The sequence below is a fragment of the Hippoglossus stenolepis genome, chromosome 9 (assembly GCF_022539355.2).
Source record: "Hippoglossus stenolepis isolate QCI-W04-F060 chromosome 9, HSTE1.2, whole genome shotgun sequence".
In the NCBI taxonomy this organism is placed as follows: Eukaryota; Metazoa; Chordata; class Actinopteri; order Pleuronectiformes; family Pleuronectidae; genus Hippoglossus; species Hippoglossus stenolepis.
Window position 1 is genome coordinate 21,246,276 of NC_061491.1, and position 121,695 is coordinate 21,367,970.

The 121,695-nt window shown below is 42.3% G+C and overlaps 10 protein-coding genes across 16 annotated transcripts; 6 read left to right on the top strand and 4 right to left on the bottom strand.

The window, feature by feature from the left end:
* The first annotated feature begins 803 nt into the window (after nucleotides 1–803).
* Nucleotides 804–11,923, top strand: lzts3b (leucine zipper, putative tumor suppressor family member 3b). 4 transcript variants are annotated; one of them, XM_035164991.2, is made up of 8 exons: nucleotides 804–967; nucleotides 3,772–4,722; nucleotides 5,774–6,241; nucleotides 6,334–6,501; nucleotides 6,669–6,797; nucleotides 7,235–7,426; nucleotides 7,614–7,844; nucleotides 8,790–11,923. In XM_035164991.2, exons 2-8 carry the CDS (start codon nucleotides 3,889–3,891, stop codon nucleotides 9,924–9,926), a joined length of 3,159 nt encoding a protein of 1,052 aa, XP_035020882.1. In that variant the 5' UTR covers nucleotides 804–967; nucleotides 3,772–3,888; the 3' UTR covers nucleotides 9,927–11,923. The 4 variants fall into 4 exon arrangements, with proteins under 4 accessions (XP_035020882.1, XP_035020885.1, XP_035020884.1 ...); XM_035164994.2 differs by having other exon boundaries at nucleotides 5,774–6,013; XM_035164993.2 differs by having other exon boundaries at nucleotides 3,897–4,722.
* A 963-nt stretch (nucleotides 11,924–12,886) lies between these two features.
* Nucleotides 12,887–30,702, top strand: lifra (LIF receptor subunit alpha a). Its single transcript, XM_035165426.2, has 18 exons — nucleotides 12,887–13,304; nucleotides 19,640–19,855; nucleotides 20,121–20,257; nucleotides 20,728–20,881; nucleotides 21,103–21,375; nucleotides 21,658–21,784; nucleotides 22,806–22,942; nucleotides 23,102–23,244; nucleotides 23,475–23,628; nucleotides 23,838–23,902; nucleotides 24,185–24,419; nucleotides 24,528–24,707; nucleotides 24,942–25,043; nucleotides 25,219–25,365; nucleotides 25,578–25,715; nucleotides 25,848–25,941; nucleotides 26,140–26,206; nucleotides 26,693–30,702. The coding sequence occupies exons 2-18, from the start codon at nucleotides 19,750–19,752 to the stop codon at nucleotides 27,371–27,373; spliced, it is 2,940 nt and encodes a 979-aa protein (XP_035021317.1). The 5' UTR covers nucleotides 12,887–13,304; nucleotides 19,640–19,749; the 3' UTR covers nucleotides 27,374–30,702.
* A 138-nt stretch (nucleotides 30,703–30,840) lies between these two features.
* Nucleotides 30,841–46,589, top strand: spef2 (sperm flagellar 2). The gene is made up of 37 exons (XM_047341272.1): nucleotides 30,841–31,234; nucleotides 32,564–32,666; nucleotides 32,783–33,035; nucleotides 33,282–33,452; nucleotides 33,720–33,863; nucleotides 34,122–34,198; nucleotides 34,331–34,538; nucleotides 34,787–34,975; nucleotides 35,723–35,910; nucleotides 36,619–36,790; nucleotides 37,025–37,247; nucleotides 37,396–37,466; nucleotides 38,092–38,195; nucleotides 38,361–38,608; nucleotides 38,759–38,813; nucleotides 38,905–39,059; nucleotides 39,211–39,327; nucleotides 39,555–39,682; nucleotides 39,996–40,123; nucleotides 40,472–40,610; nucleotides 40,729–40,866; nucleotides 41,443–41,588; nucleotides 41,706–41,783; nucleotides 41,927–41,993; nucleotides 42,334–42,393; nucleotides 42,477–42,591; nucleotides 42,674–42,811; nucleotides 42,955–43,093; nucleotides 43,554–43,626; nucleotides 43,710–43,866; nucleotides 43,972–44,078; nucleotides 44,211–44,393; nucleotides 44,699–44,791; nucleotides 45,003–45,176; nucleotides 45,373–45,582; nucleotides 45,930–46,052; nucleotides 46,273–46,589. Exons 1-37 carry the CDS (start codon nucleotides 31,177–31,179, stop codon nucleotides 46,330–46,332), a joined length of 4,992 nt encoding a protein of 1,663 aa, XP_047197228.1. The 5' UTR covers nucleotides 30,841–31,176; the 3' UTR covers nucleotides 46,333–46,589.
* A 545-nt stretch (nucleotides 46,590–47,134) lies between these two features.
* LOC118114783 (UDP-glucuronosyltransferase 3A1) lies at nucleotides 47,135–51,099 on the top strand. Its single transcript, XM_035165427.2, has 10 exons — nucleotides 47,135–47,757; nucleotides 48,004–48,105; nucleotides 48,230–48,350; nucleotides 48,462–48,625; nucleotides 48,819–48,983; nucleotides 49,413–49,621; nucleotides 49,718–49,863; nucleotides 50,061–50,146; nucleotides 50,305–50,524; nucleotides 50,627–51,099. The coding sequence occupies exons 1-10, from the start codon at nucleotides 47,676–47,678 to the stop codon at nucleotides 50,892–50,894; spliced, it is 1,563 nt and encodes a 520-aa protein (XP_035021318.1). The 5' UTR covers nucleotides 47,135–47,675; the 3' UTR covers nucleotides 50,895–51,099.
* A 3,257-nt stretch (nucleotides 51,100–54,356) lies between these two features.
* Nucleotides 54,357–57,679, top strand: LOC118114898 (pyridoxal (pyridoxine, vitamin B6) phosphatase). Its single transcript, XM_035165645.2, has 2 exons — nucleotides 54,357–55,152; nucleotides 56,533–57,679. The coding sequence occupies exons 1-2, from the start codon at nucleotides 54,561–54,563 to the stop codon at nucleotides 56,877–56,879; spliced, it is 939 nt and encodes a 312-aa protein (XP_035021536.1). The 5' UTR covers nucleotides 54,357–54,560; the 3' UTR covers nucleotides 56,880–57,679.
* A 63-nt stretch (nucleotides 57,680–57,742) lies between these two features.
* mrps36 (mitochondrial ribosomal protein S36) lies at nucleotides 57,743–61,088 on the bottom strand. 2 transcript variants are annotated; one of them, XR_004697504.2, is made up of 6 exons: nucleotides 60,840–61,088; nucleotides 60,543–60,690; nucleotides 59,239–59,302; nucleotides 58,559–58,767; nucleotides 58,230–58,355; nucleotides 57,743–58,165 (listed from the first exon to the last, which is right to left on the bottom strand). XR_004697504.2 is itself a non-coding variant. In XM_035165646.2 (5 exons), exons 2-5 carry the CDS (start codon nucleotides 60,594–60,596, stop codon nucleotides 58,338–58,340), a joined length of 345 nt encoding a protein of 114 aa, XP_035021537.1. In that variant the 5' UTR covers nucleotides 60,597–60,690; nucleotides 60,840–61,088; the 3' UTR covers nucleotides 57,743–58,337. The 2 variants fall into 2 exon arrangements, 1 of the variants encoding a protein (XP_035021537.1); XM_035165646.2 differs by having other exon boundaries at nucleotides 57,743–58,355.
* A 1,243-nt stretch (nucleotides 61,089–62,331) lies between these two features.
* LOC118114896 (betaine--homocysteine S-methyltransferase 1) lies at nucleotides 62,332–66,047 on the bottom strand. Its single transcript, XM_035165644.2, has 8 exons — nucleotides 65,893–66,047; nucleotides 64,843–64,975; nucleotides 64,568–64,680; nucleotides 64,238–64,429; nucleotides 63,965–64,112; nucleotides 63,311–63,493; nucleotides 62,931–63,159; nucleotides 62,332–62,803 (listed from the first exon to the last, which is right to left on the bottom strand). Exons 1-8 carry the CDS (start codon nucleotides 65,908–65,910, stop codon nucleotides 62,626–62,628), a joined length of 1,194 nt encoding a protein of 397 aa, XP_035021535.2. The 5' UTR covers nucleotides 65,911–66,047; the 3' UTR covers nucleotides 62,332–62,625.
* Nucleotides 66,048–66,284: 237 nt separating this feature from the next.
* LOC118114895 (betaine--homocysteine S-methyltransferase 1) lies at nucleotides 66,285–68,971 on the bottom strand. Its single transcript, XM_035165643.2, has 8 exons — nucleotides 68,820–68,971; nucleotides 68,251–68,383; nucleotides 67,913–68,025; nucleotides 67,608–67,799; nucleotides 67,353–67,500; nucleotides 67,069–67,251; nucleotides 66,731–66,959; nucleotides 66,285–66,635 (listed from the first exon to the last, which is right to left on the bottom strand). Exons 1-8 carry the CDS (start codon nucleotides 68,835–68,837, stop codon nucleotides 66,446–66,448), a joined length of 1,206 nt encoding a protein of 401 aa, XP_035021534.1. The 5' UTR covers nucleotides 68,838–68,971; the 3' UTR covers nucleotides 66,285–66,445.
* A 9,056-nt stretch (nucleotides 68,972–78,027) lies between these two features.
* LOC118115630 (LHFPL tetraspan subfamily member 2a protein) lies at nucleotides 78,028–91,155 on the top strand. The gene is made up of 3 exons (XM_035166922.2): nucleotides 78,028–78,199; nucleotides 88,077–88,788; nucleotides 89,677–91,155. Exons 2-3 carry the CDS (start codon nucleotides 88,377–88,379, stop codon nucleotides 89,931–89,933), a joined length of 669 nt encoding a protein of 222 aa, XP_035022813.1. The 5' UTR covers nucleotides 78,028–78,199; nucleotides 88,077–88,376; the 3' UTR covers nucleotides 89,934–91,155.
* A 271-nt stretch (nucleotides 91,156–91,426) lies between these two features.
* On the bottom strand, nucleotides 91,427–99,874 carry LOC118115548 (secretory carrier-associated membrane protein 1). 3 transcript variants are annotated; one of them, XM_035166768.2, is made up of 10 exons: nucleotides 99,597–99,874; nucleotides 98,366–98,446; nucleotides 98,055–98,165; nucleotides 97,837–97,848; nucleotides 97,400–97,511; nucleotides 96,569–96,697; nucleotides 95,900–96,059; nucleotides 95,023–95,124; nucleotides 94,806–94,923; nucleotides 91,427–94,176 (listed from the first exon to the last, which is right to left on the bottom strand). In XM_035166768.2, the coding sequence occupies exons 1-10, from the start codon at nucleotides 99,651–99,653 to the stop codon at nucleotides 94,015–94,017; spliced, it is 1,044 nt and encodes a 347-aa protein (XP_035022659.1). In that variant the 5' UTR covers nucleotides 99,654–99,874; the 3' UTR covers nucleotides 91,427–94,014. The 3 variants fall into 3 exon arrangements, with proteins under 3 accessions (XP_035022659.1, XP_035022658.1, XP_035022660.1); XM_035166767.2 differs by having other exon boundaries at nucleotides 97,837–97,851; XM_035166769.2 differs by lacking the exon at nucleotides 97,837–97,848 and having other exon boundaries at nucleotides 99,597–99,873.
* Nucleotides 99,875–121,695: the final 21,821 nt, after the last annotated feature.

The window sequence follows — 121,695 nt, forward strand, 5'->3', positions numbered from 1 at the left end:
GGTTTAATTACTTTGCTTCTCCCTTCATCCCCTAGTTTAGGGGACGTAACAAAGTGACACGTACGTTTTACAGAAAAAAATCGGCCTTCTCTTCAGAGATTTGCAAATCTAACAGTAAATTTATTAAACTGGCTGGAAACTTGATTTGATCATTTAAATTAATCAGTATCTTTATAGAATAAGACCCTACCACATCCTTCGCTATTATAGAAAGCTGGGGTTGGGAGAAACTAAATTCAACACATAAGGGGATAACGCAGTACTCTAACTGTCCTCTGAAGAAAAACCAAAAAGGATTCTCTGGAAATGTTATCAGTGCATATCAAATTTAGACCTCTGTAACTTTTCAGCTGTTTGTTTGTTTGTTAGCAGGATTAAGTAAAAGCTCCTGGACCGATTTTTTATACCAAACCTGGTGAAGGGGAAGAAAACATTATTATTATGTTCATTCAGGTTACATATAAAAAGGGTTAGGGTTAGGGTGTTAGGGGGTTAGGGTTACTATCCACCTAGCCATCTACCCATCTATCGATCTATCTATCCATCCATCCATCCATCCATCCATCTATCCATCCATCCATCCATCCATCATTCCCAGAGGGACTGTACTTGACTCTCCCGGCTTTTCCCGAGGGGGAGCGCTGGGTGGATGCCAGAAGGGGGCGTTTGCATCATGCAGCCGGAGGGGGCGGGACCAGAGGTGGGTGTGTGTCTCTCAGCTGATGCGCGTACCCACCGACCGACTCCATCATCAGCATCCGACGGTGACAGCGGCCGAAGACACAGCATCCCACCCCCCCCTCCCACCCCCCCAACCCCTCTGTGATATTGCCGAGCATTGCAGGGATAAATCAGACCGACCGCGACCGACGCTGGCGCCGTGAGACAGTGTTGTGTAGTGACGCTGCCATCTTTCCACCGCAGAGTCAGGAGCCTTTGATGATGGATCGCCCGGATGCTACAATCGGTAAATCAAAGGCACCGCATGATTCGCCGTCAATGTCAGCGACGCTCTGATCCAGATGTGTTTGTTTCTCACGCAGCCAGGGCCCCGCGTTATTCCCTCCTGTGTGTGTGTGTGTGTGTGTGTGTGTGTGTGTGTGTGTGTGTGTGTGTGCGTGTGTGTGTGTCTGTCTGTGTGTGTGTGTGCTCTCTTGTCTCAGGCCTAGTATAGCGAGTAATTGTTTGGGAGCGCAGTGGATGGAGGGCTGGATGCGGATGCTGCTAAAGCCGCCCTTATACCGCCCAGGGATGCAGAGAGGGAGAGAGAGAGGGAGGGAGAGAGAGGGAGGGAGAGAGAGAGGGAGAGAGAGAGAGAGAGAGAGAGAGAGAGAGAGAGAGAGAGAGAGAGAGAGAGAGAGAGAGAGAGAGAGAGAGTCGTGAGGGAAGGAAGGAAAAGGAGGCAGAGCAGGAGATAGATGGACACAGTGTATTTTTACTACTACTACTATTCACCCAAGTGGAAGTAAAGCGCTAGTAAATGGGCTGCATGAGGAGGGGAGGTGCAATGGCATGACTGCGTATCAATCTATCTATCTATCTATCTATCTATCTATCTATCTATCTATCTATCTATCTATCTATCTATCTATCTATCTATCTATCTATCTATCTATATATCTATCTATCTTTCTGGTTGGTGTGTTACTGTAAGATTTTAATGTGTTTACATTGCAATTGAGTGTATGATGGCTACATATGGCTTCATATCCCCCAAGATACATAGGCAATCTGTGTGTGCATGTGTGTGTGTGTGTGTGTGTGTGTGTGTGTGTGTGTGTGTGTACTCTGAATTGCCACTTTATGAGGTACTAATAAAGTACTAAGGCATTAGGTAAGGTCTTTGCTCCTGGGTACAGGTTGCAGAGAATGACAAACACTTGATAAACAGCAAAACATTTGACAAATCTGCAGTCGATCAATTATGTGTTATATGTCCTCACTGTGTTTACACAATGCATATTGATGTATTGGACCTGTGTCATATTGTTACTGAAAATTATATTGCAATATTTATTTTTATGATTTTATTGCCCAGATCGATTGGTTATATATTCTATTTTGGATGGTTGATTCAATTTTATGGTCATTGTGGAAGCTGAGCTGCAGTTTTTGGTAATGTTGAATTGTAATGCATTACGTTATATGTGCATATTACATACGCTGTGTTGTGTTAGAGGTGTTTCTCTCAATGGTTTTGGACAGTTTTGCCTTTTCGACACAGGAGACTGTGATTGACTCACATGAAACAAAGTGAAACAGTTGCAGATGTCGAAGGTCCCAAGCAGTTCTCAGATGGAAGTGTAGTAGTTACGTATTAACATTATATATTATTATATCATCCTAAACCTGTAGCCCAGAACAATAATATAATGTAGTTCAACTACACAGCAAACTACATCCTCAGAATATACACTTTCAGTTCCAATTATGAGGTGCACCAAGCTAAAAATGAAACACAACACCCCTCTATTAATTTTGTCCAGAGCTCTATCTCAGCTGTCAGTTAGCTTGCGATAATTTTATCATACATGTTATATATGTGTTAATGAATATGCTCCAGGAAACAAAATCCACTGAGGGTATAGTGAATAGTAAAGGTATTCCTGTGGATTTTGACTCTGGGCCCCTCTGTTAAAGAGGACTTCTTAATTTGATTAAAAAATGTGAAAACCGTTTGGCAGGTACCATTTTAGTTTTTATTGTGTTTCATAGATGAATAAAATCAGCATAAAGTCACGATAACTTTCAGCCTTTGCCGACTTGGTAATCCCAGCTTGATTAGAACACACCAGTTGCACAAACTACATGCTGCACAATGACCATTAAGCTAAATCATAAAAAAAAAGAACATTATAACCTTCAAGAGTGTAAGACTTGTTGCAGGGCTGTTGTATTAAATTGCATTTATTGCAGGTCTACCTGCAACTCAGAAGATGGACACATTCAGAGGAATATCTGTACACTGCAGCTTCATTCAATACATCAGCCCTGTGATGCACATGTTTTTCTTCTGGGTAGTTGAAAATGTTGAGATGATGATGTTGTGTTCATTTTTGAGAGACCATGACAAAGCTATATGGTAAATTAGGCCATAGTTTATGGTAGTTTTGTGTTGGATTGTAGTTGAATGCACTTTAATTTAATGTAATGTCATATATGGTATTACATCTATTTTATGAAGCAATCCCATAACTTCAAAATATACCTTTCACTCAAATCTTATCACCTTAAACAACTCTAAAAACACACTTAACACTTGTCTTTTCATCGTGATGCATAATCAAATCACCTGGTTTGTGAATTCTCAAAAACAGCTTATAAAGCAGAAATTTAATGACATCATTACTGAAAACATCATATGTATTACTTCTGATTTGAGTCAGAGACACAATATTTTTTCATTTTATCTGTGACTGACGTTTACACCCCACGAACCCTTCCAAAACCTCAAATAAGTCCATTTAGATTCCTGTTTCTAGAGTTTATTAGTTTATTTCACAAGAGCGTTGAGTGGTTCTGGGGCCTAATTGACTCCAAACATACAATGTTTAATGTCAGGTCACGTAACATGAGATATAACATAAGACTTCATACACAAGGTTGTCCAAACTTTATTGATCTGACCCTTTTCATTTGTATCATAGTGGGAGGACCACGCTGCCCCTGTATGTGGGCTGGAGACTATTCTGCATTAGCTATTATTGTATAACTTGGTATTATGCAATTACAATATTGTATAACTCCTTTCGTTTTTCTGTGTTCCTCTAGTGTGTGTGCCCCCACTACCTGCATTAGGTTGTGATGACCCACACTACTTCCAAATGTATCTGTGACCCTCCCCAATCCTGACTCCTAACCTCTAATCCCTGACCTTTGACCCCCACTATGGGCAGTGTTGGCAGTGGGGTGGCAGGAGAGCAGGAGTTTGCCATGAAGTCTGTGGGCACGAGGACCACCCTGCCCCGTGCCCCTCCTCTCTCTCGCCGTTGCCCTGCCGACCGCAGCTGTAGTGCAGAGCGGCTGCCTCGCCCCCCAGCGACTATATCAGACGGGACGGCCTCTAGTGATGAACGAGGGAGTGTTAGTATCGGGACTGGGACCTGTACCGGGACTGACCGGCCCACCGAAACAGCCTCGTCCACCAACACTGAATGTACCATGGCGGCCCCGTCCAACAACAACCAGTTGGAGTGTGGCAATGGAGCAGGCCGGAGGGAGTGGGAGAGGGAAAGACAACGTGAGAGGGGGAGAGACAGGGACCGGGACCGAGACTGGGACCGAGAGAGGTTAGAGAGGGAGCGCGAGCGCGAGAGAAACCGGGAGAGGGAGCGGGAACGAGTGGAGAGGGAGAGGCTGGAACGGGAAAGGGAACGTGAGAGGGAGAGAGCCAGAGAGAGGGAGAGAGAGAGAATTGAGAGGGAGAAGATAGAGAGGGAGCGGGAGCGAGAGAGGGAAAGGGAGAGGGAGAGAGAGAGGGAGAGACTGGAGAACGAGAGGATGGAGAGAGACAGAGAGAGGGAAATGCAGGCCGCAGGTCTGGATGTTTGTGGGAACATCGTGGGCCGGGGAGCCAACGAGAAGAGCAGCGTTGGCATGACCCAACACCAGCACAGAGAGATGGCAGCTGCCAGAGGCGACAGTGAGAACAACCCAGGCGGCCATAACCCTCCCAACCACAACCCGCCGAAGATCATGCCAGTGTCAGGAAAACTGGAGCAGGTACTTCAAGATGAAGGAGTGTGGTTCACAACATGTAACTTCCTAAAAAAGGCGGGTTTCAATTGAATCTAAGGGGTCACAAGAGGATTACTGGTCAAGGAAGTGATTTTCAGTTTAGTTTTAGCACCTCAGGTCTTAAAAACTTCACTCTAAAGTTGAATTCCTCATAGATGTACAACCTGTGACAAGAGGTCACAAGCAAAAACACTTGGAATCCGTATTTACATTTGGTATCTTTGAAAAGTAGGTTCAAGGTTTTTCAAGTCTAAATTCAGTGCTTATATGGATGTTGAGAGAGTTGTGAAATCTCCTCCTCTGCACACCTCTGGCTGTGAGGTGTTCCCTTTCTCTGCACAATTCAGATACAAATAAGGAGGGAAAAGTGTGTTGAAAAATGCGGTCAAATTTCATTCTAAGGTATTTTGAGGCTTCAGTAGCATGCTCAGACAAATCAAACAGGCGCCTCCTGATGTCATACATAAAAGACTATAACATGCACTATACACTTCATGCATTGTCAAGTTAAGAGACTGAATTATCCTAATTATGTTGGTATCCTCCAAAATTATAGTCTTTTGCATAAATCCCTTACTTGTCTCGAACAGTATTTCCTTGTTGAGCTGTGCTGGAGGGCCCGTGACAGAGAAATTGTGTAAAAAACTATAACTTTGGAAGATACTTACTTTATTTTGCTATCTAAGACTGCTGAAGTTACATATGAGCTTTGGCCGAACTTACAAACGTATTTTCAACCACTTACATTGAAGGATTCACCTCACGGCCACTATGGAGAGAAGGAATTAATATACCCACTCATAATAGATAATAGACAGAAGAGTATTGTATTAAAAAAGATAAAAAATAAGTAAATAAATAAAAATCATCCTCAAAATTTAACTCATGCATTTGAAACAGTTCGGGGAAAGAAAATCATAAAAAGCATGTCCTATAATCTTCGTGTTACAATGCAGAATTTTATTACAGAAAGTTTTATTACACTATATTATCTCACACTGTCTTTCCTTCCTTCCGTCCTCTATCTGTTTGGCAGGCGATGCAGAACAACTCAGGCCTCGTCCGTCCCTCTGCCTTCAAGCCGGTGGTTCCCAAGAGCTTCCACTCCATGCAGAACCTGGTGGGCCAGGCAGGAGGGGCTGGGAGCGAGGGCAAGACTGAGGCGAGGAGTGAAGGGTTCAGTGAGAGCAGAGGAGGCAGGAGAGGCAGGGACGGAGGAGGTGAATCAGGAGAGGTCCCAGAGGCCCTGCTCCTGGACCAGGACAGCCCAGTGAGGGTGAGCAGAAGTGAGGGTGGGGGGAATGGTAATGAAGTGGTGCAGGGAGGGATGTCTGATTCAGGTAGAAACTCCCTGACCAGCCTGCCCACCTACACGGGCTCGGGGTCTGGTTGTGGGCCCCCAGCAGTCCTGGGGCCTCTCAGTGCTTCCACCAGCCACATCAATAGGTTGGGCATGGCTGGGGCAGCTGCAGGCCTGGACAAGCTTGAAAAGCCTGGCTATCAGGTACGGCCATCATCCATACTGCCTTAGTGTAGACCTTAGTGCACGTTGCTGTACCCATCTGTAACGTGTCGGGATGTGGTTCCTTCCTCCAGAACGGACTCAGCGCCTCAGACAGCGGCCGGTCGTCCTCAGGAAAGAGCTCCTCGTCCTATCAGAGGCTGAGCCACCTGAGTGATGCGCCTGCACCTCTGCGCCCCTCCCCTTCCTCAGATGACATCATCCAGGACCTCGAGGACCGCCTGTGGGAGAAAGAGCAAGAGGTCAGAGGCCAATGAGAAGTGTTGATTTCCTGTACACTGTATCCTGGGACATATTTGTGGCTGCTTACCACAGAAGGCCAATTACCAACAGCCCCACATTTTGTCTTTCGACTTGATTCTGTTCTACCTTTCTTATTTAAATGTCTTATTTTCTTATTTTCAAACAGGTGCAGCACATGCGCAGAAACCTGGACCAAAGTGAGGCCGCCATCATTCAGGTGTTTGAGGAGAAGCAGCGTGTCTGGGAGCGACAGATGGATGAGCTGAGACAGAACTACGCTTCACGCCTGCAGCAGGTGACCTCACTGAGTACTTTAAATACGACAAAACATACTTAGATTTTAAGTCCAAATGCAACCCATGTGCAGAATCTGGTCAGAATTTAATATGATGATTGACAAGATTTTTTGGCAAACACTGACAACAGACAGATATGGAGGAAAACAAACGTTGAAAATTTATGACAATTCTAATATTCCGCTTCTTAAAATCCAGTTCAAAAGTCAAACAAATCCGATTTTTTTGATTCTGCTGTGAGGGAGACATTCAAGCATTCAACAACCCGATTAAAAATGTTTTATTTAATATCAAGATTAGATTCCAGAATCATCTGAAGTGCATTTAAACCAAACTTGCAGATATTCATTACCTTTTAATACTTCGGCTTTAGAATCGCATGTCATAGCTGTACATAACTTCCACATACAGATGGATATTATGTGTCTTTTTGCAGGTGACGCGACGGGCTCAGCGCTCCCAGACTGCCCTGCAGGCCCAGATAAGCCGTCTGTCCCAGGACAAGAGGAGGCTCCAGGAGGAGATGGCGGCTCTGTTGGCCCAGAGAGAGGACCTGGAGAGGAAGTGTCTGGATTACAGGAAGGAGCAGGCTGACATCTTGCCTCGTCTGGAGGAGACTAAGTGGGAGGTGAGACGAGTGACTGGTTCTGTAAAAAAGTTATCCGGGTTACTTCCCAGTTGACCGGGCAGATGAGCGCTTAGTATCAGAGTGTGTGTGAACCTAAGTATGTGTGTACAGGCAACCCACAAGATAGGGTGTATATTTACCACATAGTAAAATAAAATAACCATTGACCCATTCACTCATTCCTCAGGTGTGTCAGAAGGCCGGAGAGATCTCCCTGCTCAAACAGCAGCTGAGGGAGAGTCAGGCTGAAGTGACTCAGCGAGCTGGAGAGATGGTGGCCCTGAGGGGGCAGCTGAAGGAGCTCAATGCCCAGCTGAGGGAGCGGGAGGAGGCCATGCTGGGCCTGAAGGACTCCTACAGCACCAAGAGTATGGAGCTGGAGAAGTGTGAGGTAGAGCTGAGGAGGACACTGTCAGAGGTAGGTGCAATTAGTACTCACAGCACTGGGAGTTTAACACTTACACAGAAACAAAGACAGATGAATAACTTACAGGAGTTAATAATCCACCAAAACAGCCCCAACACAATTAACACCACTTAGTATTATTCCAGCTCTCCATGTTACTGAAAGATTTAATATATAACCAATATGTTTATAGTTTTCAGGAATGTGTTCCTTGATTTTGCCCTTCACATATGAACAAGAGGAAAATGTCTGAAACATAAACCTACAACAATTCAAGGTCTAGGTGGAAAATCTTGTGTAACTGCAGGGAATGGTCGACTCTATCAAAGGCTTTACTAGGTTCTACAAAAAGACCAATACAATGCTTTTTTTTTTTATCCAAAGCAGTCCGAATATAATTTGCAGCAAGGGAGATTGCAGGATTCAGATCCTCACCACTTAATCTACAGAGTTGATCATTTAATCCTGGAAATCCTTTGAAAGGATTCTAAAATCGTGGTGAGGACACTGGAACAAATTGGGAATTGGGCAACATTATATTTTACAGCTGCAACTGTTTTTTTCCCTTCTTTTTACTGTAAGAGCCCATAAGCAGCTTGGCCATTTCATTACTAAAGAGTTTAAGACCACCATTTGTCCGTCCATCTGTCCGTCCGTCCAACAACCCCTCATCCCATCGACTTCCGAGTGTTTCGCTAAGTATTGATCGTGTGTTGCTAAAGATTCAAAGAAGTACATTGTCGACTGTGACGTTTTTTGTGTATTTGTACATCTTGAGAGAATTGACTGAGATTGCTCCATTTATTTGGAATTGTCAATTTTCTTTTTTCTTTTGAATTGAGACATGAAATCAGAGCACACATAGAGTGAGTTGTCATTAATTACATTTAAAACCAAATGTGAGTTTCTATGAGCTTCTATTTAAGCTCTATAACCTTTACCTGTTCCTTTCTTCAGGTGTCCATCCTCAGAGAAAAGCTGGGTGTGTTTGAGGCAGAGGTGCTCAGTTTAAAGCGGGCTCTCAGTGAAGTGAGCAGAGGAGCAGAAGTTGTAATAAGCCCGAACCTCGCTGCTGCAGGACTTTTGCCGCCATGGGGCATTGTCCACTGCCCACGTAACCCCACTGAGTCCTCGACCAACTCCCTTACCACCTCTGAAACCCTGCTGAGTCTTCAGAGTGATGAAGCCAAAGCCCAAAGGCAGGAGGCTCAAAGACAGGAGAGGCAGCAACGTGAAGAAGCTCAATGGCGTGAAGTGCAGCAGCGGCAGGATGCCCACATGCAGCAGGACATGCAAATGCGTCAGGATGCCCAGGGTCGGCCTGAGGCTCAACTCCGCCAGGAGGCCCAACTTCGTCAGGACGTTCACCTCCGCCACGAAGCTCAAATCCGTCAAGAGGCCCAACTACGGCAAGATGTGCAGCTGCGTCAAGAGGCCCAGCTCCGTCAGGATGCTCAACTGCGCCAGGAAGTCCAGCTCCGTCAGGAGGCCCAGCTCCGCCATGAGGCCCAAATGCGTCAAGAGGCCCAGCTACGTCACGAGGCCCAACTCTGTCAGGAGGTGCAACTGCGTCAGGATGCCCACCAGCCACAGCGGGGCCAGGAGGGTCACTGGGATGAAGCAGGGGAGCTGCGCAGGCAGCTAGAGCAGCTACAGGCTGCACTACGTCTGGAGCGGCAGCAACGGGAACGTCAGGCCCTCAACTTTGACCAGGAGCGCCACACTTGGCAGGACGAGAAGGAACGGGTTTTAAAATACCAGGCTCAGCTGCAGCTCAGCTATGTGGAAACGCTGCAGAAGAACCAAGCTTTGGAAAAACGTATGAGCCTGTTGGGAGCCAAACCATCCACAACCTCCACCACCACCACGATTACAACCACCACCACCACCTCCCCCACCTCCTCCAATTCTCCACCGCCACCACAAGGCCTCTCACCCCTGTCTCCTCCGCCCATACCCTCTATTTCTGGCCCCATTGCCCTCACCCTCTCCCCACCCTGTGAAGACCAGAAGGGCCCTCCTTCTCTCCACCAGCTGGCCCCTCCCTGGGCAGGAGCCTCCCGTCTGGAGAGGATAGAGTCCACTGAGATATAGAGACAGCTCCATGAAACGTTGCATATTACCCAGTTTATTACACCCAGCGACAAGGCCTCTGACACAAAACCACTTCAAACAACAGTAGAAAATCATTTCAGTCTGCAATAGGATAAATCAGAACGGTCTGGCATACTTTTCAATGCAACTAGACACTAAACAGCAACAAAGGCTGAACGTTAAATCCAGCATTTTCAGTAACAAGCAGATCATCTGAACAGGAAAATGAATTATATTCCATCTGTAAATGATTTTTCAATTTTCCTATACAGCCTTTTTCTCACTAGTTGTGCACAACTTCGTCCTACAGAACCAGGGTACCTGAAAAGTGTGCCATACTGATGGATGGCAGGAAGACAAAATGTTAAATGACAATGTCAAACAGCACTAACACAGGGGTCATCTAATGCCCAATGCTAGAAAAGGACCAAGACAATCAGGGATATTGTCAGAAATGATCAACAAGAATATTATGCGGTATTTATTCATTGTAAGTCTGTGTCACTGGTAATGTAAAAGTAGAATTAGTGGTCAGAGTGTGTGATGTTAACTTTTGGCCAGAGAGCGCCTTACTCCATTCTTTCCAGCATGTATATGAGAATAAATAATGCTGGGAATAGATGAAAAGAAAAAAATATCAAGAGTATGATTATTATTTTCAATGCTTTAATGATATCAGTAAAACCAGTTACACATCATTACACGTGGCTGGACTATCTCATTCAAATCCCAGCAGACGTCGACATTTAAGGTCACACAGACTGATTCTCGATTCATTTTTAAGTCGTTTCATGCACAGGGTCCGACACGCACGGCCCACTTAAACACATCATTAAGACCAACAGAGTTTATATTTTGTACAAATTGAATTAGATGGATATGTTTAGCAGATAATCAACCCCCCCCCCCTGAAAGAGAGCCGTGGTTCGCCTTAGCCACATATTGTCTGCTGTGACTGAAAACAAACGCTGGAGGTCACTAGAGAGCTGTTACGGTGCTCCCAACTGGCTTGGACTGCAAAGGAGAATGTGAACGGAAGCACACAATTGGAATTTGATTATTATGATAATTGTGTCATTCACTTTGTGCATTCGCCGCCAAGAAATCTGAAGAAGCAGTCGGTATCCCCAAAGTTGAAAAAGAAGTAACATTTTATAGAATGTATGATATACTAGAAAGAAATAATTATAATAGATATAGATTGTAAATGTGTGTATGAGAGAGCGAATGTGTGCAAAGCAGGCGTGTGCATGTGTGTATACATATGAAAAGCTTCAGCGTATGAGATTGAAGATCGAGGGACTAGTGGCAATACAGCGAGTCAAGATATATTAAGAGCAAAGGGATTTTCTCGAACTGCAGGAATATGTGCATCAGAGCTTGACGTAAGAGCAGTGAGAGTCTGTATATCCTGGAAAACGCCACTTTCTTCTGTATATTTCATTTTAGACAAAGCAGGTGAGATGGAAGTTATTTTAAAAAATCGGAACCGTGGGGATCATTCAGGCTAACTGCACTATGTCGTGTCCTACACACAAGTGATGATGTACAGTAGACTCAGATGTGAATATCATGGCTTTTATATGTGTTGTTTATGCCAGCATACAAAGATGTTGCTCAAGAATATTAACTTATCTCTACGGTATTACATAGTATTATCATCTTTATTACTGTTATTATATTATGGTGAACTGACAGAGAAAATATGTGCCATTTGAGCTTTCCTTTATGTGTTTTTTTTATCTGTGTAGATAGCCTATTGGCCTATCATAATGGTGCAATCATAGCAACCCTGTCCAAAAAAAGAAGATGTTCCTTTTGATGTAGGTGATAAATGTAGTTACAGTAATGCATTGTTGAGAGAACAAAATGCTACCGAATTTATACATATTTCAAATTTATTGTTTGCATTTATGTTAGTTGTACTGTTCTGGCTTGATTAAAACCACCCCTTTGTTAAAATTCTGCAGAACTAATAAAGATATGTGAATAATTCAGCACTTGTCATCGCACACATTAATTTTTTTCTGTTGTTATCGAGGCTGACACTGCAATTTGTAAAAAGTTATGAGGACATTTTTGGGATTCACAAATATCTTGGCTTAGGATCCCTTTAACGTTAAAATCTCAAATGTAACGGGATGATCTTCAGAAACGAAAAAAAACAACACATTCCTACAGAAGATCAGCCAGAAAAAAGAGGAAAAATAGTATTTTGCTATTTAAACATTGGAATATTATAAACATGTGAAGTCTTCTGGGTTTGTAGAGTGTTGAATAGTTTGTATATAGAGTTATTAAGTAATACACTTTATTTATTTAGCATTTAAAACACAGTTACAAAATGCTTTACATGTTATAAATAAAAAGTTACAGATGAGAAAAGAGTAAAAATTTGATTTAAAAAAACCTTAAACAAGGAGTTTTTAACTGATGAAATGTATCATTTTATTTTGCTGCCTCTTAATAAGAGAGTATACAGAAAGAGCAAATAATATGATGTTTTCTTATTAAAGGTTCAGTGTGTAGAATAAACACTAATGGTGAAGTTGCATGTTGCAGCCGAATCCCACTTCACCTCACCCTCCCCTTCCAAACATGAAACCTGTGATAGCCTCCAGTTGGCATAACAACTCAAAAGGTGTTTGGTTACTGTAGAAAACATGGCGGCCTCCGTGGGGAGGACCCACTCCTGATGTAAATATAAAGTATTTAAATATAAATGGTCCATTCTAGGGTAAAGAAAACAACAATTCATACATTTTAGATGAAACACACTCGTGAAAACATAACCAGGATTATTTTATATCCAATTTCTGCCAGTACATCCCTTTCACCTAAATCCTACACACTGAACCTTTAAATTCTTACAACACGTCAACGACCAGGACCGATACTGGGCGTGGTGTATTTGTGTCCCACAGTAATGTCCATATTAAGATTGTGTAACAAGCTATGTCAGGGACACAGCTAACACAACTTAATAGAAATCTCATTGGAATTCGTCCTATTTCAAACTGGACTTTATCGGTGTCACGCAGAAACACCCGAAGTGACTTCACAGAGGCGTGGACGCGTGTTATTGTGTCGTGATCTGTTACCTAACCCGTCTGTCCTGTGGGGCTCGAACGCAGCGGGACGACACCCCTCCTCCTCCCGGAGCACCGAGCGGAATAACCGAATCCCGTTGGTCCGCTCACCTGTCCATCAAACGTCTGGCTCCCACTTTTCCAGTAATCGCAGCCACAGTGGGAGCAGCTCGGGAGACAGACGGAGGGACACGGCGCGGGTCCAACAAGCCACAGATCATCTACACACGCTCGGTTACTGGATTTAAACCCCCAACCCCACTCAGGAGGACCCCCTGCTCCACCTCAGGTACCGTTAGCTATATTTCTCAGCTCTTAACCCTTTTTAAAACCAGTTCGAAATGGCAGCTAAAGAGGCTAGCTGTGTTGTTTTTTATATACCCCCAACACCAGTGGCCTGTGTGTGTGAGTGAGTGAGTGTGTGTATGTGTGTGAGGTGGGGGTGCTGGCCTGTTAGTGGAATTAAAATCCAAGTGATCAGCAGGTCGACCTCCTACAAAGTCTCCCTTTCACAAGATGGAGTAAAAATACAGCCTCCATTTCTGAGGTGTAGCCTCTGTCTGTCTGCTGTTGTTTATGAGGAGACTTGTAACGGTGCAACGTGCTGCTGCCCTGTGGCTAATGCTAATGTACTGTGATGATGCAGTTTGGGACACTTGCTGTTTTTGCTTTTTTGTCTGGAAGAGTAGAATCTGTTTTAAAATAGTTAATGCACATCAGGTTGTACAAGATGTGACACTGATTTATTTTTTACACCTTTTATGACATTTTAAATTTTGTCCTGGGAACCCCAAGGTGGGATGTAGGATGTGGTCATGTGTATGTCGTCATCATGGTTGACTGAAGAGGGTCAGATTAAATGGGATTAGATTTTCTACATTGGGCCCCAAAAGTATTTTTATTTTTGCTGAGGTCAGAACCAAACAGACATGACGATAAAGTAAGTAAATAGATAGATGAGTTAAACTCTCCAGTGCAAAGTAGATTAATAATTTAGAGGGAAATGCTTCAATTTCTTGGTGTGTGTGTGTGTGTGTGTGTGTGTGTGTGTGTGTGTGTCCGCCTGCATGGAGGGAGTTGGCTTCTTCAACCATGTCGTCCTCTAACACTGTGTATTAATATTTAAATTTTGCCCTTCTATGTGTTATTAAATTGCTGCTTGTTGTCTTTATTGGTCCTGGATCAATGTGTTAATTTCTTACTATTTACTGTGAACATACTGTAAGGGCAGATATTGGCACTGATCTTCAGATTCAATCTAATTTCACAAACTTCCGAATCATTCAATTTTGATTCGATTCTTGCTGATTTTCTAACAGAAGATACATTTCAGTGTTGCAAAAGGTGTTTCTCAGAAATTATACCACAAACTGGATAAATATAAAGTGCCTGGATACTAGAGTCACTGTTGGTGTGTTTTCTTTCAGTTGCTAGGGTGCGTTTGTTCTTAAAAATAGATGTTACCAGTTGGTGTAGTTCTCTAATGGATGGGGTTGGATTGGCATGTTTTTGATGCTCAGTGCGTTTTTATTGTCTGAAGCAGGTAATTTAGAAGCAATCATATAAAAGCCACTAGTATATTTTCACTCTTTTACTCACTTCCTGTTGCCCCGAGACTCACATTGACATTCATTAAGGATTACAGGGACAAGGAAGGAAGGAAGGAAACGCTGTTTGGTTGTGATCCAAAAGCCACTCACACACACACAGACACACACAGAGAACTGAATGTCCCTTCACTGAGGTCAGCCCACCGAAATTTCACACAGATACACTCATCTGTTAACACACGCTTTTTTTTTGAACTTGCATTCACTCACTAGCATCCGGTCTTCCTCTTGTCCCATCCTAAGGTCAAACATAATTGGCAGCAACTTTAGCTCATGTTTCAAAATGCCACTGCTCTTATATAGTACACCAAAGCCACTGTGTGCTTATTCCTTTGGCCCTGGCGGTCGTCACATGACAGCGTAATGACAGCGTTGGTGAGTGTGGGCTGACTTTTCTCTGGATTGGGCTCCAGCTGCCAGCCTACACATCTTTCTTCTAAATGTGGTTGTTATAGTAAGGTGCTTTAAGGTTTTGGCAGCATATGAATAAAGATAGAAATTCTTCGCTTCTGTCTGCTGCTGTTTGGAGCTAAATTAACTTTAGAAACATTACTGCTGATGTATAAAAGTTCTTATCACAACCTGATGTCTGTTTAGACAGTGATAAGATTGTGGTGTTGTCCATGAGTAGTTTTTTCCCCTCCCGCTCCACACAGCGGTAGTTACGTGGGAGTTATGTTTGTTTTGGCTCCCATTCATTTTTGTCCTGGTTTTTGTTCTAGCTGGAAAACATTTTATTTTATGCTTGAGGCTGTGCTCCAGATTGAAGCTAGTGTTGAAACAGATGACAGATCAATAGCATATGGATTTGATCAGATCAGATTTTAATATTGAACATTCGGTGGCTACAGTTTAAAAATACCTGTGGGATCTGGAAACATGTGATGGCCAGTTGTTTTTCTTTTAGACTGGATATGTAGCAACCATTCATCCCAGGGCTACATTAGCAGGAATGTGGCATATGATGCTCCCAGATACATACACATCCACTTAAAGCAAACACATATTTTTCTAATCTGCAGATTCCCAGAATTAATAGACTGTAAATTCCACTATTTCAAAGTATTGCCAAACTTTTGACTGTTTTTGTCTATCTTTCCCATCGCTGCTCGGGCATTAATCATGCATGTTACGCAGTATCATAGGAAAGATTAATCTTTTATGAGCTGATAAGCAGAAACTAAATTCCACATTTTTTCGTTGGTACCTGGCACTTGGGATTCAGCAGAGTTTTGGTTCACTACCCTAACTGGTGTGATCCAGCTAATGTTTAGACACACGGAACCGCAGAAATAGGTCTGTTTACTAAGGACCTAGTTCTTAGGGCCTCATTTGTCTCGCGTAAACTGGGGACAAATGATGTCTTTTAGAGCGAATCTGGATTCTGAGAAATGACTGCACCACATGCTGCTCAGTTACTCCAAAAGTCTCTCACAGCTCAGTTGTCAAACAGAAAGAGTGGCAAAGTCCAGTGTGGAGGGAGCAGGCAAACTCAAAATCCATGTTTGTTTTTTGGGTGAATCTGTCCTTTCCCGAAAATAGGACTTCTGCAGGCATATGAGGATTTTAAGTAACAACAACACCGTTGTGGTTTCTGTAGTATTGTGGTCACATTCATCACTGCTGCAAGGACAAGGACCAGAGCCCAGGAAAGAGGTATTGATTTGTGTGCTTGTGTGCATTCGTACAGCTATCAGTTTCTTGGAGAGATTTCCCAGAATCCAGAGCTGTTTTTTTTTCGAACTTCCCATCAGTGCATTATTTTTTAGTTTTTTTCAGGGTTCGATGGTTGTAGGGTATATTAGAGATTGTAAAACGTTCAAGGCTGTTGCTGAAGTTGGAAAAATTATCTCTAGGATCCAGGACCGCTAAAAGCATGTAGCTGCTCTTTTCATGTGGCGACCGGCTTGGCCTTCAATGGGCGTAGAAACCGTTTTGGTGCAGCCACATAAGTGTGTGAAACATTGACTCTGCACAGCTGTATGGGCTTATGTTGAGCCATGCCTTTTGAATTTCACTAGGAGGTGATGTCTTTAAGCCAGGAACGCACTGGAAGACTTTTAAAAAGCAGCACAGATTTGCTTTAGCAAAGGGTTCAGATTGTCTCTTTAACTATGTGAAAACAGAGGAATCTGGTGTTTTTTACTTTCTTTTTGGCTGCAGAAGCTGGATGGAGGCTCTGTGGTATTGACATTTCATCAACAACAGCAATGGACCTTACACTTTTATAAAAATGCCCAGTAAAAGTAAATTTTGTGTACACAAAACAAACCACTGGATGGATTTGACCTTGACGTTCATCCATGTAGACTACATGTCTGAGTATGAAGTCTTTTTAAAACCATGTGTGAAAGTACTTCAGGAGCCAGCGTTAAGGGCACATCTGGGATTTGAAATTCCTCTTTTACTCTTGCTGCTGCACAATCACCCAGAGGAAGGAAACTGTTTACCAGATAAATGATGTTGTCAACATGTTCTATCGAAACTCCTGCAGACTTCATGACCGCAAACAAGTGGTATTATTCATCAATTCAAATGTGGTTACTCACCAACCTTTTTTTCACTTCTAAATAATGTGATAAAATGTTTTCGAAATCCCCCTGTAATTAATTTGTTATCCCACACAGTGCATTTTATTCCTGTCTCTTCATTCTACCCTTCACCAGTTTAGATAAAAATGAAACCAACTGCTGGTTCAGAGCAAAACTTAGAGGAGGCACTGAGGCATGAGAAAATATGCGCATGTCCTGTGAGTGTTCTCTTCCCTGGAATCAGTGTGTTTTTGTTAGCGTGGCCTCGTGCCAAGTTGGTACCTGTAGCAACTGGTTTTTCCCACTGACGTGTGAAGAGTAAAAAAAACTCTGTCATCTGCCATGTTGGTGTCAGAATTTGAGAACAGGGTCGTGTTTTATTTCTGTTTTTAGGATGAATAGATGAGTTTCTGGGAAACCTACAGTATCTCTGATTTATTTTTTTTTATCTATCAGGGCACAGACAGTGTGTGAAATGGCCCGTTGAGGTGTGTACCTGTGTGTTTCGTGTTCAGCTTGTGTTGTTGCACAAATGGGTTTGGCTCTTTTTAAGAGCATTGTTTTATTAAAGTTGTGAGGCCTGTCCCAGCCTGTCCCAAGGTAAACCAAACAGTGCCGCGCAGCATCTCGTTGAAAGTTGAACCCAGAAAAACAGAATAAAGTACGTAAACACGCCGGTTCATCCAGGTCAAGGCTCTTAACGGGACTATTGCAACATCTTTTTTTCTTGTTGTATCAGGTGCAACAATGTTGATCTTTATCTTTATATAGAAAAACACACAAATGTTTTTACAGTTGACCTAATTCTCTGCAGTGTGCCACTCTGAAACCATTCATCGCATGTTCTTGTCCATTGTTTTCCCCATTATTACAACAGTGCTCCAGCATTACTAATGTGATTTTGTTGAAACCTTTATGTAAGTATTTGAAGTTTTTTTTTAGTTAGGGCTATAATTAAGATTTATTTTTCATTAAGGGTTAACCCACCTAATATTTTCTCTATTAATCCTGTTGTCTGGAAGATAAATAGAAAATGTTTAAAATGTCTTTACACTGCTTGTCAGTCCAACTTTCCAAATCTCAAACATTTTCAGTTTACGATAAATTTAAGAAAAGAAGTAAATCCTAAAAATGTATTCTTGGAAGAAATTTAGCATAAATCAAAATAGATTGAGCGACACACATAAATTGATTAATTGTTTCTGCTCTATTCTTGATTTAGTAGACTTATACATTCAACCTGTTTGTTGTTAAAGGTTAAGTGAGCAGTAATGTGGTCTATCTGTCCTTTATTTCACAACATTGGTTTGATAAAGGAGCACAAAATGTAATAGTTCCCGTGTGTGGTCGTAGCGGCACAGCCAACCGCAGCCAGTGAGCAAGTTGCAGCTGTGCCTGGAAAAGGAGACGTGTTGACATTAGAAATGAATAAACTGTGACCCTGCAGTTGGTATAAACCAGGTTTTGCTGCTGGTGAAGGAAAACAAATTCACCTTGGTTCAAAAAGTGCCTGTATAGTTGTACATGTTTGATCAGGTAAATCTTTGTTGCTTCCACCTGCTTCTTTGATAGGTGTGTTTGTGGCAGAGAGTATGTTCAGCATGAAGAACAAATCAAAGCTCCTGTGTATCTTGTGAAAGAGTTTGAGCTTTTTCTGTTGCAAGTTTTCGCTTGCCCAAAGATTTTGCAGGACTGTGTACTTTAACATTATTTTCTATATATATCAGAAATAACACTGGAACTGAAATGATACTGAAAGAAATGGTGGATGTAGGCGAGGCATGTTTATATTGTAATCTCTTGCCTTGAAGACTGCAGTGATTATTCCCGACGGGCCTCCCTTCACGCAGAGTGAAACGCCTACAGGTGGTCCAGTGTGCTGCAGCGTGTCAGGGCTCATGTCACTCTGCTGATAATCAAACTTGGCTGCCCATGGCCACCAGAGGAACGTCTGGGTCTGTACCCATCTGCTCGGTCACAAGGGCTTAAGCTTCGTCACTCCATTCCTCCAGGGACATTGTCTGGCATTGCCATCCCTTCACACAAGTCAGCCACAGTCCAGACTGTTCTTGTTTTTGGTTCCACGATGGTGGAATGAACGGACAGATGTTGTCAGAGCCAGGAACCTCTAGAAGACTCATCTCTTCCGAGAACCTGCGACACCTTAAAATGCCGAACCGCACTTATTTGTATTGCACATATTTAACAGATAGACGTTTCATTTTACTGTGCGTAGCAGAATATCACCTGAATAAGGACATTATTGTTTTGCATTATTTGAACTTCACAGTTTAACAACGGCTGCTCTTAACCACCGCCCTCATATTATGAAACAGCCATGTGTGTTGACATGCAGTGAGTTTTATTTGAACTGAATACTTTTCTCACTAAGCTGAAAAATCTGTCCGTGTGTGAGCAGATTTCTGTTGTACTCTTTGTACAATTAACATGTCTTTTTAAATCTCTGCTGTCTTTTCCCACAGGGCACCCTCTGTCCGTGTCTTGCCACTGGGGATGTCTAGCCTGGTGTTACTGTAGTGGAGAAGACCACCGCCTTAACGTCTGCCAACAGTGGCTCGGCCAGTCCATCACCATGCCTCAATTAAGTGTCAGTCCCAACTCAAAGTCTAACCGTTGCCCTCTCTGGCTCATCTGGGTTCTCCTGGGCCTCTCGGCTGTACACACTCATGCCAAAGATGGTAAGAACTGAACCGCGTTACTAAAAGTTCTTCCTTTGACATTCTGATAAAGCAATAATCTACAGCGCTCAATGCACACATTGTTAAAAGTTTTGAGTATTGATCCAGTACAGCAGTTGCTAATGGAAAGGTTTGCTCTTTGGTTCTATGGGGCTGATATTAAATCGATGACTGCTCATTCAGAGTCTGCTGATTGAAACTTATCTCGTGTACTTTGCCATTCAAATCGATTTGTCCTGTTCTGATCTTTCTTTTTCTTTCCCAGTCCTCAGTGTACCCCAGCAGGTGAGCCTGTCGGCCGACATGTTCACACGGCAGCTGTCCATATCGTGGCTGGGAGGAGCCGCCACAACGTTTGACCTCATGATCCTTAGAACCGAACTCAATGAAAGTGTCTTCTACGTAAGGACATTTTTCTGTTTTTTGTAAATTTGTTCCCTTGTTTTTCTTGTTATTATGTTACAAGTTGGTTGCATTCTCATGTGACAGGATTTTTGAGATTGATACCAATATTGATATCTGCATGTACTGTGTATGTACTGAGCAGGATATTTCAGTTAATTTTGTCACTACTCACTGGTGGTCTCATGTCATTTATCGGCTGACCCATAAGCTATTACAATAAAACTGCAATTAGCGAATATCTGTAAAATATATTTTATAGAATATATTTTAGTAATTAATTTGCCTTTGCAGCACATTATGCTTTAGTTGTTAATTTGATTTCACAATAAGTCGTTGGTTATGCAGATGATTTAAGAATCCAGAAGAGTTTGGTTCTTATCCTGGTTGAGCTCCTGTGAGACTCAGCAGTTTTCATCCACCAGGTTCCTTTTGTTTCCCTCACTGTTTTCTCTGTGTGTTGTTTGTAGGAGACACTGTCTGTGACAGTGAATCCGGTGAGTGGTCAACACCTGTGGAACTGGACCTCAGTTGAACCTCTGGAGTGTACCTCTCTTTCGATCAAAGTCCGCTCAAGAGATGGACACATGACAAGTGAATGGAGCAACACTCAGATACTTCAAGGTCAGACAGACAATAAATACATCCATGTGTATTATAGGACACCAAGAAATCAGATAAACATAAATACTGCTTTGTCTGACATGTTAATTTGTGACAAACTGAAATCTAATCTGATTTAGCCAAACAAAATGTATAAATATATTTCAATGTCGCTCTCCACTTTTGGGCTTCAGTTAGAAATTTCAAACGTTTTGCTCTTTCTCTCTCTTACTCCTTTTCAGGAAATGATCTCCCCAGCAATGACAAATTCCAGATTTACCCCGTGGATAGAATTGTACCTGTGGGGGCCAATACTACCTTCTGCTGCATTGTGGAGGAGGGGAAGGTCTTTGATAGGCTCTGCTACGGCGACGCTGTGATGAATACGACTCGACTCAGCAGGCGAACTTACGCCACCACGCTGGCTAATCAAGGACCATCCAGCAGCTCGGGATCCAACGTTCTCTGTTACGATAGCCTGGAGGATCTGGCTGGAACCGTGGTGTTTGTTGGATGTAAGATGACTAAGAACTGATGAACTAGCACTAAGTGAATTGGATGCAACTTGCACATCAGTTAAACAGCTTGTGAATTTGTAATTATAGAATGAATTTGTTCATCTAAAAAGATTCTTGAAACAACTATTGGTCATAAGGACTAACTGCAGGAATAACATGTTAAAGAGTCTTTAGATTATTCCTGAGAATTTCTAAATAATCTTGGTAATTATTTAAATGTATGCAGTCTGTATTTATACATATATGTATTGAGCTTCTATTTGGTGACTCCCTCCCTAGATCCACCTCTGCCCAGTGATTTTGCGTGTGAAACTCACGACTTAACCTCGGCTGTATGCCATTGGACTGAAGCGCGAGACACACACCTCTATGGCAAGCGGGGAACACGCTACTCGCTGAACAAGAGGTACCACAGTCACACTTGCAGACACAATAAATGAAAGGAGCTAAACTTCACCTCTCCTCAGCTCATACACGTGTGCAGCCAATTGGCTGTAGCCCGACCTGGTACCTGATACTTTGTCTGAAACCACAGGGCTGGGGTTGATCAGCAGAACTGTACACGCACTTTGTCACAAAAAAACAGGCTACAGATACTAAAATGAGTGGAGTAGGACACATACTCAGCACTTCTCTGATTTGGAGATAGATATATAGATTTATAATTTATGACAAGTAAAATTATTTAATACCAGTTTAGCTTTTAATATTTAAACTAAAATCCCACATCTGCTATCAGAAAACCCTGTAGTGGGTCTGTGTTGCTTTTACTCCAAATATATGCTTCACCAGAGTGAAGCATATATTGTTATGCGGTCCACGTCAGACTTCATTCCTGTCAGCATTATCACACATTGAACAGAAACCATGCACCTTTACAATATAATCTGTATCTGACTCAGATCCCAGAGGCTTTTAAATAGGAAAAAGCACAATCTTTTGGAATCTCCCAGTAGAAAGTCACAAAGGTTTGGGACAGAGATGGGAGTGATGGAGTGATGTCCACTTCATGAACTTAGCGGGATGTGGTGCGATGTCCCTGTTTTGTAGAGACCGTATATCTGCATTATTGATGCTCATTCCCCTGCCTTTCTTCAAAATGTGTTTTCTGCCCAGAAAAAAATCTATCAAGAGCAAGAGGATGACAAGAAATATAAAGCACTTAGTCTAAGTAACCACTCGCTGCTTCTGCGTGTGGACTGATTGAGGGTTGACCATCAGCCAGCGCTTTTACAGGAACTGTCTCAAGGCTGGCCGGAGAAGTTGTTGCATTATGAATGTGTTTGGGCCTGTGTCTATATCATTAGGTTAGATGAGTATCTAAAGTGGTTATCTTTTATTTAAATTTAATCAGGTTGTTTTTATTTTTCTCATTCTTAGCTCAAATCTGTGGTTTATTCCTTTATCTTTTTTGATTTTGTTTTTAGGGATTGTCCTCAGGGAAGGCGGCAGCAGAAGCATAAAGTGTGTACTGTGGCCCTTTGGGAGGGTAACTGGACACTGGTAGCTGTGAATACTCTCGGCCAGTACAGCCTCACTGACTCTGCTGAAATCCTTCACAGAGGTAGGTATATTAACTTCACTTTAGCCAAAAAACAGGAACAGTACACACAAAGAAGAATTCATATAAGCTTGTTTTTTAAAAATCAGATGTTTAAAGCAGGGATGAGCATAGGCATGAAACCCATAATAGTTCACTTATTGTTTAACCGTTTCCCCTCAGTGCATCCAGTAGCACCGACCAAAGTGAGCTCTGTTGTCAATGCCTGGAATGCCACTGTGCTGTGGCAGTGGAAGTACAGTAGCTATTCCTCCCTGGGTCTTGACTGTCAGGTCGAGCTCACCTGCCATGGATCCAAAACTAATGTAAGCAGAGTTGACGACTGCTTCTTTACTTATTGTTTTCGTTTTCGAACCTTCTGTCTGTTTGTGGGTCAGTGTTTAAAGCATGAAACAGTATCCCTTCTGTTCCTTCACCACATTTCCATTACAACATACTAATGACCCACTGCATTATTACTTTCCTCAGCATGTTCTCTCCACTTGTGTGACCATGGGTTTATCAAACAGTAATGAAGTCTGATGTTTGCTTGCAGCTTACCGTCTCTGGTGTGGGTCCGCAGTCTGTGGTGCTACCAGACCTTTATCCTGATGAAGATTACAGTGTCCAAGTCCGCTGTGGTGCCCAGCTCAATTTCTGGAAGTGGGGAAACTGGAGCGAACCGTTTACCTTCAAAACCCACACTTATGGTAACAATGTATATTTATAAACATAACAAGAGTTCTTGCACAAGGTCCATTCACTATAAATTAAGCAGAATTTTTGCTCCCTTGATTGGGTACGAAATAAATGGCCTTTCGTCATCTTTATATTGCCTTATATTTTAAATTGTAGCACCAGCAGTAATGCAGTTTTTCCTTTGGAACTTAGACTAAATGTGATTTTCTCTTCTCTCCAGTTCCAGAGGCTCCTGATGTATGGTTGTGGATGAACAGAGACAACACCGGGCAGATTGTTTGGAAGGTGATCTTTGTTTTTTGTGTCTAATTGAATACTTTTAGACAGTTTGTCTAATTTTACTGTGGAAAGCACTGATTTTTAACATGTATACAAATATAAATATGCCATATTTTACTATTTTAGTCTTAAAGGAAAGATGTCTTGCTCTTTTTCTCCAATTTGAGTCAAAGGCACGGTGATTTGTGGAATTGTCAGGAATTTCTGAAATCTGAAAGAAAGCATATTTAAAACTGTCCATTTTTTCTGTCGTCCCTGTTCTTCTCCCTTTAATTTGGTTTATTCTAGCCTCTGACAAGAAGACAGAGCCACGGTCAGATCTTAGGTTATGAAGTCACTCTCTGGAGCGCTGAGGAAAATGTACAGCACACACAGATTTTTTCACCTGGAACTACTGCTGCACCAATCAACTTCACACAGATCGCTGCCTTCAGCAGTGACAAGATCATTGCAACCATCGTTGCAAAGAATGTTAATGGGTCATCTCAACCTGCCAGTGTAGTCGTACCTCTACGTTTGACAGGTATGTGGAAACGGAAGGAGAGGGTTTTTGGGGTTGAGTATATATTACAGAAAATAAAAAGGCAAAAAAGTTAAACTGTATATGTATTTCCGTTTTTTCCATATGCAGAACCCCTTGCTTTGTCCAGGGCAGTTTACACAGAGAGAGGTTTCCCTCTGACCTGGCAGAGCGATGCCAACGCCACCTGTGGTTATGTAGTAGAATGGACAGATGCTGTCTGCACGAGGGACTGCTCGGTGGATTGGATCAAGGTGGCCGCTGGAAACACGAATGTGTCCGTAGAGTCGGGTAAGCCATCCTTAAAACCACCTGTGGTTTGTGAAAATAGATAATTGTTTTTAGCATATTCAAAACATCCTGTATATATCACGACTGTATTTGTCCCTCTATTTTTGGTAATTCCAAAAGTAAATAGGATTTTATCTTTCCACCAACTTATATAAATAAATGTAACATAAATATAACTTTAACCTCTGCTGTCAAATATGAAATTATTCTGTAAATCTCCTCCTTTGCCATCAGCCAACTTCCAGCCGGGTGTGAGGTACAGTTTTTCCGTGTACAGCTGCTCCTCTGAAGGCCAAGAGCTGCTTCAGCGCCAGCAGGGATATGTGCAGGAGCTGGGTAAGGACAGCACAGCATAAGGAAAGCTTATCCTTCCAGAATCAGAACAAGCAATGACTCCAGAAAAATCGTACACTGCATTTAATTTGCTGACTCTTTGTTCTGATTGTCTCTGGTATTCCTCCCTCCCCTCTTATTCAATTTTCTTCTTTTCCATTCCTTGCTGCTACCACAGTCCCTTCCAGTTCTGTCCTTCTGTCAACCAGTCAGCGGAACTCTGATGTTCTTCTCTCCTGGGGAGAGATCCCACTGCTCAACAGAAGAGGTTTCCTCCTGGGCTACAATGTTTACAACAGTACTGGCTCTGAACTCAAACTTCTAGGTAAATGTTACAATGTTGCTGTTCCAGTAGGGAACTTGAAAAAGGAATTTGATACAAAACAGTAATTACAACATACTAAAGATATTTTCGAAAGGGCATTTGTTTCCTGTTAATCTCATTCACTGTCCTCCTCATTCCTCCCTCTCCTGCTGCCTCTTCTTTTCCCCTTCCTGTGCCTCTCTCCTATTGTTTTTCACCTTTTCGTTGAACAGTAAATCTGCCAGATAAAGGAAACAGGAGCTACACAGTAAAGGGGCCATCTGAGGGCTCCCATAAATTTACTGTTAAGGCCTACACCTCGGCCGGTGAAGACACAGGCGCCACTGCCTCCATAACACTGGAACCATACGGTATGTGGATGTGTAGTAATGTGTACAGCTACAACATCAGACCTTAACAACATTTGTGTTTAATCCACAGTTATTATTTTACGGCTACAAAAGAGGAAAAATAATCATCTTTCTTTTCTGCGGTTCTGACAGCTGATTGGCTGATCCTGGAAATCCTGACTTCTCTGGGAATCACAACCTTATTCCTCGTCATTGTCACCTTCATCTGCTACAAGAAGAGAAAATGGTGAGACTTTTTTTTTATCTCCTCTCCTGTGTCTCTCTCCTGTTTTTGTTTGTCTTTCATAATCAATGTTACATGTACACACAAAACAACAATTGTGAAGATTAATCTCTGCACTGCATCTAAAAGGAGCTACTAGAAAGTATGATTATAATTTGCTTAGGCTTTTTATGACAATGTGACATATTACTTTACTAACAGGGTGAAAAAGGCATTCTATCCAGACATACCTGAGCCCAAGCTGCCCGGTGATTGGTCCAGAAGACAGGTACAGTGTAGTTTGATATATTTCCCTATTTGTATACCTCTGCGCCGGCGACAGCCAATTGCCGGAGGCATTATGTTGTCAGTACTTGCGTATGTCCCATTCCTATGAACACCATATCTCAAGAATACCTTGAGGGAATTTCTTCAAATTTGGCACAAACATTCACTTGGACACAAGCATTAACTGATAACATTTTGGTGGTCAATGGTCAAGGTCACTTTGACCTCACGAAGCAGGTTTTTGCCTTGTGCAATATCTCCGGAATGCCTTGAGGGAATTCTTTCACATTTGGTATAAACATTCACTTGAACTTGAATTTATATGTCTCTTGAAAAGAAGTATCTGAAGTATGTAGAAATATGTACACAAAAACTGCAGTGGTTGGCGGAGACATACAAGCGTAGTTCAATAATTCTAGTTCTGTTTTAAATTGGTTCTCCCCATTTAAACTGACTGGGTAATGGTTAATCACTCTGTATCTTACAGGGGCCGTTGGACGTGAAGCCATCTTCCCATAGTATAATGCACATTGTGGAAAAGCCTGAGTGGGATTCTAGTAAGGAGGCACTCGTTGTCATTCCTGAAGAAGATGAGGATGAAGAAGGGCAGGGGATGGGAGATGAGCCAGTTGACACAGATGAGCCAACGTCGTTACGCTACTATAACCAAGTAGTAGATGAGAGGCCCATAAGACCACGTTTCCCAGACTCCTCTGATTCCTCTGCATCTTCTTTGGATTCAGCACGCACCGATGTGACGTACACAGGAATCCAGACGTCAGGGTCGTCATTGGTCTTCCAGCTGGATTCACAGGGCTCTGCCGAGGGCCACCAACCCCCCGCTGATCTGTCTCTCAGTGGTGGAGGAGGAGGGAGCTACAGGCCCCAGATGCAAGATAGAGCCCAAAGTGATGACATTGCCCTGGTTTCCCCTGAGCCTTTCCTAGAGGCTGCTAGTGGTGGGGGCTATAAACCCCAGAGCTCTTGGCATTTGGACTCCCCCGTGGAGGGCGAGGAAAGTGGAGGCCGGGCACCCTCTCTCGGATCCCCCACCTCTGTCGCCTCCACTCAGTTTCTCCTCCCTGATGGAGAAGAACACACAGAGGAGAGGCGACCATCATCAGCAACCACCTGGTTCACCAATCTGCTGTCATCCACAAAACCATGATATAATATCTGTGTCACTGCTAGAGGGGTCAACATATGACTTTGAGATTCATTACTGTTACCAGTGTCATGCATCAAACAAGTTTACCCCATATGGTCTTGGTAGATATCCCCTCTGATGTAGCTCTACATCCTTATGTTTGCATTTCGACAGCAGGTTAATGATCGTATTTAAGGTGTCTATTTCCACACATACAGAAATACACATATATTGTTAAATATCATAAATCTAAAACTGTATATTTATACGTCAAAACATTTCTATTCTGACAACGATTCTCTTCCACATATTTCTTCAGACCTCTTTTCTTTTATTGCTGCCCCTGGTAACCTGGTTGGTGGCTTTTACGATAAAACACTGCCTTTTCTGTGACTCCCTGTGATGGGCATTTAGCGACGGCATATCCAATGTTTCAGTGGACTCTGTCCAGTTTTTAGCTTACATTTCACATGTTAGTTTTCATGATGTGAACTTTACTACACTACAAAATAAACTGAAAACAAGAAAACTTTGATCCAAAGGATAGCATAAGACTGAAGGACATTTTTAAGAGAACACTACAGACGAGTGTTTAAATAGACGGTAGCTGAGAAGACATAAATCCTCTCTTCACTATTTCCCCGTCTTGTGGTAGCCGTTGTTTTGGGTAATCTTGCCTGCTTTCTGACCACTGATGAGCTACTGAAAGGAAACAAAACTGAAATGTAATTTGAAAGATGCACTTACAAACGAAAACGGTCATTATTTTACACAGATACTGGAGTGGTGCTTTCTATTGCAGTCTGGAATTGTGTGGGCGATGAGCCCAGTACACTGATATAAGCTAGAATATGAATACAAACTGATGTAATTTTATGAATGAACACTATTCTGTTATGTTTGCATGTTATTGTTGTGATGTCTTCCTTAACCAGTAGAGTTTTATTTTTTTAATTGTCATAGACATGCAGTTCATTTCACGGTCGGGCCAGTGACATTTTTTTTTTTATTATGTGTTGTGAATTATCCTCAAGTTGATGATTGGACAAATGATGTGAGTTAACTTGGAAGGGTAATTACATTGTTTAAATCCTTTTTCACGTGCTGCCTGAATGTCATACATAATGAACCAGACTCCGCAGAGTGCATACGTCTGTCCTCTTATGAACTTAATTTCAATTCACAAGATCTGCATTTTTATCTGCACCAAATTGCACACACTCAGATACCAGTGCCCTAAATGTGACAGATTTTTTTTTCCATCAAGATCCACAAATCATTCTCTGAGAAACCAATGAAAATGTTAAAGAAAGCTTCCTGGATCCTCCCCCCAGATTCAGATCTGCACCAACATTTAATGGGTTCTTCCTTTGGTCATGCCCCACAAAACTTCAGGGAAATTGGTAGAGTTGTTCTTGTGTAATCTTAACTAGCAATCAAACAAATGCAGATAACAACATATGCTCATTTGCAGAGGTAATTTTTTACAACAATGCAGTTTACAACAGAAAAGAATTGCAGTGCTAAAGCACACAGGCATGGAGTGTAATGTACAAAAAGTGTCTCGTTAATCTAGATACTTCATACTTTTTCTTTGGTTGCATTATTTTTAAACCCAGAGAGAAGGTGGATTTGGTGTGCTTAGAAGCTTGTTTATTTCTTGCTAGAGACCTGAGTCTACTTTTACTTTTAAAGTTTTTTTTTAAGTTGATTGTTTATCTTTTAATTGCAAAGTTTTCCTGAAGGCACCATGTAATGTTTTGTGATTGGAGAAAGGGACCAAGGGGAAAGCGTGAGTCTATAATTTTAGCTTTTGTTGACAAACGTGGGGGAAAGGCTGTGTGACTATTTGTTGTTTGGCAGCAATTTGGCATCTCTGTCATGGTGTCCTTGCCCAAGTACCCTTCACCTACTCCATGAGCTCTCCACTTGTGTATGTACAGTGTGGGTGTGAAGGATGCACCATTGGCTGGGCTTCCAAAAAGCATCATTATGCAAATATTATCCTTTGACATTGAAGTCAAGTGGTAACCAAGATTTTTATCAGTTAGACCCCGGTTTGTCTGTGTGGCAGCCTGCGGTCTGTTGTTTCTCAGTGCCTCCAGCCAACAAGCTTTAAGCAAAACTACTGTGACATGACTGATGAGTTAGATTAATGTGTGTGGCTTCACTGGTGAACTCATAACAGTCAGGCAGTCCTCTTTGACTACTGAGAAAAATATATCCCCTCTTTCTCTTTATCTGGTTACACTGATCTGAAGTTTAACTTTTAAATTTATCTTGCACCAGTCGAGCTGAGTGAAGCGTTTCATTGTGTGAGATCAGATCAGTGACGATCACTTCCAGACGGTGGTGTAGGGTGGCTAAAGTTTTGAGTATTTAAACATGGCTGCAAATTGTTTTCCTTTAAAGCCTGCTTTTTCAGACCGGCAGCGCTTTGGAGTCTAACCTATGAACGCTATGTGTTACATGCTTTTATGTTGATTTGGATCAACAAAATGGCACCTTTTGATTTTTCTCAAAATCTCTGTTTTTGTATAACTAACTGTATATTAAAATGTTTATTCCATTTTCTTCCTTCTAACAAGACAAAATGCTAAATTGTTTTACATCGGAAAAGATATACTCTATATTGCAACATGCAGAGTTAATGTTGACTAACCAGATTTCTTGAGATAGAAAAGGTTTGTGTTGAGGACACCGGATATATTAAGTCCTATGAAAGGTGTTGTGTGTAAACCATTGAAAAGGATTTTAAGGTGTGTCTGAAAAAAACATGTAAATTAATTAGAATTGTGATCCTGTCCTCGTTCCTAGTTTAGCCTGCTTTGCATTACTATCCTATCGCAGCAGTGTAGTTTTGCCACATTGTAAGTAGGGCCAGAACACTCACCATGCAGACTCATACATGGCAACTGCTGACGTGCAATTTTCCATTCAGTCCATTATCTTTTCCCAATGTCCATCCACACTGTTAATTGGCACCCGTGTTTGGGGATTATGCAGGATTACAGCCGGGTACACTCGCTGCCTTACACATCTTCATCTCTGGCCCTAGATGTTTTGCTGAATCGATGCATGCTGTATATACTGTTACTAAACAAACAGCTCCATGTTTACGTTTCCCTATAGCTTTAAAACACTGACTAATGCTGTGCATGGCAACAAGACTGAAGTATCATGCACCTGAACATGCTTTAAAATCCATGATGTTTTGCAGAAATATTTTTAGCATTAATTGAATGAAGAGACACGGTGAAGTGCTAAGCGAATGAATAAATGTTAACACTAATAACACAAAGTGAAACGCTACTTGTTTAATGGCAATAAAGTTATTTGTCTGGCCGCTTTGTGTGTGTTGTTTATTTGTCTCAAACCATCTCCACAGACATGTTATTGTCCCTGATGATAGAGAGATGAATAATTCTGGTGATAATTATATTTTTGATATCACTTCTGTAATTTTTCTAAGAAACAGCCCATGGTTGTATTTGGTGATGACACAATTTGGTATTGTTTTTTATTCACATGAAGACCCAGAAGAAATAGTTAATGAAATAAAGTGACTGGTTTAACTATAATAAATTATCCCTCAATAATAAACAGGCATGTTTTCTTTTCTTGGATCTGGCCCCGCCCACTCTCCTGTGTGCCCCCCTAAAGCACGCCGGGCAACCCCGTTGACATGTCGCCATGGCAACGACGCGCCGCTGGAACTTTGTGTTTATTGGCCATTAGCGAGTCAAAGAGTCAAAGAGTCACCGAGTAACATGCGAACCCTCTGATTGTGTTCGTGACCCGAGCTCAAACTGCGAGGGGAGAAGATGTCGGACATATTGTGCCGGTGGCTCAACCAGGAGCTGCGACTGTCGAAAGCTGTCGGTAAGTGGGACTGGAGCTAGAGCCCACCGAGCTGCTAGCTGCTAGCTTAGTGTTGCTAAGGCTAACTCTAGTCATGATGATGGTCGCTACCTTGGGGCTCAACTAGGTGAACTGTGCTATGTTTGCCATAACTAGGTTTGTGTTGAGTTAGCATTCTGAATTCACACGCTTACTTTTACGAGCACTGTCATGTCATTACCCCAGCAAGTGACAATATGTATTTTATGCATTATGATATCTGACCAGTATATGTTCACTTATTTATTTATCAATTGCACTAAACTTGGCATTATGGGCTGTGGGGTATTTCTGAGAAAATAACATAAAGTTCTTGATGTAAAAAAAATACAAAATCAGACAAGTTAACTCTTGGATACACAAGCTATTCAAACCCCGTCTAAAGCACAACATGGGTCAAAAATGACCTATATTTATTTCCTTTGTTTCTTTGCTATGTTTTTTTAATAAATGTATTTTATCATTTAATATTCTAAGTAGTCATTAAATATCTTGTGATTGATTCCGCAAATCATTATTTTCCTTTCTTACTTTCTTACTTTATGAACAAACATACATTTTGTATTTCTACATCACTTTTACACACATGGGTAAAAAATTACCCATACAGTATACATACGTATTCTCTACGGATCACCTGCCATACATTTCACACAGCTGCTTTTGCTGTCTGAAATGAAGAAGACTCCTTTGATGACATAACATCTCAGGGTCATCAAAGGACCCTTCTTCATTTAGGGGAGCTGGATTCCAAGACCCACAACTCCAGCTTTATCCGATGGAACATAGTCTAGGTCATTAGCATCAGAGATTTCAGACTCAGAATCAAGACCAAGAATTACCTATTAAGTATATACTGTTCTATTTCAAGTTTTATTTTGATGATCTAGCTATGGTTAGCTAGCTAGAAAAGATTATGTCAACAGCTAGTTAGTATTGTACCTATTTCTCTTTCTCACTAGTAATGGATTGTATCATACGACTTACATGCGTCAGATGTGCAAAAGCAGCTGTGTGAAATGTATGGCAGGTGTTCCGCAGTCATTTTTGACCCATGTGTGTAAAAGTGTTCATAAAGTAATAAATGAAACAGAAAAGTTGTGATTTGTGGGATCAGAAACAAGATATTTAATGAATATTTAGAATATTAAATGATCAAATATATTTATTTCAAAAATAAAACATTCAGAATAACACTGGGAAACCCATGTTGTGCATTAGAAGGGTAGTGATACCCACCATTTTGACATTGAAAAATATCAAAGATCATTGTCACTGTATGTGTAAATTGTTGCATGTTCATCTCCACAGAGCCACAGAGTTTTGCCAAGGATTTTTCCACTGGTTACTTGATTGGGGAGGTACTGCATAAATATCAGTTGCAGAATGATTTCACTTTGTTCATGAGGAAAGAGTAAGTTGACCTCTTTCTTTCTGTCTCCTTCCTATGCTTTTTGTTTGAAAAATAGATGACTGCTCCTTAATTCACTAGGTTATTTAATTTGTTCATAATCACTCCTTTTCTCACAGCACCTCCATCTCCAAACTAAATAATTTTACCCGCCTTGAGCCTACTCTTCAGTTACTGGGGATCTCCTTCGACATAAACACAGTTCAGGAACTGATTAAGGAGAAGCAAGGGGTTGCCACACGCCTCCTTTACCAACTCTACGTCTCACTTGAAAAGAAGAAGAGAGCAGAAATCACCAGGACAATGATGGAAAGCATGCAGCCAGCAGCCAATGCAGGCCTGCACAAGAAGGAGCACGAAATCTACTCTGATGTAAGGGGGCTGGATTTGAAGTGGCTACATTTAGTTAGCAGCCTATTTTGATTTATAGACCTATATTGACATAAGTCTTGCTCTACCAATACTGAAAAACTGCAAATCATGAAGTTTAGCAACTCTGACAGTCTTTCATTCTTCCAATATTTTCAGGGTTTAAGTTCACGGTGTTAGTTTAAGATAATATCACTGTCTACAAAAACATGTTATGTCAGGCATCTAACAGTTTTACTCCTCATCTAGCAACTGCACCGGGTGGTGAAACGTGATGCAGAACTGAAGCTGCAGAACATTTCTAGCCACTATGAGGCCAAATACGAGCAACTGACCTATACATCTATCATGACCCATCCCATCCAGCCAAAGAGACCACTCAAAGTCCAGGAAGACAAGAGAACAAAGAATATTGACAAGGTACTGGATGTCAGAAAACGTGAAGAGTAAATCCCTGTATTCATTTAACACAAGGTCAAAATGTATGACCAGATTTTTAGGTAATCTACAGTTAATGTCTTTTTCAACATGTCATATGCTGGAATCCAAACGTCTGATACCATTTAAAAAAAATAGGTCTGAGAACATAATGAAAACCAACACTTAACCGTTAGCATCTTGATGTTAGAATACATGAAAAGTTACGTGACTTACAGTCATGAACATGGGGAACTGTGTGTGTTTCAGCTGCTGGTAGGTCGTCAGAAGCACAGTGACATTGTGCCTTATAACCAGGCCAATGTTGTCCAGGTACCCAAGCCACCGCCTTACACTTCACAGCTCAACCTAAAGAGGAGACGACAGCAGCAGCAGCGCAAACAACAAGCAGAGGTGTGATCCAGAATAAATAATCAACAGTGATAATTTACGAACCCATGATGGGAAATACATTTCCTACTTTGATCATACGTAGCTAAGAATTTACTATATAATAGTTCCTACCACAAGCAATAGTACCTCAAAGGTAATTGTCATGCAACATCAATTGACTTTCTCACAGGATATTTGTGACACATGTCCATATTGAAAACAATAGAGTCACATGGGTATGTTTGTCTCTGGTAATTTCTTTGCATTTTGCCCATGCAGTCAGTCCAGGCTGAAATAGCCCAGTTTGAGACAAGCAGAAAGAAACTGGTCAGTTCTGGTTTTACATCCTCTTCAAGGTGAGATACAGGAAACATTTTATCATATTAAGTTATTCAAATGTTTGTATGAATGGATTATAATGACAATCTTGAGCTTGTGACCGTCATACATCTTGACTACGCATGTGATTTTTGCCATTTCAATTGTAGTGGTCAGCCTGGAGTTATTCCCATTAGTGGCAGCAGCTATGGCACTGAGGAACATGGAAGTGGAAATAAGCTGATACTGAAGTCCAACAGCCAGTACATACAGGAGATCCGACAGAAGCTGGAGGAGAATGCTGTCTCTCGCGAGCAGAGGGAGAAAAGACGAGACAGATTCCTGGTGGAGCAGCTCAAGGCCCATGAAGCTCAAGAGGTGAAACTTTTGCGAATTATTGAGAATAATATATAATAATAATAATATATCTAATTGTAAAAGATATAAATACCCACTAACAATATGTCTATTTCTATCTCTAGTTTGAAAAATGTAATTGAAATCTGAACTTTGTGTGGAAAGCACATTTTACATAAACCCTACATACCCTATTGTCTGTTATTGTACATTTGTTACTTCATCCCAAAGTCAGTCAACTGATCAGCCATCTCTGCCTCACCTTGCAGGAAGCACGGAGAGAGGATCAGTTGGTGAAGCGTCTGACACGTCAGACTCAGCAGGAGCAGCGTTTGGCATCTCAGCTCCTCAAGTTTCGTATGCAGAAGGAGGTGATCCGGCAGAACCGCCTGTTAAGAGAGCAGCAGTGCCAGCAGCGGCGAGAGCGGGACTTCCAGGAGGCTCTGGACAGGGAAGCGGTGAGATAGGATGAATAAGGAAGAAGAATAGCCCTCTCTAATCTTGCTTTGTATTAGGCTGCATCAGTGATTGTCTGAGTGTGGTCATACGGGGAAAGGAAAGGGTTGATTTTATTTGTTTATATAGTATCTATCAACATGGTATTTGGTATTATGCGGGAGATTATGAAGTGTTTAGACGGTCAGACAAATTATCAAAAAAGATAAACTATATATATATATATATATATATATGTGTTAAGTTCTTCCATTGATCACACCTATTCTTCAAATTACTTATTTAGTTTAAATGACAACAGAGAAACTTGAATAAATGCTTGGCAAAGGAGTTTAGCTGTGGGCCAGCATGGTGTCAGTGTTAATTATATAGTATGTTATAGTATAGTGTGGTCATGGTTATTGAAATTTAGCAGGCATTCCCAGAGCAGAGGCTCATGTGATTATGTTAAAGAATCTATTTAAAGAAATTATTTAGGGAGAAAATGATGTAATTATATGTAAATGTGTATTAAACCTGTAATTGGGTATTATAAATGTTGTGTCTATATGCAAACTAGAAAATTGAGTGAATTGTTACCCGCTGTATAACATCAGCTATATTGTAGGTAACAATAATTAAATTCTCGTTTTTATGTAACCTTCAATATCAGTAATCTGCCAGTTCATATACAAAAATGTCCAATGTAACATTGATTTCTGTCATGCTCTCGCCACTCATCTGATCTTTCTGAATGGTGCCTGGTGCAGGATTTGGCTCAGCAGGCTAAGTTGGACCACGCAGAAGAGATCAAAAAGGAGCTTGAATTCCTTGACAGGATCGCTGCTGAGCGAGCTCAGAGCAGATACAAGAAGCACTTTAGGGGCTGCAAGGACATTTTGGAGCAGATAGTGGACTTGGTCACCAAGGTCGGAGAATATCGACTGATCACTGCGAAGTACGTAACACAATTGCTTTTAATGATGCAGTAGAAACAAACTGTATTTGGACTGAATCTAAACTTCCAAACTGAGCTCTGATCATTCAGTTAATGATATGGGAATTCAAAAATGTGTTATAAAATTTGACTGGCAAATATTCCCTTTAAGTATTGATTGATTTCTTTCTTTCTTTGGGAAAACATGAAAATGGTATTTCAGAAAAAATATGAAATATATTTAAATATTGAGTCATTAATATAATGTTATGAAAAACTGAAACTTTGCAGTACAGTGCTAATTCAGATAGGATTCAAAGACCTATGAAAAAATACCAATATTGGAAAGTTTCTTGTACAGGGGTCAAATAAAATTAGGAGATTTATATATCCTGTCTTCTTCTCATGATCAAATACATAATTTCCACAGACATTCACTTTCATACATAGATCACCACTACATCAGATCCCCTCAGATTAGCCATTTCTAGAAAAAACAATTGCGTTAAAACATTTTCAGACTCCGACAAACCCCAGATCCCTGTAAATCCTACACACTCGTCCTTTAAACCCCAAACAATTTATTTTTGAATACATTAGGGGGACATTAAGAAGCACTGTATATATTCCACTTAGTTACCTGATATACTATATGATATAATAACCATTTCAGACTTAATTTGAACATCAAGTCCAGCTTTTCCTCCTGTCATTTGTTTTTGCTATCAGTCTGGTTCCAGAGAAGCTGATAAGAGAGTGGAAGGAATTGCTGTTCAGTGGTCTTCCTCTCTATGTGTCAAACACGGGCCAGATGCCCGGCTTTGAGTTCTCCCCCTCACTAGATCCTGTAGAGCTTGAAAGGCAGGAGATACTCAACAATCAGGACTATGATGAGTACACTGTGAGTTTGAAACACGAGTTATTTTTTTTAATTTTGTGTCATTTGACTCTGGATCAGACCCACATTTTCAAGCAAATGTTGATTTCACTGCCAGTATCAGGGGTAATTACAGGCGAAGCTAACCAAGCACTATTTATTGACACCGACAATGTTTGAGTTGTACCTTAATAGAAGCCATGTAGTGTCTGAATGTTGAAGAACCTCATTGTCTGAGCAGTATGCTATGTTTGTCAGAACATGATCGGTGAGTGGGCCTGGCCAGAGGAGGCAGGGAAGGCCAAATCACCCCCGGCCAACAACAGCATTCTTGGACATGTTATTCTGCGTCTCTGGCACATTGTTCATCCACCCATCATGGAAGCCACCTCAACCCCATTTCCTCACTTTACTCTCAAAGCCTGTGTCCTGGGAAAGTTCTGCTCTGGCAAGACCACCTGCCTGGCCAAGATAGCTGAAGGCAAGCTGTCCGAACAGAGATTCAGGCATACACTCATACCCAATGTCACACCGCCTAATACATTTTTACTGCAACAATACATTAATAACGGATGTGGAACAAGATTGCATGGCTTATCGGTTGCTGAGTATGTTGTTTTCTTCTTTAGCCAATGGCATCTGTGTCTTATCAGCTGACACACTGGTTGAGGAGGTGCTGAAAGCTTATTATGAAAAGCAGGTAAGTCACATTAAGTGTCACAGTATTGTAATTTCATTAGAATCTTTTTTATTGAATCTATTTACATCAATTTCAGATGTTAAGGGAGTATAACATTTCAGTGGTCCTCCCTGCCATTGACAAAATGTATAAATGTGTAAAGAAATTACCCTTAAAAGTTCAAAATACTCCCAAACATGTTAACTTTTCAAGTCTTTTTCTTGGACAAAATTACAGGTCACAGAGCCGCAGGGGGGAAAAGATGAGCTGCTGCTCAAATCCTCCAAATCACGGAAATCTGGTGGGTTACTAAAGACAACATGATTGTTTCTATGTTATATTATACTATTTATTTACATGTAATAAAAACGTATGGCATGTAAAATATATCACATAGTTTGTGTGATGTGATACCTGTACTGTTTTCTCAGCTCATGACACTAAAGAAGAAAAAAGAGACTGCAGTGAGAGGGTAAGAGTGCAAGTTGTTTGTGTTTACGCATGTTGCATTGGTGATTTTCTTACTTTGGTCATTTTACTTAATAAATATCATAACTTGGATTCAATTTATGTCACTGATTACAATTTGCTTTCTTAGACGATTAAATAATTACTTTTCCCCTGCCTACGTGTGTCCCTTGTCCAGCTGTCTACACAGGCCATGCAGGGAGAAGCGGCAGAAAAAGAGCTGAGAAAAGGAAACCCCATTCCTAATGAGCTGTTAGTAGATATTATAATGGATGCTATCAGGTAAGCACATAATCTGTATTGTTACAACAAAAAAAAACTAAATAGCATTTAGTCAGTTGTCCTATCTCAACTATACAATCTCCCCATTATTCACAGAGTGGAGAAAGTTGAAGAAAAAAAAACTATTTCACAACCACTGTAAAATATTTCTTGTGTTCTTTTTAGGCAGGTTCCAGCTCAGACAGGTTGGATCCTGGATGGCTTTCCAGTGGACATCACCCAGGCCCACCTGCTAGAGAAAGCCCTGGGTGGAGCTGTAGACGAAGGGAGTGGGGTGGTAATCAGCAGGAAGGACCTCGTTGTTGATCCTGATCCACCCAAACCTTTGCCTCCCCCAAACCCTGTGTTAGACCTGGTTCTGCTGCTGGATGTCCCTGATGAGACTGTGACGACACGTGCATTCAGTCACTCTGGTGGGAGTTAAATGCTGTGTGTCTGTGTACGCCCAAACTTTATCTGTGAGATGGTGTGTGTTTGTAAAGATACAAACATAACTTGACATATGTAAAGTTAATGTTTGTGTTTCTACGTGTTTTTCTTTCTTACTCCTAAATCTGGTGCAGATACAAGCTCCCCTCCCACAGACAAAAATGTGTATCTGGCACAGATTCCACACAGGTAAATCAAGACAAAACCTAAAGCTAAATGAAGTTAATGCTTCACTGCTACAGCATGTGTCTTACATCGAACATCTCACCCTCTACCCCAGGATCACAGCTTTTCAGGACACCTGGCCAAAACTTGAGAAATGGTTTGGTGGAAAGCAAAACATTTTGGTTCGTGTTGATGCCAATGTAGAAGAGGAGGAGCTTAACGAGAAGGTGGAGTCCGTCCTGAAGCAGGTTATGACGCAGATTCATGAAGGTAAGTTTGTCATTTTAGTACTGAAATTCCAACAACATTTTACAATAAATATGAATTATTTCATCAACTCTTGCCACTTCTCCTGCGGAAGATGTGTTGCACATTTGGAAAGCTCCAGACTCCTCACTAACAGCAACTCCTCTACCTGTAGATCAACCTCCCCCCCACACTGATGAAGTCTGCTGCCCCACAGAGTCCTCTTCCAACCTGCACAAGGAAAGAACCCGAAGTGTGTCCTCGCATCACAGATCCAGCACACACTCCAGAGGTAATCCCCTCAGTAGTCTGCAGATAATATTTGCAATTTTAAAGTCACTTCTGTTCAGACAAACAATTCTGCTTCATAAAGAGGATTTATAAATGACATATTCTAATTATTAATATGAGGACTTTTCAAACTAAAAATATGATACTACGATTACTGTTGATGCTCAATAAATACAATTGTTCTATCTTTGATAAAGTGATGAATATGTACTTTTGGTTCATCAATAGGACACTCCAGGATCTCATCAACTTCCTCGGTGACACATGAGGAAGGTCACGGAGTCTCCAAGAATCACCATGAATCTGCTTCAGCCTGCCTGGCTTCATCCATCTATGTGGAAAAACCTCTTCCTCCAGTAGGATACAACTTTCTTTTTGTTTTACTAGAGTAGGAAGAGTACACCTAATCTCTGTCTTCGCTGAAATATATTGTGTTGTATTTGACATATAACATAACTTTTAGATGCAATCAATTGGGGGTTACCATACACTTTTATTCTAGAAGGATTTAGCTCCTAAATCTGTGGTTTCCTATCTTTATTGCCTTTCGGTTTTAATAATATGAAAATACATGTCATGTTTGTCTCTGTTGCATTACAACATGTCTTTCCACTATCCTCCTGTGACCCCTGTTGTGCTCTTCTCCCCCCTCCCCATCTCTGTCTCTAGGTAATCTCACAGTACCTTTGCACCCACTGGGAAACAGTGTGTGATTCTTATGTCGGCAACATAAAGACAGTGATGCAACTGCTGCGCTCACAAAACACTGTTATTAGCTATCATCTGTTCAACATCAGGTATTCTGCAAGGCCCTTGAAGCACAGATAAGCACAAAGCATTTGCATGTTGAACATGCTGTACCATGCTAGCTACAATCAATTGGTATAATTAATCCGTTTAGTTCTAGGTTTTGTCATGTAGGTTTATTGCTGCAGATACAGTGTGAAAGTTGAACATCTTACTCCAGGTTGCCATAATTGTTTTAATTTTTTTGTACCACAGGATATAACCCAAATGTTAATTTCATACCATTAGGTTCTTTGTCCGAAATGTTTTTAAGTGAGACCTGAATAAAAAAAACGATAAAATCATTTAACATAACATTTGGTGATACAGAAGTGTGACCCAGGTCCCTTTGTCTGCAGAGAGGAGTTCAAGCATTATCTGAATCGTCCAGACATGAGGCAGGAGTTAGTGTCTCAGTGGCAGAAGGACTTCAACAGCATAGCTGATGATATGAGAGAAGATGAGGAAACGAAAGCAGAGCTACACCTGAGACTCGATGTGAGATGTTTTTAAATATTATTATACAAATATTCTTAAACTGATTCTTAATATTGTGTCAGAGTCTGCTTAGAAATGAAAATATATAATACGCGTAGATGTTTTGATTTGTGTACAGGAACTGCGTGAACGTTTGTGGGACATCAGTGACAAACGCAAAGAGCAGGACGAGCAGGAGAGGGCTTCTCTCATGTATAACGGCTGGCTGGAGGAACATACCGCCATACTCATCAACCACCATTCTACACTCATGCAGGTACATAATCAGTTTTTGTGTGCAGCACATTTAGAGTATATTTAAAGTTTGGTATGTTTCAGGCAGCCATATGCTAAAATGATTTGAATACCTTTTTTTCTCCTCAACACTTTATACCCCCTAATAACAGAAATATATGCTAAATATTTTTTTTTAAATTACACATTTACATAAATCTGCAGACTCTTCACACTTTAGCTCACAAACTTTGCTGAGCTTCATCCCATTTCTATCCATCGTTCATCAGATGTTTCTACACATTGAAGCGAATGACGATGATCTGTCTATACAAGGTCTCACAGCTGACAGAGTAAAAACCAAACCCTGAGTTTGAAGGATCGGATCTCGGGAAGGCTGATGCTTTCTAAGAGCACAGTGACCTCCCTTATTTTTAAGTGGAATATGTTTTGAATGACCAGGACTGCTCATGGAGCTGACCTTTCAGGAGATGGGAGAAATGTCCAGAGGGACAACCATCACCTCCATGATGCTGAATGAATGTGCTATCTATTTGTCTCTTCATTGTGACTTAGATTTTGGTAAATCTATAATCTTGGATTGTTTTGTGTTTTATAGGTGGAGTTGGACCGCTTCCAGGAGACCCTCTGTATTCTTAGGCTCTACTATGTGTACATGCACAAACATCTGGGGCTCGAGCCTCCATCCCACTTTGTCTGTATCCCCCTACTGGGCATCCAAGAAGAAAAGGATCAGGACGAGAGGCAAGAATCAAACTTTTGATAGCAATATAAGAATGTTAATACGAGTTAATAAACTAAAATGACAAATTTGTAAATAATATAATGATAACGAGTGGGGAAATTTATACATTTATTTAGTTCCACCAGTTCTGATCCAGCAGACACAAGTGTGCGTAGTCGCTCGCATGAAGGAGAGGAAACGAGACTAACTAAACTGTGAGGAAAATGCACTTCTACTTACAATGTTTCTTCAAGTTTTCTGCAGCGTGTTTGATCAAATAAATGGTTGTCATAACAATCTAAATATTGCCAAGCACAAACACATACACATGCACAAACTATTTCCTCTTATTCTCCAGTGTTCCCTTCCTCTCCAAACATTCTGACTCCTCACAAGGGGCCTCCAAGACACAAGGCCTGGTCAAGGTAATTCCTGTGTGTCTTGATGTACTTTTCCTTCATCTTTTGTTTTTGTCTTTCTGTGGTCCTCTTACTGACTTTAAAATTCACACATATCAGCTCACAGTGGACTGCTATAGACATTACAATACTGTATATACTTTGCTGTCTGTTGTTTGTTTGTGTCAGGATGTTCAAATTTATAAGGCATTTCTTTTTGGTTGACAAAAGTATTTTCGAGTTTTTTAACAATTAAAATGTAGTTTGTGAAATTGTACCTCAAAACAATCCAACTCTGACATATATAAATGTTTATACACTGATATACAATCTAATAGTAAGAGATGTTGACTCTTGTTTACGCTAGCCATCCGCTGAGAAACTCATCGCTGACTACGAGGAGGCATACAGAGCCATCAGCAAATTGGTAATGCACTGTTTGAGTTATCATGAGCTGTTTTGTAGAAGTATATATGTCACTCCTGATGTGTGGGTCATACATGCGTGTAGGTGACAGGAGAAGACCAACAGGGGGAGACAAAAGAGCAGAAGGAGAAACCACCGGAAAAGGAGAACGTCAATGCAAGTGCAAACAAAAAGGGAAAAGGAAAGCCACCAGTGAAAGGCATGTCTTTATTTCTTCAATTAAAATGACGGAGCTTTGCCCTCTGACACGTCCTCTATGTTTCAGTAAATCTTCCAAATAATTATCTCCTACTCTCACATTCCACCAGAACCACCACCTCCTGAACCCATTCATGCACCTGCTGAAGAAAGAAAGTGTCATGATCACTCCGTGAGAGACAGAATACATAAAGAATATTCAACTGCGCTGGAGCACGAGGGTATGCCCACACATTATCAGTTTTTTATTATATTGCAAAGTGGTTTTCTAAAAAGTGTGTGATATTATTGTTATGTGACTGTTTAAATATGTGTGCATTTGCAAATATGCACATACATATGTAAACATGTGTGTGTTTTCCAGAGAATGCATCGAAGGTTCGCATTTTGCTGGTGAAAGGTCGTGGTACGGTTGTGGTAGAAAGACTGCAAAGCACAGCAGAACAGGTCTTTAGCGACATGGAGGAGTGGTTAGAAGCCCGCTATCTTTCAGAAATGAAGAGGTATGTTGTTAAGAAATATAAACACATATGACGGACTGACATTAATTTGAGGTAGCAATAGTGTCGCACTGCACTGAGGGGCTTATTTTATGGTCGTGTCGTTAATCTTTATTGTGATAAATGCTTGATATGATATCGCGATGTCCTATTCCTAATTTTGTATAAATGATAATTCTATAGTGGGTATGTTTGCTTGTATATAAACCCCCAGCATTGAATGTTTCACTGTTTGTATTGATTTATTTAACGTTTTAATAAAAATGTCACAGAACATGAAAGATCTAAAGTAATGAAAGTGCTCTTGAAGTTATTCTGAAACTGTACCTTGAGAACATACACATTTTCCGGCTTTAATTTCCACTGAGGATAAGCTAAGCCATTTCTGACACACAGAGTCTGATCGTGATCATTGTGTATATATAAAATGTGTGACATTCTATCTTTGTCTCATTTTCTTCAGTATTGACCAATTAGCAGAAGTAGTTCGCCATCACATTGAGGCTGGTGCTAAGTTGAAGAATGAGGTGGTGTTGGTATGTAGTAACTATAACTAAATGTACTCCAGTAAATTATCTCACGCCTCCCATTTTAAGATTCTCTCTATTCTCTTCTCCAGGAAATTACTGACTTCTATCTGAATGGAGACTGCTACATGGTGGCCAGCCCGACTCCCCCTCCACATCCACCTCCTCTGGAGAAATCCACACTGTCCACACCGACCATCCTGCAGCTGGAGTCACTCCACCAACATCTATGCAACATTGCTCCCTCAGGTGCTCATAGGGGAGAGACAATTTGGTGTGATTAAGTGTATTAATCTTGCTATCCAACTATTTATTTTTATATCCATTCTTTTTTCCTTCCCTTCTAACTTTCAGGCCTCATGTCCAGTTCTGAGTTTTCCAGTTTGCTCCGGGATATCACCTCTGTTAACATGGGCAGAGACGTCTTGCCTGAGGCCTGGATCAGCATGAATGATAGACAGGTACTCTTCAAAGCACGGTGCAGAGAAAGCAAAGCAAGACACAAAATATTCCTGCCCCATGTTTTTTCTGTTGCTCACAGTCTAAACAACCTAACAAAACACAAGCATTGTCCTTGTCTCTCCTGTTCCCAGCTATTGGAGATCGAGTCTATGTTAATGGACCAGTGTGACCTCATAGACTGGCGTCGGTTTCTGCTCAGTGCTGCCCTCCCTTGGCCTTTTCCCTCCCTACCACAGCTGCTGGTTGTGCTAAAACGTTTCAAGGCAGCAGACACAGGCAACACAGGCTATGTTAACAGGGAACAGTACCTGCAGGTTCGTCTCTACACACACACATTCAGACATAGGTAGCAGATTCAGATTCTCTGGTACGACATGTTACTGTGTTTTAAATCACATTGTCCTACTGTGGATGAACCTATATCTACAAGTTGTCCATCCACTCATACTCATTCACAGTTCCTCCTTACTGTTGTTGCATTACTGTTTACTGAGATTGCATTTCTACAAGCAGACCTAGGTTCACGTCAATGTTGTCACACACAACACATTGTATACACTGATCGGTTACTAAATAAGATAAATGCTGAAGTCACTCCTCTTCCCTCCCTTCTCACCAGACGGAGTTGTGGTTTTCCACTGAGAGTGTCCAACCTGTCCCTGAGGACCCATCTGAGCCTCTACCTTATAACCGTCTGGCCAACTTACGCAAGGTAAACAGAGGAGAACAAAAGAGTATTACCCAACCTTTTAATTCATTGCCATAAAATGGCTCTTTCGGCTATTTTTGGTGATATCTCATTTGAAAATATATTAACCTGAAACACCAGAAGAAACACTCATCACAGAAACATCCATTTTGTTCTAAACCTCAAAGGAATCAACCCACAAAGTCTCATCTGTACAGTATGTTCTTTTTCTCAGTTTTTTTTCCAGTTGTTTGCGGATCACTCTACCTCTCCCCCTCGATTGGACTATGTGTCCATGCTGCAGTACTTTGCAGCCGACCCTAGCCCCCGACAGGGCTTCATCAGAGCACTGAGCGTGGTGCTGGGACACAATGTGGGACAACGCACCTCACTGGGTCATCTCGTCAAGGTGAATAAATGAATGCACAAAGAAACATGACTGAAAAGCACTTTATATTTCTCTATAATCAACAATGTTATAATCTGTTATCATCAGTGTCTTCCAGTTGTACAATACAAACCAGTGATGTTATTTTCAGTAATGCCATCACTTGGGGGTAATAACTCTTGTTCATCAACGATATCACCCTGTGTTGTGTTTACAGTCCATGCCCAGAATAGAAGAGGCTACAGAGCTCAGCCCGTCAGAACCCGACGGAGAGGGGAAGGATACCCTGTGTGCATCGAGCAGTCCATCGGCGGAGCAGGACGTGTCCATTCCTGCTCTCCTTTCTGTCGTCTGCCACAAAATCACCAAGATGAAAGACGACAACGAGCTTCCTCCAGGCTGTCTGAGTGAGGAGGAGCACGCTCAGGTACGGACACCAATGAATGTTTGAATTAATAGGTAGAAGTAAATATGCAAGTTGTCATACAGTACTGGACATTTAGGGTTTTAGGAATATTTTTTTTAATAAAGTATTATCTAATGCCAACTTAGTTTGGATATCTGGTCCACAAATTAAATTAGACTACACCGACACCATTTCAAGGTGTCAGTAATTTGAATTCACTGATTCTCAGGGTTGGAATAATACATAGTTGCATTTTAAAAGCTAAGGGGTTTATAAATTTAATCTTTTAAGGATAATTATTTTGACCATATTTGTAAATGAAACTCTGTCCTCGTGGTCATACTGATTATTTATCTTCTGCCTTCTAGCACCTGGTCGATCTTTTCAGCGAGCACGGCTACACACCTGAGAGCTGGGTCCCCTTCTCCATTCTGTCTCAGCATCCTCTCATCCAGGTCCTGATGGACTCCTCCATACACCATCAGCTCGTAGTGAGTCCCTGTTCATCATTAGTTTACTTGTTCTCCTGCCACAAATCCCAAATACACACCACTTGTTCTCTTTATCGCCCACACCCTCCATCACCGTCATGTGCATTTATATTCTCACTGCTTATCACTGCTCTCTCTCTCCCTCCCTCCCCACCTTTGTGTTTTTCTTTCTTCTTTTTAACGTTTATTTATCTCTGAACTTTCTCTCTCTGTGTCTCAGAACATTCATGGAGTGCTACTGGCCAATCAGAGTGAAGGAGAGGCTTTAAGCACTGGATGAGAGATACACAGTACTTACTGTATGCTGCTGTCTGCTGCATCATGATGAGAACTTTAACTAATGCAGACATCGTTTTCATTTTTTAATTATCTCCTTACTTTTACATTTGAAATACTTGCTGTCAGCTGTATTGCTCACTTCAGTATTGAATAAATGCTTTTTCAACCATTACTTGCCACAGAATGTAGAAATATCTTCAGCTGATTCTGGTTGGAGTCACAACGTAATTGAAAATGACAACAACAACATCAATGATGGCGAGATTGACCCTTCCGACTCACTTTTTTTTCTTTGCCTGATACACTCCAGCAGTTTTTCTAATGACCTCTCTGACACAGAAAAGCATTGGTCGCAGCTACAATGAGTGCATTGTCCAGGATAACCTACATGTCAAGCCTGACTCACCAGCAACCGCCTGCCAGGGCAACCGCAACCCTATATCAGCCCATTCAACACTGATGTGTCATGGTAGCGTCTCTATCTAACAGTCACCGGTGTCCGTTCTCCGATTGAGTTAACGTGTACGCTGGATAAAAGAATTAAATAGGGGCATATACAAATAACCAATCAGTGTTGTTAACTAGATTGTCTAATTTATTATGAACTTATTGATGCATCATCAGAACTCTCACCAAATATCCTTATCATCATCAAAAAGTGCTTTTCTCTACGTGTTGATGGAGGGGTTGCACTCTATATGTGACAATAAGAGAATATAATTCTAATCAACATGTCCATTTGTTTAATTTTATGCAACAACGGCCGAGGGGAACCTCCCACCCCCCCGTCCCTCCGCATTGTCTCTCTTTCCCTCCCTTTCACTGTCACTGCAGGTCCAGGGCTCTTCTCAGTGTCTTAGAGACAGAGCCACTCACATGTGTCATATAGACGGGGTTGTGCTGGCAGACCTGCATCCAAAGCTTCTTGAATAATAAGGACCTTTTTTACATCTGTTGGGAGAAAACAAAAAACAGCGGATACATTCGAAGCGAATGAGATAAGAATTTGGAGTTTCCTCCGTGTCAAATTGAAACTGCAGAATATTAAAAACTTTTTCGCCTGCCTCGAACAAACATAAGAAAAGAAGACGTTCGGGAATTAACTTGAAAAGAAAGTGATTTTTTTCTCAGTTTTGGTGCATTTTCTTCATCTGGACTCTGTCTCAGGACCCGTCCACTCTGATCTCTCACTGGATCTGACTCTGTCGCTGCATCACAGGGTGAAAAGCGGAAACTTTCTCATAAGGAATTGTCGCTCATGCAGGGAGGTTTTCATTACAGTTTAAATTGGAACAGGAAGACTATTTTTGGCCGCAGGTCACACTGTGCTGCTCTAATAACAACATGGGGATTGTATTTTGGACGTTTTCTCTCCTGGCTCTTCCAGTGTTGCAGTCTGCCAAGATCCTGACTATCTGTCTAATTGGTGAGTAGTGGATCAGTGACTATCAAAAGTGACCCTTACTTAATGTAATAGAGATGATGCATTTTTTTAATATTTGTTCAGAAATATGAGAAAAATAAGAGAGTGAAGGTGCAGTGCAGTAACAGGAAATGTATGTATTAAGGAAGTTTGTGTTTCATATGCAAATTCTTATAGTGAACAGAAAGCTATATATATGGATAGAATAGTGATAGTTGTCTCCTTATCATCTTCTCTCTTCTTCTGCAGGAGGAAGCCACTACTTGTTATTAGATGAAATTTCTCATAACTTACACCAGCATGGCCACGAGGTCCGAATGCTCCTGCAACTGGGCAACCCTGTTATCACAGGTACACTGCATATACAGTACACAACACAAACATATGGGGAAAAAAAAGATTTTTGCACAATTTTCTATCTCATTCTCTCTCTGATTTAGTCGTTCTTATTTTCATGTCATCGACTTCCCACTAGGTTTCTCCTATAAAGGCCGTGCAGACAGTTACCAGATGAGCACATGGTCCTTGGGTGACAAGTATATTAAAGAATACAACGGCTGGTTCCTGGAGCAGCAAACACAGTTTCTACTGGGAAGGTGATCACCCAGATCACAGGAGATTTGGTTCCAATGATACGTCCCTGTTCCTCTCTGTTTGTCTTTATCTTTCACTCTAACTGGTTTTCTCTTCATCTTTCTCTCTCCCAGGGATAACTTTCATAACTTTTTAAACTTCATGGGGCACCTGTCGTATCAGTGTGACAAGCTGTTAGGGGACAAAGAGATGATATCGTTCCTCCAGGGGCAACAGTATGACATCATCATCCTTGATGCTTTTAACCCCTGTTCCTTCATCCTGGCTCACAGACTTGGTACGACTGCTGCTCATTTCACTGGTTTAGGTCATAAAGACTATTACCAGATTAGAAGATTACTACGGTCGTATATTTTTATGTTGTTTGTTTACACTTGCCACAGAGCGTAGATGCATTTGATTCTGCTATACTTCAAATCTAAATTAAAATAAAAAGCTCAAAGCTTTACTTTACTTTTGATTTATTCCAGGTGTCAACTACATAGCTTTCTATCCCGGCACTCTGAACGGTCCCCTGTCCATCGCTCTGCCCAGCCCCGTTTCCTACATCCCAGTCTTCAGCTCCCGCCTGTCTGATCGCATGAACCTCTGGGGTCGTGCAAAGAACCTCTTTTATTCTTTCCTGGCTCCAGTAGGTAAGAACAGTTTTGAAAAAGGAGATCACATAGTGTCAAAGGTATTATCACTTCTTCTTTGGGCAGTGGTCCTCCAGACTTTTTAATTCTCTGAATTAGCACATTTGTGTGAATCATGAAGTGTTTTCATGAATCATGAATTTTATTTTATGTATAATATATAATTTCTTATAATATCTCAGTTCAATTTGAGCAGCTTCCTCCTTGAATTGATTAATAATGCTAATATGCTAATATTACAGTGAAACGAATGGTACAGTTTGCATCAATAGCCAACTTCCTTTGGTGTAACATTTTGTATTCACCTTAAGGGCAGGGGTTTAGAGGTTTAACTAATTTATATTATCAAGAAATTAGTTATACTAAATCATAAATGATTGATATTTGGCTTTGTATTCTTTTGATTGTGTCTTGTGTCGTATATCAAAGGCCAAGAACTTATATGGTCGAAATTTAGAGAAGTAGCCGATCGCCACCTTGAGTCGGGCTCACTCCCCGGGGGTCTGGAGGAGCTACACGAAGGAGCGGAACTCTGGGCCTTCAACACCGACTTCTCCTTGGAGTTCCCTCAGCCTCTCCTGCCTTACACTGTGCTGGTGGGGGGTTTGCTGAATAAACCTGCGAAGCCTCCTGAACAGGTCTGTTTTCTTCGTACAGATATCCACATAGGTTAGTGATACAACTGTCTTTCTCTCGTCCTTCCTTGCTCAATACTTTTCCGTTTGATCCCTCAGGATCTTGAGCGGTGGATCTCCAGTTTTGGAGAAGCAGGTTTCATTGTCGTGACTCTGGGATCAATGGTCTCTTCGGTCTCTGTGGACACGCTACTTGTGGAGCTGGTGGCTGGCTTCTCCATGATCCCTCAGGGGGTTCTCTGGAGGTAAAAGTATGACACACAGGCACGAAAAATAAACCTTTTAAATTTCAGTGTCACATAGAGGGTAAAAAGACAAACGGAATATGTTTTTACTCTCGTGAAAATATTAATTTAACCGCCAAAACAAACAGACTTTGTATTTTCAGTTAATGTCGGGATGTTTACGACAATTCATTAAACCTGCAGTGGTCTGTTTGCAGATATGACCCCAAGCGATGGCCATCTGACTTGGACAAACCTCCCAATGTCAAACTAGTGGACTGGCTGCCTCTAAATGACCTGCTGGGTAGGAACAGTTTGTCCCTTCTTTTCACCCTTTGTTACAAACGTAGCAGTTAGTCACAGTTTATGGTAGACTTGTTCATTGTGCTCTATCTGAGAGAAGACCAAAACAATGAATTTCAGGATGCATTTGTGTCAAACATTATTTTCTGTTTACCCCAGGCCACAAAAAGGCACGTCTCTTTATCACGCACGGTGGACAAAACAGTTTGCTCCAGGCGGTGTACCATGCTGTTCCGGTGCTGGGAATTCCTCTGTTTGGGGACCAGTTTGATAATGTGGTAAGAGCGGAAACAAAGGGACTTGGCCTGAGCATCAGCCCCACACACATCACCAGAGAACTGCTCAGCTCGGCTGTTCAAACCCTCATACAGGACACCAGGTATGTGGACGGATGAGTGAACATTATTTGTGATGCCACATGCCATGCGTGTGTCGATACTCCTTTTGTCTCTCTTTATTTACCCCAATCATTTCTCTACAGGTTCAAGTCTACAGCTTTGTCCCTAAGCAGGATCCACAAATCCCATCCCGTCCCTCCGGCCCTTCGACTCATCCAGTGGGTGGATCACATCCTGCACAGCGGAGGTGGTGCTCATCTGCAGCCGACCTCACTATCACAGCCGTGGTACCAGAGACACCTGTTGGATGTGATGCTTCTTCTGTCCCTAGCGCTCACTGGACCTGTAGTTCTCTGCTGGACTTTCTGTAGGAACATGATTAGCAGTGGTAAATATAAAAAGATACAATAGCAGCAGCAAGTATTCCCTCACAGAGACTTCAGATTCACACCTCAGTGAAGTCACCTGTTTGTCATGGACTTACTTTTCTGTACTGTATACTAGGAGTTGTTAAAAATTCATCCTAAAATGCTGCAAATGTTCAATAAATAAGCCATGCTTGTTTCAACTGATTTTACCTTTGAACACATTCAATAAAAAAAAGTCGTAGAAGTCATGTTCATGCAGGAGACTTTTGCTTTGTCAAGGTCCAGAAAAAAATATACCTTGAGATCAAAAAATATGAATCAAAGCACTGTTGCCTCACAGCAGGAAGGCCCCTGGTTCGAATCCCAGTTTGGCCCGAGGTCTTTCTGTTTCTCCATATTCTCCCTGTGTTTGCGTGGGTTTTCCCTGGGAACCAAGGCCTTCGTCTCACAGTCCAAAAACATGCAGACTGGGGTATGGTTAATTAATTGGAGGCTCTAAATTGACCACGAGAGTGATTGTCTTTTTGTCCCAAATCTTGTGTCCCCTCTCGCCCAGTGTCAGCTGGGATTAGCTCCATCTCCCCCTCCGACACTCAAAGATAAACAGTATAGATAATGGGTGGATGGAGAGGTGCTTGGAGAGTGCATGTATCCAGCAAGGTTCACAGCTTGTTTTACCACGTTAAAGAAAGTTAAATAAATTCCTGGATCTGCCTGTTGATCCGGATCCCCTCCAAAATGTAATGGGTTCTTCCTTGGGTCATTCCCCACTCTCCCACAAAATGTCATGGATGCATGCAACTGACAAACAAACTGCAATGAAAACATACCTCCTTGGCATAGGTTAAACATTTTTTTCTGAATAGTCCCTTTAATAATCTTAATTGAAAGCAAAAAGTACAAATTTAACTTGAAAAGAAAAACGTGCTTTCAACCTTAGAGTAGAAAACGCATTTGAAAACTCTTGGATGCTTTTTACTCTTACTCAACGTTTTCTGAATCTCCAGCCCCACTTCAGTAGAAGACCCCTAATGCCAAGTTTCCTGCCCTCTCCCCTCCCAGCGCCATCGTGTCTACCAGACATCTCAATTGTACTGCAGCGCCGCATTGTCCTCCACCTCTGTGCTGTTTTGATCTGGCTGCAGGGGTTGTTGACAGTATGCACGCATCCACACACACACACACACACTGACACCCCGGCTAAGCAATGCTTTTGTGTTGTTGCGTGTGTTTCCAAATGGAGGCAAACACTGTTATAATAGATGAATGAATGCTGAGAATGGGTTTCGTGAGCTTTTCTTGTCTGTTTGGGTCCGAACATTGAAACAATGCAGCAGATTCCTCAAACATCTGCTCTACCTGCTAAGTTTGTGTAAACACGTGTGCTCATGTATGTTTGAGGCAGCGTCATGGTCTACTGGCTCCTCGGTTATTAACCACCAGCACCACCACCTGCAAGTCTCAACTCTGACCCCCACACCCTCCTCTGCTGGTTTCCGCTGAGTCTCCTTCCCCTTTCCAAACGAGACATAAAAGCGCTAAGCAATGTTCACGGTCAGCGCTCAAGCCACTGTTGAGAGCAGCCATTGAGGACCCCCCTCTCTGTTCTGTCCTCTCTCCCACTCCTCACATCTGTGTTGAAGGTTAGCAGGGAGGAAAATATAGATTATCAAGGAAATAATGACCAATTAGGCCTTCTTGTTCTCTGTCCATTCAGCTGTCCTTTCCATCATTCCTTTCCCCGCATTTCATTTGTCTATTTGTCTGGCAGTTGCCAGTGTGTCTTCCTCTGTCTCGCACGCAATGCAAAACAGACAGGGCGAAGCAGCCAAAGCATGACAGGGGGAAAAAAAATGAAAAAGCAAAAAGAGGAGGAAACTTAAATGAAGCAGAAGATAAATACACCAAAACAAATCGGAACAAAGGAAATTCATCAGAGACACAAGAAACAGGAAAAAACAAAAACAAACAAGAATCACCAGAAAGAAATAATGATCAGAATACCACAAGTTAAATCAGATATAACACAGAAGTGTCCAGACAATAATAAACTGTGACAGCTGGAAATTTCAACACTACAACTGAATTTGTTTAATAATTTTGTCTTATTGAAATTATCTACAGCCATTACAGATTTAAAACATAATACAGATATTTGGCGATGACAAACCGGATGAAATAATTAAACAAATAGTGACATAATGATATTTCAATCATTTCAAGCACAACATGACAGCAAAAATATTGTTTGAATATCCTAGGTGGAGTTAAAATAAAACGTGGTTTTATGCTTGTTAAATGTATTTAGTAGTATGTTCCTGTCTTGATATGCTGGGTCTTAGTTATAATGATTGGTAGAATGAAAGGGGGATCTACTTTATTTTGGATCTGAGTGCAAAGATTTGTGTCTGAATGAATTCAGAAATTATTGAAGGTCATTAGATTGAGTTCAAACAGGAAATTAGAAATCCGATAGACTCTAATGTAAACCCTTGTTATTGTCTCTCTATTTAATAACAGTCCAGATGAGGAGACAACACTGTAGAAGGGGTGTGACTGCAAGAATATTCATTATTCACACTGATGGAGTAGCAGGGATTTTGATCCACTCTGCGTTTTGAAGCTCAAATATGTTGCTTATGGGTTTTAGCTCCATCTAGTGACCCAGGAAAAAAATGCTGAGCTTCGAGAGCAGCTCGTATGTATATATTAAGGAGATTTATTTTAAAAAATCGGTTTGTTTCTGTTGTTAAAGTTACAACTCTTGGGATCGATGTATTAATTTTAACATTTTGTGCAACTTTACACTTAGTAAAACATGATACGCTCACTTCCAAGTGTATTTTATTGTAAGATTAAAATATACAGAAACTTTTTCTATAACACATTTTAAATATGTTGATTTAAATGAAAGCATACTGCATAAAGGTTTTCAAGCTGAAGACTGATGACTTTGATTAAATTAAGATGATTGGGAAGTTTATTGATTCTGATTTAATCAACCCAAAGGTTATGATGTGGTCAAATATGACAAATGTTGCTGTTTTACATAGTAAAGTATTTGTGTTTATCAATATCGAATCATCTGCGTATAGGCGCCTGTTAGAAATAACAGTTCCACCTGCCACCAGAAGAATAAATACACATGTGATTGTTTATACAGAACAAGTACTTGTATTACTCTAAGTATACATAACTGATAATATTTCACTTTTTACTTTAAACTTTTTTATGTTTAGATCGCCACTCATTTTACGTAACGATCTTAATAATAACTACCTTTTCCAGATAGGACTTTTTGTACTTTGAATGCAGCAGCTGTGATGTGGTCACTTTTATTTATTTGAGGTGAATTTCCATCACTGTTTATTCATTTATCACATTTTAATAAAATGTCATATTGTAACGTGTCCCACCAGCTGCCGTGAGGGGGCGCACTTTTATTGTCAGAGGATGATGCTCGCCATCTGATTGGTTAAAGTGCAGCGCCGTGATTGGCCGGTGCTGACGACGTGGGCGTGTCCAGACGTCAATGTTTATGTCGTCCTGTGTGCGTGTGTGTGACCGCAGCGACGATCCGATGTGATTTCTCCGACATTCGTCAGTCTTCACGCAATTCCACCCGCTTCTCCACCGCAGTATGACCCAGTTTTCCACGTGGCGGAGCACTAGCAGGTGAAAGACGGAGGAGACGGAGGGAAACGCCGGGATGGCGGGCGCCTTCAAAGGCTGCCAGAAGATCCGCGGTCCGCAGATCCGGAGCCTGATGGAGGCGAAGGACTTCTTCCTGTTCGACTGCGACGGCGTCATCTGGCACGGCGAGCAGGCGGTCCCCGGCGCCGCCAAGGTGGTGAGCGCGCTGATCAGCCGCGGCAAGAACGTCGTGTTCGTCACCAACAACTCCACCAGGCCGCGGGAGAACTACGTGCACAAGTTCTCCCGCCTGGGCTTCACCGACGTGATGCTGGAGCAGATCTTCAGCTCGTCCTACTGCTCCGCGCTGTACCTGCGCGACGTGGCGAAGGTCCGCGGGCAGGTGTTCGTCATCGGCTGCGACGGGCTGCGCAGGGAGCTGCAGGAGGCGGGCATCCCCTGCGTGGGGGAGGAGGACGACCCGGCCGCCACCATCTACAACTGCGCCCTGGCCCCCGACGTCAAGGCGGTGCTGGTGGGACACGACGACAAACTGACTTTTCTCAAACTGGCCAAAGCCTCGTGTTTCCTGCGGGACCCGGAGTGTCTGTTCCTGGCCACCGACAACGACCCCTGGCACCCCCTGTCAGGAGGAAGGATACTGCCAGGTAGTATATCTATTATATAGAAGGCTGTGTGTGTAGTCAGTTTAATGTGATCTAGTTCTGAACGACACCAGTTCAGTGGTGGATCCAGGACCATTCCAGTGGTACTGTATGAGATGCATCACTGCAGGGGCCCAGGAACCAGAGGGGTCACAGGGCCCTAAACTAGACCCTCACATTGACAACATCTCTATGCAGGTATATAATTAAGTTACAGTAAGACTGAATGATAAATTAGTCATTGAATTGGTTGACAGCTCGAGCCTGACTGATAGGGATTAAATAAATACTGATATTGATATACCAGAAGGTATATTGGCAATCATTCCTAAGGTGTAGTTATCAACCCCTTATGACAAAAAATTGAATTAAGACTTCATCGTTTACTGTTTAACCATACATTTATTATAACTATAAATAAAAAGAAAACACAAATACAACCAATTATGAAGAACTTTATTTAGGAAAACCTTTTTCAGACTGATGCATCACTGCAGACATAAATGCTGAGACTGGTGCATCTGTGAAAGGTTCATATCGTCTGATTTCATCGATAAATCGTTTGGGCGCTACAAAATGTTTTCAACCAACGATGTGACGTCACAGTTGAGGTTGACCTGCAGACCAGACACACTATTAACTGTGACACACTGATGGTGGAGCTCATTACCTGTCAGGGACCCACCATGTGCAGTGCACACAGCAAACTGAATGTGCACCATGTAAGTGCAACACACACTCGTATATTAAAGTAAACTACTAAAGACAAACCATTTTGCAGGGCTTCAACATTAGCTGCTGACTGAGTCCTGGCAGCCAGAATGTTAAAGATGCATTCATTCATTTTATCAACTTGGGTTTCTGCTCCTCTTCATCCTGTTTCTCCTCATTTCCTGGCACCTCTCTACAAATGTCTCCTAAAATATAGAAAATATTAGTAATCCAGAAACTGCCTGAACAGCCTTAGATTTGTATTTGTGTGTCTACACGTTACAAAAGAAATCAACTGATACAAAGGGAACCTCTCGTTCTTTCAGGATTCCAGGAAGTGTGAGGCCTCTAGAGAAAGTTTCAGGAACCAGCAGGTTGAGTTTCATGTTGCACTTTGCTCCCTGCAAAACAGCAGCGGACCTAAAAAGTAGATACGGGCAGAAACGTATTGGCTTTCTCTTCCGGCTAATTAAAACCATTAATCAATGATGCAGGATTAATCTCCCTCCATCGCTCTCCTGAATTGTTGTTTGTGAAAACGTGTGGTTTGCTGTGGACTTGTAGTTCAATGGATACAAGATAGTAAAGCAGAGGAGTGTGGGGGGGTTGGACGAGAGGATGTCACATAAGATTCCTCCAATCTAACCTTGATCTTATCTTTACCCACGACAGGTTCTGGGTCCCTCATTGCAGCACTGGAGGTGGCCTCTGGTCGCAAGGCCACTGTGATCGGCAAACCCAGCCGCTTCATGTTCGAGTGCATCTCCAGCCAGTTTCGGGGGGTGGACCCCGCGAAGTGCCTGATGGTCGGCGACCGCTTGGAGACGGACATGCTGTTCGGGTTTAACTGCGGCCTCGACACCATGCTCACTCTCACCGGCGTGTCTCAGGTCGAGGAGGCCGAGGAGTACCGGAATAGCGAGCTGACCACCAACCACAGCTTTGTGCCCGACTACGTGGTGGATTCCATTGCTGATTTCTTACCCGCTTTTGAGGAACTGGACGAACAGAGCAATTGATGAGTCCCCTTTGCCTCCGGTGCTCAGCACAGATTGCATCTCCTACATTTCAAAGCAATGTTTAGTCTGGCGAATGCAAAAAAAAAAGAAGAAAATGTTCCAAATCCAAAATGATCCAAAACCATAAATGTTCCTTGGAAGAACATGCGTAGGCCAGAGTCTTCTCCTGAAAATACTCACAGTAATCCAGTGCATACTTCAGTGTTTCTTATCGTGTCGTGCCCATTTGTGACTTGACGGTTCCTTGTTGCTGTAAGTGTTTATGTTAATATATGAATATACTGCACTTGTTCATAGGTCGTGTTTGATATTGGGGTTTTGAACACCCAGAGGTATTTTTGTAAAGCCATGAATTGTTCTCTGATGGCATTCATGTGTTTTAGGAGCTGGTTCTTTTGTTATGTTGCCAAAAAAAAGGGCGGACATGTATTCATGAACACAGATTAGTTGAACTCGTATGTATTTGCCTGGCTGTGACTTCTCCTTGATTCATTCGTGACGAGAGGAGAAAGTAAAAAAAACTCTGGAGCTTTTCTCCGCTCTGGTTTAGACTGAGGTGACAATCTGCCAGTCGAGAAAAAGTCAAGTGTATTTTTCACCTTTGGCCTTTTCTCCCACGTCTGAGCTAATTGTGCCAACATTCATGTGAGTGATTAACAGAGAGATGAGTCTCATAGTTAGAAAACCGGTAGCACACTGACGGCGGCCGATCATACTGCACTGTTGTGTAACCTCAATGTCGTTAATGTTTACCATATAGAGCATGCCAGCAACGGTAACAATAAATCCCTAAAAACGGACTTTGAATATGTTGTTCGTCTGTTGCCGAGAGTGACGTCCCGTGATTTAAAAGAACACCACAATCAAAATACAATAATCCTTTAATTATTTCCATCCAGTCGTTCCACATGAACCCGACACCATTTCACTCAGTACTACTCCAGAATCTCTTCAGCCCTGTTAAACTTAAATATTTATTGCAGTGAAAGGCATGAAAAGCAAAGAAGCCCACTGGTGATATAACTTTATGTAACTCGAGGTTGGATGTGGGTATAGTGGTAGTGCAAGTGAAGCTCAAACAAGGTATATGACATCAGGAAAAGATTGCTTTTAACGAGATACACTGTTGAAACTAGGGTTTAACAACAATAAGTCTGAAAAGAAGTAGTTGAGATGCTAGTTGAGAAAATAAGAAAAACCTTAGAAGCTATTTTTTTGGCTTAACTGTGTGAAATACATGCGAGATTTCCCTTAGTATGAACTTACCAATGAAATACAAATAAGATTTAGCATCTAAATAATAAGCATATGTACATTTTAACAGGCTTTATATAATACTTTATTCTACATCATGTCTCATGCGGCATTAGGTTCTTTGTGCTGAGGAACAGAATTCAAGACACAAACTGATTTCCAACAGATAAGGACTTTGGTAGCAGTGATTAGAGTCGGGTCGTGTCACTCAGGTCCGCCGCGCTGCGAAGAGAGAACATACGTTTATCAGCAAGAAACATGACGCAAGCTCCACATACATGACACCACACATGTACAAAGGACAGTGATTATGTTCCAACTGCTCTCAATCCTTTTCACTACCTTACTTGGTTGTAAAAGGGGCCAAATTGTTCAGTATGAATCATCTGAGAGCAGTTTAATGTGCGTGTGTGGTCAGTTCTCACCTGGATGTAGTCCATTTCATCCGCGGCCACCGGTCTCCTCCGGTACCTCGCAGGGAAGAGCTGAATAGAAGCCAGTGTGTCTGGCGTGCCAGGGATCGGGGTCAAAGGTACGTGAGGTCTTGATAGTGAAGGCGGGACTGGGGCTGAAGGTGCGCTGCCAGCGCTGTGTTGGGGAAGGTTAACGGCTGATGTCTTTATTGCCTCTTGGGCTAAAAAGAAAGGGGACAAAACAATGTATGTGAATCAACTCAGAAAGAACCTGGAAGGTGATAAATCGTCAGTTCAGTGTAAAAAGACGTAAACAAATGGGCAAACCTTAAAAATCAATAATGGTGAAACTTTGCTGCATAAATCAAATTACAGTGCTCAACCAGGCCTGTTAGACACAAGAGAAGATAACAGATTCATCAAAAAAGCCCATTTGGCAGTAGATGCAATCCCCATTCACTCCGGGGTCAATTAACTCTGCAGTAGACAGGGTTTTTAATTGGCTGAACAGAGCCGGACGAGAGGTGAAGATGCTAATTTGTCAAGACAGTGAGGTGAGAAAGTGCCTCCAAACTCCCCCAATGAAAAGGGGGAAGAAGTCGATCACCTGTTTTTAGTTGGTTAACACGTGTTTAGAAAAACTGCATATACCCACTAATTTCAGTGTAAAAGAGCGTATGGGACAGACTTACCGTTGGGTTTTGGGACCCCTTGTCTGCTGGGGAACTTGATCAGTGGAGCACGAGGCCGAACAGCCTGAATAACAACACAAAAAGCACATTCACAAGTATGAATACCACAGGGGGTGTTTGGGATAAGATTCTTCACATAGTCAATTTAAGGCAGGGCAATTAAATGATAATAATGAGCACAATATTATTGTCATTTAGAGCAACATAACAAAAGTACAGTAAAAAAAAATTTATATGTATGAAAAATATATGGATGTATTGCTTTAGCACTCTGTGAACTCAGTAAGAGGCATGACACATAATTTATCGACCTCAGATTTGTTTTGGTGTTTGTTTCGTATTCTCTGCTCATTAAGAAGAAATTAAATCCACAAACTTAAAACTGTCTTAAAACTTAAAATAATAAGAATGTGACATTGATCGTGATAATTATCAACGTCTAAACAACATTTTTGGCCACATCGCCCAGCACTAAGACAATTCAATGGTTTATTGATTTTACTCTTTATGTGTCAGAGTTAGTTATCAAGCGAAAATTATACAGTTAATAAGAATATTATAACTTTTTCCATTTAGCACTTTTCTTAACAATGTTGTCAAATACTCAACAGGTAAAAATAAGACAAGGCAATTGACTACATGGAGATTGAGATACGCGAGACTGAAACAGAAATACAATTTCAAAATAAATAAATGCAAATCAAACATTCCCAGTTCAGTTCACACAGCTCACTTTTGTAATTGTAAACTGAGCACATTGGAGTTTCAGACAGAAAACACCAGATATCAGACTAAACTATTTAGAAACAAGCAGAAAATGATATATCCAAAGATTCATTTATTATAATAATAATAATAATAATAATATCAGTCACATCAATGGAAAACTAATGTCTCCAGATTCAAGGTTTTCGCTCTGAAAGACAGTAAACAGTGTGTTTGTCCTGTTTTTACACATTTTGAGATCGAGTTCCTCTCTGGACTGAATCAGCGACAAACTGAACTAACTAAAGAATCTAAAACTGTGAAATCGTCTCTTAACTTTAACGTTTATTTATAAACTCAGAGAACTTTTTTTTTAGCTCCAGTCTCAACTTGACAACACCCGAGAGTCTCCGAGTGTTTGAACAAGGACATCAACAAGGGTACGAGGACTGCTTCCTGTCCGAGACCTCACACACAACCCGCTCAAACCCCTCACAACGTTTACAAAACCCGTGTCAACTCCACCGTGTGGGTCTGAGCACGACCCGAGCGGGTGAATCCGCTGTGGACGAGTTCAAACCCCGCGGCAGAGACGTTACCTGGATCACTCGAGCGGCCGGGGCAGCCATTTTGGAGCTGACTTTGCTTCCCATGACCTCACGGGTTCACTTCCGGGATGAAGCGCTGCGTGGGAGTTGCGGGGACCGGCCGAGAGGTGGCGCTGTGGTTCCGCCGCACAGCGAAAGTCTATACCGTTAAACGCACAGAATAACAGTGGTGCTGAGGATAATGATGACACAAGGTGTCTGCTGCGAGATGTCAGGTAACAAACACCGGTCAGATCAATAACACACATATATATCAGCGGTAATAGACAATAAACAAGTTCAGCTCACCCCCGGGTGCTGGTAGCGGGTGTTTGTCCCGATAAAAGGTCAAATATCAGGGCATCCTGCAGCTGATCCCTCCCGGAAACAGACAGACATCAACCCTCGGTCCGCTACGATTCAAATCCAGCCAAGTCTCCACTGTTATTCACCATGAAACGAGTCAAAGACGTGTTTTCTTTAATGTCAGGGCTCCAATGGCAGGTGAGGACACATCTCACGTCTTTAATGTCACTCCGCCTCTAAGAATAAAAACCGGATCAAGTGGATGACGCCCGGCCAATCACAATCGAGAAAAGCACCGGAGACGTGTTATGAGAGGAGATGTGTCACTAGCAGAAAACGCACAACACATTTGTTATCAGTTTATTAGGAACACCTAGCTACACGAAGCTGAAACTAATGCAGGCCCGTTATAATAGATTACCCATGTTGATGAATTTCATAATGTTCAGTTTTGTTAAAATTGTTTGATAGAGGTGGTGATTAAATTGTAGAGTAAAGCTGGAGGATGTAGTTTTTATGGTTTGTGCAAAAATGGCTTTAGACAGAGAGCTGTTTCTCTTATTGAGCCTATCCTAATTAATATAACCCGGGAGGACAAAATAATAAAACCACTGTTTAGTGTAACACAATAGCCTCCAAAGGGATCGTGCTTTTCAATTGACATCTCTGTAAAAGGGCCTCAACAAAAACTGAACATCGTAACCCTCAGAAAAAGAGGATTTATTGCAGTGCGATGTATTTGACTCTATTCGTTTTTATCTCAATGTTCCTAATAAACTGAGAACATTGTTTATAATGAAGCTAAAGTACACATCTGTCATGTTGTATCGTTCAGGTAATGAACAGATTACTATCTGGAGAGATCCTTGGGTTTCACTTTGTGTTTTGGCCTCATTCTACACATGTTTTTAATACAAAAACCTCAAACACAACCCAACCAGCACTTAAGAGCTGACACATTTAGATTTTCTGTGAATTGTTAAGCGATACTTAAAAATGAAGTCAGTCCCAACCAGTTACCAGTGCTGACAGCTGCTGGGACATCTTTTCTACAAGGCTCTTTGTAAATGCAGCTCTGTATATAGGCCATGATTCCATAACACTGCCATCTACTGGATTCACACATTCATTGCATAACTCTCTCAAGCCTGGTAATTTCCAGAACTCAATGACATGTTCTGACATTATATTGTCAGACAGCTGAGAGCTTTTATTGGCTATTTTATATTGTATATATAGTTTATATCTTATATCTATATCTATGTTTTTTGTTAAATGTTGCCTGTACTTGATGAGTTACCATGTCTGTGACTATTTAGACGTTTAAGTATCGGTTTCCTTTTCTTTTTCCACTAATTCTCATTGCATTGAAGCTGTGTGTGCATGGTAGACATGGTCATCAGCCACACATAATGGAACTGATAAAGCAGATATAGAGAGTACCCCCCCACCCCCCACCCTGCCCTCACCCACCCATCAAAATCATGAAACACCATAACTGTTAAGTTTTTATTAGATCTGATTTTATTACACAAACTGGTCCTGAGTCATGGAAAACAAAAAGGTCCCGATCTTAACACAGGCCGACTCCTAACTTGAGATACAATCAACAGAGGTAGAGAACAGCGCTCGTCTCAGGTGAGGATTCTGACCCTGACATGTTTGTTGGCTGAAGCACCATTTACAGAGTGAACACACACGCCGTGAGGTTGCTCCACAGTGCGGCTGTTTGACTCAGGTTTAATGGAACCATCAGCTCTGCTGCCAGGTCTGAAGGAGACAGACTGACTCAGTGGGTCTTTGACCTGTCGAACAGCTCTTTGAGTTGGTCCTCAGAGGTGGCCTCTTTCTGCTGCATGAGATCAGTGTGGCCCTTGGTAACACCCCAGCCATCAGGGGCAGACATGGAGGGACACAGGGGCCGGCCGGAAGCTGGCTTCAGGTTCTCCCAGTAGTCACGGCGGGCTCTAAAAGAGGAAAACATATATAAGAAAACTCAAACTTGTTGCCACTCACTGGGGCTAAAGAGATGATGTTTCACATTTGACTGTGATTAGCTGCATCTTTATGTTACGCGGTGACACATTGACTGACCTGGCTCTGACCCAGGGCTTGGTGTGCATCTCCAGACCAGCTCCCCAGTTTCCGTGTTTCTCTGATGCAGCTGGGAGGAAGCCTCTCTCGGGGGCCAGCTCCTCTGCCACAGCCCTGATGTGGTAAGGCTCGAATCCACAGCAGCCACCAATGAAGAAAATGCCTGCTTTGTAGGCCTCTCTGGCGTATTGGTGCATGTCCCAGCGGCTCAGAATTCTGGGCTCCAGACCTGGCAGAAGATTTAATGTTACAGACACATACACCTGCAGATCGCTTCAGTATATTTCTGTGTTGAATGGAAGACCTCGCTGTACTGAAACTGTCATTTTATACATGATTACATTAACTGTTAAAATGCAAATGCAACACAATATTAGTACCGAAGGGGAACTCTGGCAGATCGATGAATCCCTGACAGCTGCAGTCGGGGGTGTGGTATGCGAGGGGCTGCACCATGTAATGCGCCTTCAGCCTAGCCTTCTCCACTCCCTCCTTCATCATCTTGACAGCCTTCACGCAGGTCATGGGGTCAAAGTGGCAGTTGACTCCAACGATCTGGGCACCTACAGAGGAACATGCATTGGTGTGAGCTGACTGTGGCAGATAAGCACAAAAAAAAACACGAGTAGGAAAGACAACGGTAACTGTCATTGTGGTTTCAAGGTTTGTGTTGAATCCATAGAACTTTTAAAATTGTATTCATTACAGGGAATGGTGCAGCTGTTAACTGAACAAAACCACCACCACACACATTTGGAATGAAGGCTGCTCCCACTTCACAATATGAGTAGACTGAGATCATGTGTCCTATCTCATGTTCACCTGTTACAAATATTGCCTCTGCCGTATTATGTAACACTGCTTAGTCACACTACTGCTTAGAGAGGACAAAGTTAAAAGTTACATTTCAAACATCATGCTTCTCTTAATACTTAGAAATTCTGTATACTTTTCAGATGGTATATTAAGAAAAAAACAAAGTATGGTTGATAACAATTGATGCTCATGGATGTGCTGAAGAACACCGAACCCACCGGCTTTGACCAGCCTGACAGCACAATCTCCAGGTGAGACACCGTGCATGTCTCCCTCTGGTCCGATGCACATAGAAGCAGCCACAGGCTTCCCTGTCGCCTTCAGCACCTCCACAGCCCACACGGCCTCTTCAACGTGCTCGAAGTACTGCAGGACACAGATACCAGCATAACATATGAGAAAAAACTGGATCAAGTATTGCACTCGCACCTCTGAGCGTGAGCCAGAAAATGCGGCAGAATGATGTTTTAAAAAGCAAAAAACAACTCTACCTCAGCGATCAGGAAGTCCACGTCCTTCTTGATGAACACATCCAGCTGTTTCTTCAAGATGGACTTCACATCGGTCTCACTCTTGCAGCTCAGGTAGGACGGAGTCTGACAGACTCCTCCGGCAACCAGAGCATCACCCTCGTTGGCGACCTCACGGGCCAAATCGCAGGCGGCCTCGTTGATCTGAGCTCCCTGCAGGAAGGAAACAAATCACACAGACAAGCCTGAGACATGTGAAATACTATTAACACCATACAAGCATTCCTGGTTGAAGTCATTTTAATCACGATAATCTGTTTATTCCTATGAAAGTGGTGTGATTTCACTTACGGTGAAGGTGAGCTTGTTGCCCCTGTTCTCCAGTTTGTCGTCACTGGCATAGAAGGTGAAGGTCTGCATAACGTTGGCCCCGGCCCTGAGGAACTCCCTGTGCAGCTGTCTCACTGAGAATCATCAAACAAACGATTGCATCATAACATAAACATATTAGCAAATCCTAACCATGACACATAATACATGGAGAATGGTTATTTACAGAGAATAGCGAGGAAGCCAATAACAGTTGAAAAAAGAGAATTAAAGTTGTTAAACCCTCTCGTTCTCACCTGCTTCAGGGTGCTCTGCGGCGGCTTCAGGGGTCCAGGGACCGGCCTTCACATATCCCCTCTTCTCCAGGGCAAAGACGAAACCACCATCGCCGATCACGACCTCCCCAGCGTCAAGACGCTCCAAGATTCCCTGTGAAGATGGATCAAGGTAAGCTTGGACTGATTCTTGTTGAAGACAAACTGATGAGACCAAAAGGTCAGCAGGTTTTTAGATCCCATTTGTGGATTGTTCCTTGTTGTGCATAGTGGTTTCCCAAATTCAGTGCCCACCCCTCCCCTAGAAATTTGAGTCACCAAAAACACTTCTGATAATTACTAATGGACCTGTACCGAGAGTAAATAACTGTAAGGAATTAAATTTCACTGCGCTAACTCTGTATACGTGTAATTTATTAATTAATTGATGTAAGAATTAGAATTAAAAGCTCCACCTGCTGTGCACTGGTGTCATGAGCCCTCACCAGATCCTCCGTTACCACATTGAGTAACTCTGAAGTTCATGAGAAATCCTAATATAAAAATGCACTTATTAAATCTTAGAAATTCTACAATAATAAAAAACTATTATCATCTGTTATTCATTGAGGTTAATCTTTGAAAAGTGTTTTTAGACTCTAATGGATCCGGATTTACATATATGCTCAAATCTAGTTAAATGTAATAATAAGTGAGAAATAATAATAATCATCATCTATATCGCACTGAGCTGGAAGGTGACACTGGTTACTACTCATTCCAGAGTGTAGAGAATGTGAGGTGCGGCCACTGGTCTTATTTCTCCAGTAACAGCTGAAAGTTTCAGTTGGCAGAAATGTGACCCGACATGCCAGTTGTGCAGAAGGTTCATTTGGAAAAACTGTCCAGACAAACACGAGCGCAAATACGCAGCGTGTCCCTCAGCAGCTCGACTCGAGAGTCTTAACAAGTCACATCACTTCACATCACAGATGCTGTAGAACTTCTACTGGGATTCCAGAAAACAACTATTTATAATTCCCTGCATGGATACTCTGCAGGATGGTGCTCCAGACAAAACTCAACACATACCTTCTTTGCTGGTGCCATATTCCTATGAGTGGACCCCTGACTGCTCCGACTTTGAGAGGCTGAAGTGACGGTAGAGTGGAGCACAGGGCCACTATAAATCTGTCTGAGGGTGGGGAGGTGTCTGAGTGAGGGCTGCTCTGATTGGCAAGGGGACAAGTTGCACAACTGGGGTGTTTACTCCTTCCCCCTCCCCTCTTTAGCTGAATGAGAGTATTGTGAATGTGCATTACTAGTTGGGGGGGGGGTGTCTGCTTTATTGACCCAGCTACTTTTAACAAACCAGTAAAGATTGAATCATGTTTAAATCAGTTTGTGTGTGTGAATGTGAGACATATTGATAGTTGAGGCCAGTTTGCAGAGTTTCTTTTGAATGATTTGTGACAACACAGCAGTAACAGTATGTAACAAACTGGTGTTTATTTTTGAGGGGTTCACATAGTAATACTCTGGAGCATCACTGTTACAAGTGCTTTTTATCTCCAAACTGAACTGGGAAAGACTTCACTCCCTCCCCGTCGTCCTCTTTGTTGTTGTTGACCGACGACGCTCTCGCTCATGCAGAGGACTTGGCTTTCTTCTGCTTTTCCAGCACATGCTTCATCTCCTGGGTGCTGGTGGCCTCTTTGTGCTGCAGCAGGTCAGTGTGGCCCTTGGTCACACCCCAGCTCTCTGGTGTGGACAGGGACGCGCAAGTGGGACGACCGGATGCGGGCAAGAGATTCTCCCAGTAGTCACGGCGGGACCTACAGGAGATAAAGACAGACGGTTATACAGAAGAAAAAAACATTCATAGAACTGTTTGCATTACAGTGTACTGAAATCTTTCCGGATGTTTTACCTGGCTCTGACCCAGGGTTTGGTGTGCATCTCCAGACCAGCGCCCCACATTCCATGTTTGTCTGAGCCGGGGGGCATCACCCCTCTCTCAACGGCCAGCTCCTCTGCCACAGCTCTAATGTGGTAAGGCTCATACCCACAGCAGCCGCCAATGAACCTGATACCAGCCTTGTAGGCCTCTCTGGCATACTTGTGCATGTCCCAGCGGGTCAGGATCCTGGGCTCCAGGGCTGAGAGGGGCAGGAAGACAGAAACAAATGCTTGAAATGCTGCCAATTGTTTTCTGGTTAGATGCTTTATTTCTCTTTTAATGTTTAAGTACAACTAAAACAATTTTACCAAAGGGGAATTCTGGTAGGTCGATGAATCCCTGACAGTTGCAGTCGGGAGTGTGGAAGGCAAGTGGCTGCACCATGTAGTGAGCCTTCAGCCCGGCCTTCTCCACTCCCTCCTTCATCAACTTCACAGCCTTCACACAGGTCATGGGGTCAAAGTGGCAGTTGACTCCAACGATCTGGGCACCTGGGGAGCAGAAGGGGAGATGGTGTTTGCTGTAGCAGATAAAACAACCGACTTTCATGGAAGGAAAGTGTGTGATCGTGCAGGGTGGATTGAATACACACCGGCCTTCACCAGCCTGACGGCACAGTCTCCGGGTGAGGTGCCGTGCATGTCTCCCTCCGGCCCGATGCACAGAGAGGCAGCCACAGGCTTCCCGCTGGTCTTCAGCACCTGCACGGCCCACTCCGCCTCCTCAACGTGCTCAAAGTACTGCAACCACCGAAAAATACACAGTCACCACTCAGGTTGCGTCTACTCCACCAATCACAGTTCAGATTTGAGCAGCTTTGACGCAACAAAACTAGACACAAGCCTACCTCAGCAATAAGGAAGTCCACGTTCTTCTTTGCGAACACTTCCAGCTGTTTCTTGAAGATGCCCTTCACTTCTGTCTCACTCTTGCAGCTCAGGTAGGATGGAGTCTGACACACTCCACCAGCAACCAGAGCATCGCCCTCGTTGGCCACCTCCCTTGCCAGGTCACAGGCGGCCTCGTTGACTTGTACTCCCTGAAACAATGAAGCGGGTTAAGAGTTTGTATGATCACACTCTTTGCAATATGGTCTTTTATTGATTCATCCCAGCTCATGTTGGCTGTACAGTGATACAGATGAACACTTACAGTGATACTGAGTGTCTGACCCCTGTTCTCCAGTTTGTCATCACTGGCGTAGAATGTAAATGCCTGCATGACATTGGATCCTGCCCTGAGGAACTCCCTGTGCAGCTGTCGCACTAATGAAAAAAACACAGATTTGTCTGTTAAAACCTAATGATTCACACACACATTCTAACAACGCTTCTATAGCAGCCTGGATAGAACGAGCGACCCTCTTTAATTCCTTAGCCACTACCTCCGAGTGTGTGTGTGTGTGTGTGTGTGTGTGTGTGTGTGTGTGTGTGTGTGTGTGTGTGTGTGTGTGTGTGTGTGTGTGTGTGTGTGTGTGTGTGTTCTCTCACCCGCTTCAGGATGAGTGACAGTGGCTTCAGGAGTCCAGGGCCCAGCCTTCACATATCCCCTCTTCTCCAGTGCAAAAACGAAGCCTCCATCGCCGATCACCACCTCCCCGGCATTCAGACGTTCAATGATACCCTGTAGAAGCAGAGTACCCGTTTGAATATTGTGTAGCTTTGTCAACATCTTTACACACATATACACACATATATTTATAAATATACATATAAATGTGGTCAAGAAGTTCACCAATGCCAGTTAGTGCAAAGAAAGTTGAATGATTCCGTATGTGTTTATGTGAGAGAAGCTGCGGTTCAGGTACAAAGGTGCAAAGATAAAAGCAGTTTTTTCGTCTGAGAGTCTCCAGCAGTGACTGCTTTATTCTGGCTTTTTCACAAATCACATGCATGCACACAAAAAAACCTGCAACAACATTTTCCTTACAACACCACAGTCCGTCACACAGTAAGACAACAATAGCCTTTAAGTTTGTTACGACTTTGCATGATGCATTTAGAAAATCTCTCTCCTCTGCAAATTAATATGAAAATATCTGCCCGAAAAGTGATTTTACCTTCTTAACAGGTGCCATCTCTGTTTCCCAGTGTCAGTTGCAGAACTAAGCACAAGAGTGAACCCCTCTTTTGGCTCGAAACGTGCAGAGAGTTGCTCCGCACCACTTTTATACTGCTGCCTGGATATGGGAGGATTTAATGTCGGTGCCAAATCCGTGTGTAATTGCCACATAACTGTTTAGATATTGTGCAACATCGTCTGGATCACTGATCAATGAAGGTGGCATGGAGCTGGTGAGGGTAAGACAGGGACATGTGAAACAGAAGACTGTGCTGTTTAATGATTATATTAGCAATCCAGACAATAATATCTCTAGTTTAACATTAGCTTGTTCCCACGTCATTTTTAGTAAAGAAGGAATCCAGGGTTAGTTTAACGGACCAGAGCATCTTTATTATGTGACCAAACTTTCTGCTTTTGGACTTGATTCTACACAGTTTACTTTTAGTAGCTTCCTGCAGAATATTTCATACATGTTCGTAACCTCGTTGTATAAATGGCCTGGTTACATCAAACCAGATCCTTCAGGTGTTCATCCTCCTCCTGTGACCCACGAAATGTCTGATGCAATTAAGTCCTGGCGGTGTCCTCACAGTTTGAACCTTCCGCACAGGCCTGAAAAAGATAAGCTCCTATTTTTCACCGTCTGTCCAATTACTGACATTTCTGTTGGTCTTGAGACACATGGCTGATAAGAGCGGGTAATGCAACTCGAGCCCAGCAGTCATGTGTGCTCATCGACTGAAGCCGCTGCACTTTAGCTCTTATTTGTGATTCAGATTTGTGCCTTGTAGAATTATCTTATTATGAAGTTGTGCAAAGATGATAGAAACATACAAATACGGGAGCCAGGAATTGGCTGGTTAGTAAGATGACATAGAATTAATCAGCTATTTTTAGTTATAGACTTTCGTCTTTTAGAATATTCAGTTTTAGTCGAAAAAATAAAAGGCAGATTAGTCAATATTAAAAATAATTGTTAGTTGCAGCTTTTGACAGAACCAGAGCTTTGTTATTGTATTTCTTCCATCGTACGACGCAAACTATTATTAATTTTTATAAAAATAAAACAAACTCAATTCCATCAATGATGCATAAACAGGTTCACCAGGTTAACCAGTAACATCTCCTCTCCTGGCCACAGCGCACACGCACACACACACACACACACACACACACACACACACACACACACACACACACACACACACACACACACACAAACAGGGATAGTGACCTTCAGTGGAGCGGTGATGTCTAGTTCTGTCAGCTCTGGGTTTATCCAGTTTCAGGGGGAATGTTACAGATACGGTGGCTACGGTGGCTACGTGTTTATCAACAGAGTCAAAGTTCAGAAAAAAACGCCTCCCATCTTTACTTCACTGAAGGATTTCAACAGCTTGTATTAGAGCTGAACAGAACTTGTCCCAAAACGTTGATTATGGCACTTGTTTGCAAATATGCTTTGGATTTTAACCTTTATTCAGCTGTTACAAACTCGTGCTGTGCAGCCGAGGATTGTTCAATGTTTGCTCTTGCAGGAACTGTTGGGTTTGTCTAGAATATTGTAAGGTATCCAAATAAAATAGAATTTAATTGAATCTAAAATTCAAGTGGTGATAAAGACTATTTCAAACTTTTCGGTTGAATAAGTCAGGTTGAATTTTGGAGAAATGTGCACAATGATGCACAAGACTTAGATGGGATGTTTCCATCTGATGAACGATACAGCATTAATATGACCTCTTGGTTTTGTCACTCAGTGTAATTATCATATAGAGCTTTAACATGATGGTTTCCCCAATATGAAGCTAGTTGAGCACAAATACTGAAAGCCACTAGCCTGATTGTGTCTTACCAACACTCCTGCAGCTCACTAATAACTAATAAAGACATATATGTTATTTATTTTATCGGTGCAAGAAAAGAAGAGAAGAAAAACTTTGCTATGTATAAAAAAGTGGTCTATAGATGCCACTGCACAGTACATAATCCCCTATAAAGAAAAAACTGTTACAGTTACATCAAACAGATGTGATTTAATGTTTTAATTACTTTAGACAGAGCCAGGAAATCTGTTGTGGGAGTAGAATCAATCCTCTCAACTAACTCTCTGCAACCAGGTGAATTAGCGAATTTCCCAAAATGTCCAACGCTGCCTTTCAGTTAGTTAACATGTTTATTGTAGGTACGTTCTTCATCTGGATAAAAACAAGCTGTCAGACAAACAGAAGAAATGAGAATAAAGACGGGTAATTTGTACCATTTTGCATGTGTTGTGAGTAAAAAGCTGTCAAAAAGAAAAACGTACCAAAGGTCCTATATGATAAACTGGTGGGAAGTTGATGGTTTTATGCATTTTATTCATCAAACAGACACTTGAGCTTCTCCTTGTGAACAACTCATTTGAACGTGTGTTGATTTGCACTGGTTGTATCCACAGAGCAGTGTTACGTTCCCTGTGAAGTGAGGCAGCTTCACTGTGCACAGGCAGCACCAGCAGCTTCAGTGGTGGAGACCCCCAAATTCCACGTGCACACTGAACCACAAGCCTGAGCCCGGCTCTCCATGCCCACGGCCCATTACATCATGTTGACTGACCTAATGGATTATGCAAGATACGATGAAGGGACCAAATGGAATGATAGATGTGTGATCACGTTATTTTTCAGGATGTCTTTTTACTTCTTCATCGTTGACTAACTCCCTTCATGGCTGCTCCTCTCCTCTCCTCTCTTTCTCCTTCTCTTGTCTCAGAAGTGTCTAAGAAGCCAACAACTAGAGCTTTTCAACGAGGGCTCTTCTGGGGTTTCACCATAAATTCAGTTCTATGAAATCTATTTGCACGGTTCATATCGACCGTATCACATTTCTTTTATTCCAGCTATTCCAGTCGGAGTATCCGGTGCTGACCAGCCGCTGTATCGAGTTGCATCTTCTCTTTGCAGCCACAACTAGTTTTCACAGGCTGGGGCTGGAACTGAGGTCGTCCCTGCAGTCGTAAAGAGACCAAAGGAGAGGGGACTGGGTGTTTGGGCAAAGGGGGTGGTTCGATGACTGCTGGAGCTGGATTCGTCGTATGAGGACAGGGAGCGAGGCCGGCTGGGAGAGAGGCCAGATTTGAGGCATGAAAGTGGAGGAAGAGAGTGTAGAAAACTGCAGGTTTGCAAACCTGGTTCCTGCCGTGGAGAAACCTGCTTGAAACGTATCCTGAGTTGACACTGATAAAGATGTGGTTAACTATTGACTCCAGACACGCTGATAAAGTATGACTGTCACATGGTATTTTGGCCTTGGTGGCAACAGGAACAGAGCAGAGAATAGTTGCCCCAAATTATAACCTTTGACGCAAGATTATTGTTTTTGCATTGCCAAAGTTATGGTAATGCTGTTTTTATGATTTTTAAGATTTTACGCAGTTTCATTCATGTTTCTGGCCTGATTTTGTTCGTGCATGCTTAGAGAACGTGTTAAAACCCCCACTGATACAGAAAATGAAAATTACATGCACCAGCGTCTACAGAGAACAGCACTGTCCCACCTCCTGAAGTCTTTTCTCCCTGTAATCTTCACACATGTTCTGTTTTCTGTGTTGCTTCACTCGCTGTTTTTTTTTAGAGAGACTCCCTCTGCCACTGGAGCCCCCTCTGTTTACCTCCACCCCTTCCTCTGGTCCAATCACAGCTCAGGCCCAAGAAGACTTTCTGCTGAATCCGTCCATTCTTTGTGGATATGCAGGCCACAGAGAGACAGATAGGGCGAGAGACAGATAGGGCGAGAGACACACTGAGTGAGTGACATAACGAGAGTCAGAAAGGGCGAGCACACCAGCTCTGTGTCTTATATTACTTATACGTTTATTTAAAGACACTGGTTTTAAGAAATTATAGCATCTGTTTGCAGCACACTCGTCATGATCCACTTCTTCTCAGCATTTCAAATATATTTTTTTAATTGACTGAAAACAAACAGGATTGTAAAAACTACTTTGAGACACAAGAGGGCAGAAGAGTACATTATCTTCAGTAAGTAGCTTTCTCTCTTAGGCTTTAGACATGTGACTGCCCAAATAGATGAGTGGAGAAATACAGTTAAAACTAGAATGACCTTCAGACAGCGCACACCTCCGCCAGGGGCCCAACAGTCCCCTCATGAAATCACATTTAAAGCCACTAGATCCAGATTTTAGGATTGGATTCACACCAAATTACACACATAGATATTAGTCCCCCTAAATGTGTTTGATTTTTTTAATCAAGATCCATTAGTTATTATCCGGGTAATCTGGGAAAATGTCATCCTATCTCACAGAGTTAAAGAAAGTGATAAAATAAATTCCTTTCACCAAATCATTGCCAAAATCAAATTGTTTCTTATTTCCACCAAGTTTTGTGGAAAAACGTTTAGTAGTTTTTTCGTATTCCGGCTGACAAACCAACGGACATGGGTGAAAACATAACCATCTTGGCAGAGGTAAAAACAACACAGGTGGTTCCATACAGGGCACCACATTGCACACACTCATAGAAATCAGTTCGTTAAATATGCCAGATTTTTCAGTTTAGTTTGCATTGCAATGGCTTCCAACTGGAAAACACTTTAAATAATGATCTCTTTTTGTTCGTTTAAAGATACCAACCCGTAGTTCAGTGTAATGAAGCAACTGTGCGGCTTTTCATTAGCTTCCCACTTTTATTACCTCTTACTGTAAGTATTAGAAGCTTTACAGTAACACATACAAACTGCTTCTTTTCCAGTCCCACATAATAACTGAACAGTTACAGCCTGTACAAGAATATATATCATCAAACATTTGCCAGATGAGTCCAGTAAAATCCAGAACTTGTATATATCCTATGATGATAAATAACTGCACATTTACAGTATTTTAAACCTTTTAGAATGAATAACTGTAGGATATGAAAACCATTCCTGAGGATTGACCCTGATAAAAATCCTCCTGAGTTGGTATGTTCTGTTTCTCTTTCTCTCTTTCTGTTTGGTAGAAACCACAGACGTGTTGTCCAAACCCAGTTCATGTCGACACCTGCATCCAAGAGTTATACTTACTTTGGCAAAACCAGCAGCAGTGTAACGCTGTTGATGTCAGTTTGATTTGAATGCTCAATGTGAGCTTACGGGAATGAGGCGGGGCGAGGCTGCAGTGTTTTACTTCATTGTCGGCAGCTTGTTTAATATATCGAGATTATTATAAATATTAAATATATATGAAATAGATGCATTAAATAAAAATTGGACATGACTGTTCCCAAAAGTGAAGCCAAAGATTCATGATTGCCACCTGGTGGCTGTCTGCAGTATAGGCCAAAGACTGACTCACGATTGGTCGAGGGTGTTTATCGATGGGACTTTGCTGCAGCAGCTCTGATCGCTACGGCACAGATTGTGGCTCTGAATCCACAAGATGGCAGCGTTTGAATTTGGCATATTTTGGCTTCATTTCTGGACAGTAGGAGGAGGTGCAGACATGTCGTACATGTTTATATACAGTCTATGATGTGCACACGTATGAGTCAGAAACACATTGAAATAGCCAGATGTTTTTAGTTTTTTAGATGCAATGCAACACAACATAGAGTGTGAGTTTGGCCACAGCAGAGACATCGGAGTGTTTTCTTTCTTGTAAATTTCTGACTTTACTCTCTCCTGGCTTGTGTGAGCGGGGGTCATTTTGCTCTCACCCTTGTGTCACACTTTATTTTTGTCTCCTGTCTCCTGCTATGACCTCACTCCCAACGTCAAACTGCATCTGGCTCTGACATCCCAACAAAACAAAAGTAGAAAAAATGGATTCTCCTTTTTTATTTCTTCTTCCTTTTTAATGCCAGCTCTCTGACCACACTGCATGTTACTGTTTATGTTTACGTCAATGGACTGAGGCATTTAACCCCTGAATAACTTCCAGAGTGTGTGTAAGAGAGAGAGAGAGAGAGAGAGAGAGAGAGAGAGAGAGAGAGAGAGAGAGAGAGAGAGAGAGAGAGAGAGAGGATGTTATTATGGGGACAATTAGCCGGTCCCATAACTTATGGGTTAGGGTCAGGGTGAGGTAAGTGGTAATTATGGTTAAGGTTGGAGAAGGTCTCCAGGAAATGAATGTAAATCATTGTTATGTCCTCTGATGTCATGTGTGTGTGTGTGCACATGTTTAGTTATGAAGGCCAATTTTGGTTCAATACCATCATTGTGAGGACATTTTGACGTTGTGAGGACATTTTGGCTGGTCCTCACAAATTCAAAGGCCTTTTTGGGTGTAAGAATTTGTTTTAGGGTTAGGGTTAGGGTTAGGGTTAGGTTAAGGGTTAGGCATTTAGTTGTGATGGTTAAGGTTAGGGTAAGGGGCTAGGGGATGCATTATGTCAATGAGTGTCCTCACAACTAGAGAGATGTGCATGTGCGTGTGTGCGTGTGTCTTTCATACTATCTGATGGAAAGGCCTTGAGTAAAGGGACCAATTTAACAACATGTTTTTTCTAAGACTAACTTCCTCAGATATCTGCATGTCTGAAACGAGAGAAAAACTCCCGAAAAATGTCCAGATAATCCAAATACGTACCAGCATCTCCAATCGAGATGGCGAGGTACTGTATGTGTTCTCTTCTAGTTTGTATGTGTGACACAAGAATTTACGGTTTGTCATTAACTTATTTTCTGAAAAATCAATAAGCATTTATCTAAATTTATATGAACACTTAACATGACATCACTTGATAACTTCCTCATACACCCACAACTATAAAAACCAAGTTGTCTGACTTGTTACAGCTTTGTTCCACCATGCAACACAGGCCTTGTTCACACAAGGCGTCTCTATCCCACATCTGTGTTTTCAAATTCAAACATGATTTGTTTATTGGTAGCTTTAGTATCATGCAGTGATCTATATTTAAAGCCTGGGTGCAATTAACACAATTAGACCAGCCCTTGTTTTCACACACACATGTGTACACACGTCGAAGGGATGGCATCACAGCATAAATTCGTAACTTCCTCCCCACAACCACTAACCAGCAGAACCAATCATCTCTCCCAGTGTCCCTTCAGTCTGGTCTGCGTTTCCCATGGAATTACCCTCCAGCCAAGAACATCTTCCTCCCTCTGAAACCAGCTCGCCACCGGGACCACACTTATCTATTTACAGACTATTCTCTGCCTCCCATAGTGTTCTCAGCCAGCACAACACACACAGACAGATCTGGTGTGGGGAGAGGAAGTCCTGCAGGCCGGGCCCACCAAATGACACAGTGGCTCGGCCACAGTGGAGGAGCGAGGCACCGTGTGAGCGAGGAGACGAACGGTAGAATCTGAAGTCTGAGGCTGTGTCAAGAATGTCAAGAGGGCGGCTGCACTTATCGAACTCCCACTTCACATCCCAGGGAGGAAATGAGAGCTGGTGTTAACAGGCTGGGAAGAGGATTTGATTTCTTGGTTTTTTTTAGGTTTTCCAAATGGCTTGTACAAAATAACAGAAGCAGTGGGAATCCCGTAAATACCAATGTGGTGAAGCTCAAATTGCACGGTCACAAACACAGCAAAATATGGCTCACACACGTTGGCTCTTACCAATGGTCACACTTCATCTGTAATGTACAGGCTTAACTTTACCATCTGTTATTTACTGCAGGGATATTTGAGTTTAGTGTAAAATATTTATGCAGTTCTGTCCCCAGGGATCATGTGTGTAACATAAGAATTTGTGAGAAAATAATCTGAAGACGTCCATTTACTGGTAGAACAAGCTGCAGGAAGTGATGATCTCTGCTGAAATGAATCAAGGAGACTAAATATTCACATAGTGAGGAAATATGTGTGGGTGGTGATGGTAGATGCTGCTTTCGCTCTGACAGTACATTTGTTTTCTCAACATCACAGCTTCATTGCACAATGCATTATTTTTCTGTCTGGATTTTACATGACGGCATGAAGCTAAACATGTGAGAACCTACTAATATCACCACCTGATTAGTCTCTCTGCTTTTATCAACTTGTAAAAGTGGCATCACATAGAGGCCGAACCTAAGTTACTGTACAAAACATGATAATAACATTAAGTTCATCACTGGTTCATCTGCAGTCAAGCTTTAAAACACAGGTCAGTGCCGTTTGTAAGTTAAGTCAACTTCCCTCTACATTTGGATTTTGAGAGTCAGGTAAGATAAATAATCCCACTTTCATATCTGTAAATATGAAACTGAACCGGTATCAGAGTTTTCATGAAATACAGAAAGTGAAAATGGGGAGCCTGACTATAGAAATTCACCTCTTAGCACGTCTAAAAGCTCACTAATAAACATTTGATCCTATTTGTTTAATCTGACTATACTGAACTGATTTCCATTCAATTTTGTGGTGCATAATTAGAGGAAGAATTCCAAAAAAAGCAGTTCTGAATAGACACACAGATATTTTTCACTTTATACTTTAATTGCGAGATCAGGCGTTAGCGTTAACAGGGATAGTTCACCCAAAAGTGAAAATGAGTCATTATCTACTCACCACTATGCCGATGGAGGGTTTGGTGAAGTGTGTGAGTCCACAAAACACTTTTGGAGTTTCAGGGGTAAAGAGTGTTGCAGCCAAATCCAATACAATTGAAATTGCCTCCATACTGACTAATAAATACATTTCACCTAAGATATTTTATGTATTCATATTAAAATGAATACTCATTGTTATAAAACCACATATAGATTAATTCTTACATTTCATTGTATATCCAAATGCATATTGTCATTCTCTTTTGTATTAATAGTACAGCACCTTGTGCGTGCTGTGAACTCTACTGTGTAAATAAATGTACCCAACTAACTTATGCCCAAGACACAGTGGAGCATTCATTGATTTGGTTTGTGGGCGATCTTAAATAATATTCAGGAAAATGGATATTACTCAGACATGAATTTCACAGAGAAAGAAAACATTGCACTGAAACCAGGAACAACTCCTCCTCCTCCTCCTCCTCCTCCTCCCCCTCCTCATCATCATCACCATCATCATCATCATCATCATCATCTGTCACATCATCTCTGCAACTTTTCTTCTCTCTCCCTCTTGCTCTCTCTCTCTCTCTTCTCTCTGATGGGTGGGGGAGGGGAAAAGGGGGAGGGAGGAGGGTGTGGGGAGGAGAGGAGAAAGGACGACGTCAGTTAGTGAGTGGGATGGCTTTTGTGTGAGCGTGTGTGTGTGTGAGCATGTGTGTGTGTGTGTGTGTCCCGTCCTGCAGAGAGGAAGCAGCCTCAGTGAGTGAGCGGCAGGAGAGAGAGCAGGACTCACCCCCGGGAAGAGACGCAGCGTTTCAAAAACAAAGGAACAGATTCCTCTTCCCTCGCTCCTGCAGAAACCTGCACCCACCGACTGAACGTGAGTAGCAGAGAAGACAACGAGGAAACTTGTGGAAGCTGTTTTAGATTCTGGTTCTCATGCAGTTTTCTTTGTGGCTGCAGATATGAGCCATGTTGACTGAAAGTGTCACAAACTGTAGATCTTGGGCTGATTCTCTCTTCTAAGTGTCAGCTGACCTCTTTCTCTCTGGCTGGCGATGATATTTAAACACTCTGGGTTGGGAGAAGACATATCTGCATCTGTATTTGCAGCTGGCAACATCTGGCAGCAGTTTGACATCACAGCACAGTGTCTGTTAGAGCGGAGGGTCTTTCCTCTCAGCTGCAAGATAGAGAATATTCCGGGGACCCCCTACTCAGAATGATATGACATAGCCTCTCTTTAACGCTTCTACTTAGTTGTGTGAAACAATAACACAAGAGAAATGTCCTAGAAAGATATCAGACATTTATTTAAAGTTTTTTCTCTATGTCAACTCATGATGTTTTTAATAGATGAATCTGGAAACTTGTCCTGGACCCCCAGCAGTGAGCCATAGACTCCCAGGGGTCCGCACCTGAGGAATGTCCTCCTCTAGAAGCCACTATTAATACACCACTTGGTTTTTATGTCTTAAAGTGTCTTCCTCACTTGTCCACACAGCAGCGTTCGCTCTCCGCACCTCTTTCCCCACCACAACCCCATGTCCTTGAAAAGCAGGGAGGAGGTCCATCTGTGTGTGAGAGCCACCCATGGAGCTCCCTGCCTGCACACACACACACACACACACACACACACACACACACACACACACACACACACACACACACACACACACACACACTGAGAGAGGGGAAGTGGTCCTACATCATAAGCTAAACAAAATCAGGAACATGTCCAGTGTTTATTCAAGCTGACTTCAAGGACAAACTACAGTACAACAATGAGGTGGAGGAGGGAATCCCCCCCCGCTCTTTTCTTTTCACCATCAGCCTGAACAAAGAGGTGCCCTCCAGAACGTTTATCACTAATCAACTTTATGGTGTAATCACGCTTCAGTGTGTTCCCCCTCGCCCTGCCTTCTTTTCTTAGAACGATCTCTGACAATCTGCGGAAGACAAGTGCAAACTCGTCACATGACGTTGGACCAAACGATGGGATGGTGCAGGCAGAGGAGATGTTTTCACAGCGGTGACAGAAACAAGTTGTGCCTCGTGGTGAAAACAACCAATCAATCAAGTGGAGTCAGGAGGAAGTTCAGCAGAAAGCCACATAGGAGATACCCAGTAATATACAGAACCACAGAGATGGTGATGCTATGGTTGTATTCAGCGATGGAGTTATTCCACTAATGCTCCTTTCCATGTGTACATTGTTGCTTACTAGATGTTTTGAGATGAGTTCTCGACCCAAATGGCTGCGATTCCATTTATTTCAATACAGATGTATTTAGTCAGTGTCCTCGTGGGAACATTTTTGAATTCAATCTGAAGTGCTGGAGATGGCTGAACAGCTGGATCCTACAATCCCTGTAATGCGACTCGGTTGTGTCTTTCATTAGATCGTCTGTGTTTGGTAAATACCGACGTCTTTCAAACTCCATGCGCCCAGTTTGTAATTCAGGGCAGGCTTTCCATTTTTAGTCTCCAGACTGAAACTGAGATCACTCTGTGGTGTCATAAGAGTTATTTTATAAAACTGTTTTCATGGTTGGAGTGGATCGAAACCATGACAAACCTTTCTTCACTTTCTTTAACATTTTGAGATGGAGCATTTAGCAACATTTACCTTGATTTCTCAGAGAATAAATCATGGAGCTTGATGACAAATGTTGAGGGGACTGATGGATAACTTGGTGCAGATCCAAAGAAAAATCTGGATCTAGTGGATCAGAATATGGTTTCACAAAAGAACTGTTGGGCCTTGGCGAAGGTATGTGCTCTCTGAGTGCTTTTACAGTTTTCCCAGGTAGAGTCGGGAAATCTATCCATCAAGTGAATTGATCTTCAATTAAAATCAAATCAATCATCTTCATAGTTTTGTGCCTCTTGTGTTTATGAGATTCGTGGAAATGAGTATAAACCTTAACAAATCTTAAAGCGAATGTACTAAGTAAAAAGTTTGAGTGTGCGTCCATCATCTTTTTCAGGAACAAAAAGTGAGAGCAGGAGAAGTGAGGAGGGAGCGGAGGCCATGTCATGCCTGTCATTGTGTGGGTGAAATGTGAGGGTCACTGAGGGGCTTTGTGCGTCAGAAACTGTGGGGCCACAACAAAGTCAGTGTGGGGAGTGAGGGGCCGGTGGGGGTGCTGCACACATTGAATAGGTTAGGGGGCCACAGCGGCCTGCCTTTGAGAGAGAGAGAGAGAGAGAGAGAGAGAGAGAGAGAGAGAGAGAGAGAGAGAGAGAGAGAGAAGTACATTCTGGGCCAACGGTGGCAGGTCTGAGAGCCCCAAGAGTGAGGGAGGGGGCCCGGTGTCGGCATGTCTTTGTGCAGCCTTTGTTGAGTTGAGTCGCACAAGATGAAGAGGGATGATTTTATTCAGCCTTCTTTGGCACACATACACACACACACACACACACACAAACGAGCCTGGCTTATACTTTCCTCTGGGGAAGTCATGCGTTTTTTATGCAATTACACCCTGGATGAGTGAGCCCAGGCTGGCACCTTCCACACTTTATGAGTGTGTATTTGTTTTTGTGTTTTTGCGTCAGTAAAGTAGTCTGTATTGTTTCAGCATGCCGTCGGAGGGGCTTTTCACTGTTGACTTGTTGTTTACATGTTGGGGGGGGGGCCTCTTATTGTCACCGAAACCTCAGGCCCCCCGTTTATGTATTTGAAAGCTAGGACCGCTGCCATGTCTCCACTCTTCATGCACAGTTGGGGAATAACATTTGAATGGCGTTTTACGGCTTGGATTGTTTGCTAGTGTTTAATCTGGGTCTGTAAAATAAATCCAAACTAACTCTGGAGCCCTAAACATGTGTTTCATGGCGGCCATCACTCACTGGCTGCAGTTATGAGTGTGATTAAGTGTGGCGAATGCTCGGCCATGGGAAACATTTCCTCCTCTTTGCAGTTCTTTCCTTCGCTGTTTACGGAGAGCGAGAGAGCAGCGACTTACATGGTGATGTTTACGAAAGAAAAGTTGGTGAAGGTGAAGGTTGTTTCGTAATATCGGTCAGGGCTGAGAAAAGCTTTACGTAAACCAGAGAAACTGAACTCATACTTGTGCTTGTTCTCTGTGTTTTGCACTCTTTTCACTGTATCGCCGCTTTGTCTCTGCTTTTATCATGTTGTGAAAACAGGTGGATCTTTGCCTCCCTACAGGTGGAGGTGAAGGTGGGACAATCATCAAGAGCCTTAATGTATAACTCTATAGTGTGATGTGCATTTTTGGGGGGGGCGTTGCCGTCTCTCAGCCTCTGATGGTTAATGTGGTTTAGTTTTCACACCTTCTCAAATCTGCCTGCTGGGGGCAAATAAATGAGCTGTGATGAAACTGTCTGAGTCAACGCTGCAGGGCATGGGTGTCTCCGCTCTGGCTGATGTTATAGCTTGCCTGCTGCTCTTACATCATTTGCTCTGCCGTGTCATGACACATCCTCGATGAACTACTGAAGACTCCTGCAGAGTTTACAGGACATTGATTGGGAAATCGAGAGCCGAGGGTGTAATATATTTTCCAGTGTGTCAGTGGTGTACGTTCAGTATTGAAGCTACATTGCTTCATTTTCTCTCACTTCACCTCGAGCTCAGCTGCTTGCATTCTTTTATGAGGGAGGGATACGTTTGGTCCTGCCCAACTCTGACTGGATTCATTCTAGTGACTGGCTCTGTAGTCCTTGAAATGGTGCCTCTTCTGTGGTTTTGGTTTGAGGGTCTTCCTCCCAGCTGGTTCAGATGCATGACCAGACCAGACCAGGCGCAGCAGCTTAGGGAACAGATTGCCTTGGTTTGAGGTTTCTGGTTCAGGATCTGTGAGCTAATGGAGTCTCCCAGCCCAGATCAGCTGGGAGGGGGTCATCTGATCTGTGTGGGTGATCCATCAGCTCAAATACCCCTTTTCTGAAGTGGGACTAGCTCACACCTATTATAAAGAAACCAAAGCATTTCCAGCATCATGTCCATGAATGGAATTTTTTCTTGGAAACTCTTAACTCCTAACCTCCCCTTCGTGGAACAATCTGGGTCAACTGTGCTTCAGATCTCTTCGCCACCCACCTTCAGTCCTCATTCACTGTCATCCCGCAGACCAGGCTACAGTGGCCAGCGCTCATTACCTCAGCCCCTTGGCATGCTACCAGCGCCGTTGCTGATATCTCAGACCAATTACTCCAGATTTACTACTCAGCGCTCTGTTCCAACTAACGGCCAACGGACTGACCCACATATGCCGCGTATTCACTGCTCTGTGAGGCTTTGAAACGACTCTGACTCAAACTGATGCTACATTTCTTTAGGCTGCAGTCATGCTTTTATTTTTTTTATCGTTTGAAAACAGTTTTTCCAAACTAAAACGATACTAACACACCCAGAAACTAATGTCACGTGACCACTCACGTACAAGGAGCACATGAAGGAAGGCATGCACGGGCAATGTTGGGCTGAAATAGCCTCGGGACATGGGAATTGTGACAGATTGCTTGATATAATAGCATCTCTCTTACGCATGTAAGCACTTGCATCGTTGTAAAATGTAGAATTTAACTGCTCAACAGCTGTTGGCAAAGACGTCAGGGTCAGAAATGCTTGTAATTGATTATCCATGTTGAGCTCTATACTGGTTTCCAAGGCTAATTTCGTCTGAAAAGGTTTCATGTGATAGGGAATCAACGAAGACTACGTCATGACCGAAAGGACCCGATCACCAAGAGTTTGTCTGCGTCAGGGTTTCCAAACATCTTGACCAACAGGATTTCACAGCCAACATTATCACCGTCTGTTCATGGACTGTGTTTTAGCTTTTGTTGTAAGTTTGTCTTAAAGCAGCGGAGGTTGTTCATGTTGGCTCACAGAATGAAGGATTGGAAAACTATGTAAGTTTTGGCTTCAGGCCGTCAATACGTGCGTACAATCCCGCGTGGCAAGCTCGGTTTCTGTCAGGACGGCAGAGCAGTGTGGGAACGAGCAGGTCCAGATTAGAACCACATTACCGCTGATCAGCTTTCATCCTGTGGCGAATCAACAATATCATCAGTCAAACTCCGCATCGCATGAAAGAAGCACATGACTCCAGGACTCCGTCAGTTTTGGTGACGATGCATATCTAAGACAGGGAATCCACAGGCGCACGGAGAGCTGCGGTAACAAAGATCTGAAGATGCATATCTATCAAAAGCAACTGGGAGACCGAGATCCTCTCACCCACGGCGAGTCCTGATCGTCGACTCATGAATAAGTCATAATCCGGAGCGTCTGATGTGCCGTGAGGTGTAAAATACTCTTCACTCAGCTCTCACACGAACAGAGAGAAAATCTTGACCTTGCCAGGAAAATGCTGTTCAAGCACATTCCCAGAACAACCAGCAAACAAGCGGAAAGTATTCATCAGTTTCAGGATGTAGTGACCTTTATGCTCGCTCAATGACACTTCAACACACACACACACAGGCAGGACATTCATGCATGCAACCACACACACATGCAAATTACCACTTGATTAGTGAAACATATGATGATCAAATGCATTACGTCACCATAGATTTATCTAAACGTTGATAACCATGGCCAGATGGAACGGGAATTAAACGCTACAACTGACCACGATATATTGTGAAACTGGTAACTGTTTCATTCCCAGTACTTAAAGCTACGGTTGGTAATCCTGGAAAAGCTAGGAAGAGAAAGCTACACTTTTTACAAATGCAACCGATGCATCCCACCTCCTCCCATTAACCCTGTAGTCAAAGCTACACCCCCAGAGCACATAAGCGTGCACTGCCTGACAACTGCTAGAATCCGACTTTTCCGTGACTCGCTCGCTAACTTCTAACTATCATCTCTGCCTCAGCGGTGTACGTCTCCCTAACTTGTGCAGACAAATACACAGTAAGAGCTCGAGCGGGGTGCGCTCAGGCAGGTTGGTCGGTTAGTGACAGACTGGTAAGCCAGCCTATCATTTCATTCGCTTAGAATGACTGGGCCATAGACACCAGTTTTTTATTTTAAGACGACTTTATTCATTTATAGCTATCGGGTGAAGAGGATTTCTCTTAAGATAAAAAGTGTTTCAGGAACAACCCAACCTTTAATATATTTTGTTACCTACTGGTAAATCTTTAAAACCTCCAACGTATCAGCTAAAAATTGTCAAGAACATTCTTTCTCTACTAGATACTTCCTCTCAGTACTCTGCTAGTTCTCTGTCCCCCTCTGAAGCCTCCTCCAGTTTCCATCTCTCTCCGAGCGCAGTCTTTCAGTGAGACTACAGAGAACCATGATGAGGTATAAGTGAGCAGATTTCCTGTAAGTGCAGGGGGCAGATCACACATGGTGCCTGCCGGCTGCATGTTTAGGCTCCATCCCTGTCGTTTCAAGAGGCAGAGCTGCTAATTTGTGGGCATTGTAGTCTTAACAGACAGCAGCGCCGTGCCCGGGCCTGGACGAACTATAATCAGCTGCAAGCACAAGACTCCACTAAAAAAAACTCCAGAGAGACTCAAACTGTAGCCTGGGTGGCTGTAAACAAAAACCAATGCAAACAAACATGCATAGAGTATATTCAACACAGTCTATGGTGCATACATGCTGTGTGCAAGCTCAAAAGATTATTGATTCAGGTTGCACACCCATTTAAAAACCTACATTTCTAAAAACCCTTTTGTAATGGACGCTTTACATAATGCTAAAACACGAATCCGGCTTAGCGAGTGCAACACTTGCAGAATGGAAACTGTGATAACAATAAGTGTGGCCATGGTCTGGAACAAACTCAAGGACTATAATAGAAAAGGGAAACTCCCCAAACTGTCTCCAAACACATAAACACACGTCAAACACCTGGTTATTTAGTTCTCTCCCTTCTCCCTACAACTATAACCACTGGACGTAGATTCTCAGATGACAACATGTTTCTTCAAACATTGCTTTGGTGCATGTTGTGTAAACCTGAGCGAGGGATGACAGGTTTACATTGAAGTGAGATATCTTGGGAGATCGTCCTCTTATTGCTTGATTGTGCCTCTGAAGCTGTTAGACAGACACCGATGCTTCCTGCTCGCTTCCTGTTTGTTGCGGCCATTTCCTTTTTGTTTTTGGCTGATAATAAATAGTAAAATTGCTGCGGCTCCTTTATGCTGTAACTCCACTCAGATCTGCTGAAGCACACTTCTCCCAGTGTGTCGTCAAGGTGGGTTATTATATGCAGACTGTGTGTTTTGGCTGAGGGTTTGTGTAATCTCTAATTAGGATGCAAAAATGTAGAATGAGACGAAAGCAACATTTCAGGCATGCGTGTGCCCCTGAAATTCTGCAGTGGAGGGAACGAGAAGAACGTGGAGGTTACAGATAGACATCGCTGTCAAACTGGAGACAAAGCAAAGCCGTGCACAAACAGGCACATTTCTCTATACCAGAGGGAAAAAAACCTGCAGCAGAACAGTATGAAAACAAAACCGTGACCTGAAGGACATCCAGGAATCCTGCTGAACTAAATCACACCCGCATCCCAAGTGTTGCAAATCCCATACCTGCTCCTCAGATGCTGTCACGCCTCTCGACTTTTGTTATCGTGACCCAGTTCTGCTGGTTTCCAGTCGATCCCAACGTCGGATGAATCAGTCGTCCTCTTCTAGCTGCATGAGATAATACTTATTTTGTCGCCTGGGAAATGTCTGAAGCTTTTTTTTGCCTTGAACTGACTCCAGATCATATCTGACAATGTACAGCATCAGTGTTCATTCCTTACAGATGTGGCGGGATGATTTACCTTCCTGGCGGCGAGGTTATGTGCAACCTAATACCACACTCATTCCCCTCAGGGCAACAAGAGTGAACTTTTCATCACCACCGAAGTGACACATACACCAAGAATTAGGTTGATAATTTGATAGAACAGCCCACATTTATCAGTTTTATTGCTTTTGTAATAATACGCCTCCTTTTTAAGTGAAGCGATAAAGTGAAGTGATGAAAACTTACTTAAAACGGAGAAAGTCTCTTCACCCAAAATAGAAAAAACTATAAAAACGTAGTTCTCACTCACACCAGATTTTGAGATACCTGCTCCCACCTAAGAACAAATGAGGTGAATAACAAAAGTTAAGAGTTATATTTTAATAATTCAACTGCAGTATGTCTTTCTAGAAACTGGTACTCACACACCTCCGTCCTCCGCCAAGGCCCAACAGTCCCCTTAAATTCAGACAAGCTGCATTCAAATACACACGCATCAGTTCAATAAATATGCAGGTTTCTTTTCATCAAGATCCACGAAATACTCTCTGGGAAATGTAAAAAAAACACCCTTTTTTGCAATGATAAATAAGATGAAAAACATTACTGGAACTGAACCCGTGATCTGAATCTACACCAAATTTGAATAATCTCTTTCCTTTACCCATACGTCATCCTTCCGCTAAGTTTCGTAGTGATTCATTCAGTAGTTTTTGTGTAATCTTGATGAAAAAACAAACTCGCTTTAAAAAGTTCAGTAGAAAGTAGACCTAGTTCTTAAGAATCAGAACACGCATTGGATTTTAAAATATATATTAAATGTACATAATGCTTGTCTCAGGTATTCATATTCATTCAGATAGATAAATCCATGAACCAAAAAATAGTAATGACGCTGAATAGTTAATGCAATAATCAATATACTGAAACCTGGGCAAATGAAACCAACACTATCTGCACAGCTAGATACCATCAGAGATTAGTTAGAAAGAGCTGACATCCTGAGAAACCTCGTCGCTCACGGCTGTGTCCAGGCCAGTGTTGTCACGGCAACTAAATCATAACATAGCAACAGTATCACCCTCACTTTGATTGGGACGTATACACACTTTGCTCGAACACAAACACACTTGAACACTGACACACACACACTTGATTGGGAGGATTGCTCTGAATGTATCATCTGTTACGAATTTGTAATCAAGTTTTAAATTCTGTTGAATAACGAACAAAGACTATTTGAAATTCTTTACTGCAGCGTCAAAAACAACAAGAAAAATGTCCCAGTACAGCCAGTAACCACTCCCTGTCATTTATCTCACGTATTCAGACTATTATCTCAACGGTGAAAATGGTGAACTGGATGACGCCGCTCTGCTCGATGTCGTGTGTGTGCTTGCCACAGCCGTCAGGGTCTGGCATGCAGTGCCGTGCGTTACTGTCAAATGTGGCGTGCTGTAACAGAGCTCTGCGCTGATCTGTGTTGACAGCTGCTCAGCAGCAAAACACACACGGCTCCTGTCATTTTACAGATAAAATCAAACGCACAAAGACCTAGTAATCACCAGGAAAATGACGACAGTATAAACTTTGGTGTGTGTGTGTGTGTGTGTGTGTGTGTGTGTGTGTGTGTGTGTGTGTGTGTGTGTGTGTGTGTGTGTGTGTGTGTGTGTGTGTGTGTGTGTGTGTGTGTGTGTGTGTGTGTGTGTGTGTGTGTGTGTGTGTGAGAGTCACTGGGACTGTTGGAACAACAGACATCTGGAAGTGTGGCTCATGGTTCACTCACAGCTATTAGTGAGTTTTAAGTAGCATGTTGTGGGAAGATTCTTGGTTGAGGATGAGTTTGTTATAGTTGGAAAACTGGCCGTTCTGAGGGGTGTCCACCAAACACAAGGGGGCTGGATGATTCATAGCTGATGGGAAATGAGAGTGGTTCCCCCCCATCATACACAGTAGTTACTCACACTTATGTATAGAGTCTCTTTGTGTCTCTGACCCTCATCATGTGTCTCTACAGGTCTCCTCTTCAGATGAAGCCATGGCTGAGGGGAGCTGCTTCGGTGCGTTGTAGCTGTCTGGGATGACCAGGGCTGAACCTCACGTCACAGAGGGAGAGAGGCTCAGTGAAGAACAAAGAATCGGTGGAGGAGGGAAAACATCTGCTGGGAGAGGATTAGATCAGCCGCCCATCTGGATCTGAACAGGGAACCTACTGGACCTCTCTTTGTGGAAGGAAAGGACTTTCCGTCACTTCTGAGGAGCTGTAACAGACTTTAAACGTTTTTAATTTTTTCTTTTCTCAATCACTGGTTGCGTCATGTGCCATGTCATTGTAACGTGCCGCTCCATGCTCTGGACACTGCTCAGCATTCTGGTGGCCTTTGCTGAGCTCATCGCCTTCATGAGTCCTGATTGGCTGCTGGGATTCCCCCGCTCGGACTCCAGTGTGAGTGGTGCGGGAGTGGAGTCTGGGGAGTACCGGCCGTCGCTCGGCCTCTACAACCGCTGCCTGCACGTCGGGGCGCTGGGAGTAGGGGTGAGCTGTGGGCCGTACGCAGGGACGTTCGGGGAAGTGGCCAGTGGCTTCTGGAAGGCTGCCATGTTGTTTCTGGCTGCAGGGACGTTGGTGCTGGGCTGCGTGGCCTGTATCTCCATCTTCAGCTTGTGCTTTCAGAGCATCCTGAAGAAGAGCATATTCAACATCTGTGGGCTGCTCCAGGCTATCGCAGGTGAGATATGTTATGTCCCAACAAAAGAAAGAAAAAACCTGGTATCTGCCAGCACTTCAGTCTGAATGAAATGATTGGTTGACGCACCTGTCAACAGTAACAGTTGTCAGGCAGTCAAAGTTCATGTGCTTTGGGGGCGTAGCTTTAACGAGGGGGCCAATGGGAGGGGGTGGATTGTACTGGTTGTTGCCTGCTTTTCGCCAACTTTTCCAGGATTACCAACCTTAGCTTTAAGAGCAAACAAGGTCCAAAATGTGTCTTTTTTATATATATATATATACAACAATTCCCTCTTAAAATAAACAAAATTAAATGCATGTTCTTTTTTATTTGCATCCTCTAAACTGCATGTTCTGCGACTGACAAACTCAGGAACTGACAAACTCAGGAACTTAAACTAAATCTCATATGTTGTTGAGTCTCATTTTAACAGTGTTGTATCTATGTTGGCATATGGTCTATCGTGTTTACACGTCTATGCAGGCACATCGCTGTTTTTTTTATAATTTTGCCACATAACCTCGAGGGAATTTCCGTGCAGATTTTACGAGGTGAAGGATCTGAGTTTACAAGTTGGCAACATCGACGGGCGTTTCATTACATGTTCCCTAATTGGGGCGTCTCTCTGCATGTTTCTCTCAACAATAAGCTCCCACAGGTGTGTTTGACTGGACTGGGGCATCTGTCATTATGTGACATCACTGTAGGGGCCGTTCAAACTGGGCCTCAAGTTCCTCTCATCACAAATCAAACGCTTGTTTGCTGAAAAACCGAAATATTCACCAGAGCTGAGTCACCATCAGCTGCACCATGATCTGTTTGTACTTTCAATCGCAGTGTTTACACGAACGTGACTAAACCCCCTTCGTATCTTCCTCTCCCCTCCAGGCCTGCTGCTGATGGTGGGCCTCATGCTGTACCCTGCCGGTTGGGGTTCAGAGAAGGTCATCGGCTACTGTGGCCCCGAGGCCTCGCCCTTCAGGCCGTCTCTGTGCTCGCTCGGCTGGGCGTTCTACGCGGCGATAGGAGGAACGCTGGCGACCTTCCTGTGCTCTGTTCTGTCCGCGCAGGCTGAGATCGCCACCTCCAGCGATAAGGTTCAGGAGGAGATCGAGGAGGGGAAGAGTCTGATATGCCTGCTCTGAGCCTTCAGGGACGTTGGGACGACATCCTTCGCTGTAATCGAGTGATTTTCTTCACGAATCAGCTGATTGTCGAAAAGAGAAAAGGCTTGGTAACAGCTTTTTAAAAACATTAGGTGGTGTACTCACTTGCTGAAGCCCACCTGAGACCAAGAAACGTCATCCATACACTTATTCTGTGTTTTTCCTTTTTTGGTTTATTTTTTACTAAGATACTGTTTATTTTTGTAATAATTCTTGCCTTAAACAAACCACTGTACTAGAATAGCAGGAGATACGCGCTTGTTGTTGTGGACAGGTTCAACACTGCTGCCAGTAAAACAGTGTGTAGGATTGTAAATGTCATTAAAATGTTCATTTACACGGTTCACCTGCAAACCTCAACAAACCACTGAATACTAGCAGATGTGCCCACGAAAGTAAAACCCCAATAATGTGTGTGTGTGTGTGTGATAGGCGTTAACTGTTGAGGTTTCCAAACGTCCAAATGCTCTGATTCTGCGGCTCAGCAGGACAGTGAGATTTAAGGGATTTGCTGACTTCAAAAGACGTTCCTTCACTTAAATGGATTTTTCATGGCTCTATCGTAGCTTAATAACTGGCAGAGTGTGTGCGGAGACTTTCCATATGTTTCACTGAGGTGAGCTTTCACAGGCGGGGGGTTGCTCTCAGCGAGATAAAGCAGACTGCACCACAGCTTATCACAAGCTACCTGACGTGAAGAGAACCACACAAGACAAGATCTGGCTTTGATGGATGAAGGCGAAAAACTCCCAGTGGCTCATGGGAGATTCCACGTCAGACTTTTTTCAGAGCAGACCTCCTTAGTTTGGGAGATTCAGAGCATTCCTGTTCCCTATTAGCACCTGATGTCGTGCTTTGCACTTAACCCCTGAGCTCATTTCACATTGCTACACAAGTAGCTGTAGATCTAATATGATTCATATGATGCTGTGCTTTTTCTCCATTGTAGATGAGATGTGCAATAATTGAACTGTAGTGTGTTTGGCTGTGAGAGTGAGTTGGACCGAGAGATGAAATCGCGACATGGTTTTGTATCGAGAAGCATTTCTCTGTGTTTTAATGATTGTCTGCTGTTTTTGTTACATTAACAAAAGAGTGACGGCATCTGTGGAACGTTGTGTGACGCTTCATGTACGAGATGTTTGATGTGTGTGATTAGAGACACAGTCTGTACTCAAATAAACCAGGCCTCCTCCTGTAACATCTGTGGTGAGTGTGTGTCTTCTTTACCTCCACCGAGGAGGTTGTGTCTTCATTTCTGTGTTATTGAATTATTGATATTGTTTTATCTTTTGGTTGTTGTATGCAAACTGTGAAAAGGATCATGAAGAGACCTTCCTCTATTTTAAGTGGTCACAACCAAAATGTTTATATCACTGATCCTGAGCAAATATCTGGTAAAAACAAATTAGATTTTCAGTAAAAATGACAAGTCTTGAATTTAGTTTTTTCTGAAAATAAATCCACAAACATTTCTTTCAAATTTTATTTCATGTTAATACCATAAATATACAAAACTCAAACTATTTCACATGCGACAAAGGCCAGACGAGAGTGCATTACATTTTCTTTTTACATGTGACTGATAATGGGGATCAAATTTTCAACTTTACAAAATATACAAGTGTCCCTTTCGAATGAGTTTTTTCTCTGATTCAGTGAAATAATGTGTCAGCAAACTTCAAACACGTTCTGTACTGCGGACCAGCTCGCCAAATACATCAACTACTCACCCACATAGGCAATGGCTTTATTTAACAACTGCTTAAAACTATAGATACATGGAAATCATGTGTGTAGCAAAGATAAGTTGTGTTAATACCTAAAAGTAAAACATGGCAAGGGAACACGTCACGAACAGAGATTTAAAAACAAATCTAAATGGACATTTGGTTGATCTCTCACAGCTTTTCAGGAATTAGAATAACACTTGAGGGAGATTTTTTCTTTCTTTCATACCAGTCATACACACATCCTCATCCACACGAGCACAACTCCGTCAGGGTCCAGTTGCAAAGTCGTTAAACACTTTTTTTTTATCTAGCTTATGCTACGTTGATGTCATTAATACAAAAAAAACACACAAACATAATACATAATGTAAAATCAAACCAAACACGAAAGAAATGTGAACAACTTAAATTACACCATAAATAAAAACATGTTTTGTCTTTTGCTCTAAGTTTAACGCAAAACAAGAAATGTGCAATGAGTTTAAAACAAAGATATTTCGAAAAACAAAATGCTGCCAAGACGTTTTCTTGCTATGTCAAGACGAGTTATTGATCTTAAGCTGCACATTTGCAATGTGGTAACAGCAGCACCAGTCACCAGTCATCGATCATGTACGTCTTCACTCACCACGATGATGAGAGATACACGTATGTAACCCGCAACCATACTTCACTTCAATGACAGTAGTCTCTACAACTTAGTGCTGAATAACACTGTTATTATTGTATATAAATTAACATATCTTAGTGATATCACTGTGTCACCTCCAGTTCTCTCTTATCTTAATGTTCTTAATGGCTGAGAAACTTTTGAGGCAAGTGCTGATGGGAAAATCAGTGGCTGGCTTTGTCTGTAAAAATGCAAACAGACTGTTAGTGTACATACAAGCAGTATCAGTGTTTTTACTGGTTCGTGTATTCAGGATAATCTCAGGAAACAGAAAATCATAGCTTCATCACTGTCCAGGTCATGTTCAGTGGGAAAAGCCAGGTCCCTTCTCTCAGTTATCACTTTGTACGTTATTATGCGTCCTTTTCAACAGGAGGCCACGACCGAGCAGCTCTCCAGACTCATAGCGCCGTTAGTGTGAAGGGCTACAAAAACAACTGAGGGGGGAACCACACAATTAATGCCACGCATACGTAAAAGGAAACGCAATTATTCCTCAGGTGTTCTCCCCCCTTTTAATGCACAAGAGCACCGGACTGAAAGTTTGTGGTGAGAACTGGTGACCTACACTGACCTTGGTGTTCAGTGCGTCTCCACGAATAGATCCAAACGTCGTCAATCAGTCAAACAGCCACAGGGACATGCAATAACTCTGCAGCTCGCTTCTCACAGGAACTGATGGGAAATAAATAGGTAGACGTTCCCCTGATCCAGCCAATAGCGGAGGGAGCGACTTCTACCTTCAGTGTGCTTAACATGCACGTTGTTTACATGCTGTCAGATCTTAGTTAGCATCAGAGATGCCGACCCGGCCCAGTCAAAGAAAATCGGACAGAGAGGAAAGATTTCACCTGACAGGTGTCACTGGAGCTCTGTTGGGGGCAGGTCCTTAAGGAAGGACATACAGACATACTCCTATTTATAAGAATTAGGTTTTAGCATAACGAGAAGGGTATTGTCTGAGAGATGAAGCACTGATAGAGTACAAGGTAAAATTCAAATTTCATACCTTCATGTTCAAGCACCGGAAGATCATGAAAAGCCACAATTTTGTCCTTTCAAGTGAAGTACACATTCACACGCAGCTGCAGCCAATCCAACATATACTGTACTTTCAGTATCTGACCAAGAAAAACTGAATAATGTGCAAAACACCATGAGCGGATTATCACTTTTCATGACTCTATGCTGTATTAACCAATAACCAGGCAGGAAGCTGTTTAGACGTCATCACCATGACAAAAATAAGGAATGCTAGACAGTCATGTCCGGATGCACTATCATCACCAGACAGAGGAGGACAGAGGAACAGGAAGAGGAAAAGGAGTGAGAACGAGAGAGTGAGATGGAATCCCACACACTCGGAACACACCTCAAGTCAGTACGTGGATGTTTCAAAGGGATGTGAGCAGATGGTCGCCTGACTGAAAAGCAGCCAGGGCGGATGTAGAAGAGTTTTCACTGATACATGAGGATGAACAGCTCTGGACACTTGTCTGTTATTTACGTTACACTTTTCTTTAGCAGAGTGTGCAGGGCAACCGTAGCATTGCAACATTCATAAATTAAAAATCAATTTGATCTGAGAACCAGCAGGGCCAGAGCTGTGCATCTCCACCTTGTCACTGTGTGTAAGCGTGTGTGTGTGTGTGTCGGTTTATGGATGAGGTTTAAAGGCCCCACGAGCGGCGTTGGTTGCAGCGTTAGCGGCAGCATTGGCGGCTGCCGTCTGAACGGTCTTGTTGGACATGACTCCGGTCGCAAACTCCTGCTGAGCCTTCTCAAAACTGGCACCGGTGGTACGATAGAGAGCGTGCACCTGGAAAGAGTGGAGGAGAAAATTAACTGGAATCAAGGACGTTGGTAAGAGAACAAACTGACTCCCAAATGTTCAGACCATGTGTTGTATATAGTTATTGATAGCGTACAAATAATATGCATCATTAATAGAATAGAATGTATCAGCTGCCTGACAAAATCGGCTGATAAGAGCCTTTCATAGATATATCAATATTTGTGTTTACAAAGGAAAACTTTAATTTTACAGAATAACCAATGCAGAAAAGATATATGTTACATATTTTTTTATTCTATTTTCTTCATGTAAGGTCTATATATTTGATTGTATTTGAGTTTTCTTTTTATTTACAGTTACTTATAATGAAGTTTAGGATTAAACTTTAAAATATCAAGCCTCGATTGTGACAAGGGTTTGATATCGACATCATAGGAATCAATGCCAATTTAAAAAAGAATAGATATATGTTGGCCGATATATAGGTATTGGAAATCGTTTATCGGTATCAGCATTGTCCCACAAAAAAATCCATATCGGTTGAGCTCTCATCATTAACCTGTTTTTACCTCTGCCTTTCACTTTCTCACATTAGTGGTTGAGTGAATTAACCAAGTCTGCTGTCATGTTGGAGTGATGTGTGATCGTGTTACCTTTTTAAACATGATGAGAGAGCCCACGGACAGTGCAGTGAACAGAGCTGCGATCAGTAACATGATGATGCCCACTGGGATGCTGGTGTTCAGACCAGTTAAAGCTGTAATCCAGCCACTGGAAGAAAAAAAAACATAACAAAACAAATGTAAAGTAACTTCAGCACACACTCAACAGAAATACAGAAGGAGGAAAAGCCCCTGAACAAATACTGACCATGTCCCCCAGCCGGTGATGCCGATAGTTTGCAGGACGTGAACTCCAAACTGACAGATGTAGACGAAGAAGAAGACAAAGAAGCGGAACGAACTGTCACTCCTGTGGTGGAGATAGAAAACTTAGTTTAGTGAAAGACAGCAATATGACATTTCTTCAACTGTGGCACTAATAAACATCAGTTCCCTTCCACTTTCCTCAGCCTGTGAAAGTCTTTATCCACGACTTTACATTACACTATCTTCCCGTACAGAAACTAATTCTTTGGTGTTGGTTGGTGTGAAGTTAGAGATTGAGAGGAGGATAATGATTTTTACTACGTCAAGAAGTAACTGCCTTTTCAAAGCCAACTGCCCACTCTTCTTTACTAACTTCATACCTAGATGAGCAAGCCTGAAAGCCGGACCAACCAGTGAGCTTATGTTCATCCATGTTTCTCATGGGTCTGGCCCCCTCTTCTGTTCAGACTGATTCCATCAGTCCTGAAACTTTTAGGACCAATCACAACCATTTAACTAAAATGGGTTGGGTTTAATATAACAAAGATCTGCTATCGTGAAGTTATCATAAATAACAAACTGGACAGTCGATTTTCTCTAAAAGAAGAAAAAAACCACTGAATTTGCAGCATTTGTTGATATGACAGGTTTAGATGCTCTGATTGGTTGACTGGTCTATCAAATTGCGTCCACAGGCCTTTTGGTCTTCAACCGTTACTAACGCCCCATGTAAAACAAAAAGGAACTGCAGGGATCCAGACCTGTTTTAATGTGTTTGGTGATGCCAGGCACATGTTTGTCTACAGAGTCGTGTGTGTGTGTGTGTGTGTGTTTCGTTCTACTGTTGCACAAGGCAGTGTAAATGTCCATTTGCTTACCTGAAAGCCCCGTAGAGCGGTCTGTACCAGCAGACGAAAGAACAGGGGGTGAACAGCAGAAACCAGAGCATCGCCAGGCCAAAATCTACGCCACGAGATGTGTCCACACAGAACCAGGCCAGGCAGCCGAACATGTTCACAAAGAGCGTGCCTGCATGGACTGGAACAAAATGAACATCTTTAGTGTCATGAGAGTAAAAGATTACAGTGAATTATAATTATAGAAATGAACAAAAATCAGTTTGTCTTCTCATGTACATTTGATAAAAGAGCAGACAAATGTGTTTCATGGTAATACACTTGCAATACATGAGTTTAAGTTGTCAACCAATGTTCAGATGTGTCTAGTAGAACTAAAACAAATGGCAATGATTATATTCACTGGGTAATACTGTTCATTTATGGATGTGACAGATGATCTATAGAGCTTCTTTCCTGCCTTTATTCATGGGTGTGGTCTTTCATTTTGAGAGTGTTATTTCTTCATTTCCCATTCAGATTCAATCCCTTTCACTCAAGTAGCTCCTGCTTTTCTGCAAATTTGCTCTGCTCCCATTTGAAACAGTTGATCTGCCCTCAGATGAAGTGCTTCTGCACCGATGCCTTGTGCTTCAGTTTGAGAAGCAACCTGAGAGTGAGGAGAAGGAGTCTCCATAATGATCCACTTACAGATCCAAAGGTTGTACATGATCTTGACTGTCTTCTGGAACTCTACAGGAATGTCCACAGCAATATCATGGTAGAAACATGGGCCAACAGGGAACTTCTCTGGCAGTGGAGGCCAGTTGTTCTTACGCCCTGTGAGGAGAAAGGAAACAGTGTTTGAATGATGTGTTTTGAGTAACAGTGTCAGAAGTTAACATCTTAGTTAATATACTATGACGCATACTAATATCAAGTGTGTGTGCAAGTGTTGAAACAATTAAATGAAACGTTTTTGCTTTTAGTAAAATCAAAAAAAAAGGTGGTCAGGTGTGAGTGAACAGAAAAATGGGACTTTCTATTTTATTTCAAATAACCTGGATAGAAATGGAAATGCCCTGGATATTTGGATGACACTAATTAGGAACTTTTAATGGAAAACAACCTACTCTAAATTTGTCTTAAACCCGATGTTAGCATTCCTTTGTCCCTGTTGCTTTCTGACAAAGTTAAAATATATTGTAAACACTGTATCACACGTTTTCAGATCTCATCGTACCACTTTCCCTGCTGGAAACTAACACGCTTTAGTTTAGTTAACCCACATAATAAAATGAGAGATAAGGACCCCAGGCCACACGTATCTGCAAAAAATCAATATACCCAACACTTATTTCACTTACATCACAAACTGAATACTGTGCCAAATTATTTTTCAATGTCGACATATGTACTTTTTCAGTCTTGTCCACACTGTCATTAGTCTCGGATTAATCTGTAATGACCACTCATTCTCAGAAAGTTAATGTGACGTGAGTGGGTGCATGAAGTGGCTGATTGAAGGTCTGACTGACTGACCTCCCGCGGCTCCGTGGGACTGCAACTCTTTCTCGCGGCGATCAAGCTCCGCTGCTTTCTTCTCTAACTCCTCCTGCCTTCTCAACAACTCAGCCTGAGCACGTGCTTGGTCCTAACAAAGACACAGAAAGGCACTTGAAATTCACTGCGCAGCATCTGACAGGAGTTATGATATCCAATAAGGTGAGTAATGAAGGATATTTTCCACTCAGGTAAGCTTGGGCGTGTTAGTTTGAGAAGGAAAAGAGGGGGTTAGGGTTGGAAACGCAATCAGCTCCTGCTGTCAACTCACTTGTCTTCTTCAGTTAGTAAGAAACTGGCTCTAAAAATCTACTGCAAAGGGAAAGCTACAGGTGGGGAAAAGGCTTCAAATGGATTCCCACTATTCAAGACAGTGACATGAAGGGGTGCAGGAGACATCAGATGACAGACAGTACCTCATTACGCCTCTGCTGGGCCATCAGAGAACAGATGATTATATAAAAGGAAAGGTGGAAGAAAGGTGAACCAGACGCAAAGACAGAGTCTGTATAGTGTTACAATGTAGTGAATCAAAATGCTGAGGGCATATGAAGTTAAACTAGGCTGGAAGAGTAAAAGTTAAAAGTAAAATAGATGCAATTCCATGTATATGAGCTTGTTTTGTGTGTAGTACCTGAGTCTGTTGCTGTGAATAAGCTGGTGGCTCTTCTGTGGGCTTCATGATGGCAGGTTGTGTGTTCTGGGCAGGGGCAGGAGTCGATTTGGGGGCATTTCCAGGGGCTGCCTGTAAACCAGCAAAGACCTGCTATGTTAATATTTACGCAATCAAAACACAGACACTGAATCAAAACTGTAATTAGGCCACAGTCATATTTTGAGAGTGAAATCCTCTGTGACAGAGAGGTGGAGGAAGAGGGAAAAGGGGTTGTGGAAAAAGAAAATTAGGTCATTGTCTCAGAAGCACACAAACACATGCAAGCTGACCGTTCTGCCGTCTGTGAAGGGGTTATATTCCTCCAGACCACCAGGAGGGGCAGACCGGGTCACCTGCGTCACAGAGGGATCCTACGGGACAGAGAAGGTTTCAGGGAGGTCAAGACTACAACTACAAAATCAAAAGCTTATTTTTTTTAGCTGATTGTTTTTTTTCCTGACCAATAGCTTATATGCAGAACCACAGCTAACCACAATCACTGGGTCTGATCAGTTATCATTGATGTGTTGACAACAGTGTGAACAGGGAGCAGGGTGGGCATGCAATGCTATAGATTTACTATGTTCTATTGGAAGTGGTCTTGACTTTGCACAGAAGAATCAGATTCTTCAGGCAACTTGGGCCTGAAGTCTGAGGAAGTCTGAGGAACATCACTGGCAAGTAAATCCTTTAACGGGAGCTTTGCGATGTTTTATTGTTCCAGCACAAACATATCAAAAGTTAGTTTTACTGGATGTGTGTGTTATTCCCACCACGTGACATGAAGAACCCAAACTCTTGCATTTTAACTCCACCCACCTATGAGCACACCCTTTAAATTGAGGGGGGAGGGACTCAACAGCTGATTCACCTGTGAGCACTTGTTCTGATGTCTGCCACAGTGATGGCAACAAGAGGTGGAAGGTAAGACAGCTCACAAAGGAGAACACACACCTCTGTGCATCATGTGGAACACGGGACCGACTGACACAAACAAACATGATCTGAGCCACCCCAGCTGTGGACGTGGAGGGAAACGGTCTAACGTGTCTAAGCAACGATGAGCAGGGAGGCTTCAGTGTGTTGTGCTACGTGTTCGAGCCCGGTGCGACGAATCACTGCGAAGGAAACTAAACCAATGCTGCAACACCTCTTCAACAATAAGGAGTTTAAACCTCCTGCGTCCCAGCGACATGTACAAACAGCTGTAGGCACACAATGTACCTGTCCGATGCTAGCAGCTAGCTAGCTAACATCAAGTGTCTTTAGGTCAATATGCGTTAACACAACGTGAAAAACAAAGCGCCCCCATGTGTGAGAGACTCAGTCTGAGCTTCCGTCACGACCCCGACATTCATAGTATGTGTGAGTGACGAGATAAATAAGGTGGAGTGTGATAAGCTCGGTGTGCTAGCAAGCCGCTAGCTAGCTATCGAGCTACTAGCCAAGACAGTTAGCAGGGATGCTAACCGGCCTCAATGGGTTTCCAAGCCGGCTAGCTAGGTTAGCTAGGCTAGCTACCTGAAAGGGGTTGCTGAAGTCCGGGTCTGCGAACGGGTTGCTGTCAAAATCGGACATGGCTGTCGCCTCTCTGGAAGCCGTTCGCTGTGCGGAAGAGCCTCCCGGTTCTGCGGGGAAGGTTCGGGTCTGTACGGTGACTGCCTCTCTCCGCTGCCTCGCAGTCTTCCCCCGCCTCCGGCTGATGGAGACCCCCTCGGTTAGCAAGTTAGCCAGTAGCAGGAGGAAAAAAATGGCAGAAGAGGAGAGGATGCGTGACGAGCGGCGCCCGCGACGTCACCGCTTCAGCACCGCGGACAGCATGACGTCACGACAGGTACACGACCACGGATGTTGTTATTACCTTTAATTCATCGATAACACAGAACATGTGGTGATTAGAAATAATCACTCAGCACAGGTTCAGGTATTAGGAGGCTTGGGGGTCTATTTAGATGATGGGTCCCTGTAGACCTCCACCTCCCATCTCTTATGGAGGACAAAAATGTCATAAGCACAAATAAATAAACAAATACACAGTTTGATGATCAAAAAGGTTATTTAATAATAATAAAACGGGACTTTTCAAAAAGAAGGTTACAAAGTGCTTCTCAAACACAAAAAACAGAAATATTACATACACAAAGACATAAGACATCTAGATACAAATGTGTCTATAAAAGAAGACAATGAGGAAGCTTGTCTGATTCCCAGTGGAAGGTTTTTCCATAGTCCTGGAGCCCTTACAGATAAAGCTCCACCCGCCCTCTGTGTGACGCCTCACCCTGGGAACCAAGAGCAACAGATGATCTGAGATTAGGAGCAGGTATGTACGGGATTAGAAGGTCAGTTATATAAGAGGGGGTAATGCCGCTAAGAGATTTAAAAACTAGCAATAAAATGTTAATCAATTCTGAGCGTGACATGTAGCCAGCACAATGAGGCAAGATTGGGGATAGTGTGTTCATACTTTTGAGTTTTTTAAGAACTCTGGCTGCAATATTTTGAGCAAATCAGAGACGGTTGATGGATTTCTGGGGCCGGTCCTGCTAATGAGTTACAGTAATCTAGATGGCTGGAGACAAAAGCATGAATAACAGTCTGTGCCTCGATGAATGTGAGAAATAATCACATTTTGCATTATATTTCCGCATTTGTTTATTTTTTTATTTCTCTATTCCTCTATGTTTTGTATTTCTACATTTCTACCTGTTCTTTAATTTATTTATGTCATTCAATCATCAATACACTGATCATTACATTGCAGTGAAATCAATACATAACATATTAATTTAATATATAAAACACAGAGTTTGATCACAAGGACGATCTCTGTAATTCTATGTTTATTCTTTATTTTATTTTCACATTTATTTGTTTATTCTTGCATTTCTACATTTCTGCATTTTTGGGGTTTATTCTGTATCATTTTGTTGTCCTTCATATTCCTCCACCTTCTGTGCATATGTAGCAATCTTGCTTCTATATTTCCATCAATACAGTGCACACAACAGTACATGGCAGCTTCATTATGTAACCAGAGACACAACACACTACTGCCTGGCCTCGTCTTTTCTGTGTGAGTTTAATATTCTACTTTTACTGTTACAAATTCTGAAATGCTGTTATGCAAATCAACCAAAAATAAACTCCCAGTGTTTGTATTCCAGGCTTATAAACCTAGTAATTAAAAAAAAAAAAATGTAATTTCCTGTCAGCATGTGGATATTATTTATTTCTACAAAATAATATTTTATCACCCAGAAACACAATTAAAAGAAAAAACAGAAAAAAGTCTCAGAATTATTTTCCAGGTCTATACTGAATGTACACCACACAGCATTTGAGCTCTTGTCAGACAAATACCACAGCAATCTCCTCTTTGTCATAATTATGATTATGTTAATGATGAGTATGCTTATGCCTGTGAAAATAGAGCTGGAAAGGCAAACCCTGGGTTGCCTATTCTTATTTTTGTGTCTGTATTGTATTTTTATGTTCAGGACCCCAGGAAGACGAGAGGTATACCCATGTGCTTCTAATGGGGAACCTCAAATAAACTGAACTAAACAGTGACCTCTTTCTCAGCGGAAATCCCAGACAATTTACTGTAAATCATCTCCCTTGTCCCTATGAGAAGTATCAGAGCTCGTTTGGTGAGTGTGCTTTTCCACATTCCCACTTATAGCGTCTCTTAGTTGCCCAAAGTGGCCACTTGGGGGAGCTACGGTCCAATAGGTCTCCTCAACCCGTTTTGCAGAATCCTTTCTCATTTGCCGTCAATTTATTTTCATTCAAACGAAGGGTGACCATGTGAAGAACATCACATCAGTTGACAGCCTGTAAATGTGATTTAAACATTTAAGCACCATTTACCCAGATTAAGTTTCAATTGAAGAACAAATGCTATTAGGTGGAAATCTTACAGTATGTGCCAAATGATGGAGCTTAAGATATTCTCTTTTATTGTTCCGATCCTTTTGCTCATATTTAAACAAAGGCACGGGCTGCTTTGGTTTTGTCGTAGCCTAACACCTCATACTATTAACCTGCACTCTTCTGCCTCTGCTAATAAGTAAATATGCCTCCTCATACACAGATACTTTATGCATTTTGGTTTATATACTGTACCTATATACTGTGCCACATTGATGAACAAAACAAACCGTGAATTCATTGCAATTCAACTCACTCCTCTCCATATAAACATTCTCTATCACACACGCATACACACATGCACAAAATGAGCATCGGTTCCCTCCCTAATCTTGTATTAATGGACCCAATCACAGACTCTATGAATAATCAATGGCCAGTGGTCTGCAACCGCAGTGCTGAGACCTTGAGTGAAACTGAATTTTCCTAATAAGACACTCACACACCTTGAGGCCCTAATAAGCACTAATGCACTGTGGGTTAAGAATACGTCACATGGTTTGTTTGCTGCAGAATGTGAAAGATAAACATGCTGTTCCAGGCTGTGCAGTTTGTGTGTGTGTATGTATGTACTGTATATATGTGTGTATGTGTGTGTTAATGGTGTGAAAGCGAGGACCTGTCTGCCCTTGTCCGCTCTCTCCTGACTCTTCACTGCTGCTTCCCTCAGTTGACTCTGTGTGGAAACAACCGCTTTGGCTAATAGCTGCTGCATTAGTCTCTTAACCAGCTGGTCATGGCCATTTAGTAATGTTCATTAGGTTGCAGACAAGAGTGGATAGGTGTGATAGTTCACTTCCCGCTGTTGACTGTATAGAAAGACGGAAAAAGAGACGGAGAGTGGATAGAGAGCGAGGCAGAAAGACAGACGGACAGACAGAAGGAGAGGGAGAAGAGAAGCAATTTACTGGCCAACATGACAACCAAGTGTTAAAAGCTCCAGATGCAATTATCATATTGCCCTGAATAAGAACCTTGTGCATAATTAGATCTCATTAAGGTCTATGAGTGTTATTTTAGGGCTCTGAAAGGTTGGATAAGCAGGACTTGATATTATGGGTTATTAATGCTGCAACATCTGGTGCCATTCTGGCAATATTACGACGAGCATTACCACCGCATAGTGAAATACAAAGTAGCACGCATTATTTTTATGTTAATGCATTGATGGAGATATAAATAGATACTGTATATAGGTAAGTGGGAATATTATGGCTTTCTATGTGCGGTGTGTTTATGCATGTGAATTTGTTTGTGCTGATGACCAGTCAGAGCACATTACACACCGCGGGGGGAAACAGCCCTCAGTCGCCGGAAAAGCGATTGATTCTCCATTTCCATATTAATGAGCAGATTTGTTAAGAGCCTGCAGGAGAGGGAGAAAATAACAGGGTCTTCATAGGGCACGACATTTATAAATAAAGCTGATGCAGAGAAAAATGGAAATTAAACCTTTTAGTTTAATAAATTTGAAGCGTCCGCAGCAAAGCGAGCGATTTGCATTTCCATTTGTGGCCAAATAATGAGAGTGCGGGACCATGATGAGGCGGCTTGTGCTGCTTTAGGGTCTCAAACAGTCAGACAATCACTCCAGCGAACATCCCTCCACATCAATGTCATTAGCTCAGGCCTGTTAACTCTGCTACTTGGCTCCAAGATTATTTGGTGAACTAGAGATTCCTGTTATCACTTTGAAAGAAGACTAGGGTTGTGCTCAAAGTAAAATGTATTCACTTTTGCATTTTCTTTATTCCTGGACTTGCATGTGTGTGTGAATTTTATTTTTCCGTGAATATTCAACATCCTCCAAACATTCAGGTGCCACTTTTAACATCTTTTGTTGTTTTAAAACAAAGCTGTCACAAAGAGTCTACGTCTTTCGCTCTGCCTCTCTCATGGACACGTGCACTCAGACGCGCACAACTCGCGCAAACACACACGCACACACACACAAAGCATCACTGATTGAATTTATTGTGGAATGGATGTTGACTAGACCACTCCAAGTAGGCTAGATTGTTGTTGTTCCCAGATTGACAGACAGACCCAGAGCGGCTGATTGAAAGTGCCTTTTAGCTTGCTCTCACTGTATATTTGATTTGGCAAAATGGAAGGGGAGTCCAGTCTTTTCCCAGGATGCAAACACAAGCCCCTGTGTTTGTGTGGGAGTGTGTATGTGTGTTTATGTATTTGTGTGGGCCAAGCACACGTTGACTGGTGGATGCTTTAGTAAATGCTGCATAAAATGTACCCCTTTCAGGTATTAATTGAATAATGCAAGCACTCCTCTTGTCAGCCATCAAGTGGGCCACTTTCTCAGTGGCCTGCAGCTTTTCCCCTTGCTTGTGAATTGACTAGATTTATCTGTGTTGTTCCAGCCAATGGATGCCATTTGTTCCAAATGTTTGACATAAACATGCAAAGAGCAGAGGCGTGCACTCATAAAATAAGCTTCCAGACTGTTGTTTTACAGCCCAAAGGGACCGATGGGAGTGAGGGAGGGTGGGGGGGGGCTCTTGCTGAGTCAACGGCGTGTTAAAGTTCTCCTTCAACCAATGATGTGATGAAAGGGAACAATTGCTGCCATAAAGAAAGCAAGAGGGACGAGAGGGGGAAGAGAAGGAAAAGGAGCATGGAGGATGGGAGTGCAGTTGGAGGAGCGATGGGCAGCGTTGTGCTAAATATGCATACTTATTTTCCATGCTTTTAATGGGACACATCTCATTGACTGCCTTATGTCCGCTTCCGAACTGTAAAAGATATTTATCTTTGCACCTGCAGGAAATTCCACATAATAAAGACAATGCGGACACGCGGAGCCTTTGCTGAATGTGCTCGGTGCTTTCTAATGCTGCCAAGACAACCGTGGCATTAATGCAGCTTGTAAGGAATAAAACTGGTTACCCTCAAAGTTGCATTTAACTTGTCTTTGAATTGAAATGATGTGAAATTGAGATCAATCAGAATATCCTTCCATTTAGGAGGAGACAGTGGTGCGGCCTGTATTGTGTGTATGGATCAGACTTATAGGTGTGTGTGTGAATGTGTGTGTGTGTGATGTGCACATTGAGGTTCGATTTGCTGATTTAGCACCCCTCTAATTTTCCACAGGGTAATACTTGCCGTACCTGCTGCCATCTGTTTTTATTACCCAGCCGAATATGTTTGTCTAAGGATATCAATAATCATAAACAAAGCCATGACTCTTTCACCTCTCCCCCTGCACGCTGCTCTCAATGCCCGCGTCTGTCTCTCACACAAGGCTGCTTCCCTGCTCGTCCTCTTGATTGCGCGCAGTCCACATATTTCAATGTGTAATTGGTGAAAAGCAAACATTATCAAACCCAGTTTCCATCAAACCATCCTCACACATAACAGTATATACCTGCGCACACATAAATCCACACACAGTGCGCTGTGGCTCATGCCTTGACTGAGTGTGTGCTCTCCTATTACAGACAGTAATTACCGTCAGTCACCCTGTGTGTCCATAACAAGCCAGCATAATGCCCTAATCAGGCCTGGATTAATCCAACCCTCTCTCTAATCACTCTAAAAGTGATTTATATTGTTTTTCCTGTTCGGAACAAATGAAATCTGTAGCCTAAATTAATACTGGCTTTTCATCACTGGGAAGTTAAAAAGCCAGTAACCATCACATTCTTGCCATTAAGGCTGCGTCTGACACAACACATGCCCATACACACACACACGCGGGCACACACACATGGTCGCATGTGTATTTAATAATATTTTTAAACTTCACAAACTAATACCATTAGTCTTCTGCTGAGAAAGGCCCTAAGAACAAGTAAATGGCATCATCAGAGGAATAAAAAAATCTGTTATTGCCATGATTTCATATTCCAGATCCATATTTGATTTAATAATTACCACCAGAATTGGTCGCTTCTACATTGTACAATTCTTTTTCATGGAACTTTTCATGCTCTAAATTAAGTGTACCAAGATTCTATCGGCTGGCCTTGTACTGTACGTTGGCGCCGGAATATTTTTGCACCGTAATGGACACAAAATCATTTTTTTATCCATCTACCAATTATTCTGATGAAAAATGCTCTCTATCATTCTGTACAAGTCATTTGTCAAATTGCATCAGCCACATTCTCGCAATTTCTTGGTCCCCAGTTTTCATTTAAGATAGCACGCCTTCTATTTTGGTCCATGCCTCCTACTTTGTTTCATTTCCATTGTTAAACAAATCAATTCCAACCCTGACTCACTTCCCACTGTTTTTCATTATGAAGAACGAAGCCTCGACACGAATCGTAACAGAACCCTGAAATGTCCTGCTCACTATTCAGTCTGTGCTCGGAATACAAACCCAACTCACAAGACGCACATTTAACAAATGCAAATTGTGAGCCAATCTGGTCAAGCTATCAGGGCTCCTGCTTCCATATTCATTTCCTGCGCCCCGCTTTTCACAAACTCCAAAAACAATCCCGGGGTTAACCTGAAAGGGATGGGAAATGGAGATCTGACAGTGTCCACTGTCTTGCTCTCTTTTCTCCTCCTTTATCTCTTTCTCTTCCACACCATCTCTCACCTTTGTTCCCCCCTTTCCTCCCTCGCCTCTCCCCTCTCCTCTCCCCTCAATCCCCTCTCCCCTGTTCTCTTCATGCTGTGTAATTCTCATCTTACACACTCTGTTGCTCTGGACTATGAATAATGCATGGTGTGTGAGAAATCCTCAATCTCATGCTTGGCTCCCAGTGAGCATTACGGAGCTTGCATCTCTATTATGGAGATGAATAGGAGAGAGGGGAATATTGCATAGGATACGCTATAACTTCACTGTTTGTTTTCTGCATTAAAGCCTCAATCTGGGATTTCTTTAAGTACATATGAATTATGTATAAAAATAAACGAGTAGAAGCTCGCTGATGAAAAATACTGTCAAAACTTTTATAAAGCACCATATCGTCGCCACGGTGTCACAGTACAAATAAATATAAACAAGCGCAAAGTATATTTACAGCTTCAGAATAGATTTAAAATTCATATGCAATTGTACGCTGCCAGCCCTTGAAAAATTATTTATTTTCAGTTAATCCATTTTTTATGGAGAACTACTTTAGATTCAATCAAATAATGCTATAAAAAGCAGTGCCATAACATTTTTGCCATGGTGCGTTTAAGTTCTTTTGTTTTTTTGTACTTTCTCTGTGATTTGATTTTTATGGAAATGATCAAACTGCAACTGCAGGGACGATGCATTTATGAATACAGGAGTCTTGCTGGGTGCAACATGAATCTTAGTCTGTGTGTGTCCAACCCATTGGCAATTTGTTGACGGCTGAAATATGACAAATACAGATAACAAAGCAGAGTCAGGTTGCTGCTCGCAGAGGAAAAAAGACACTTATAAAGGATAAAACTTGTCCTTTATAGTCTCATCACATTAGAGGACTAATGAATGCTTGAACCTTTCTGCAGACGTTGTGCAGAAGTTTAAATCTACTGAAGTGACTGAGCTTTACTGCCCTGTCTGAACTCTGAACATTTCCAACAGTTTTGTAATCGTTCCGAGGATGTTTCAATAATCTTAACATTGATTTTCTTCTGCAGAGTTAAAGCCACATCGTGGACACTTACAAGATGTGATTTTTCCAAAAAATAAAGTTTGTGAAGTACACACTGTGCTCGAACAAGGAATACTTTTCAAAATATATTCAATAATGTGTGACGTTGGGCATATAATTGGCCCCTCTCTGTGAATAAGGGCCCCTTGATCAGCCCCTGAATCACATTCAATATAGTTCCCTTAAATTCAATCAAGCTGTACCAAATTTCACACACTCAGTTCCCTAAATACGGCTGAATTTAGATCCATGAAGATCCATGAATTATTCCCTGGGAAAACTGTGATTTAAACGTTATAGTGCAAGAATGCTGAGAAAAAATTCCTGTGTTCGCCAGTTTATTTAGATCTGCACCAAAATGTAATGAGTTCCTCTTTAACCCATGCGACATCCTTCTACCAAGTTTCCTGGAAATTCTCTCTGTGGTTTTTGTGTAATCTAACAAACAAATCATCAAACCGACGGGTGAAAACACAACCTCCTTGGCTGAGGTAAAAATTGGAGAAGATTTTAGTTTCTCCGTGTAACCCAGCAGCTTCTGACGGAGCCTTATGTATGCATCATGTGTGCGTTACTGTATGTACGAGCTGTGCTACCAGTGTTTTATGGGGTGTGTACACGCGATAAAAGCACTGAAGAGTTAAAGTGCTTTTCTACCATGCTCAAAGCCATGTGTCAGCACTAGACCACTAAATCCACACAATTCCCTTGAACAGTTTCCCTTCCTCTGATAGTCTATCATGCCTCTGTTTCAGGTGGCTGGCCACTGTGGCTGACGGGGCCGAGTCCTTGAGGAGATCATGTGTCTGTGGAAAGTACAGGACAGGCGCTGATGTTTGAGCTTTCAAACCAGTGTCCCTGTTGTTGCCCCCTTCGCTCCATCTCCGCCGCGTTTCATTCCCAATGTCTCTATGACAGAGGGCGGCCTGTATGGCTTGGCACATACACCAATACATGACTTTGCATTGCTGGAGTCCCTTGAATTATATACAGGGAAAGGGATAATAAATAAATACCATAATGTAATTTATTCTTTTTCTTTCTGATGCTCCAGAATACGTCTTTTTATCTTCCACCTTTATATTCTGGTTCACTCAGTATTGCACATCATTTGTAACATAAAGCAGGGATGGAGAATATTATGGATTCAAAAACCTCCCAATTATTCCATGCTGCTGAAACCTTACAGAAATATGCCTCCCATTGTGGTAGACATGGCTTCCACTTTCTGTCTTTTACATGCCCGTTTTGGATGAAGCCCAGATGAATCACGCTAACGACCTGGGCCCCGTGCTGCAGCACTGCTCCGAAATTAATATCTAAGGAATGGAGATATAGAGCAAATAGATGAGAATAGGAACCCCGTATTCACTCTTGGGTACTACGTGCTCAGGCACAGACACGCACACATACATGCGCTCGCATATACTGCACACAGACCCTGACAGGCAGGCTATTATCCCAGAGCCGGGCTGCCGTAATTGGCTATCGCTTTTTACAAATGTGGCTCTGTCTGACTCGCATATCAGCTCCCGTCTCATCAACCGTGTAGGGGTCACCATGTCCGTGCTTGTGTGTGTCTGTATGCATGTGTGTGTCTGTATATGCGAATGTATATATGTAGGGGTCACCGGTGTACCCATCACTCTCATGTCTTTATTTCACATACTCATTGATGTCCACGCCAAACAAGACAATGGATGCCAAGTGGGTCCGTGGCTGCCTCCTGTTTAGCAGAGCCACAGTATTTAGCCATTAGTCCGCTAATAGCATCAAGATCATTCCAACACCAGCTAGCTGATGATGAAATATTAGCTTAGTTCAGGCTGTCATTAGTTAGCGTGGGCTTTCCTTGGAGGTCAGGTCCTTCTTATTTCTCGCACACGGAGATCAAGCCCAGTTATTGAATGAATGTATTGATTAAATTCTTAAATTTGCCAGTTTGTGGAAGAATCGACTGCTGCTAAACTCTACTGGTTTCAATATCATAGATTTGCTTTGCTTTGTTTGAACCTTTTTCTTTCTTTTCATCTCGTCTTTCTGAGATGATCCTGACTGTTGACACTGAAAATCCACATTATGTGTAACTGAAAATCTGACATTGCTGTAGTACTCTGAGGTTGTTGTTTTTTATACTTTTAAAGTTAATTTATAGCATATTTAACTCTGCCAAGGAGTTTTATGTTTTAATCTGCATTTTGTGTTTGATATTTTGCAGCATTACACAAAAACTACTGGACAGGTTTCCACAAAACTTGGTGGAAGGATGATGAACGCATCTGGAAATAACCTGTTAAGTTTTGGTGGAAATCCAGGATTTTCTTTCACTTTCTTAGACATTGGTAGATGGGGCTGTTTTTTTCTTTTTTAACGTTTTCACTAATTTCACAGGGAATAATCATGGATCTTGATGAAAGAAAACAAGGCCTGTTTGAGGGACGGATATTTATGAGTGATCACTGTGAAGCTGATGTGCTCATAGGAATGTAGATCACACAGAATAGAAGCAGTATCTTTACTATCACAGAGACGATGCAGTTATAATATGTATGGTCACACATGTAGAGTATTTAATATGGAATGATGAAAATGTTTTGGGGTTTAATGACTTCAACACTGACTTGATTGCAAAATGTCAGATGTTGTTTGACTTGTTATTGTCTTTAGCGAAGACACGATGAAAATGGACCACCTCTCGTTCGTGTCGCTGCGTCACAGGTTCAGAGTTTTACTTTAAGAAGAGTCCCTGAAGTCACGGCGTAATTACTTTCCCACTAGGCGGGGCTCTGGAGCTGAAATTACATCACCACTAATGGAGGTGATTTAAACTTATATTTGAGAAGGCAACTGCTTGCCTATCAAACTCTTGCACCTTGTTAATCCTTAACCAATGAATTAACCCTCATTACCAGTGTTGGAATATAGATGAGCGCTCTCTCCCTCTCTCTCTCCCCCCTCTGGCTCCATGTCTTCTCCCCTCCATCCCGTTCTCACCCTCCATCTAGCTCCTTGTGATGGGGGACGTCTGGGGTCAGTGATTCTGTCCTGTGTCGCCCATGATAGTTCCTCCTGCATTCAGATTATTCTGACCTTAGATCAGCCTTATCAGGCGACCACTAAAGCACTTTAAACCCCAACCTATCCAGCAGCCAGCTGCTCCCCCTCGGTGTGAAGATTGCCTCATATCTCTCAGCTTGTTTGTCTATCTGTCTCTGTCTCGTATGAACAGGAGGAACAGTGCGGCTAAAAAGGAAACCGTGAGCAAATGCTCCTCGGCAACGCCTCAATTTCAAATGACAAAGTAGAGACAGTGAGGTGAGCGCTGGTGTGAGATGAGCTTTATCCTCAGGTGTCATTTAAACCTGGCCTCCACCAGTCGGTAAATAACATACCTCTGCTCCACTTTGCACGCCAGAGTCAAGTGATCTCAGCAAGATTGGTGTAGAGGAGTGTGTTTTTTGTTTTTACCCAATAAGAAACCAGTACGTCCACCAACCTGGTATTTTTACATGAATCAATCCAGCTCTTAGAATTCGCTCCTGCCGTGAATGTGTGAGTTTGATTTCTCCGTTTCTAAATCCAATATGTTTTAGAACAAAATCCATTGGATCAGTTTTTATTGCCCCTTGAGTTACAGAGGTGTTTTCAAATGATTCGGTTTGACACCTGGTTCTCAGTTATCCGACGCTGGAACCAGTCAATCAGATCACCGACAAGAAGCTTAACATGAGATAAAGCATGTGGAGAACACATCTTTCACACATTAACAGAAGATAAAGAAAATAAGATTCAAACTCTGATTTCATTGACCATCTTTTCTGTCCAGAAATCAAACTGCAGCACTTCCTGGTCTTTTTGTGTGTGCATCCTGTGAGAGGTGGCTCGCCCGTTCCCGTGCATTCAGATGAACGTCCGGCCTTATTGTGTGTGACCTCCGTCTCTCTGGCTGTTTGCTGTCTCGGATAACATTTTGACATTCCAGTCTCCTCTCTCAGACGCCGCGATACCTTGGGCCGAGGGCGGATGGGGGGCCCAATGATAAGGCTTCACTCACAATTAGCAGGCAGGAGCAGGGAGGCGAGCGGGGGAAATTGAACTGTCAGAGAGAGAGAAGAGAAGAGAGGGAGGAGTGGAGGAGAGGGGAGGGTGGGGCGGAGCGGGGAGGGTGACCCCATCCTGCAAAATGGAGCCCGTCATAATTTGTTCATTTGGTGCCCATCAGGCTCTACCTTCCCTCTCCAACGCTGCTCCGCTGACCTCCCTCCCTCTCTTTCACCCTCTCTCCCGTTCTTCCTCTCTCCCTCCGTCTCTCATCTTCCATTTCACCTTCCTGCCTTACCTTCAATCACAACAGTGTTCCCTTTCCTTATTTCATACCACGCTCATCGACTGTACGTGTGATACGACCGCGCACTCCCTTTTTTTTGCCACACCAGAGCTATTAACAACATTATTCTGATTAAATGCAATAATTGGTGATTTAAGAAACAAAAATTACCCCGAGGCTTCAAGAGCTTGGAGTGGGGAGAGAAAAGGAGCTAACAGGACCGAGGCCTGTGCCTGCCCTGCTCCCGTGGAGGACGTGATGGATGATAATGTTAATGTTAAATAAGCACAGAGGCTTTTAGCAGCTCTGTATTTAAATGTCAAATGCTGATGGGCCCTAATGAGATAATGCAGCTGAGTGAAATTAGCCTGCTCGACACCGATTCACATCAACACACGTGGAGTCACACACACACATACAGTAAATGTACCTGCACTTACTGTACTGTGTATTACTGAGTGGAGAAAACAGCCACTACAAGGGGACATTTAATCAAGGGTAGTTTTGAAAACAAGGCCAACCTGTCACAGCATGTTGTTAACACATGAACATTGTGTTAGTTTAGTCCTGAAAACATGAAACATGTTGAACAACCCAAAACACTATGTACCTGTATTTTAGCAGGTGACACTCAGTGTGCTCCTTGATGCCATGTGCTGCTTTCACTGCCTGGTGGGATTCCCCACCATCACAAGTTCAGTTCCACATGCGACTGCTTTTGGACTCAATGTCCTTAGTGCGGAAATCCCCCTTTTAAAATGAAAATAAAAATAGTTTCCTCACACACAACACTGGCCTGTTTCTATCTGGTGCTGGAAGGAATCTCCCCCACCACATCACCAACAGACATGATGGAGAACATCTGCAGTGGAACACATTATAATGGTTGTTTGAAAATTTTGTCTGAGTAGCTTGCATCCAAGAATGGTGGTTTAAGATTTACAGTTTTACCTCTTTACAGTGTGCGTTTGTTCCGTTAGTTAGTGGGATTACGCAAAAACTACAGGATGATTACCACAAAACATGGATGCGAAATTTATCAGGAAATAACGCATCAAAGTTCGGAGCGGGTCTAGATAAGGGTGCGTATCTAGGATTTATTTAATTGTTTTCTCTAACATTGCGAGATGAATGCGTTTTTCAACATTTCCATTAAATTGTCAGAGAATAATTCAAGGGTGTTGATGTAAAATATCTGACATGTTGAGGGGACCTAAATTTGTGTCTGTAATTTTGTGCCAATCCAAATAAAAACCAGGATCTAGTGAATTTAAATATGGTTTTAAGTAATTGTTACAGTCATTTTATTTGGATGTTGTTTGATTGATTTTGAGGTATTATTTAAATTTCTTTGTTGCACATGTATATGACCATCTTCAGTATGTGTTATTTGTCTCTGGATAAAGTGAACTCTGTATCAGCACTTCAGCTGGCAGCTTTCAAATGTAGTTTTCTGTCACATTGACGTTTTCTCTGTGCCCAGTGTTTTTGGAAAGTATGCTTTCTGCAGATTATCTGGATTATTTTTGGATGATCTATGAAAATCAAACTTGTTTTACCTTCCTTGATTACTTGCAAGTGTTCATTATGACATGCGCTCATCAGTTTAGAGTGTGTACTTGCAGTATAAATGTATGAGATGAATGTGTTATATTTGCCATTTGTGGTACATTTATGATGCCTTCTCTACACAGTGTGTGTGCTCCATGTATGACATAGGAGACTGATATAGTTCATTGAGGTTTGATGTGAGTTCCTTGCTGTTGTGTCTGTGTGTGGGTCATGTGATTGATCTGAAGCCAACAGCCACACAGATGGCTTCTCTTTGTCAGAAACCTTTTGCCTGATGAACGTCGAGCACTGAAACATCACAGGTAACTATATCACTGCAAGTAAGAGGGTGAGCGGGAGATTTGGTGCTGTGAAGCACAAAAATATAAAACAATTTAAGTATCTTTTAAAATAGAAATCAAGCTTTGACTAAAGAGATTTTGCTCAAAATCAGCTCCTTCATTTTAAAAGTGTATTTTAACTAGTTCATAGTTTTGGCTGTAGAATGAACTGGGCCGTCAATGTTAATAAGACCATGTAGATTTTTTTTTTTTTTTTTAAACGTCTCAGTCTACACGGCGCAATATGTGTGAATTGTTATATGTCAGCAAAACTGTGTGTGTGTGTGTGTGTGTGACAGAGAGGATACAGGTGTTGTTAGCAAGCTCTGAAGGTGACTGCTGGTCTCATCCATCAAACAGGCTTTCCTCAGGCTGATCCCTAATGGATCCCCTCAATCAGTGCCGCTCACTGTCAGTCGCAGTGCAACAAAATGAGAAATCAGGCAACTGGTTGCGCAGCCAAGGTTGGGAGTCATATAAAGGGGACAAAGTGATAAAGACCAGCTCGTGTCCAGCCTGTTGATTAGTATTGAGTGATCTCAGCCTTCCAGCCGGTCATGACGGACGCAGGACATCAATCTGGACAAAGCTACCTCTTCAACAACTATAATTCTGCTGTACATCCTCTACATTCAAACCCACAAACTTGACTTCAGTGTGTGGTGATGTGTTGGCTGTGCAGAGCAGCCAATACAAATCCTTCTGTGCCTCTTAATTGCACTTAGTGTCTCAAATTAAGTAGTTTTAATAAATCTATATAATTTGATAACAGTCTAAGGGCAGAGTGTGGCGGAGGTTTTGATTTCATTCTGTGCAATTTATAGCAGTAATGGAAATGGAAATGGTAAATGTGCTAAACCCTCTTTGTACTCCCAGGCTAATGTAGTTATCAAGTGTTAACGCACTTCCCTTTACCATAGGCCATTAAAATCTATGAAAGGAGGACAGATTCAAACAGAGCATTCACTTTATTCATCTGTGTTCAGGGCTCCTCACTATGTTAAATGCTGGTTCTGTCTTCCCTTCACGGTGATTTGATTTGAGAAGCTAATATACTAAAAGCCTCCTCTGGCTGTTTGTCTGCAGCTCCTCATTCTCTCAGCTTTTAAAGCCCAAAGCCTTTATTACTGGAAAGGCCTCTGTTTGGGTTTTAGGGTCGTACAAAATTGTGCACCACATTTTTTTGCCGGTGAACATAGAATGAAAAGGGTTTGAGTGCTGTCACTACTTAAAATAGATTCATTATACAGTATATGTTATACAGTAGAGTCTGCGTATGGCTTCCAAACACACAGGAAGAAGACAGAATGTGATTCATAGAGACGTGGAGGTGCGGTAATCTCACTAAAAGCTCGGTGTGCCACTCACCATATTGTTACTGGCGTTTCAGACCTTCAGGACTTTCTTCAAATTGTTTCAGCATTGTTGTCAAGGTTTGATGAACAACCAGGCGAAGCCGGCAACTGCCCCAGACGCCGCACACCAGGTTCACTGTGTCTTTTAGTTTTTAGTTGTTCAATAAATTACACATTTAAATGCACTTCTGCAGCAACAGAAATGCTAGAAGACTCATGACAGTCAATTATTTTTATAAATTTCAATTGTCAAATTTGCTAGACCTACAGGTAGAAGTTGTTTACAGGGTCTCTATGTAAAACAGAATATTATCCATATATAGTTGCTCAACCCAATACACAGAGCAGAAGGAACAGATAATCAAAAGTGACCAAAAAGCAGTAGATTCAAGACTGTCTAGTCATTTATATATGAGGAGATTAAGAACAATTTCTTTCCGAAAAAGTGTTGCTACATTAGTAAACGGTGTGATAAAGATGTGGGTGAATGTACCTGTAACCAGAACTACTTGGCTTTGTTGAGAGAGAGAATGTGGTAATGATTAAAAGAGAATTGACTCTTTGTACAGTGATTTTAGAAGAGTTCACACAAAGCACCCAAATAAAACATTTCTAGACCATAAATCTAAAAGATCTCAAATCTTCTAATTGTACCTCCACCAAGGATGTTCTGTTTTCACTCCTGTCTTTGTTTGTTGGTTGGTTCGTTTGTAAGTAAATTACACAAAAAAGGATCACAGAATCTTGTTTTTCACTGTTTATCAACATTCCCCATGGTTTCCAAATATGTGGTAGGAAATTATGAGAGTGTGATCAATTCACTGTTGTCGGCCTCACACCAGAGAGTAGTCATGAATCACACAAACCAGTGGCTTGTCAGGAACATAAGCATGTGTCACTTAAAGTTTTTTAACACATGACCGATGCTTTTATTCTTGTGAGACTATAACATCTCGTCCTATATTCTCAATAAAGGGACGATACATGTAAGATTGTTGTCTTAGTCTCATTGTGAATTAAGTATCTACAGTAATAGTGTCAGTCGTATCCATTCCATTCATTCCTTGTTGATGTATGTGGTCATATTAATATCGGTGGTGGTATTGATTTGGAGGCCTGCACACAGTCATACATACAGCTGTCCGGTGGTGGGCTTACCAATCACAGTAAGTCAGTGTCTGGCAGGGAACACCGGGGGTGGTGTGAGCACCCATCAGGAATAAATCAGAGTTTTAATGCAAACCTCGCCTCTGCTATTTTAGGAGTTTGCATGGTTCCCACATTATTCATACTGCACAGCTTCATATTGTTCATCTTCAGCTCGACTGCAGTTCTGAAGAAAATCGGTGGAAATTGGGACAGAAGCGTCAGCGTCAGCATAAATGTCATGTACAATCTATTGCATGTGATTCTAGAGCTAAGCAGCTTTAACTGTGAATATTTCTCCTCCAGCGGTGACATGCAGAAGTCTTGATTCATCAGGAGGACAGCTGTCTTTACATCTGTTTGAAGTCTCACCGCTCACTCGCCGTCTCTTTTGTTTCACCCTCCACGTTCCCTTCCTCTCCCTGGAGCTAATGAAGGCTCCTCGGTTACAGTCCATGATTATCATACAGATAGGATCATATCCCATTGATTTTATGCAGATGATCACCTTTCTGTGTACGCAGGGCTGATGGTGGTAGTAATTTACAGAAGAAAATCAATTACCCTTTCTCGTCTGCAGGAGTAATTGTTTATTATTTTCCTATTAGACAAACTGTGTTGATCAATGTTATAGAAAGATTGCCCATGAATACTATCAGCATAAATAGATTTGCCTTCGACATTAGTACTAGTTTTCCTTTAATGACCTGCACAATGTCAAACCAATGCCACCGGCTGAGATTTAAGCACTAACTCTATGTGATGCCTTTGTGTGTGTGTGTGTGTTTATGGGCTATAAAAGATTGATGCCGTGCTGCTGTACATTTTCTGTTTCTTTGAAGAAGATTCCCAACATTTTTTTTACTTTTTAAAATCGCAGTAACCCACTGAAGGCTTTGAAATTACCTGCAAGTCCACAGATATTTACTCGGTGGAGGTTTGATGGTGTGATGAAACAATTATATTCTGGATACTAAGCACAGGGGCCTGCAATCGACGTTGTTGTTTCACAAATGTGCTGTAATTGTGTATAGTCAGTGGTTCCCCTGCCCCGTCCACAGCCTCTCTACCTGTATCAGCGTGGATTGATCTGGACACAAACTAATCACTATTACTCACTGAAGTAATTGGCCCGGCCCAGATCACAGAGTAGCAAACGATTGACTGGTCCGGGGATCGATACCCTGATCAGAAGAGGTGGGGGCAGAAAATAGGGATGCAGAGGAAGGCGGAGGGATGCTCTGTAATGTGGCAGATCAATCTGGCCAAACACTTCAGTGAAGCCCATTTAAATTTTTTGCTCGGGGGTTGTGCTCCACCACCTGCGACCTATCTTCAGAAGAGTCTTACGATCTTTACAGATTCCTACAGTCTCACATGAGAAACACACCTGGCACAGAACTCACAGAAAAGCCTTCGTCAAGTTACCAGTGAAGTTTAAACACAGAATGACAGAAAATTACAAAGCTGAACAATATTTAAAAACTAGGAGATGAACTGATATTTAAGTGTATATATGAGCAAGCAGCAGTATTTTATACAGATTGTAAAGCACACTAATGCAAATTTGTAATTTTTGGTGATAGAGATAATATATATACCTATAAACTGTTATGTAACAATTTGTATTCATTAGTTGATTTATTTATGAGTTAAATACACTATAATAATAATAATGTAAATAAATGTTTTTCAACAAAGCTGAACTCATGAAACAACAAAACAACAACAGTCCCATTATATGAAACCATTTAAATTTACTTGATCAATATTTTTACTTGGATCTGCATCAAATTACACACACTCATAAATATCAGTTTCCTAAATATGATGGATTATTTTCATCAAGATCCGTGTATTATTCTCTAGATGTCAAGGAAAATGCAAGTGAACATAAAATTCCGGGCTCCACACTGAAATTTAATGGATTTTTCCCCCCTAACCCATTCTGCATCCTTCCACCAAATTTCATTGAAATTGGTTCAGTATTTGCATAATCCTACAAAATACAAAAAAACTAATGCAGATGAAAACATAACCTCCTTGGCAGAGGTATCATGGATCTGTCTGTCTGACATATACAGTAGTTTATCTGCTTTGCAAACAGAGTTGGTTAAATTCAGTGTAAAGCTGTGCTCTGAATTATAGATATTTAAAATCGAGGATTTCACTGTGACCTGGAATTGTCCATTTCTCCTTTTTTTTTTACTAATATGCCAAAAGAAACCAAAGTGTCCAGCAGAAAACAATAAAAAACATGTAAACGTAATTCATAAACAGAATTTCATTGTAACCTGGAATCGTCCATTTTGACTTCTCACAAAAGACATGTAAGTTATTGGGATCAGTAATCAAACACTATGAGGTGACACTGCTGACAGTGATGACTGGACTCTCCGATTACCCAAAACACTGGGATCACTCTCTCAACATTTGGCCTCAGCTTTGTCCTGCTCATCCTATTTCATGGAGAAAGCAGGTGGTCCCACGATTTCATGCGTTCAGTGTGTTTGCAGCCCTCCCGCCTCTGTTCCTGATCCCACTGGAGCCCATTTCTCTTTCATCCACGCTGGCCGTAGTCGTTCCTGCCTTTTAGGAGGTTCCTGCTTGGCCAGACAGAACGCTGAGCACAGTTCCGGAGCACTGGCCCTGCTCTCAACATTCACATCTCAGCATCTCCCCCGGCGCTGCTCCTGTCTCGCTTTCTCCTCTCCTCCACCGAACCCCCCCCTCCCCAAACACACACACACACACACACCGGTTTTGCTTTTCCTCTTTCTTCTCCTTCTGCTCTTCCTTTTCCCCTTCCCTCTCTCTTTCCTTTTCTCTCTGTGGTTGTTGATTGGGTGTCTGAGTGCTTGTGGCAGCTGTGTGTTGTGTGTAATAGAGCAGAGAGCCTAGTCTGAATACAGCGATGGGAGAATTTGTTTATGTGAGAGATGCATAGATGGAGACAGGTCTCCAGACGCTGTGGGCTCCCTCTCGCTGTCATCCTGCATTCACGGCCTGACAGGAGATCTGAGATGGCCAAATATGCCAGACGCTCGGCCCAAATCCCCAAGCTGCACTCCGCAATCCAACCGGTGTGTGTTTGTGTTTATTCAGATTTGAAAGAATGATTGTGTGTGTGCATGTGCAGTGTGTGCATGTGTCTCCAGGATGGCAGCATGCTTGATCAGAGTCCCCTGCCACAGGCTTGGTCCAGGGTCCATTACCAGTGAGCGATAGAAGGGGGAGAAAGTGTACCAGCTATTCTCGCTTTTCTTTTTTTCTTTTTTTATCCCATCCCAGTGATCTCTTTCTCTGATGTGTTAAGTCTGTTCAGTGGGGCAAGGATTTAGCTTCCATCGCTGGTCTGAAATGTGTGTCCAGCTCAAACAGCTTATTTAGCGTTTTCACTCCACTTCTCCTCGGTGCACTTGTAGTTGCATTTGTATGTGGGTTTTGGCGGCGGTTTGTCCACGTTAGCCTTGTCACTTCAGCCTCACATCTTTGGGGACTCTTTGTCTTTGTGTCACCGTGATGTGCAGCGACGTTTTATTCAAATCAAAGCGTTTCAATTGAATAAGCTCTACTTTCGGTTCATAGGGAGCTTCCCTGACTCCGAGGCTACGGCGATGCACTGTCTCGTTTGGTGCGGTTCCCGAGTGTGGCACTCTCCTACCTACAGATGAAGACAAACCTGTGTATTGGAATAACATGCGGCGAGGAGAGACACTAAAGTACAATTAATGAAGACTGGATCTGAAGTGGCTGCTCGGATGTAAGGCCGTTGTTCCCATTAGAATCCGAGCTTCCGTCAATGCGGCTCGACTAAAACGCGAAGGCTGCATTCTGAGAGCAACCGCAGTCGGCATGTTGTGGCCTTTTAACTGCCTCCAGCAATCACGTTTGACGCTCCTTAATTACCCGACACTTCCCCCCCCTCTCTGCCTTGCTGCCTTTCTCCTCCTCTCAGCCACAGAGACGCGGTGCATTTGCTTACCGCTCTGCCTTGCCTAAGTGTTCGCCCGCATGTAAATTAATCTTGATTCACTTTAGCCTGCCCTGCTGAGTGCTACAAATTACCCTATAGCAAACGAAACAGCACAAGTGAAAAAAGCCAAATCGCTGCACTTGATAGGCTGTTGCTCCCGTGCTTTATGCCATTACATTAGGGCTACATAATGAATGCTCTCTCTCGTGAAAAGTAGTGTGTTGTAGGTTTTTAATTCATCCTGAATAGGAAGTGTTTGTGCATCTCTCTCTCTCTCTCTCTCTCCCTGTGTCTGTTTGTATGCGTTTCTCTCGAAGGTGCTTTAATGAAGCAGGAGGCCATGCTGGGCAACCATGAATCGCACAACCCCCCCTACTTCCTCTCACCGAACCAAACGTCAGCATCCATCATGCCATTTACAGGAACTTGACAAAATTAGCTGGCTTTTGTGCCGTAGTCGCCCTAATTGGACGAGGAAGGAAAAACAGGCTTTTGACACAAACGTGCAGGCAACACATTGGCTTGCCGCAGTGGCCCTGTTCCTCCGTGGATGTGAAAGAATAGGCTCCAGCTTGAGTGCTTCGTTTTCCATCGCGGCCGCTCTTCACAACTTCCCCCTGCCGTCTTTTATTGCTTTTAAACCCACTTTTATGTCCGTTCTTCACTGATGGATGTTCACTCAACACTCACTTACTTGTCCGGTGAGACTATACATTCTTTAAGAAGTCAGTCTTCGCCCTGTCCCTCATAACCAAAAGTAAATTTTATTTGCTGCGTTCAATCTCAGCATATTAGTCAAGTGTTCCACTGCATATGAAATAACCTTGACTATTGACAAAGCAAGGACACCGACTGTGGGTATGTTCTTGTGTGTGTGTGTGTGTGTGTGTGTGTGTGTGTGTGTGTGTGTGTGTAAATCAATGACAGTGAATGGGAGGAACCCCTCTACAAACCCTCATCTTTCATCTTGAATAACCGATATCATAAACAGACGCTACTCATCAATCTCACCTGTGTTCCCGATACAAAGATGGGAGGCAGGCCGATTTCCCTCTCTTTCTGCAGACTTGATGACATTTACTAAATTGCCCTATGCGTGCCCAATGTGTCTCTGTGTGTGTGAGTGTGTGTGTGTGTGTGTGTTTATATATATATATATATATACACACACACTCAAAGCAATGCATTTGAGTGTGTGTCTGTGTGTGTGTGTTTGTGTGTGTGTGCCTGATCTTTGTGGTTGGCAACATTTGTACCAACCTGATGCTCCCATCTCTCTCGTATTTCAGTGATATTCTGGATCAATTTGAGTTAAGTTTCCCAAGTGATCTTTGTCTCTCTTTTTTTTTTTCCTGTTTCCTCTATTATCTTGTGTTGTCAACCAT

What these genes read in the sequence shown, in the direction of transcription:
- mrps36 (XM_035165646.2), bottom strand. Translation starts at nt 60,596, where the DNA reads ATGGGAAGCAAAGTCAGCTCCAAAATGGCTGCCCCGGCCGCTCGAGTG. An exon ending in CGGCCGCTCGAGTGATCCAG is followed by an intron (nt 59,303 to 60,542) that starts GTAACGTCTCTG and finishes GTTGTTATTCAG; the next exon opens with GCTGTTCGGCCTCGTGCTCC. An exon ending in AGGGGTCCCAAAACCCAACG is followed by an intron (nt 58,768 to 59,238) that starts GTAAGTCTGTCC and finishes CTTTCTTTTTAG; the next exon opens with CCCAAGAGGCAATAAAGACA.
- LOC118114896 (XM_035165644.2), bottom strand. An exon ending in TCTGCCAGAGTTCCCCTTCG is followed by an intron (nt 63,160 to 63,310) that starts GTACTAATATTG and finishes ATCTTCTGCCAG; the next exon opens with GTCTGGAGCCCAGAATTCTG. An exon ending in AAGCCCTGGGTCAGAGCCAG is followed by an intron (nt 62,804 to 62,930) that starts GTCAGTCAATGT and finishes TTCCTCTTTTAG; the next exon opens with AGCCCGCCGTGACTACTGGG.
- LOC118114783 (XM_035165427.2), top strand. Translation starts at nt 47,676, where the DNA reads ATGGGGATTGTATTTTGGACGTTTTCTCTCCTGGCTCTTCCAGTGTTG. An exon ending in GGGCAACCCTGTTATCACAG is followed by an intron (nt 48,106 to 48,229) that starts GTACACTGCATA and finishes ACTTCCCACTAG; the next exon opens with GTTTCTCCTATAAAGGCCGT. An exon ending in CATCCTGGCTCACAGACTTG is followed by an intron (nt 48,626 to 48,818) that starts GTACGACTGCTG and finishes GATTTATTCCAG; the next exon opens with GTGTCAACTACATAGCTTTC.
- lifra (XM_035165426.2), top strand. Translation starts at nt 19,750, where the DNA reads ATGCCTCAATTAAGTGTCAGTCCCAACTCAAAGTCTAACCGTTGCCCT. An exon ending in CAACACTCAGATACTTCAAG is followed by an intron (nt 20,882 to 21,102) that starts GTCAGACAGACA and finishes ACTCCTTTTCAG; the next exon opens with GAAATGATCTCCCCAGCAAT. An exon ending in CCGGGCAGATTGTTTGGAAG is followed by an intron (nt 23,903 to 24,184) that starts GTGATCTTTGTT and finishes GGTTTATTCTAG; the next exon opens with CCTCTGACAAGAAGACAGAG.
- LOC118114898 (XM_035165645.2), top strand. Translation starts at nt 54,561, where the DNA reads ATGGCGGGCGCCTTCAAAGGCTGCCAGAAGATCCGCGGTCCGCAGATC. An exon ending in AGGAGGAAGGATACTGCCAG is followed by an intron (nt 55,153 to 56,532) that starts GTAGTATATCTA and finishes TACCCACGACAG; the next exon opens with GTTCTGGGTCCCTCATTGCA.
- lzts3b (XM_035164991.2), top strand. Translation starts at nt 3,889, where the DNA reads ATGGGCAGTGTTGGCAGTGGGGTGGCAGGAGAGCAGGAGTTTGCCATG. An exon ending in TGTGGGAGAAAGAGCAAGAG is followed by an intron (nt 6,502 to 6,668) that starts GTCAGAGGCCAA and finishes ATTTTCAAACAG; the next exon opens with GTGCAGCACATGCGCAGAAA. An exon ending in TGGAGGAGACTAAGTGGGAG is followed by an intron (nt 7,427 to 7,613) that starts GTGAGACGAGTG and finishes CTCATTCCTCAG; the next exon opens with GTGTGTCAGAAGGCCGGAGA.
- spef2 (XM_047341272.1), top strand. Translation starts at nt 31,177, where the DNA reads ATGTCGGACATATTGTGCCGGTGGCTCAACCAGGAGCTGCGACTGTCG. An exon ending in ATTATAATGGATGCTATCAG is followed by an intron (nt 38,196 to 38,360) that starts GTAAGCACATAA and finishes TGTTCTTTTTAG; the next exon opens with GCAGGTTCCAGCTCAGACAG. An exon ending in AGACACAAGGCCTGGTCAAG is followed by an intron (nt 41,994 to 42,333) that starts GTAATTCCTGTG and finishes TGTTTACGCTAG; the next exon opens with CCATCCGCTGAGAAACTCAT.
- LOC118115630 (XM_035166922.2), top strand. Translation starts at nt 88,377, where the DNA reads ATGTGCCATGTCATTGTAACGTGCCGCTCCATGCTCTGGACACTGCTC. An exon ending in GCTGCTCCAGGCTATCGCAG is followed by an intron (nt 88,789 to 89,676) that starts GTGAGATATGTT and finishes TCTCCCCTCCAG; the next exon opens with GCCTGCTGCTGATGGTGGGC.
- LOC118114895 (XM_035165643.2), bottom strand. An exon ending in TGGACTTCCTTATTGCTGAG is followed by an intron (nt 67,501 to 67,607) that starts GTAGGCTTGTGT and finishes CGGTGGTTGCAG; the next exon opens with TACTTTGAGCACGTTGAGGA. An exon ending in AAACCCTGGGTCAGAGCCAG is followed by an intron (nt 66,636 to 66,730) that starts GTAAAACATCCG and finishes TATCTCCTGTAG; the next exon opens with GTCCCGCCGTGACTACTGGG.
- LOC118115548 (XM_035166767.2), bottom strand. Translation starts at nt 99,653, where the DNA reads ATGTCCGATTTTGACAGCAACCCGTTCGCAGACCCGGACTTCAGCAAC. An exon ending in ACTTCAGCAACCCCTTTCAG is followed by an intron (nt 98,447 to 99,596) that starts GTAGCTAGCCTA and finishes TCTGTCCCGTAG; the next exon opens with GATCCCTCTGTGACGCAGGT. An exon ending in CTCTCATCATGTTTAAAAAG is followed by an intron (nt 94,177 to 94,805) that starts GTAACACGATCA and finishes CACTCTTTCCAG; the next exon opens with GTGCACGCTCTCTATCGTAC.